At 36.5% G+C, this 144,179-nt stretch overlaps 9 protein-coding genes across 14 annotated transcripts; 5 read left to right on the top strand and 4 right to left on the bottom strand.

Moving 5' to 3' along the window:
* Positions 1–11,831: 11,831 nt before the first annotated feature.
* LOC126752652 (protein rolling stone) lies at positions 11,832–47,021 on the bottom strand. 2 transcript variants are annotated; one of them, XM_050463605.1, is made up of 7 exons: positions 46,713–47,021; positions 46,309–46,531; positions 19,181–19,427; positions 15,572–15,800; positions 13,588–13,707; positions 12,608–12,791; positions 11,832–12,542 (listed from the first exon to the last, which is right to left on the bottom strand). In XM_050463605.1, the coding sequence occupies exons 3-7, from the start codon at positions 19,280–19,282 to the stop codon at positions 12,182–12,184; spliced, it is 996 nt and encodes a 331-aa protein (XP_050319562.1). In that variant the 5' UTR covers positions 19,283–19,427; positions 46,309–46,531; positions 46,713–47,021; the 3' UTR covers positions 11,832–12,181. The 2 variants fall into 2 exon arrangements, with proteins under 2 accessions (XP_050319562.1, XP_050319563.1); XM_050463606.1 differs by having other exon boundaries at positions 46,798–47,021.
* An 11,712-nt stretch (positions 47,022–58,733) lies between these two features.
* Positions 58,734–76,074, bottom strand: LOC126752663 (protein rolling stone-like). Of its 2 annotated transcripts, none has more exons than XM_050463624.1 (4): positions 75,054–76,074; positions 65,154–65,514; positions 59,492–59,675; positions 58,734–59,313 (listed from the first exon to the last, which is right to left on the bottom strand). In XM_050463624.1, the coding sequence occupies exons 1-4, from the start codon at positions 75,153–75,155 to the stop codon at positions 59,124–59,126; spliced, it is 837 nt and encodes a 278-aa protein (XP_050319581.1). In that variant the 5' UTR covers positions 75,156–76,074; the 3' UTR covers positions 58,734–59,123. The 2 variants fall into 2 exon arrangements, with proteins under 2 accessions (XP_050319581.1, XP_050319582.1); XM_050463625.1 differs by lacking the exon at positions 75,054–76,074 and adding an exon at positions 74,296–74,393.
* A 26,188-nt stretch (positions 76,075–102,262) lies between these two features.
* Positions 102,263–107,308, top strand: LOC126752656 (protein rolling stone). The gene is made up of 6 exons (XM_050463613.1): positions 102,263–102,623; positions 102,704–102,817; positions 102,907–103,120; positions 103,182–103,283; positions 104,490–104,676; positions 106,937–107,308. The coding sequence occupies exons 1-6, from the start codon at positions 102,510–102,512 to the stop codon at positions 107,115–107,117; spliced, it is 912 nt and encodes a 303-aa protein (XP_050319570.1). The 5' UTR covers positions 102,263–102,509; the 3' UTR covers positions 107,118–107,308.
* Positions 107,309–113,033: 5,725 nt separating this feature from the next.
* Positions 113,034–117,052, top strand: LOC126752670 (protein rolling stone-like). The gene is made up of 5 exons (XM_050463639.1): positions 113,034–113,204; positions 113,285–113,498; positions 113,559–113,660; positions 115,733–115,919; positions 116,391–117,052. Exons 1-5 carry the CDS (start codon positions 113,088–113,090, stop codon positions 116,569–116,571), a joined length of 801 nt encoding a protein of 266 aa, XP_050319596.1. The 5' UTR covers positions 113,034–113,087; the 3' UTR covers positions 116,572–117,052.
* Positions 117,053–121,175: 4,123 nt separating this feature from the next.
* Positions 121,176–122,770, top strand: LOC126752718 (protein rolling stone-like). The gene is made up of 5 exons (XM_050463695.1): positions 121,176–121,604; positions 121,670–121,756; positions 121,826–122,039; positions 122,103–122,469; positions 122,534–122,770. Exons 1-5 carry the CDS (start codon positions 121,578–121,580, stop codon positions 122,697–122,699), a joined length of 861 nt encoding a protein of 286 aa, XP_050319652.1. The 5' UTR covers positions 121,176–121,577; the 3' UTR covers positions 122,700–122,770.
* A 222-nt stretch (positions 122,771–122,992) lies between these two features.
* On the bottom strand, positions 122,993–124,950 carry LOC126752612 (COP9 signalosome complex subunit 2). The gene is made up of 6 exons (XM_050463547.1): positions 124,804–124,950; positions 124,517–124,711; positions 124,331–124,456; positions 123,794–124,275; positions 123,293–123,625; positions 122,993–123,210 (listed from the first exon to the last, which is right to left on the bottom strand). The coding sequence occupies exons 1-6, from the start codon at positions 124,855–124,857 to the stop codon at positions 123,066–123,068; spliced, it is 1,335 nt and encodes a 444-aa protein (XP_050319504.1). The 5' UTR covers positions 124,858–124,950; the 3' UTR covers positions 122,993–123,065.
* Positions 124,951–125,508: 558 nt separating this feature from the next.
* Positions 125,509–131,793, top strand: LOC126752655 (tetraspanin-5). 4 transcript variants are annotated; one of them, XR_007666015.1, is made up of 8 exons: positions 125,509–125,912; positions 125,977–126,171; positions 126,379–126,459; positions 126,525–126,803; positions 126,971–127,081; positions 127,221–127,337; positions 127,437–127,629; positions 127,924–131,793. XR_007666015.1 is itself a non-coding variant. In XM_050463610.1 (7 exons), exons 1-7 carry the CDS (start codon positions 125,823–125,825, stop codon positions 127,503–127,505), a joined length of 942 nt encoding a protein of 313 aa, XP_050319567.1. In that variant the 5' UTR covers positions 125,509–125,822; the 3' UTR covers positions 127,506–131,793. The 4 variants fall into 4 exon arrangements, 3 of the variants coding, with proteins under 3 accessions (XP_050319567.1, XP_050319568.1, XP_050319569.1); XM_050463610.1 differs by having other exon boundaries at positions 127,437–131,793; XM_050463611.1 differs by lacking the exon at positions 126,971–127,081 and having other exon boundaries at positions 127,437–131,793.
* An 878-nt stretch (positions 131,794–132,671) lies between these two features.
* LOC126752572 (beta-galactosidase) lies at positions 132,672–141,888 on the bottom strand. The gene is given in 7 exon segments (XM_050463483.1): positions 132,672–133,183; positions 133,186–133,835; positions 134,100–134,247; positions 134,316–134,652; positions 134,717–134,867; positions 135,453–135,619; positions 141,705–141,888. Coding segments are annotated over 7 exon segments (1,947 nt in total). The 5' UTR covers positions 141,789–141,888; the 3' UTR covers positions 132,672–132,773.
* LOC126752648 (uncharacterized) lies at positions 138,045–139,477 on the top strand. Its single transcript, XM_050463597.1, has 3 exons — positions 138,045–138,213; positions 138,303–138,929; positions 139,076–139,477. The coding sequence occupies exons 1-3, from the start codon at positions 138,060–138,062 to the stop codon at positions 139,339–139,341; spliced, it is 1,047 nt and encodes a 348-aa protein (XP_050319554.1). The 5' UTR covers positions 138,045–138,059; the 3' UTR covers positions 139,342–139,477.
* Positions 141,889–144,179: the final 2,291 nt, after the last annotated feature.

Below are 144,179 nucleotides of genomic sequence, written 5' to 3'. Positions count from 1 at the left end.
GGCCAGTTCAGCTTGCGTTACAACCGAAAATTGAGGCAATTAAAAGCGTCCAACCATCGCATTCGCTCAGTACTGGTACTCAGGAAAACTTGGAGGACCAGTACAACAAATAAAACACTATATGTGGAGATTTTATCGAAGAATAAATCAATAAGTAAGACAAAAATGTGCGCATCTATTATTCTTCAATCGGATAAATAATTTTCGAAATTAATTAGTTCAAATAAGAGCCTTTCTTCGGAGAATTTTCCCACTAAACTCAATCGCTAATTCTAAGTTTACTCAAACCAGTTTGGTTGAATGTGCATATGTTTATGTATTTGTCGCGTGTGACCTGTCCAGCTGTAAATAAACGAATACATTTGTATGCGTAAGGACCATATGTAAGTATTTCAAAAAAATTGTAATTGGCCTTATACCGCATAAATGTCGCTATGAAAGCCATTGACAGGACATTGGACGACATTGACACTCACCGACAATCAGTGCGTGCACAGATACCGTTGAAAGTGCTCGTATGTAACTGTTTCTGTGTGACGCATACCAGCAAAGTGTGCAAACTGGAAATAATTGATAGTTTGATTTTCCAGTTATCACACACACAGGCACGTGCTCATATGTGTCAGCATTTGTGCTGCCAATAGATGCGAACATACTTTGGTTTTCCATTTTCAAACTTGGCGCACTTGAAGGGGTTGGGGGAATACACAATTGTTGCGTCCTTGAGTGGACGTGGTCACCCGCTACTTTTACTAACACCTACACATGTGATATTGGTTGGTATGAGTGTATGTATTCCAGTGTCAAAACATCAGAATGCGTTGGCATTTGAACACATGCGACAAACGGTACATAAATTAACGAACTTGTAGAGGTAAACACCCGAACAACCGGAATAACCCGAATAAGGTCCTTGTGTTCTTTTCTTCGTGTTTCATAAGTTGTTGAAACACTAGAAAGAGTAGAGAGAGAATAAGGCAAGTGTGTTCACACAGATAAAATAAATAAGGAAAAAACTGCAAATATTTGGAAAATCGTTAAAAAGGCAATATAAGGATATATTTTGATAACGGTATTTTTATAAATGATAACGGTTATTTTTATCAAAACATATGCGGTTTACATATTTTTTAGCCTTTGCGCTGTTCAACATGTCAGTAAGTTCGAATACTGAACAATAGGCTACACAAGGCTTGAAATAAAATAGGTCGCAAGGGTCCTACCAAATAAAATAATTTAGAGTAACTCTAAAAAGCACATGATATTAAAGCTAATTTGGAGCCAATAAACAATCCATCACGAGATCGATTAGGAACGCTGCAACTCTGAGCCTCAGTAAGTTGCTTCTACCTTCAATAGATGCCTCGTATTTGCAGCAGCTTAATTTATTATTATTTTAGCAATCTAATGAGCTAATAGGCTCCTCAAAGATTCGTCCAATTATAGAAAATTAAAAAAAAAAAAAAACAAGAAAAAACGTTAACTTCGGTTGCACCGAAGCTAATATACCCTTCACAGGTGCATTTCTTTTAGTAATTATGTGTTCAGTTTGTATGCTATAGTAATCTGATCCGACCAATTTCTTCGGAGATTACATTGTTACTTTAGAAAATAATCTATACCAAATTTGGTGAAGATACATTGTCAAATGTGAAAGTTTTCCATACAAGAACTTGATTCCAATCGTTCAGTTTGTATGGAAGCTATATGCTATAGTAATCTGATCCGACCAATTTCTTCGGAGATTACATTATTACTTTAGAAAATCGTCGTTCAGTTTGTATGGAACTATATGATTCCCGATCGTTCAGTTTTATTACAGAAAATAATCTATACCAAATTTGTTATACATTGTCAAATCGTGAAAGTTCCGACAAATGAGCAGCTTCTTGAAGAGAAAATGACGTTTGCAAAATTTCGAAACGATATCTTAAAAACTGAGAGACTAGTTCGTATATATACAGACGGACGGACAGACAGACAGACGGACATGGTTAAATCGACTCAGCTCAACATACTGATCATTTATATATATACTTTATAGGGTCTCCGACGCTTCTTTCTGGGTGTTACAAACATCGTGACAGATTTAATATACCCTGTTCAGGGTATAAAAAAAAAAACAAGTAAGAAAGGGCTAAGTTCGGGTGCAATCGAACATTTTTTACTCTTGCAACTTGCAATAATCAAAGCCAGGGATATATTTAAGATGTAAAACGTCTACCAGAGGATCGAAATTCAAACAATTTTATATAAACATATACTAAATATACCACTGACTGACATATTCGGCATAAGGTTTGCTAGAAAATGGAATATCATTATATGGTACATACCTGTATGTACTATGTAATATACGGAAGTTTTTGGCAAATGACATACTGTTATGAGTAAAACACGCTCTCTCATTTTCGCTGAGATAAATCACATATTCACTATTACATATATTTGGTACAAAGTCAACCAGAAATTTTAAGACTTTTATATTAGGTATATGGAGGCTAATAGCCTTGACAGACGGCAGCGTTAATCCGGATTAACTGCGCACTTAATCAGATCCAAATTTGTAGGTGACAGACGGCAGCTATGTGAGTTTGAAACTCTCATAAACAGCTCATTGTCCTTTTTATAATATTTTCAATGAAAATTGATAGAAGATAAACATTACGGTTGTTAGCCGACCAATTTTTACCAAACCATTTTTTATTACAAAAGCATATCAACACATTATTTTTAAAACTGCATCATAACATAGAAGTTTTATTGATATTATATTGAGAATTTGATAAACAGCTGTCAGGGTTGCTTGTATTTCATTCACAATAGATGAAAATTGGCCATTTTTAACAATGTTGCCAACGAAAATCTCACAAACTCTCTAAAATTTTGAGAGTTATTTTTGGATTCAGCAACGGAGTTAGCTGTGGTAACTCCTGAATTAATCCCGAAAAATGCAATTAATCTGGTTTAACGCTGCCGTCTGTCAATGCTATAAGGGAATAGAAGTATTGGTCCGATTCAACCCATTTTTGACACACAGACATACTATTATAAGAGAAGGATTATCCCTTAATTTCAATTATATATATCACACATTGACCGACTTTTTCGATCAAAAGTAAACTCTAGGTACTGGGGTATACATATTCGGTACCCAGGGTCTTGTACAGTTTTTGTTTTGTTACACGTGTATAATTAAAAATTGTGCTATATGCGAAGTAGGCGTGATTGTTGTCCGATTTCGTCCATTTTCACACTTTGACATAAGAGTATAAGAAGAATACTACGCAGAAAATTTTGTCTAAATCGGTTGGTCGAGTCCCGTGATATGGAATTTCACCAAAAAGGGGGTAGTATCACGCCCATCGTCCAATTTTTACACCTGCTGCCATAAATCTCAGTGGTAAAATTTAATGTCTGTGGTGTATTTAGTTATTGATGAATCGCGCTTTTAGTAGTTTTTAACCGTACCGTTAAATGGGGAGTGGGCGAGTTTATCCTCGGATTTCATCCATCATCACAGTTCTGATAAGATTTGTACTCAGCGAATCTGGTTGTCGTAGCTTTAATAGTTTAGGAGATATGTACATTAAACTTGTTAGAGGGCCGGGCCACGCCCACTTTTTCAAAAAATTTTGCCCACATGTGCCCCTTGCTAGTGCGATCCTCTATACAAAATTTTTTTTTTTTTATTCTTTTATATGTATCTTAATTGAGTGCTTAGTTATGGCACTTTATAGGTTTTCGGTTAATGACGATTTGTGGGCGTGGCAACGTCCGATTACGCCCATCTACGAACTCGTAATATTTTTTTGTACCAAGGAACCCATATACCAGGTTTCATCAAGATAATTAAATTTTTATTCTGGAATTCTGGAAAATTCGCTTTTTTGGGCCTTCTAACTGTACACTCGTGGCCACGCAAAGCTTGCCACTCAAAATTTTTTTATAACAGTACTTACTGCGCTATAGAACTTTTTTATTTAGACATAAGTTAGTGAGCTTTACAAAATGTGCTGGAAATGTAAGGAGACTGGCATGCGATGGAATAATTTAAAAAAAAAAATTTAATTTCATTTCATTTACACTATAATTGAAATTAATGTTTTAGTTTATTTTTTTTTTAACGAACGAAGGAAAAAGTCCGAAAAAAAATTTCAGAAAGTATAGTGGTAAGTATTTGAATGGCACAAAGCATTCATTGAAGGTCGTGAAGTCATCGAAAACTTGCCTCATGCGAGTCGTCCATCGACATCAGTTAATGACGATAATATTGTCAAAAAGAGGAAGGAAACGTTAAAGCAACAGTGCTCGCCGCGTCGGCATCAGAAAAATAGCAGATGATTTAACACTTTCTAGTTAATCTTTGGATTTCAAAAACCTGAATTTTTTTCAAGATGTCCAGTAGAGATAGCAATGAGATTATTGTCACCGTTGCTGAGGGCTCTACATTCGTCAAATCTATAATTACTGGTGGCGAAACGCGCGTTTAAGAGGAAGGAAACGTTAAAGCAATGTAATGACGCTGGCACGGCCCAACAATCTAGCGAATGATGCTCCAAAATGAACCCAAACAGAAAAAATTTAAAAGTCGTTGAAAATACATACAAAATGCCATCTCAGCTGAAGCTTATAACAAGCCTATGACATATTCAATTAAAATATGCATGCTTGGCTCAGGACCCTATGTTGAAGATGATAAAAATATTTGTATTTGGGTGACCCCGTCCATTTTTAGGTGAAAACACATATCTCGAGACCCTTCCGACCGATTTTAACCAAATTTGGTTGTGACATTCCTTTCACATTTGGTTATTACGGTGTGAAAATGGGCGATATGTAATTGCAGCTACGCCTACTTCATAAGTATGTAACAGAATTTAAATTGCATATGCTTGTTTCCTTTCGAATTTCAATCAAAAGGCAATTAATATAACGGGATAAAACTTTTCAGGAATAATGTATAGACTAAAGAGCAAGTTGTTGGTTCCCACTAGTTATGTATTGAAGTACAATTGGGCGGGATCATTAACTGGTTAATATCCTTAATTGGCTGGTGGCACGGCTTCAAAAAACTCAAGAATACATTTCTTTGCACTTATAAGTGAATATTTGAGAATATACTTTCTTTATGGATATATGTATGTGCTTATTTTATAAAACTTATATTTTTGTTTCGTTAAATCTGTGATTATGTATACGCTGAAGTTACTGAATAAACTTCAATCATTATTAAATAAATCATCGCAAAAAGTGGCCGCTAAATACAGATTAGTTTCAGATTTTGTGTATTCTGTAGCCTTTATGTAACGTACGAGGTCTATGTATATGAAAATATTATTGTTAATATCAATTTTTTTCAGGAGTTATCCGCAATTACTGTGCCGCAGTTTCTTTCAATTTCGAATGGTGTAAATGAATTTAATATAAGGACTGTACCGAAAAGAAACTGCACACTTTCAACTCAATATTTCTCATGAACTAGCCGTTTGATCACATTGCGGTAAATACCGTTAGAAAGCGTGATCAGTTCCGCTCCTATTTGTCATTAGTAATATCATTTTCGCGATGGCTCGAATCAAGAGCACGTGCGTAGGCAAATTGTGCACAATTACTGCACTAAAAAAGGATTTCATACAGAAAGCTTGCAAAACGGTTTAAAGTCAGTGTAAATGGTGTAAAAAATTTTATAATATTTTAGAATATGTAATATAAAAAAGGCCCTAGTGATCCAAATATTAAAGCAAACGTGTTGGCCTTAATAAATCAAAACAAATCAATGTCTGTGTGCGATTTGGCGAAAAAAGCTAAAACAGTGCTACTATGATTCAAAGAGTGAAGCAAAGAAATAATTTAAAAACTTATAAAAAACAAAAGATTCCCAAAAAAAGTCAACGACAAATAAAAATAGGGGAAACAAGACTACGGAAGTTGTACCAATGTTTGCTAAAAGATTCTGTTGAGTGTGTTACAAGTATAATGGACGATGAAACATACGTAAAAATAGACTCAAGAGCATTACCAGGTCCCCAATTCTATACAAAACCAAAAGATGGTACTGTCGACCGGTCAGTGTCAACAATTGAAATAGAAAAATTTGCCGAGAGAATACTCATCTGGTAGGCTATTTGCTCTTGCGGCCTTAAGACCACTCCATTTTTCACAAAGGGTGCTATATCGGCCGACAATTATAAGAAGGAGTGTCTAAACCGTCGCCTAATACCATTTTATAAAAAACACATAGTGCAACATTATTGTGGCCCGATTTAGATTATTTTATTATTTATATTTATTTATATATATTTATGTTTTATTTATTATATTATTATTTTTAGAAGGATAACAATGTCAATTTTGTTAAAAAATAGGAGAACCCTCCAAACGCTACAGATCTACCTACGCCCGATAGAGAAATATTGGGCAATTGTCAAACGGAACTTAAAAAAGGATCATCGAGTTCCCAAAAACGTCGACGAATTTAAAAAAAAAAACTGGCTTAAGGCAAGTCGAGCCGTTACAAAAGAAGGTGTAGAGAATTTAATGAAGGGAATTAAACGACAAATTCGGCAAAAATTAAAAGAACAATTTTTTTACTAGTTTTAATTAGAAGTGGACAAAAACTTTTCTATTTATTATTAAAAAAAAGTTACAAACAAAACTTAATTACAAATAAAACATTGTGTGCAGTTTTTTTCGGTACAGTCCTTATCAAATCAACTTTCAAATTACGTTTTCTAAATATTCATGTTACGTAATTGGTGTGAATCGTGGTATTATAGAAGAGCAGGTTAAAAACCTAGCGTTAAATCACTCTAGCCGTTAAGGCCTTGCTTACTAATGCTTGAACTCAATATGTAATGTAAACTAAGGTCTCTTTACGGGCTGAAAAAAATAATTTTACATTCTTTTCACCTGCATACATATGTCAAATATAAGTATAAATCTTTTATTTCTAATAAAACAGAGTTTACCGGTGAATACTGCTGATTTGACGTACGTCTATAAAAACAAATTCTAACCAGACAGCATGATCTAGATGACAAGAACATTTGTTGACATGGAACAGTCACCAAAAGTTCGTCCGAATAAGGTAAAGATTTTTTCGCTTAAATGACTTGGTGAGAATATTATTGATTTGTTCAAAAGATAACAAGAATTTGAAAATTCCAAAAGTTTGGAGAGTTCAATTGTTAATTTTTGTTTATTATGCTGACATATAAGCCGGCTGATTCAATGTTTGCTTTGTCTGCAGCAGCCGTTGAGGTTAGATTTCTATGAAATTTGAATTATTGTTATGAAATTCCAATTATTCTCTGAACACACCTCGTGTAAAGTAACCTGGATCTTGTGGTAAGCAGCAACCATTGTGCTGGTTTGTTAAAACCGCTATATTAATTATCCACTTTAAATATCAGGACACTTATCTGTGTTTTCTGATCAGAACAGTAGCTACATATATGCACACCATTATAGTAGTCAGGTCTAAAAGAACGCAAACTACATACACATTCCCATGACAGTCGGGACTAGGTAACCAGTACCAACGCAGATTTTTATTCGGTCAAATGCTATCATGCCTCCGATTTACTTCAGGATTTGATAACTTGGGACCTAGCAGTGATGAAGACTTCTCCGGTAAACAAAGCTTGAGTTCGTTTAGTTTAGAAAAATTTTGTTCATATTGAATATTGTGCACTTGGCAATTTTTGAACGCTTTCGTGTAAGTTTTAACATGTGCATATGCTAAAGTGTACCGAATATAAATTTGAAACATGTGACTTCTATACTTCTGTAAAAAGTACAAACATTCATTATGAGTTAGAAGTGCGTTTTTAATGATATCGACAAATCCAAAGAATTAAAATCTGTAGACCACACTGCTTGGAATGTGTCTTTACGGATTGACGGAGGTGAAAATTCTATTTTTGGACATATTCAATAATGGAGCAGTATCAGTTATATAGTCAAAGCAAAAGTACTACACACAAAAAATTGCATTTAGAACGAATACATACTTAAAGAAAAAAACGGTTGGTTAAAATCGTTAAGTTTGCACTCTATGTGTCTAAAATGCTTTTTATATGATTATAATACCAATAGAGAAGACGGAGAAACTAACTAATTTCTTTTATTTAAACATTTCTTTTATTTTTATTTCATTCCATCAGAAGGAGCATTTATATCAGCGCATACCCCTTCAGAAGTCGTTTATCATACTGACTGCAAATACAATTTCACCAACGAAGAAAACTCAAACAATTTTGAGCATATCGTCTGGTATATGTACGCGTATATATGGTATACTTGTATGCAGTATGTGGGCTCGAGAAAATTCTGTCGACCGGCTGTAATGAACGCTAACTTCCCAGGGGCATACATAAATGATAGTCATTGAAAGTTTAAACGTTTTATTATGAAGCTAGTTGATTTATAAGTAGTATATCGTAAAAGCGGGACAAATGGCTACAAGTACCAAATACTCATACCTTCATAGGTACGTACACACCTGAACCATTGGTTTTGTTTACATGAACCTTCTGTAGTCTTCTACAATTTGTGTTTGGACGTTATTTGAAAATTCCCACAAGCACCCACTGAATTGTTAATTATATTGATTTTAAAGTTCTTTGTGTAACTTTGTTCAAGCGGATTCATGTGCTTATGTTTGTGAGTACACAGATCGGTATCATTACCAGTCTCATGACATTTATTTATCACCACTTAAGTACTCTGCCACGCGACAAACCACACATGCATACATACATACATATGTACATGCTCTAGTAGACCGAAGTGACTGATATGCACTGAGATACCCTTTAATTATATCGTTAGCATTCATAAGTGTAGCTCTTGATGACTAATTACGTTAATTACGATTAGCTGTAAGAATTATTGTTACGATTAACCGCAATATTCACATAATCAGTTCAATATATTGTAGTTCTCACCTGTTTATGTAGAGGTAGAGAGATAAAAATATTTTGTGTTTGATCTTGAGAGTTGTCCACGAGGTGAGAAATCATAATAATTGAAAACTCAAGCACTAAAGTCCGAAACTTTATCGAATGATTAAAAAGAGAAGACTAAACTAATTTCTGATATATGTATGTATCACATCGGTCTACATTGAAGTTTTTGAGAATTGCTCTATTTCAATAACACAAGGTTGCGTCGATAGCCCAAAAACAACAAACTGTCAGAAGAAATTGTAATCTGTGGAAAAGTCGCTATGGAAGCTTACACTATTCTGAGAAAAACGCGTTTAAAGATTGGAGTCACTTCGCTCCCCACTCTGTTCTCTTTCTACAAGAAAGGCTGTAACGACCGTAATAATTTGAACTTCGATTTCGAAATTTGAAAGAATGTTTATTATAGCGTATAGTATCCGATAATGCAACAAAAAAATCTATATCTTGAAAATTTCACACTCACACGATCCCTTCAGTGATTTACGAAGTCAATAAAATATGTAGATTTCCAATTTAACTATTCCATTATATTACTATCACGATAAATGATATCCATGACAACAAGGAGCGAGCGGAGCCGCGGGTTTAGACTAGTATTCAAATAAAACTCATATTTTTCCCAATTTCTTTATAATTTGTTGTTTTAGGGTTACCTAGTAAAATTCCCATTTATTAACATAAAACTTTTCCAGACTTTAATTTCCGGAACAGTCATAACCTTGATATAATCTGTATTTTTGACTAATTTTCATATTTGATGGCCGTAAAATATTTCACCGATCAACCTTGTGAGATATTTACTTTTTGCAATTCATGAACATTTTCCGACTGTTGTGCATCTCGCAGTTCATTTGGAGAAGGCTAAAGAGTGTATTTGAACCCTTTGAATACAGTACAGCCAACAGAAACAGCGCCAACAGAAACAGCGCCAACAACAAAATCGACATTGACGAGATTTTTATCAACTCGCGACAGTGATCCGTTTGCGAGAACATTGCTCTATTCGGAAATGCCTTGGTATTATACATGGAATGCATCGTCGAAGAAATGGTTACACAGACAGCAAGGCCAACCAGCAGAAGAACATCCAGGTGTGTTATCAACTACTGCATTAGGACGAATTTACACAATCCACCCGAAAAACGACGACTGCTTCTACCTTCGGTTGCTATTGATTAATGTGCGCGATTCAACTTCATTTGAATCATTGCGTATTGTGAATAGTACGGTGTGTGCAATTTTTTGAGAATCATGCCAGCAATTACAATTGCTGGAACATGATAATCACTGGAATCTAACGATGCGATAGCTACTTCGCATGCCACTTAAGTTCGCACTCTTTTCGCGATGATCATACGTGTCAATTATGGGATACGAACAAAAATGTCATTACCGAAGACATTTTACATCGTATTCGCTAAGAATTGGTAATGGGCAAATTCCGGTTGATACTTCTAGTGGTTTGATATCAATTCCACCTGCCTTTTGTCAATTCACTTCAACGAAAGATGAACTCATCACGAATGTTTATCCGAACGTTGGCCAAATTATCGTAACTACGATTGCTTGAGTGTACGCGGAGTTTTAGCATCCAAAAATACCGATGTTAATGATTTAAACTTGAAGATTCAAAGTAAAATTCCGGGAGGGTTGCGCTCATACAAATCGATCGATCGTTTTGACAATGAATACGGAGCCGTGAATTATCCAGTGGAATTTCTAAATTCTTTGGAGAGGCTTGGTATACCGTCGCATCATTTGCGTCTCAAAGTTGGATCTGTCATTATTATGTTTCCCAATCTTCATGTGCCGAAACTGTGTAATGGAACCCGATTGATTGTGACGCAGCTACCGAATACAAGGGGGCAGAATTCTTAATTCTACAAATTGCTTTGAGTACCAACGATTTGCCATTTCAATTCAAATCAATTCAGTTTCCAGGTAAAATTGCATTTGAGATGACAATCAACAGGACACAAGGACAATCGCATAGTGTGTGGCATAAATTTGGAAATGCTATGTTTTTCACACGGCCAGATATACGTGGCGTGCTCACAAGTTAGTAAACCATCTTCTATGTACATTTACGCACCGAAACAAGCTGCGCTACATTGAAAAAAATGTGGAAAAATCGCAAATAAATGATTTTTAGCACAATATAAACTCAACTTTCTTTTCATTTCAAAACACATATTTTAACGCAGGACAGCGCCTGCGGGGTAAGCTAGTGTACAAGGTGGTTTCCAAAGTAAACAGGACTTAAAAAAAACAGTACAAATGGTCGTCCGTCATTTTGTGCGGAACAAACCGTGTACACACCTTTCGCAAGCCCAAATTTTTGGTCAAAATGCTATAAATCGATGTTTTGGAGTTGTTCGATTCCATTTCCATGAATTTCAATGATGATTTCGGCTGATTTTTGATGAATTCACGCACAGTTTCGATGGAATTTCCGGTGATCACGGTTTTTAATTGGCCCACATGTTGATCGTCATTTATGTCCTCACGAACACTTTGAAGACGTTGAAACCAAACTTGTTTCATCAATTGAAATGTTTCGGTAAAAGTTTTAACAATTTTAATACAAAATTTAATGTTGGGTTTTGTTCGAAGCTCATTTTCGCACCGATAACACAAACGTACTGACACTTAAAACGCAATAACTTCACTTTTAATCAATGAAATGTCATGAAATTCTCACTGGACAATCGATAAAGATAGTAGATTTATAACGCATCGGTAAATGGAGCCACAAGGCGTTAGATTCCTGTTTACTATGGAATGCACCTTGTATATATACTTTTTTTATAATACAAAATATTTATGGTAAATATCCAAAAATTGCGAAAATTTAAAGTCTTAGTTTTTATATATTGTATCTTTTGTATTTGATCTTTTTTAAAGGTATACGCACAACCAGTTCGAGATTTCTTAACTAATGCTACGTCTATTCTTAAAAATGATGGAAAACGTACTAAACAATTTGCTAGCAATACGCTACAATATTCATTTACTAAATGCAGATAAAAGTGAAACAATAAATGTTTTTAAACTTATTTTGTACATTAATCACGAAAAATGAGGTGTTAATCAATACACTTTAAACAGGCATGCAAACTACTATACATATATACAAATAATATTCATTAATCCTACAATTTTAATTTGAACTACACATTGTTTCCCTGTAAACTCCCCGCAATAATTGCTTAATACCGCTCCAACTTCTCGGTGCTACTCGTGAACGCTTCGTTATGATAGCCAGTGGGCGTGTTGAAGTTACCGAACACCATAGAAATACCGGAAGGCGAATGCTGGATGCCCGTGCCTTTAACTGTTTTCGGCAAAGTGCCATTTGCGGACTTCTCGGCACCGCCAGTGTGCGGCATTGTTGTTGGGAAGTAGTATGAGGCATTATTTATGCGTCTATAGAGCAGAGTGCGCAGCTTGTAGATGGTGAAGAGTATCAAGTAGATGCAGCAGGTAAGCAGGAGCACGCCAAGAACCACAAGCGTGGCATTTAACGGTTCACGCCAATCAATCACGTGATAAATGTACGGTTTGCCCTTTCTATAAATAAATGAAAGTATTCAATAAAATGTGTTTGTGAAAATGACAAATTGAATTATCAATACCTGTTTTTGCCGCCACATGTCTGGTATATGACGGAGAATATCGCAAATATGATACCAAATAACGCTGGTAGAAACATATGCAGTAGCCGCAACGGGTGTGCCACAATCAGCAAATCGATGAACATAAAAATGGAATTGCAGGCATGTGTCAGCACGTTCGTGGCGTTTAATGAGCTCTCAGCAGCTGGAAATGCAGACACGTAAGAATTAAACAATTTGTTAGAAAGAGAGAGTTTACAGTTTTTAAGGTTGACATGAATGAATGAATTTAGGTATTTTTGGATAAATCTTAGATCGTTAATGTCGGCATAGGACAATGGATACATTAAGCCAAGTGTGAACACAACAATTATAGGAAATATTCCTAAACTAGTACTGCCGTGATCAAGCCTGGTCAAATATGAAACGGTTCAGCTGTAACCTGCTAGGATATGCAGTATACAATTGCGTTTGTGTTACAGGGATCTCACGAGGCATTGTTGACTAAATTTAATGAAACTAGGGGGAAAGATTTCTCCCCCACCTCCGACCGATTTTCAATATTGACAATGTAGGAGTATTTCAGGAAGTTATTAGGAACCACTTCCACTTAAAATATTATCCCTGTCCTTTGTTGTTGTAGCATAGAAATCCCGACTGTTAAGGAAATAGTTCCAACTGCTTCATTTAAGACCAACCGTCTCATTGCCTTATATATAAGTTGCTGAGAACACGATTTGTTTAGTGTTTTATGTTATTTTGGAGAATTTAAGAGAGTTTGTATGAATATAAAATATTTCTTCAACCAAAAAATATTTTTTAATTAATGGAATTTCATCTTCACCAATAAGTGAATTCTGTAGAATGGAACGTGATAATCCTATTTGCAAATTTTGCTACGAAAGTATCATAGTATTTTGTCCAACCTTGACATTTTAGCTATTGTTATTGTTCGCTCGTTTATGAAATAAAAGAGCTGAATATAGTATTTTATTATTTACCATCATAGAGCACACTCCAATAGATTACGGTTATCACTATTGAAAGGACTAAAGATATAATATGCATGCCCCAATAGATGACGAATGGACTAGTCAGCGACTCCATATTTAAAAGGTTATCTGTAAGAAAGAAAATAACAAAATATTACAATATTTATATTTTAGTTTTGATCGGCCAGCTTCTACAGCAGCTATAGGCTATAGCGATCTGATCTGAACAATATTATCTTAGCGATTTAGAATAATCTATTTCGAATTTCGTGAAGATATCTTGTCAAATAGAAAAGTTTTCCATACAAGAGCTAGATCTAGATCGATCAGTGTGTATGGCAGCTATATCCTATAATGAATCGGTATCCACGGTTCTGCCAAATGAGCAACTTCGTGATATCTCACAGCTTGAGATACTAGTTCGCGTACATATATACAGATGGACAGACAGGCGGAATGCCTAAATGTCTTTATAGGGTTTCCAACATTTCCTTAACGTACCTTGTACAGGCTAGAAATGTGATTTATTAAGGGGTTACATGGGTTTCCTCGGCTAAAAAACAGCCTTTTTCAACATTTTTTTCATATAAAAAACTAAATTTTTAATTTGATTTTTTATGGTTACAAAAATACACTATCAACAACAAAAATTCTGAAATATTTGGAAAAAAATATTTTAAACTCGTCCAATGCGACGCTATATCCGGTGACCGCACGGAAAAAAGTTGCGCTCGCGTTGCCAGGATAACTCCTAACAAGATCATCTAAAGTGAAAAAATAGGTATTTTAGTTAAAACCTTAACTTAGAACTTGGAATTTTTGGGATGCATTTAAAAAACAAATTAAAATTTCAAGAAAATTTCGCAACAATTTTTTTTTCGAATACTTGTAATCTTTCATCCAAGTCTTTTAGACTTATATCTCAATGACCTGTGTAAAATTTCATGAAGATCAGTTCAGTAGTTCTCGAGAAATCATGCCAACCGACTTCAAAAACACAGTTTCGAGAAAAACGCGTTTAAAGACGACGCACTAAGCCTAGCTTGCCTCGAGCGCACAAGTTCTCAAGGCTGTATTCCCGAAACTATTACTCGGATACACTTGAAAATTTAGAACAATATTCCAGAGGTGTTGTAGAATTTAACAAGACAATAAAAAATCGAATTTTGGAAACCCGTAAATATGTACATTAGGGTGTTTTTTTGAACTATTCACTTTTTTCAATCCCCTCATGAAATTTCATTGGAAATTCCCTAAAAAAAATTCCTTGAAAATTTGAGCCTTTCATATTAATATATTAGGTACTCGACCAAGGCATGTAAAAATTTTCCATTGAAAATACACGAGAATCGTGATCTTTTATCTTTAAATTTCTATAGTCCAGAGGCATCGCTTCGACTTTAGGCACGTATTCCGCAGAATTGAACACTCTACAAAAGTGCCCATTGCGACAAAGTCGAAACTCAAACCGGCGAGGTAGTACAGAGCTCTAAACCTGATTTTACTACGAAATTTGAATTTTTTTGTATTTATCTCGTAAATGAAAAGAGCAATAGAAAAATTGTAAATGACAAACTTGAAGGAAATCTAATTTGCTACAAAAAAGGTCCGATCGCAAAATCGCTAACATTCATACTTCTCGAGATATTCGGCTTTTTAAGTAAGGCTGCACACGCTGTGTGTTAGCTAAAAAATCTAGGAAATCTCCGTAACGAGACGATGCTGCATCAGTTCGTGTGGTGCAACAATGGTTCCCTCGCTTCCGTTTTGGAAATTTCGAAATTTCGATTTACACCGATGGAATAATGTCTCTAGCGGAAAAATTGCAAAAGGTGGTCGACCAAAATGGAACATATTTCTTTATTTATTTATTAGTATAAATATAAAAAAAAAAAATAAGTTGAAGTTTGATTAGAAATACGAAAAGACTTTTTCGACTACCCAATGTAAGTGTAGACCCATATTTGGGTATATGTGTATAAGTATTACTAACCCGCATACTCTGGATGAAAATGCCATGTGGTGACCAAAATGGCGCCCAATAGATTCGTAAGCATACAAAGCATTACACCCCAGTTGGTCAGGTAAATAAAATACAGCCAAAAGTTTGTCGATGAACCCTCCTCCTTTTCGAGCATCGAATCTATGACGACGGCGGTGAAGAACAACGCAATAAGCCAACGATAAATTAAATACACAACGCTTTTGGTGCAGCTCTGCCACTGTAGGGAATAAATAAATAAGAAGCAAACAAAAGAAAAAGTTAAAAATAATAAATTTAAATAAAATAAAAAGCATTGGACAGTTAGGGTGAACACTCCTACGGATAATTATACTAAGTAAAGGATGTATGTAGGTGGGTAATTTGTGCTACATTATTAATGACTATTTAACCAAGAATGCGGTCAAGCGACAAATGATGGCCGCGTCAATGGTTGGTTCTTGTTTTTGTTTCTAAGTAGTGGCGGAAATGTGAGGCGTTGCTACCATACGAAATCGAGCTGAACCTGCTGCGACCATTCTCAAGGTGAGCCAGTTGCTCTGTGGCCACCATAGAAAATTTGAACTTGCTGAAACTGAGACCTCTACTGCCAGTTTTGAACAATCTGTCGTCCTTTCAATACTTTCAACTAACACATGCATACATACACCGTTAGATTTCCGTGCCACTGGCAGCCATTTAGTTTTTTGTGTTGTACAATGACCCTAATTGAAGCAAACACAGCAGATAGGCAAGTAGCCCATGGCCTTTCTCGATTTCAACACCTCTTTGGAAGAACATTGTGTTGCGGCAAGTTGGATGCATAGCATTTTTCATTTGAATAAAATATGACATCACAAGAAAATATTGACCAGCTGCGAAAAGGCGTGTTCTGTTGTTCTTCTTCGTAGGGCTTACGTTCTCCTGCTGCGCTATCCTGCTTTCCATAGCTTGAGACTTTTAACATATGTGTTGACATTCGACTCGACTTTGAAATTTTTAACTAAAGTGTGGCAATAACCTTGAAAATACTTGCACGAGTACACATTGAAGACAAAATATTGGAAACATTTTCCCAACATTTGTGACTTAGACCAAGTGGGATTTTTGAATAACAAATGCAAATGATAACTTATTCGTCATTGAAAGAAGTTCTTCGTTCCAACTTTTAATTTCCTACTAAATAAACCAAACGAAAATTGCATTTCATTGGAAAACTGGATGAAAGGAAATTCATCGCCAATTAGTACACTTACATATTTAAATCATCGATGACTTCACTGTAAGCCCAAGTTTGTAATAAATTATAAACAAATATGTACATAGGCGTTGTGGAACTAATAAACCAATTTCATTAATTTTTAATACCAGATCACATTATTTTGAGAAAAAACTACTTTTTAGGGAATTGCTAAATGCGCCGACGAACGATCAACATCCCTTTATAAGGAAGCAGTGGCTAGGATGGAAGATCTTTGAAGAGAAGCAAAAATGAAGGCGCTGTCGAAAGTGAATACATAACTCGCTCTCGAACTCATGTCTGCTACCCAACCGAAGCCTTCACTATTGATGAAACTAAGTATAGTATATCCGTCTATACCGGCTCTTGACTGGACAGTGATCAGGCTATAGAGAACTGAAACAATGCATATCTTGATTAAGGACAAGAAGCCGTAGGTTTTTGGCTACCAATAATACTGATAGATAGAAAGCTTTTTGGTCTCGGTAGAAAACCAGACAAGTCATTCCTATGTTAGTTTCTGTGCTGCGAGCAGATTCTTTCTTCTAAGTTTATGTTCTCTGCCTCCTCTGGCAGAAACATTGCAACTATGGCAGATTAGATATGCAAGTTGAGGACTGCTTAAGGAGTTACATGGGTTTCGTGAAGTAAAACACATTGGATTTTTGGCAAACATTTTTACAAAATTTCAGTGAAAATTTCGCGAAATCTTTTTTTTAAATGGTTGTAATAGGGAAAAAAATCCTTCGTCCAAATCTTTAAGAATTGTATCTCAAAGACTTGGGTAAAATTTCATGAAGATCGGTTGAGTAGTTCTCGAGAAATCAGAAACACAGTTTTGTTAAAAACGCGTTTAAAGACGGCGCACTTAGCTTATCTAGCCTCGAGCGCACAAGTTCTCATGGCTGTATCCTCGAAACTATTACTCGGACAACTTGAAAATTTAAGATAATAAAAAATTCATTTTTTTAAAATCCGTAACCTCATGTATCCAATTAATAAAGCCCACAAAAGCGGCTCTGGCGGTGACTAGGCGCAGTATAAAGCAAGAGTTGTCGGTAATAAAGAAGCCCAAGAGGGTTTAATGGAAATCCTTTTTCAAAAGCTTATAAGAGTCATTTTTTGGCGAATTGTCGGGAAAAATTCAGAATATCTTAAATGAGGATGGTGTCTGAATTCCGATGCTCACTTTCCACATTGAAGGGCTTAGAGGGAGCAGTATAGCCTTCATAAATAAACTCGACGAATGCCAGCTTACATTAACATTAAATAAAGTGAAACTTTCCCCGGGACGTGATCGGTTTCTACACAACTTCAGTGGAGAGTCAGCATGTAATGCAGTGCATGGCGCAATGAACTGGTGAAAAAAGTTTCGGACGTACCGTACATCTCCTAAGGTGCTCTCGACCTTCTCCTAAGGTTACTCTCGAAGTATTCGGACCTTGGAAGTCGTCTGTCGGGACCTCACAACCAACTCTTGTTTCATACTGCCAGACTACTACTGTGGCTTTCAAGAATAATAGGCAGCCTTAAGGTACCATCAGATGTACCTTTGCGATAGCAGAAGCGCAATAGTACGTTCGAAGCTAGTCAGGATAGAGTATGGTATATGACCTCATTAACAATAGCATCAAGCCACAAATCTAATATTGTTTTGATGCTTGGTCAAAACTGAATAGCTGGAAGCCGTAAAGCCGATGAATCTCATTAGAATGGCTACTAGCAGGTGTTCCCCTGTCTTCATGTGCCCTGACGCTGGATCTTCACCTGCGCAAATGTTGGTTAATAACCATCATATGTGCGGTTGTAAAATCCTCACTTCACCTGCGCAAATGTTGGTTAATAACCATCATATCGTGGAACGATGAGCTTGTAAAATCGACATACATAGTTCAGCGAATTAAAAGACGGCGGCTAAGCTGGCTAGGTCATGTTGTCCGAATGGACGAAAACACTTTTCGCCACATTGAAAGAGGAAGAGGAAGACCTTCTAACTGGAGAAGGACACGGAATATCCAATGGCGCCAAAGCGAAAAGAAGAAACGACGTTATATGTACATAATCGCGTAAGTATCTACGCCAATTAAAAAGAAGAAGAAGGGTGAGGTGGATATATCTAGACACTTTCTCCTCCACTGTTCAGCTTACGCTAGAGTAAGGTTAAAATGTTTCGGCTGTTACACCTTCTACGAATTAAGTGAATTGACGGTATATACCTTGGCCGCACTATTTGTGAAACGTTTTATTCCTACAATTACCTGATGTTTTTTTTCTAAAAAGAGACTTTCTAAATCAATTTTGATTAGGAATTTAACAAACTAAATTTGGACAAATTATGTTATACATTAAAATCCTTTAAACAATTGTTTTATTTTACTCACTTGTGATTTAACGAAGTCATCTGCTGGTGTGTGATCAAAACCACATTTATCCCGACGTAACTCCTTTTTCACAGGATGAACAATTACATGTAGGCGACTCATATTCCCAGCAAATTATAATTTCTTTCATACAATTATATTATATTATATTGTTTTGTGGTTCCCGCATTAAAAGTCCTCAAGGAATCACTTCATTTCGAAAAAAATTCATGCAAGTGAAATATGTCGACTGCGTTGAGTTTGCTTACTGTAAATTAGAAAAAAAAGTTGAAAGAAACTAATATTTATTATTGTTTTAAAATAAAAAATAAAATATATTTAAAATGATACCATAAACTCTGATTCAATGTGATACTATGTGGATATACAACATCGGGAGTATCGATCCATATCATCGCAAACTCTCTACATAACCATTGCGGAATGTGGAATGTCAGAGCCTTTAAGCATGAAGTCATCTTTGATAATATACTCTTTATAGGTATAGAATTTATAATATCCCCCTAAACTTGGATAGGAATTTCCAATAAGCTTGGTGTGTTTGAAGAACTAAAAACGATTTAAGCTTCTGATAACATAGTTTCATCATGAACTTTAAACTACTAATTAATTCGATTCTTAATGCGTGTGGAACGTTGGGATATATAAATATTTTTGCCAAAGAATTGATTTTTAGCTTAAGCTTACGATAGAGGGTACTAACTCAAAATTTCGAATGCGTAGAATTGTGTTATAGGTATGGTATATATAAATATTATAAAAATTAAAAGTTTCAAAATGAATGTAACTTTTTTTTTTAATTTGAGAAATGTAAATTATTCCAACTAGTCGAAGTTAAATGGAGGATGGAGTCATGTGTAGAAGTTCACGCAAGTGTGGAAAGTTATCTGATCGCCGTTCACTTGGGAGTGTCCAGAAACGATTCTTTTACATATGGCTCAAGTATCCTCTGGGTAGCCTAAGAACATCCGTTTGAAGGCGAGCTGAAGTGAGAAGGCGAAACATCCCCTACATAGGGTTGTGCGCTGGGTTTGGGACCCGCTACGTAAAAAACACCCCCAATGAAAAGTAGCACACAGCCTCGGATGAGAGTCCTCCCTTTCGATGACGAACACGGCAAACGAAATATGGATTACTATTTTAGGGTATGCACCTGGAACGTCTGGTCCTTTAATTGAGAAGGTGCCGCTGCCCAGCTGGTTGATGTTTTCGTGAAAATAAAGGCTGACATCACTGTCGTCCAAGAAATGCGCTGGACGGGACAAGGACTGAGGCGAGTAGGTCCTTGTGGCATTTACTACAGTGGCCATATATTGAAGCGCAAGTTTGGTCTGGAATTCGTGGTAGGAGATAAACTCCGTCGCCGAGTACTATCACTCACACCGGTGGATGAACGTCTCGCCACAATCCGCATCAAAGCGAGGTTCTTCAACATATCGCTGATTTGCGCCCACGCCCCGACGGGAGAGAAGGACGATGTGACCAAAGATGCCATCTATGAGTACTTGGAGCGCTCCACGAGGAAACATCTCCAAATGGATCGAGGCTGATCGACATCGCCGGGCCCCGAAATATGATTATCTGTAGTTTTAGATTCCAGCACAAGAAAATACATCAAGCAATCTGGCTGTCTCCGGAACGAAAAGCCTCCAACCAGATCGATCATGTTGTGATAGACGAAAGACACGTCTCCTGTGTTCTAGACGCGCGTACGCTCCGAGGTCCTAACATCGACTCGGACCACTATCTTGTTGCAGCCAAGATTCGCACCCGCCTCTGTGCAGCAAAAATAGCACGTCAACAAACACAAGGAAGATTCGACGTCGAGAAGCTGCAGTCACAACAGACAGCCGAACGATTTTCTACTCGGCTTGCACTCTTGCTCTCTGAGAGCACTCGTCAACAACTCGTGGGACGGAATTTCAAGCTTCTTACGTACAGCTGCAACCGAAACCATTGGTTTTCGGAAAATGCAAAAGAACAGCTGGTATGATGAGGAGTGCCGTGTCGCAGCGGAGAGACAACAGACTGCCTACCCCGCAACGTTACGATCGGCCACAACACGTGCGGGATAGACACCGAGAGTTGAAGAGGGAAGCGAGACGCATTTGCAGACAGAAACAGAGAGAGGTCGAAATCCGTGAGTATGAAGAGCTTGACAAGCTGGCCGACAGGTGTAATGATCGAAAATTCTACGAAACAAGGCGGCGATTAACAGAAGGTTTCAAGACCGGAGAATTCTCTTGTAGAACCCCCAAAGGTGATCTAGTAACCGATGCCCAGAGCATACTAAAATTATTGAGGGAACACTTCTCCTGCCTGCTGAATGTCAGTGAATGCATAACGCCAGGAGAAGGCAAACCCGATTCCCCAATCGATGACGATGGAGCAGACGTTGAATTGCCCGACCATGAAGAAGTTCAAATAGCAATTACCCGTCTGAAGAACAACAAAGCGATGGAGGCCGATCGGACCGGCCATGCCCAAACACGGCGATTAGAACTTTAAGGAGCATGTATGTTATAAAATATGATCAAAAAGGGGAGCTGATGCCCAACGATTGGAATCTTAAGTGTGCTATGGGATCCACAATGTGCGCCAAATACCTTGCGATAAGCCTCCTCAACATTGCATTTAAGGTTCTATCGAGCGTATTGTGTGAAAGATTAAAGCCCACTGTCAACAAACTGATTGGACCTTATCAGTGTGGCTTTAGACCTGGCAAATCAACAACCGACCAGATATTCACCATGCGTCAACTCTTGGAAAAAACCGTGAAAAAAGAATCGACACACACCACCACTTCGTCGATTTCAAAGCAACCTTTGACAGCAAAAGTAATACGGCTGTGTAAACTGACGTTGAGCAACACTAAAAGCTCCGTCCGGATCGGTCAGACCAGGCGACTCCCTATCGTGCAATTCAATATCTTCAATGTATCAATTCAATATCTGCTGCTGGAGAAAAAAATTCAAGCTGAAGAACTTAATTTCACAGTTCGAATATCTTCTATAAGTGTATCAATGATATGACATCATCAATATTAGTTCTGCTGCAGAATGAATAAGAGAAAAAAAGACGAAATATCTCCTGTCATCAAACAAACTTAATCCCGATTAGGCATCCACGTCACTGTTGACAACAATGTGATAGTGTTTAACGTGGGATCCTGCTGGCGACAGCTCAAAAGTACAATTGCGTCGATCAGCGCCCTATGGGTAACTGATCATCGGCATGATGGACATCATTGGTACGGCACGAGGCCCATTAACAACCGCCCCGTTAGTTCTGATTTCTCCAGAATGGATAAGGCAGCGAAGCAACGATGGCAAGACGAAATATCTCCTGTCATCAAACAAACGGTCGTCGCACTCGCGACTTGGCTCTCACGTCACTGTTGACAGTCATAACTTTGAAGTTGTAGATAATTTCGTCTATTTAGGAACCAGCATCAACACCTACAACAACGTCAACCTCGAAATCGAACGCAGTATATCTCTTGCCAACAGGTGCTACTTCGGACTAAGTAGGCAAATGAGAAGTAAAGTCCTCTCTCGACGAACAAAAACAAAACTTTATAAGTCACTCATTATTCCCGTATTGCTTTATGGTGCAGAGACTTGGACGATGACAACAACTGATGAGTTGACGTTGTGAGTTTTCGAGAGAAAGGTTCTACGAAAGATTTATGGTACTTTGCGCGTTGGCTACGGCGAATATCGCATTCGATGGAACGATGAGCTGTATGAGATATATTTTTGACGACATTAACATAGTAGTTCACCGAATTAAAAGACAGCGGCTACGCTGGCTAGGTCATGTTGCCCGAATGGACGAAAACACACCAGCTTTGAAAGTATTCGACCCAGTACCCGCCGGGGAAAGCAGAGGAAGAGGAAGACCTCCACTCCGGAAAGGACCAAGTGGAGAAGGATCTGGTTTCATCTGGAATCACCAATTGGCGCCACCTTGCGAAAAGAAGAAACGACTGGCGCACTGTTGTTAACTCGGCTATAACTGCGTAAGCGGTTTCCACGCGAGAAGAAGAAGAAGTCGAAGTTAAATTGTAATGATTCATGGAATGCATCTATCAGAGAGTATGATAATATCAGAACAAACAGTCGTGCCAAAAACACAATCAAATCAATTCAGTTCAACATAGAAAACATTGTTTATCAATTCGAGTAACCGCCAGCGTCAACTGAGCTGATGCAACACGAACAATCTGTTCTTCAGCAATCACGGTCGAGTAAACGGTTCCAATCGTATCATGTCGGTTCATAGCGTTGCGACGATTGTTTGAATTGACGTAAAACTTTGGGTTAACTATAAGTAAATGTACAAGTAAATCTATGGGTAAATCTATGGGTACAGCAAACAACAACATTTTTTTGCTGGACTGATTTGAATCATGTGTGGCAAAAAATGTATCAGCTTTGAAAATGTGCGCATGTTACAAATTTTCGAAGCGTAAGCAATGGAAATTCCATCGAGAACGTACATACATACATAAATACATTTGTTGTATGTATGTACACGATGGAATTTCCATTATACATATAACATATGTATATACATACAATAGAACAGAAATGCACTAGAGTAAATCAGTGTTTAGAGGATGATATACAAACCGAACGCTGTCGATCATTTCAATCATTGAAGCATGAGTTTGCATCACTTCGGGTATTTTCTGCTGATGCGAACGTTCATAAACAAATCAGGTATAAGCTGATCGCTAGTGATTCAAAGTTGTTCTCTATCGCTGATTTGAAGGCGAACTGTTCGCTCCGTGTACATGAACCGAACTGACAGAATCAGACAGAGTAACGGATCAGCACTTAAGTTTAAACAAAAATTTATTACTCGTTGCAACGGATCATAACGGATTTTCGGATATAAAATTATACATATATGGAGCACATCCCGTTATGAGCTTGTTTTGTGTAAACAATAATTCTAAAACTTTTAATGCTTCAGTATTTTGTGATGACCAAAACGGAGTAAAATTTTAAGTAGTAGGTTTTATATACAATAGGCATACATATATTTATAGATGTACGTAATATACATACATACATATATAGAGGTTATATGAATGTACTATATATGTATAAAAATGTGTATATGTACTTGTAGCTTTTTTGAGTGCGTAATCGGAATGTTTAAAGCTCAGCCTTAGTCATGAATGTAGTATTATATACACTTATATATCACTTATACCGAACTTTATATATTTTTATATGTTTTGCTCTGTTTTACCCTCTATTTGTTGTATTCCTATACATCAGAGTCATATCCGACAATAAAGACTTCAATAATTTTTAATCTGCCTTCAACCCACTGTTACAGAGCGATTCTGTAATGTTATACTCGTACAATCACAAATCTCTAAAATGGAGAATGGAAATTAGAGACAATTTTTTCGACTTGAGACGATTTTGCAAAGCAGCTCTTACATTTTATTATTTAGAGATGTATTTACACTTGAATGAAAATAAATATGTCGATAACAAATTTTAAATTTTCTATAACATAGCCAAAAATCATAATTACCAGTAAAAGTAAAATATATGTTGAAATTGATTTATTTTTAACTTTTTCGTGTTTAAGTTGCTTACAAAAAATATAAAAAAACGACAATCGATTAATATCTACAGGTATGATCATCTCTATGCACTATATTTAAAACGGCAAACAAGAGTTCCTATTATTTTTGTGACCTGCTAACTATCATATAAATGCACCCGTTAGTTGAAATTTGGCTAACAAAATGCAAAATTTTTTCTAATTTTAGCCCAAAATGGGAGTGGAAGGTAATAGACTCTGGGTGTGGTTGTTTATTTCAATGTGTGAAGCTTAAGTCCTGCCAAGATTCAATTCTCTGCAATTTCAACATTTCAAATCCGTTTCTAAAGATACTACACCATCATTGAATGATTCATATTTTTCAAAGTGGCTAAATTCAAGGTACTGAAGATTCAACAACTAACAAGGCGCTGGAGCAAAGTGATTTGGCAACAAATGGAAAAAAATCCGCAATAGAATCACGGTTGCAAAAACCTTACTGTTGACAAATATATCGTTCAATCGAAATTAGAGGAAGAAGCAACGAAGATAGAAGAGTATTATTACTGGCGATGAGTCTTGAAACTACGCTTACGACCCGAAAACAGATGATAAATCGAATATCGTAACACAGATGAACCGAAGCCGAAAACCCCACTTCAAAGCAGGTCGAAAATCAAGGTAATGTTGACAGTTTTCTTCGATTATCGAGGTGTGGTACACTCCGAATTCGTTCCGACCTGCCAAACTGTCAACCAAAACACTATTTGAGTGTTATGCGTCGTGTACCGTCGCGGACTGCATTGATTCTTCGTGAGTTTTTCGCCAAAATTTAAACCAATATCGTGCCGCAACCACCGTATTCGCCTGATTTAGCTCCGCGTGAGTTCTGGCTACTCAGCAAACTTAAACCCCCTGCTTCGGGAGAACCATTTTGAGTCAATTGAAGACATTAGACGTGAATCTCACGCGCATTGACTATTCCGGAAATTGAATTCAACTTCTAGAAAAAGCGATGGCACAAGTACATTGAGGCCAAGGGAAATTACTTTGAGGGAGACGACATAGATTTTAAAGAATAAATTAAGAACTTTAAAATTATAAAAAAAAGTCTGACTATTTTTTGCTCATAGTAGTATAGCCAATTAATTGGGATTTTTATTAAAAAATTCAGTGCTCGAACTCAAGCTAGGAGACCATTTATCTGGTTACAAAATTTTTTTATTCCTACATACTTTCGATTGACTCTATACGCTATATATTGGTCAATACATGAGATATTTTGAGTATATGTTTTCTCTACCACATTTTCTCTAGTAGTTACGGGACAAATCCGTTAATTTAGTGTAAACTAACCACCCTAATAAATACATTTCCATACACATGTATATATTTAAATTTCATACACCTGTCTATGATTATTAACATTATAAAATACGCTCAATAAAGTAATTATAAGCATTAAAGTGCAAATAATGCACGCCATTGACTTCGTACTTTGAACCAAAACAAAACCTTAACGGCAAAATATGTGCCGGAAAACGTTATGCGAGTGTATACATCGTTATGTTTATATTAAAATTAGTATGTATTTGTAAATTACTTTATATTTAAAGTGTTTTACATTATTATCTGCATTATTAGTGAAAAATATTCAGTATTAACGAGAATATAATTGTGTGTGTTCATTGACTTTTTTTCAGTTCTATAAATTGTTTTGTTTAAGGGAGGGGTTATATACAGTTAGAATTTTCAAGAAATCAAATTTTTTTATTTTATTTTCTTAATGTACGTATATTTAAGAATACACACAGAAAATGTTATTTTGTTCCGGTGAATATTTTCGAAGTTACACGCAAAGTCGTTTCAGAGTGCTGGGAAGTGCACTCCAAATTTTAAAAGCGTTTTTCTCAAAATGGTGTTTCAAAGTCGGTTACCAACATTACTCGAAAACGGCTCAGCCGAGTAGCCTAAAATTTCAATACGAGCTTCTTAAATATATTTTTAGTAATTAAACGATTTTTATTTTTTTATAAACAATTAGGCCGAAATTTTGGTCAATAATCGATATCTTTTAAACTGCCTTTTGTCAAAAAAATTTATTTTGCTTACCCCTTTCGATTAATTAGTAGATACTTTAACGAAATCCGTTTTTTTTTTTTAATTGCAGAGGATTCAGTTCAGAGATACTTATACATATGTAGTGGTCACCGCAAAACGCCTTTTTTGAGAGGAGCTCCAGAGATCAGCTGTAGTTTTTTTCCAAATAAATATTTTTCTAATACTAAGTCTTTAAAAGATACCATATGTGTACTAATTTTTAAATCAATAAATTTAAAAGTTTTCTCAGAAAAAATTCTGAAAAATTCGCTTTTTTCCGCCTTCTAACTGTATATAACTCCTTAAAAAACAAAGGAACAAACTTTAGAAACAATGGACATTTCCGAAATTCGAATTCTGTGGGAAAAACTAACATTTTCCAACTTATGTCAGCGATGTTAACATACTTATGAACATATTTAAGGCATAAGAAGTCAGTGAAAAATAAAAAAAATAATTTTTTAAATCGGAACAATTCTCACTGAACTTCTAAAAAACACACGCATTATATAGTACCTAATAATACAGAAAAACGTGAGCGCTAATATTTTTATGGTTTAGTAAATAAATATTCTGAGCTTCTAAATTACACTTAATTTTTTATAAAAAATGCCTTTTAAATAATACGTGAAGTCCACAGAGCTTCGCTGCACGCGATACCTTGTACATTAAAGCACCGTGTGAAAATTTTAATAATTAACTTGTCTCATGTTTGAATAAAGTTCCATCAAATTTAAGCTTTCGATGGCAATAACAAAAACCTAGTACAGGTTTTTAGACTGAAGTTTGATTTATCTATTCAGTCTAAAATTATATTCGTGCGGCTTTTATACACTTGCAACAGTTGCTGCAGAGTGTACTAGTTTTGTACACCTAACGGTTGTTTGTATGATCTAAAAGTCGAGTAAAAAATAGTAAGACATTTTTCATAATTTTAAAATTCTTAATATATTCTTCAAAATCTATTTCGTTCCCCTCAAAGTAATACCCATTAGCCCCAATACACTAGTGCCAACGTTTTTTCCAATCCTCGAAACAATTATTAAAGTCAATTTCTGGAATAGCCTTCAATGTGTGTAGCAATTCACGTTTAATATCTTCAATTGACTCAATACTGTTTTCCCGGAGCGCTCGTTTGAGTTTGCTAAATACCCAGAGACATTAAATTTACCTCCAAGACGGTATGAGACGGCTTTATCGTAGCACATATCTCGTAACCCGACCTACTGAATTCGATTACATTTAGTCCGTAGCATTCTTATCATATTCCCATGTCACAGTGCAAAAGTGGGCGAAATCGAAATACATTTTGATGTTTTCACTTTCCAGTACGCAAATCAAGAAGCAATTAATATAACGGGAACAATTTGGACTCTAATTTTGAACGAAAATATCGGTCAAAGTATGGGATGTACAATTGAAATTCTCAATTTTTACTCATAACAGTGTCGCTTTGTGCCTAAAATATGTAAATTTGGGCGAAAACTAGACCTAGCTCCCGCATAACTAATACGAGGGCTGCTATATATATTTCTGGCCTAATAATGAAAATAGGAATATTTATCAGCAAAAATGGTTTTATTGTTTTTCAAAATATTCTCCATCAAGATTTATACACTTTTGCATGCGCTCAAACTAATTTTCGAAGCACTTTTTCCACTCCGATTGAGACACCTCCAAAACATGGTTTTTGAATACTTCAACAGCATCTTCTGGCGACGAAAATCGTTGACCACGCATTATTTTCTTGATGTGTGGGAATAAAAGGAAGTCATTGAGTGCCAAGTCAGGGCTGTACGGCGGATGATCCATCAATTCGACGTTTTGGCCGGTCAAAAAGGTCAACTTAGTGTTGCCTAGGCCAGAAATATATATAGCAGCCTCCGTATCAGTATTTTCGAACATCCGGCGGACTTCACTCCATATTGGCGATTGTGAGGTATCTAAATGAAACCAGAGAAATTTTTTTTTTGGTATGTGGCAAGTTAATAGTACATAATATTGGCAAAAATAGACAAAATCGGGTCGATACTACCTTAAATCCCATATACTAGTTACATATAATGGCTTTCGTTCTTCTAACAAACCGTATGCCGAATATATTGGTCAGTGTATGAGTTTTATAAAGTGTATGAATATATAAAATTGCTTAGATTCCGACCCTCTGGTTGACGTTTTACACCTTAACCCTGGTCGAGATCAACGGTCTGATACACTAAGTCGAGACCAATGGTGCTTGGCTAGGCCAAGTGGTGTTTATATACATTTGTATGGAAATACGTGTTGTATTTACGCTCATATATGTACAATATAGATACATTTTTGAAATTTCTTACCTCTCGATTTGGTTGAAATCAAATTGACTGCCTTGTTCATTTTTCTTAATCTTTAAAACGCTCTAGCGGCTAAAGTATTTGACCTAGATAAACATACAAACCAATTTGGACATGTAACGAACATGAAAACAGATAAATCAACCGTGCGAAGTGATAGAAACATACCAAAGTTCATATATTTTCATACAAAAGCACCATTGGTGCACTAAGGTGTAATATTATAATATCCTTTTTTCGTCCTTTTCGATACGATATCCTTGAATTTTTTTTCTGAATTCTATAGACAATAAAATTCTAGGAAGCTACCTGGAAACGCAAGTCATTTGCTACACTCTAAATATATTTAAATAATATTTAAAACAAAATATGCCTGGCCAGATCCGAGGGTCTCGATGCTTTTAATCCTAAAAGTTGCAAGAATATATAATGTTTAGTTGCACCCGAACATAGATAATAATTCATTTCATGACATCCTGGTAGTCGGAAACTATTATTTTACAGACGTCAACGCGACGCAGTTTCTCCAAAATATATATGTTAGCTAAATGGGGGCTAAGAGAAGAGTTGTTACGATTTTGACAATTTTTGAGATTACCTTACACACCAAATTTCGTTGAAATTAGTAAAGTAGTTCTTGAGATATAGATTTTCACCAAAGAGTGGACGGTGTGATTGTCAAACTTTTACATCAGCTCTCCTAAAGCCCTTCCTTGTCATTCCAGTCGTGAAAATCACAGTGGGATTCGTGGTGAGAGAGAGACTCCGTCGCCTAGTATTGACATTTACCCCGGTGGATAAACGTCTAGCCACAATCTGCATCAAGGCGAAACTCTTCAACATATAGCTGTTTTGTGCTCATGTCTCGATGGAAGAGAAGAACGAATTGACCAAAGATGCCTTCTATGAGCGCTTTGAGCGCACCTATGAGAGCTGCCCCCTCCACGATGTCAAAATCGTGCTTGACGACTTTAACACCAGGGTGGGCAAAGAAGGTATCTTTGGCACAACGGTCGGTAAATTCAGCCTCCACGATAAAACATCCCTAAATGGGTTGAGGCTGATCGACAGCACAGAAAAATTCATCAAGCTACCTGACTGTCTCCAGATCAAAAATCCACCAACCTGATCAATCATGTTGTGAAAGACGGATGACACGTCTACAGTGTTTTAGACGTGCCTACGCTCCGAAGTCCCAACATCGACTCGTACCTCTATCTTGTTGTAGCCAAGATTCGCACCTGCCTCTGTGCAGCAAAAAACACACGTCAACAAACACAAGGAAGATTCGACGTCGAGAAGCTGAATCACAACAGACAGCCGAACGATTTTCTACTCGATCCACACTCCTGCTCTCTGAGAACACTCGTCAACAACTCGGTATAAGTGAACTGAGGGACGGAATTTCAAGCTTCAAACAGCTCCTTACGTAGAGCTGCAACCCAAACCACTCGTTTTCGGAAAATGCAAAAGAACAGCGGGTACGACGAGGAGTGCCATGTCGCAGCGGTGCGAAAACAGACTGCCTATCTCACAACGTTACAATCGATCACAACACGTGCGGATAGCTACCGAGAGTTGAAGAGGGAAGCGGGACGCATTTTCAGATATAAAAAGAAAGAGGCCGAAATGTGTGAGTATGAAGAGCTTGCCAAGCTTGCCGACAAGGGTAATGCTCGAAAATTATACGAAAAAATTCGGCGACTAACAGAAGGTTTCCAGACCGGAGCATACGCTTGTAGAACCTCTAGAGACGATCTAGTGAATGATGCCCAGAGCATACTAAAATTATGGAGGGAATACTTCTTCAGTCTGCTGAATGGCAGTGAAAGTAGAACACCAGGAGATTGTGAACCCGATTGCCCAATCGATGACAATGGAGCAGACATTCCATGGCCCGATCATCAGGACGTTCGATTACCAATTACCCGTCTAAAGAACAACTAAGCGACGGATGCCGATGGATTGTCAGCCGGGGAAGAACTGATAAGGAACATGCATCATAAGGTTCTATATCGAGCGTATTTTGTGAGAGCTTAAAGTCCACCGTCAACAAACTGATTGGATCTTATAAGGCCTGGAAAATAAACAACTGACCAGATATTCACCATGACCCAAATCTTGGAAAAAACCCGTGAAAACTAGGATCGACACACACTACCTCCTTGTCAAATTCAAAGTTGTTTTGGACAGAACGAAAAGGTGCTGCCTTTGTGGCAATACGTCTGAATTTGGTAGAAGGTCGAGAAGGAGCTCTCCGAGCTGTTCGATACCAAACGAGGTTTTAGACAACGCGACTTCTTTTCGTGTGGCTTCTTCAATCTGTTGTTGAACAAAATAATTCGATCTGCAGACCTTAATCGAGGAGGTACAACCTTCTATAAGAGTTTACAGCGGATATTGATATCATTGGCCTCAACATCCGCTCGGTTAGTTCTACTTTCTTCAGACTGAATGATTAATGCGGTGAATAACGCATTCGATTAAACGATGAGCTGTACGAGTTATACGACGACATTGACATAGTTCAGCGAATTAAGAGACAGTGGATACACTGGCCAGGCATTGTCGTCCGTATGGATAAAAACTCTGAAAGTATTCGACGCTATACCCGCCGGGATAAGCAGAGGAAGAGGAAGACCATCACTCCGTTGAAAAGATCAGGTGGAGAATGACTTGGCTAGACTTGAAATTGCCAATTGGCGATGGGATCAAAATTTCCTTTTATTTCTAATCCAGAAGTATAAAAGGCAACCTACGTACCGCATCTAGGGTCAATGTGCAAGAAATCTTAATAAAATACAAAAAGTTTATATAGTTTTTAAGTTCAATTTCAGGTTTTGCCATCATCTGAAGGTGTTTCCCAGGGTTTGATCCATGCAAGTAGAGTGAGTATAAAATTTTCGGTTATACCCGATCTTAGCCTATCCTTACCTATTAGTATCAAGTTTTTCATAGTGGAAAATAATAAAAATAAATAAAAATGTCTAATAAAAAATTTAAAAATCGAATACATAATTAAACATAAAGAAAGATACACTCATGTATATGACTTGTCAACAAAAAAAGCTGCATACAAAAACAACTACATGTGAGTATATATGGGCATTCACATTAAAAACTTTAGACCAGTCATTGACAGCTCCAAGAGTCTAAAAAGCCTACACTTCAAACCACACTAAATACATACATGTACATATAGTTATAAGTGGTTAACATGTTTTATGTGAAACTGCCGAACTGACCTTGAACTTGGAAGCACGCAGTACTTAAATCAAGTGAATCAAACAAAAGCAGTACTTAACAGAGTAAAGAAAAATAGCAGACACAACAAAGAAAACAAGTAACATACAGAGGTATTTAACCTACTTGGAGGACCAAGTTAGCATACAGAATAGCGATGCGTGCGTAGACTCTAAATGGAACTAAACAGAAATATTTTGGAACGTACCATACTTATATTGAGATATAGGACTCATAGTACATATGTATATGTTATATATGTGACCTGGTCTACGGAAAGGGGGCTTAGGTGTCAAAAAATCAATTTTCACTTTTTAGTTGATTCGAACGAGTTGTTTATTTTTAACAGCTGTTTCCCAGAAAACTAGTTTTCGCACGTTAGCTCCCTTTTCGTAGACCAGGTCACATATAATGTAGTAGCTTGGTCTTATTGATTTCTGTAAACAATTCCAATAGCTTGTGTCAAATTGTGTATATTTTATAAGAAATCTTCTAAATGTTTTTCCACATAATTATTAGTAATTTGAGGAATTTCACTTTTTACTTATGTACAACGATTCTTTTATCTCTCCGAAAAGACGTCGGACTTAGTGTCACTGACGCATGGAATATGATAATTGCTATGACGACGACAATAATACGCGAAATCAATTTAAATGCACAACAGCAGGTTATTTGATAGACAGTTATTGGAAGTAGTAATTTTCAATTCTATGATACCAATTGAACCTATGTACTTACATCTTATTGATCTAAGCACTCGGTCAGATGTACTTAAGTGCATAAATAGGCAGTTCACTGGTTAGGCATATTCTGATCATTGACCAGATGGATATGAGGAAGAAATATTTTTTATTGGCTTCTTGTTAAATTAACACTCTGTCAAAAGTAATTGCCCTCGTCAGACAGTGGAAAACTTCCGGAAAACAATTCGTTTTTCTCAAATATCGGAGAGTGATTGGAAAAACCCATAGAAGATTTTCTTTTAAGATAACAAACATGCTGTCAGAAACAAGATTGATACCGTTTTGGTCTCCGATACACACTCCTCAAGACCTCAAAGATATACATAGATTAGATGAAAGAGTGTTTGCGAAGAAATCAACGCAAGCGTCGTGCAACTCAAACTTACCCAGTCGGCGAGAATATAGTATATGGTATTTCATGGTGCTTGTCAAAGATACACTATCTGGAAATCAGTTCTATCACATCGACAAAATACTTCAATGACCATCTCCGTGAAACTAAGATATCCATCAACAAGTTCGACATTTCGAGATCTGCGTAAGTTATCTTCTTAGGACAGTTTGAACACTATACAAGTACATATAGTATTTTGATTTTCACACATCTCTAAAGCTTAAGCTGAATAAAAGAGGTCTAAACCTTAAAACAATTAAAGAAATGTTGAATCTATCATCATTCAAAGGCCTAAACCCTTTCTATTTCTTCGTTAGCATAGTTTTTTTCACCATTATAGGAAAGTAAGCTGGAAAGTCCCAATGAAGTGCCGGGCTTTATACATTATAAGGGCAATTGTGGGTTCATAGACATAATCCCACACTATAATAGATAACAGTGAAACTTGCATTTCCCTTTTTTTTTGTTAAATGATGAAAATTTGCGAATTTCAAGCTATGTAAGTTAGTGAGACGGAGATTCATACATTCGATATATGTATAGAAGCTGAGATTAGTACTACAAGGTGCTTTCCAATGTAAATAGGACCCCCCCTAGTGGCGCCATCTATATGTCGACTACTGCGTTAGAGTCTGCTATCTTTATCGGTTGTCCAGTTTCATGACATTTCATTGATTGGAAGTACCAGTTGTTTGTTTTAAGTGCGAGTATGTTTGTGTTATCGAGCCAACATTAAATTTTGTTTTCAAATTGGTAAAACTTTTACCGAAACGTTTCAATTGATGAAACAAGTTTATGGCGATAATTGCCTATCACGTAGGCGAATGCACGAGTGGTTTCAACGTTTTCAAAGTGGTCGTGAGGACATAAATGACGATCAACATGTGGGCCAATCGAAATCCGTGATTACCGGAAATTCCATCGAAACTGTGCGTGAATTCATCAAAAATCAACCGAAATCATCATTTAAATTCATGGAAATGGAATTAAACATCTGAAAAACATCGATTTATCACATTTTGGCCAAACATTTGGGCTTACGAAAAGTGTGTGCACAGTTTGTTCCGCACAAATTGACTGACGATCAAAAATTGCTCAGAATCCATCTCATCGATCGACGCTTGTGACCAATTATTTGATCGAAAATCACATTTTAACCATTAACCACCCGTATTCACCTGATATGACACCGTGCGACTTCTTCCTTTTCGGAAGAATGCATTTGTCCATGAAAAGAAAGCGTTATGCAGACGTAGAGGCCATTCAAAAAGCTTGCCCCGGCATACTGGGGGCCATACCGGCCAACGAGCTAAAACACGCGTTCGACATGCTTTTAGACCGTGCAAAAAGCTGTATTGAAGCAGAAGAAGACTATTTTGAATAAAATAAATTGATTTTGCCGAAAAAACCATTTGTTCTGTTTTTTTAAGTCCTGTTTACTTTGAAACGCACCTTTTATTCGTTTTTTTAGTTATAAAGGTTATTGAACTTATTGGCTCAAGAGGAATGCGTATGTACCTTTTAACATTTGATATAAATGTAAGATATAATTGAAGCTTAATATTTTATAGATCTGTTCTTTTCAGACACAATTATCTCATCTCTAAAAACTTGTTTAATAATATCACTGACTGTAATTTAAAACATTGTGGTTAAAAATGTGCACAATACTCACACACACATATCAAATAAAGCGTTGATAATTCTCCGCTGCAGCACTTGTCTTATAATCTTCATTATCATCACGTTATGTTTGTATAGTAATTATAGGTTTCAGTAATTTTTTCAAAATTCGTGTTTCTCTCTGATAGTAGTGTGTAGAGTAACAAATAAAAAAATATGCATTTCAAATCACCTTCATTATACCCACGTGTGACTAAATATTATATATACATATATTTTAAAATTTTTATTTAGAAGAAGCTTATGTATATTTTGCAATTGAGAAGTAGATATGTATATGTACTATGATATTTGATATATCGATCTAAAAAGATTGCACGCGTTCTACGATCTATCGAACGATTATAGCATATAAGTAGCTGCCAAACAAATGATTCGATTCCGATCAAGTTCTTGCATTTTTTATTTGCAAAGGATATTATATTCAGTTCATTGCAACCACTAAAATTGTTTATTTTCTTTTTGTGTTCATATATTAATTTAATATGTATAAACTTTCATACAGTGGGGTTCATTAAAATATTGCCAAAAACCAATTTTTTTAGGTGATCGTACCAGATGTGCCCCTTAAGTCCCTTAAGTTCCAAGCTGACCTCTTCCAAGATCTTTACCCCATTATTTAGCGAAGCACCCAGAATACTGCAAATCAACTAACTTTAACTCTAATTCGGGCAAAAAGCATTTATGTTAATGAAAAAAAGAGTGTAAACATATATGATAGAGATATAGAACGTATCATAATGTTACTCTGTAGCAAAAACAGATCAATACTTAGTACCTCCTTCAAATAATAATAAATGATCATAAGTTTCGGTTGCAGCTGCTTTTTTAGAATTCTAAGAATAGTAGCACTTTAACCCATAAAACTTCGCCAGTCCGCCACCTGATTAATACCTATAATTTACATAAAGGGTTTTTCAATAGGGGCTCTACAAAAGTAGCAAACAACGTCATATTTTTCCCTCTCTTTTGACATTTCTCTTCAGTAAGGTTTACCATTTCATCATGAGTTGAAATTACTAAAATTTACTACCAAAATTCGGAGTCAGTGGCTTTAACTTTAAGAGCGCTACTTTAATGGTCGTCACAATTCATATCAGATCAACAATTGAGCGTCCAGTAGAAAAATTTTAATCCACAGGATCAAATTATTTCCGTGCAGTGAGACAAAGAAGTGCCAGTAGTGTCGAGAATATTGCTGCTGTTATGCAGCAACATGAAAAAGATCCGGATTTTTATTGAAAAATCATCTTCAGCGATCAGGCTCATATCTGGCTGATCGTCAACAAACAAAATATGCGTTATTGGTCAGGCAGCAGTCAACACGTAGTCCATGAGTCACCATTGCATCCCCAAAAAATTACAGTTAAGCATCGGTGGCGTCATTGGTCCGTACTTCTTCCATAATGATAAAGACCGGTACGTTACTGTGAATGGGAATCGCTTACGAAAGGTGAGTGCACGGTTTGTTCCGCACAAATTGACTGACAATAAAAAATTACTCACAATCCAACATTCAAAGGACATCATTAAAGAGGTCAAAAAGGACAAAAACTTCCTTTGCAATATTGTGACTGGTAACGAAACGTGGTGTTTCCAATTTGATTCCGAAACGAAACGACAGAGTTTGAATGGAAGGCACCGGACGAGCTGAAAACCCAAAAAATCGCGCATAGAGAAGTTTACAAACGCCAACAATGCTGATTTGTTTTTATGATTCCAAGGATTGTCCACAAGGAATTTGTTCCACCCGGCCAAAATGTTAATGCGGTATTTTACCGTGGAGTTTTGAAGCGTTTGGTGCGCCGTATTCGATAATGCGCCGTCCGATCGATTGACGTTTGTGACCGATTATTTGACCAAAAATTACATTTTAACCATTAACCACTCCCTGTATTCACCTGATATGGCACCATCAAAAGGCTTGCACCGGCATACTGGCGGCCATACCGGACAACGAACTAAAACTCATTCGAGATGCTTTTGGACCGTGCAAAAAGCTGTATTGAAGAAGAAGGAGACTATTTTGAATAAAATAAATTGATTTTGCCAAAAAAAAACCATTTGTTCTGTTTTTTTTTAAGTCCTGTTTACTTTGGGACGCTCCTTGTATGTATGGGTTTATTTATATTAACATATTTTTTTTTAATTTTGATTTATCTAATGGAAAGTCAACAAATTTAATGGGGTTTAAATCGTAAGCACATAAAAATTTTTAACGCTGCCCGAACTTTCTAAAACTTGTTTAGCCTTTATAACTTTACAAATTATTCCGTAACAAAATGCCTGAAAATTTTTAAATTAAAAAATTATTATTTTTTTTAGTTATATAATATACATACATATGTTCATTATTCTTAATGATTACTTATTATTGTGTGAACGTAAATACATATGTATGTATGTGTATACGTCTTTATGAGTAGAACAAGCCAAACCTTTGCATGCGTCATATGATAGCAAAACATCTGTTTAATAATTAATTTTATCCAATCCGTCATGATTTTTATTTGCGTATGTAATTACCAACTGTATTTTTTGCTACCTCCCAAATTCGTAGTCATACTCGAATCAGAAACTTGTTTGTAGTGTTCAAAAATTTTTTAAGAATCTCTTATTTCAACATGATTCATTTTCTGGATATTTTTAAGTGTTATTGTAATTAAGTAAAACATTTTCTTATAATTTTTTTCAAACTTGTCGAATATTTCGCCAAAACTGAATGAAGGAATAGTGTGTTAGAACTAGTATAAAAATAAAAAAAAATAAATGCATTTCAAAACTTTTGTTAATATTTTTGAATTTGATAGACAGTTTTTCACTTTAATCAATCGATTTAAAATTTTTATGCCGATTCGGGAACTAACTTCTTGGCACACCTCCCCAGCTTAGAAACCCTTAAAATCATCATAGCATATTTCACAGAAATGTCAGTATCAATACTTCTTTTACATTACCATATAATATACAGTTCTTCAACTGTTTTATCAAACTAGTTGTTCGTGTTGGAATCTACAAAGTCATTTGTCTTCTTGTCTGCCTTTTTGAAAGTGTTTTTGACCTTGCAATACCACAAACGGCGTATGCCAAGGTTTGGAGAGTTTTGGAACAATCTTTATATACATATAAAAAGTATGTGTCACGTTGTTTGTCCGCAATGGACTCTTAAAATACTAAACCGATTTTAGTAAAATTTAGCACACTGTGTCCAGTTCGAACCAACTTAAAAGATAGTATAGTTAAAACAATTCATAAATAAAGAATACAGTAAAAGCTCTCTTAAATGGACGTCCATTAACCATAGACATTGTTGATGTGTATTAAGTACAATCTATAAAGCGGACAACTCTATTAACTGGTCAGAAATGTTGGTAACCAGACATTGAGAATGCAGCCTTAAATTCATTATTATTTTCAAAATATTATATACATACATATGTACATATGTATATTAAGTGTGAGTTTTTTTGAGGAAATGTATAGTATATGTACATAAATCTCTGACACTCTGACATGAACAAATACATACGTAAACAAATCTAAATACAATCAAATTGGAAAATTTATTAAATATCTTATTCATAAGCTGATTATCAGCTAACAACGTATAAATATTTGAATAAGAATATCATAATATCAAAAAGAAATACATATAACAAAAACAACGTGAGTACAAGTACGTACAACAACAGAGTAATTAGAGTAAAGGTCGGTTTATAAATCGGATTTATTTACTTATATGTATGGATATCCACAAATAAATAAACAAACGTTCTTTGTGAGAACTTGTAAATGAAATAATGACTGTACGTTGTCAGTAAGGCAATTTTCTTAAATAAATGGGTTTAAAGAATGTCTCATATTATATCCATATTTTTGACTTCACAAAAGGTTTTTTGGACATTAACCCAAAAATTGGATGTTTGTAAACCATAAAACAAATAGGGATATACTTATATTAAATATACATATACATAAGTACATACATCAAAATCTGAGGATAATAAGACGAATTAATTTCATTCAAGGCGTAAGAAAGTAACAAAACAAGTAAGGAAGAGCTAAGTTCGGGTATAATCGAATATTTCCTACTCTTGCAACTTGCAAGGGAAGTACCTTCAAATATATAAGGCACGTTAGTTATATAGGGTCTAGGGCGAGTTTTCAATTGAATTTATTTAATCTAAGCACAAAGATACACCGTTATAAGAAATACACGCTCTCTCAATTTTATTAAGATAACTCACATATTGGTCGATATAAATATGCGGTATAAAGTCACCCGGAAATTCGAAGAACATGTATAAAGATTTATACTTGTATATATTGGGAAGTAGGCGTGGTTATAACCCTCCCAGTTGGATACAAAACTAATCAAATATTATTGATTTTTTTGAATACAGCACTTTTTCGAATGTTTCCCTTCGTTTTTTTTTTCCTTTTTGCAATTTAAGATATAAGTTTTATTGGACAGTAACGTGGAAGCTAAGAACTTATAGTTTTTATTAGACGATATACCTCTGTGATGAAAATGAAAAGTGAATTTTTAATTTATACTTCGCGTGTTTTTTGAATCCGTAAATTTTTTCTGTAAGTTGGTAGTACTGTTAGCGACATCTATGCTAAATTTCACGCCAAAATATTCATTAGTATTTGAGAAACGCCAACAAACTGATTGGACCTTATCAATGTGGCTTTAGACCTGGCAAATCAATAACCGACCAGATATTCACCATGCGCCAAATCTTGGAAAAGACGAGTGAAAGGAGAATCGACACACACCACCTCTTCGTCGATTTCAAGCTGCTTTCGACAGCACGGAAAGGAGCTGCCTTTATGCATGTCTGAGCCTTGGCACTCACGTCACTGTTGACAGTCATAACTTTGAAGTTGTAGATAATTTCGTCTATCTTGGAACCAGCGTAAACACCACCAACAATGTCAGCCTAGAAATCCAACGCAGAATAACTCTTGCCAACAGGTGTTACTTCGGACTGAGTAGGCAATTGAGAAGCAAAGTCCTCTCTCGACAAACAAAAACCAAACTCTATAAGTCACTCATAATTCCCGTCCTGCTATATGGTGCAGAGTCTTGGACGATGTCAACAACGGATGAGTCGACGTTGCGAGTTTTCGAGAGAAAAGTTCTGCGAAAGATTTATGGTCCTTTGCGCGTTAGCCACGGCGAATATCGCATTCGATGGAACGATGAGCTGTACGAGATATACGACGACATCGACATAGTTCAGCGAATTAAAAGACAGCGGCTACGCTGGCTAGGTCATGTTGTCCGGATGGACGAAAACACTCCAGCTCTGAAAGTATTCGACGCAGTACCCGCCGGGGGAAGCAGAGGAAGAGGACTGGACCAAGTTGAGAAGGACCTGGCTTCGCTTGGAATATCCAATTGGCGCTACAATGTTGCTAGCGAAAAGAAGAAACGACTGGCGCGCTGTTGTTAACTCGGCTATAATCGCATAAGCGGTGTCTACGCCAATTAAGAAGAAGAAGATTTGAGAAACGCGTCGTTCTGTGAGGCTCTAAAAGGAAATTCTTCGATTTTTACTATGTCTGAATTTATTGAACAAAGGAGTGCGATAATGCACCATTTCATACTTCATTGGTTATTCGTGATCATTTCGCCACATTTTCAACTAATATCGTGCCGCAACCACCGCATTCGCCTGATTTACCTTCGTGTAACTTCTGCCTATTCAACAAATTCACATGACCACTCCGAGGACACCGTTTTGACTCAAATGGGGATATAAAAGCTGAATCGAAGAAGGCTTGATTTCCAGTCATCATTCGTTGGCATAAGCATATTCCAGCGGGAGGGGATTACTTTAAAAGAGATGAAATGGACAAAATTCACCTGCTTACAGCAGTAATCATTTCAGTAGTACATTACAAATTTTCGCCAAGCAATAAACACTTTCTAAGATATGTAATAAAACGTAAATTTTTCTAACTGTCAGGGTTTCTATCTCCGTTACTGTGTGTAGGAATTTGTCTTTATCGAAAATCCGAAAACTAGTTTGTATTAATTTGAATTGCATTTATTTATGAAAACCATTCTTAAATGTGTATTGCTTTACTGTGAACATGATGAGTAAATACAAGGAACGTGTTTTTTGCAGACTTTTGGCTATTAAGCTATGCACTTTTATATGTTTATTTACTATATGCTTGTCATTGTCACTTATATTTTCACAGTGCATTTTCTGAATGTTTCCATTCACATACAAAACTCGAAAGCTAAAAGAAAAATCGGATTTTGGCCCACAGCAGTGATTAGCTTGCTTTTAAACGGTCAAAATACGAAAAAACAACTGCGAAAATTTTTTTAATTTACTTTATCTTGTTTTTACTAAAATTTGTATGGTATGTTAACCGCTTGAAGCTTCAAACAACAACAACTAACATTGTGGTAACTTTTTATAACTAAAACTTGTATAGCACATACAAACATATTTGTAGGAATGAAAGATCTAAAAAGTGCTGAGGTGTAAAGGTTACGTTAAAGAGTAATGTACAGTAATAACTGAGCATTATTGTATGATTTGCAGAGGTATTAAATAAATTGCACAATAATTGCGATAACATTTTCCTCAGCAAGTGGTATTGAGGCTAAGACCAACATTTTTAAATTGCTTATAAAGACATACCATACATATGAACGTACATAACTTACAATTGCTAGCATCCCGTTTAAATCAGTATTATTTTTATAATAAATTAGCTCAATAAACGGTTTTAAGTAGATGTCGTAAATACAGTTTCAATAACTAAAATTTTGTCTTTGCGGTTCATCACTATAACTAAAGAAAATTAATTGTTTTTTGATACATTAAAATCATATTTGGATGTAAAATGTAAACTAAGGAATGATATGGAACCTAGCCTATTTTAATTACCAGTATTAGGTTGTCAAATATTTCTTGTCTTTTAAATTTCGCGGCTATGTATAAAGCGCTACAAAATCTGGCATATTTGAAAGGTCTTAACATAACCTACAAAACGACGGTATGCACGATTAGTTTGGATATTGCGTTCAACAGTTATAGACGTGTAAACATGGAGTTCACTAACGCCGAAATTCGCGCTATTTTAAAGTTTTCCTTCGTTAAAGGCAAATCCGCTAGAGAAACGTTCCGTGAGATTAATGGAGTTTTGGGGGATGGTACTCTGTCACTTCGAACTGCGGAGGAATGGTTTCGACGATTCAGAGCGGGTGAAAACGACACCATGGATAAGCCAGCCGGCGGAAGACATGTGACGACGAATACCGATCAAATCATGGAAAACATCGAGTTAGACCGACATGTGGCATCTCGTGACATCGCCCAGAAGATGGGAGTTAGTCACCAAACCATTTTAAACCATCTGCAGAAGGCTGGATACACAAAACAGCTTGATGTTTGGGCGCCGCAGGATTTGACGCAAAAAAACCTTTTGGACCGAATCAACCCCTGCGATATGCTGCTGAAACGGAATGAACTCGACACATTTTTGAAGAGAATGGTGACAGGCGACGAAAAATGGATCACATACGACAATATCAAGCGAAAACGGTCGTGGTCGAAGGCCGGTGAATCCCCCAAACAGTGACCAAGCCGGGATTGATGGCCAGGAAGGTTTTGCTGTGTGTTTGAAGGGATTGGAAGGGAATCATCCACTATGAGCTGCTCCCATATGGTCAGACGCTTAATTCTACCATCTACTGCGAACAACTGGACCGCTTGGAACAACGGGAAGGGTGTTGTGTTCCACCAGGACAACGCCAGTCCACACACTTCGTTGATGACTCGTCAGAAGTTACGGGAGCTCGAATGGGAGTTTTTATTACATCCACCATATAGCACGGACATAGCGCTAAGTGATTACCACCTGTTCCTGTCCATGGCGAACGCCCTTGTTGGTGTAAAGTTGAACGCAAAAGAGGCTTGTGAAAAATGGCTATCCGAGTTCCTCGCATATAAGGAGGGGGGCTTCTACGAGGGGGTATTATGAAGTTGCCGTCTAGATGGAAACAGATTATCGAACGAAATGGCGCATATTTGAACTAAATCCGATCACTGTAACACTTTTTATAAAGCATTGAAAAAGCGGAAGGGAGATCTTTGACAATCTTATATTTATAGAAAACAAGCAAGCCATGTTTCCGTTGAAAATTTAATTTAAATCCATTTAATTACAGTTGCTATAAAAAATAATAACGTCAGTAATTCTAATAAGCATACATATATAAAAGAGCTAGATAATGATATTTCAATCACAAGTCATTGACGAATATAAGAAATATTTTGCGTATTACAGTCAGATGATAAGCAAATTGAAGAGAAATTGTTATATGTATAACTCAACGGAAATTTGCTGAAATCCATCAAACTTTTTCATAAGTTATGTACAGCGATTTCGAGTAAGGACAGCTCATGCAGCATTAAACTGGCTTCCACAATTCAGAAACCCAGAGATGCCGTTGGCCATCTTGAAAATGCAGATGCTATGTATAATTAATTTGGAATGCAGACATTGCCGAAAAATGTCAGCAAGAATACCTAAATTTGAAACGTATAATGCACGGAGTGGAGATGAACAAACGTCCAATGAGAGAAGAAATAGCTGCAGAAAGCCTAGTCACAAAGATATATTGAACATAGCAGAACAGTTTAAAGTTGGTGCATCGAATATTGGCTAGCGAAGATGGGCAAAGCTTTTATGATTGTTAGGTATGTAGGTAAGAATTCCTGAAGTTCTGTTCAAGTGGAGGCCTCATGAGAATCATGAAAACCTTAGACAAATTAGGAGAGCAATATGTTTTGGCAATCGCGGACTACTTTCACACTCGGCCACGGTATACCCGATTCCTAATAAAAAGGCGGAAACAGTAATAGACGTATTGAAGAACACTTGCGTAATGAGTTACGATGTGCCACTAGAATTACATTCTGACCAGAATGTTCAAATGGCAATGTTTTGGTAACGATCTATGATGTAACGATAACCAGCAGACATATGTATTTTATGTAAAGGCTAACGCCTTTTAGAATAACCTTTGTAGGGAGGTGGGCAGACATAACTGTATATGGAAATGCCTGAAGAAAACGACTTATATTTACATAGATAGTAATTTCCGAGATACTACAAAAAACTTAGTCAAGTAAATAGTAAATTATTTATAATATCTTTATTTATGGCTTATATGACATATATATTTTGTAGGCGTCAGTTGGCCGATTTTGCCCATCTTCGTAAATGGAGCATTGACCAAGTTTTCATGAATCTAGTTACAGCTTGCACGGAATAAAAAACGGACAGACAGACATTCGGAATATCAATTAATATAACCCTATATCTGACTTTTAGTTTTAGGACTTACAAACAACCGTTCATGTGTTTACTCTCATAGTAGAGAGTATAAAAAAAGAATATCAATTAAAGACTTTTATCTTAAATTCAGTTTTGAAAGTAGAGGTACTACTACAGAACAACGTTTATTCACTTAAAAAAATTTTACGCATGTTTAACCTACAGGGACGCACAATGTTCGCATTAAAGGACTCACAGCATGTTAGAGGTGAGTATTCTCCTGAGAAAAAATGTTGGACTTCAACTGATTTGATTTGCTCTTTAGATCAGAGCGCTGCAAAACAGTGATGATTCACATTTTCAGCTTAACGGGTAAGTATATAATACGTAATCAAAGTTCTTGTGTATTTTATTTGGAACGCTTACAATTCTGAAGAAAAAATTTGTAAGACGTGGTTCACACATCGAAAGCTTTTTTGTTGCATACTTTTTATACCGTAAACAGGGCCAAGAAGTTTGTAATACCCAGAAAAAAAGCCGGATATACATATGTACATATAATTCCAATTTCTGTATATACGCGAACTAGTCCCTCAGTGTAGAGATATCGACTTAAAATTTCGTTCACTTCTTTTTCTCCCCAAGAAACTTCCCATTCCTTAGAACCGACATACAAACTGACCGATCAAAATTTCTTCCTTAATCTGTTGTATGAAGAGGATTATAGCATCTCAAATTAACATTATTAATTTTTAAAATAAAGACGCAGACAACGTTAATGACAATGGTGAGCCAAACATACAAACGATTTATGAACTTTTGGATCCATAAGTCAACATCAACCGTATCCGTGCAGAATGGTTGCAGCAGACAACAAGCATTAAACTGTAAAACCATTAGTTCATCGATACAAACTTTAGGGTTTAACCATGTTACCAAATATTCGCTCATCAAAGTATTCATTGTTTCAACGATTTTTAAGACAATTATATTTCCGCAACGTTGGATGCTAACATGAGCTTGCTTTTGTTTTTAGTTTTTTTTTGGGTTAAAAAATAATCGGTTTTCCCAGAATTACTTGAAAACGATTCAATTATATACGGCACTATGCTATGTTGTAGCCAGGCCATAAAGCCATAAAGATATTGTGGAAGAAAACAACACTTCGGCTTATGTATACGAATATCGGTAATTTAAATCATTAATTCCACATTTGATCACTCCGTGGTAATCAATTTTGGCGGAGACTTCCCACAAGTTCAAAAAGAAACTTAGTTGACTTTGGTGGTGGTCGAACTTAAAGCGAAAGAGATAATCGATTTTTCTAGATTCACAAATTCACCGACAGCTTTCACTTTCAATAAACAACAATACTGAACATAGTGTTATCACACTATATATAACTTAAAACAGATACTACTGAAATCACTAACTTTTATGTAATAAATAACAGGAAATGGCTAAGATCTTCGAAGCAGAATTTTTAAGCTTGTTTGGGTTATTTGATTTTTTGTGAATCTTTTTAGTTTTTTATCTTCTGCTGCGTATAAAAATCTTGAAAAATACAAAAAATACAGAGTCATAAAACATAATACGTATGCACGTAATGCTTATTGTCCCACGAACGGTTGAAAACACATTCGCAGACAGAAACAAAACAAAAACGAAATAAAATCAACACACAAAGCTAAGCAAGTAAAGCCAGATAAAAAGCATAAAACACTGCCAAACACAAATTGGGTCAATTACCTTGCAATATCACCACACGGCTAACAGGCGTAGAAGTATCGTTGTTGTTCTTGTTGTTGTTGTTGTTGACACAGAGGCAAGCTTGTGGTTTATGGTTGTGCCAAATGTTTCTACGCTTCGAGCCAAAATGTTGCGCATGCGTTTACGATTTCATTGCACTAACACAGCAACAACACGTGTATACACAAACAGCTTTGCCGCAATATGCAAAGTAATTGAACAGCTTAACGGTAAGAATTAAATTTTGTGATTGCGGTAAAGACAACAAAAACTATTTAACTTGCCGTGCACGCAACTTGCGAATCCACACAGGCATATAAATATATGTACATATGTATATGTATACGGATATCTACATATAAATATACAAAAAAAAAAATCGAATAAAACAAAATCAAATTTACACAGCACCGAAGTTCTGACAACAACACTATAAACAGAACGCAATTTTCTTTAAAAATATAATTGCACTTTTATTATCTGCAATACCAGGAACACTTGTTGCGCGTCGCTATAAATAAGCCTCCAATAATTAGTCACTTTTCCGGGTAATTTTCGGGGTTCTTGGCGGAAATACACGGTCCGTATAGTACCAAAATAAGCTAGCAACAACAAAATATTATTTTCGTATTTATTGTTAATGCGCAACCGCACATTCACAGCAACGAACCGCTCGACGACGCTGTGTAGCTCCAACTGATCCAACAAACGAAGGCCAAGCGCAATTCAGCGCTCCCACAAAGCTATCATACACATACACATGCGCACACCAACAATGTGCAACTAAGTAAACCTTTAATAAAAGCATGCCCCCAAAATGTAGTCGATCAACGGTTAGACGATAAAAAAATAAAGAGCGCGCTGATGCTGAGTTCTGCGCTCTGCTTTGATCTGCTCTGATTGGGTAACAGTCTTTGAGTGAGCTTTTTGTTAAAATGGATACAAGCGGTTTCTAGTTCAGTGAGCAGCTTAAAAGTGTCCACCGTTATAAACCAGACCAAGCCAAGCAGGAAAAGTAAAACAAGTAGGGTTTAAACTGTTTGCACGAACTTATCATACATAACTTTATCTGCAGTGATACCTACTGTAGCATTCTGTCATATTCTATAAAACCTCTATTGAAAATGTTATATGTATATTACATACATATGTACATATATACAAGTATATTATTTTACTATATATTTTTTGGGTGGAGTCCCAGAAAGCAGAAAGCGAAAGAGGTGTTTTGCCACCTTTCGCCCAAAAATATTTCTTGAGGCTCACACACTACAACCTCGTTTTCTTAACCTTCTATGGCCAAGTGGTGGCTTAGAAATATCTAAAAATGCCGAGAAAGACCCTTGATCGCCTGTAAAGAACTTTGCCAGATCTTCGCGATTAAATAGTACTTCGATACTAGCAAAATATACATAGTAATTAGCAATTTTTATACTACTCTTACTGAAATTTTACACAAAACTTCAAAGTTAACGCAATATTCTCACAACTCACGTTTCCAAAGTCGGAGCGCCTCATAACTGTTTTTTTAATTTTTTATATTTTTTATTTTACAATAACAATTCAACTGATGTTTTTATAAAAAATAGCGTTTTTTCCTTCAAAGTGTTCACAATAATGTACAAACTGAAATTTCGAAGAAGCTCGCTCAACTTTACTTGGGCAATGCGATTAACTTAGAATAATTTTGGTTTCAGGTTATGAGACGAGAGTATGCGAAGTCAGAATCTTCAGCAAACCTAACGCAGAACTTGGAGCAGCTTAAAGCTAAAAGCAACTTCTTTTAGAGGTCATAGAAGGCATGGCTTTTTAAGTCCTTAAGATCTATATGAGTGACATACAAAGAAAAACTTAGCTAACAGGAAGTGTATCTGTGAAATTATGCCTGACACCTGAATGAAATCATTTTCCTTAAATAATGAGAATATTCCTAATGTTTCGAAAACAAACTATTTCAATTTTTAAACGCAACCATTACACTGTACAAGTCTCGGCTAGACATTGTATCAAAACAGTTTGCGATTAATACGTAAGTAGAAGATCTGACTTTTGTCGCTTATATCATTAGTCATGTGTATAAGCTCGGCAGACTAATTTTTTACTCCGTAGGTATGTACATAGGTAGCTTATGTCCATATTTTTACTTTTTAGCAAGGCAAATATTTTAAATTTGGAGGCGTACTTTGAAAAACGGAGAAATTATCGTTTATATCTCGTATGGTGTTATATACATACAAGGTGTTTTCCAAAGTAAACAGGACTTTTGGAATCTAGCGTCCCCTGGTGGCCATCTGCCATCTATATGCCGATTGGTGCGTTAGAATCTGCTATCTTTATCGATTGTCCAGTGACATTTCATTGATTGTAAGTGAAGTTATCGCGTTTTAAGTGCCAGTATGTTCGTGTTATCGATGCGAAAATGAGCTTCGAACAAAGAGCCAACATTAAATTTTATTTTAAAATTGGTAAAACTTTTACCGAAACGTTTCAATTGATGAAACAAGTTTATGGCGATGATTGCCTATCCCGTAGCATAGTGCACGAGTGGTTTCAACGTTTTTAAAGTGGTCGTGAGGACATAAATGACGATCAACATGTGGGTCAATCAAAATCCTTGATCACCGGAAATTCCATCGAAACTGTGCGTGAATTCATCAAAAATCAGCCGAAATTATCATTCAAATTCATCTCCAAAACATCGATTTATTGCATTTTGACCGAACATTTGGGCTTACGAAAGGTGTGTGCACGGTGTGTTCCGCAAAAAAATTGACTGACGACCTAAAATTGCTCAGAATCCAACATTCGAAGAACGATTATTTGACCAAAAATCACATTTTAACCATTAATCACTCCCCGTATTCCCCTGATATGGCACCGTGCGACTTCTTCCTTTTCGAAAAAATGCATTTGCCCATGAAAGGAAAGCGTTATGCAGACGTAGAGGCCATTCGAAAGGCTTGCACCGGCATACTGGCGGCCATACCGGCCAACGAGCTACAACACTCGTTCGACATGCTTTTGGACCTTGCAAAAAGCTGTTTGAATAAAGTAAATTGATTCTGCCGAAAAAACCATTTGTTCTGTATTTTTTAAGTTCTGTTTACTTTGGAAAGCACCTTGTATACGTCTCATTCAGACAATACCATATAATAAAAATATTACTTAAAATTTTCAAAATATGCTCTAACAATTTCAAGATGCTATATTTTCTATTGTTCATACAGATTTATATCAATAACAGCATTGTTTCAAGTGAAGCCATTGGTAATATGTATATAATTATGTTAAAAGCTACTTGGAGGAGCATAAGTATATTCCCATCATCCTTAGATATTATGCCTGACCGGTACTCCTCCAAGCATACGGAGACAGATTGAACCGCTAATAAATTTTTATGAAAGTTACACCGGCATATACACATTTTAAAATCTTACCGTAGTGCTTAAAGCTTGACCGTTGTACAATTAAGTTGTTGTTGAAATCTTTCTCGCTACCATATAATATAAAAATTTGCGAACCTTAACTCGGCTTTATTTACAGTAGTTAATGTACTTCCATATTACACATTGACTTTTTGACTTGCTTTGTAAGCTTACTAACGGTTAACAAAGAGAAACACATTGACGATCAACACGAGTGAATGTAAACAAAAACTGCTCACATAAGAGATCAATGCTCGCAACTACCTCACTCTCTTATAAACTCTTCATATCAACAGTTACCCGCCGGTAATTATGTAACTCATTAACTGTTGTCATACGCAATTGAATGAAGCTTGTTGAAAAGATATCAGCTGATAAACAACAGAAAGAATTGCTCGATATAACGCCATTTAAAGCTCATATTGCGATATAAAACAAAAGTAAACGAAACGGCCTTAATAAAGGGTCTTTCAAAAATAGCACCACAAAATATTTTTTTTTTCAATAAAACAAAAACAAAATTCTTTACTCGATTTCATTTGCATGGGCACCACGGACACGCTTGCAGAAATCCAGGCGCTGAACCCAATTTTCGACGGCTTTGAAGAATAAATCGGCCGATATTACTGCAATTTCACGTTCGCTATTCGTACGAAGTTCATCAATCGTCACTGGCTTGTTGGTATAGACCATAGACTTGACGTAGTCCCACAGAAAATAGTCTAATGACGTAAAATCGCACGACCGAGACGGCCAATTTACTGGGTCATTCCGCAAGATGCACGTTCGCCAAACTTGATTTTCAATAAATCGATTATGACATTCGCTGTGTGGCCTTTGGCGCGGTCCTGTTGGAACCATATATTGTCCAAGTCCATATCATCCAATTCGGGCCAAAAATATTCGGTTATCATTGAGCGGTAGCGATTCCCATTCACAGTAACGTGCCGGTCTTTATCATTATGGAACAAGTACGGACCAATGACGCCACCGATGCTTAACTGTAATTTTTTCGGGATGCAATGGTGTCTCATGGACTACGTGTTGATTGCTGCCTGACCAATAACGCATATTTTTTGCTTGTTGACGAAGCCAATCAGCCAGATATGAGCCTGATCGCTGAAGATGATTTTTCGATAAAAATCCGGTTCTTTTTCATGTTGTTGCGTAACAGCAGCAATATTCTCGATACTACTGGCACTTCTTTGTCTCACTGGCACGGAAATAATTTGTACTGTGCCCGTGGATTCAAATTTGTTTACTGGACGCTCAATTGTTGATCTGATATGACGATTGTGACGACCTTAACTGAAAGTAGCGCTCTTAAAGCTGAAGCCACTGACTCCGAATTTTGGTAGTAAATTTTAGTAATTTCAACTCATGATGAAATGGTAAACCTTACTGAAGAGAAATGTCAAAAGAGAGGGAAAAAATATGACGTAGTTTGCTACTTTTGTAGAGTCCCTATTGGAGAACCCTTTATGTAAATTATAGGTATTAATCAGGTCGCGGACTGGCGAAGTTTTATCGGTTGAAGTGCTACTATGCTTAGAGATCTAAAAAAGCAGCTGCAACCGAAACTTATGATCATTTATGATTATTTGAAGGAGGTACTAAGTATTGATCTGTTTTTGCTACAGAGTAACATTATGATACGTTCTATATCTCTATCATATATAGCACTCTTTTCATTAACATACCTGCTTTTCGCCCGACCTATTAGAGTTAAAGTTAAGTTGATTTGCAGTATTCTGGGTGCTTCGCTAACGAAATGGGATAAAAATCTTGGAAGAGGTCAGTTTGGAACTTAAGGGGCACATCTGGTACGATCACCAAAAAAAATTGGTTTTTGGCAATATTTTAATGAACCCCACGGTATGAAAGTTTATACATATTAAATTAATATATGAACACAAAAAAGGAAAAAAACAATTTTAGTGGTTGCAATGAACTACGAGTATAATATCCTTTGCAAATAAAAAATGCAAGAACTTGATCGGAATCGAATCATTTGTTTGGCAGCTACTTATATGCTATAATCGTTCGATAGATCGTAGAACGCGTGCAATCTTTTTAGATCGATATATCAAATATCATAGTACATATATCTACTTCTCAATTGCAAAATATACATAAGCTTCTTCTAAATAAATAAATAATGTATATATGTATATATAATATTTAGTCACACGTGGGTATAATGAAGGTGATTGTGTAACATACCTGCTCCGGCTGTTACTCTACTCTAGAGAGAAACACGAAATACAGAAACCTATAATTACTATACAAACATAACATGATGATTATGAAGATTATAAGACAAGTGCTGCAGCGGAGAATTATCAACGCTTTATTTGATATGTGTGTGTGAGTATTGTGCACATTTTTAACCACAATGTTTTAAATTACAGTCAGTGATATTATTAAATAAGTTTTTAGAGATGAGATAATTGTGTCTAAAAAGAACAGATCTATAAAATATTAAGCTTCAATTATATCTTACATTTATATCAAATGTTAAAAGGTACATACGCATTCCTCTTGAGCCAATAAGTTCATAACCTTTATAGCCCGAAAAACGAATACAAGGTGCGTTCCAAAGTAAACAGGACTTAAAAAAAAACAGAATAAATGGTTTTTCGGCAAAATCAATTTATTTTATTCAAAATAGTCTCCTTCTGCTTCAATACAGCTTTTTGCACGGTCTAAAAGCATGTCGAACGCGTGTTTTAGCTCGTTGGCCGGTGTGGCCGCCAGTATGCCGGCGCTGAATGAAATTATTCAACAAAGAAGTTCTATTAAATTTTAAGGGCGGAATCAAGTTTCTGGTACCGAAACGTTCAGAAACTTGTAAAAAGGCTGCGGTGATACTTATAGAGAACGCGTTAACGACGAACCACATCCAGGACAACCATCAACATCAACTGTTGTTCAATAAGTGAACAAGTAAGGAAGGGCTAAGTTCGGGTGTCACCGAACATTTTATACTCTGACATGATAAAGTGATAATAATTTACAAATTTTTTTATTTTGCTGTAAAATTAATTAGATTAGATCAATTTGTGTACTTTGAGTATTGAATTGTATTTTCATTTCCTAATGTATATATTATACAAGGAAGGCATCAGATGGAGTTCAAAATAGCGTTATATTGGAAGAAGGCGTGGTTGTGAACCGATTTCACCCATATTTCGTACATGTCATCAGGGTGTTAAGAAAATATTATATACCGAATTTCATTGAAATCGGTTGAGTAGTTTCTGAGATATGGTTTTTGGTCCATAAGTGGGCGAGCCACGCCCATTTTCAATTTTTAAACAAAGCCTGGGTGCAGCTTCCTTCTGCCATTTCTTCCGTAAAATTTGGTGTTTCTGACGTTTTTTGTTAGTCGGTTAACGCACTTTTAGTGATTTTCAACATAACCTTTGTATGGGATGTGGGCGTGGTTATTATCTGATTTCTTCCATTTTTGAACTGTATATGGAAATGCCTGAAGGAAACGACTCTATAGAGTTTGGTTGACATAGCTATAGTAGTTTCCGAGATATGTACGAAAAAACTTAGTAGGGGGCGGGGCCACGCCCACTTTTCCAAAAAAATTACGTACAAATATGCCCCTACCTAATGCGATCCTTTGTGCCAAATTTCACTTTAATATCTTTATTTTTGGCTTAGTTATGACAGTTTATAGGTTTTCGGTTTCCGCCATTTTGTGGGCGTGGCAGTGGGCCGATTTTGCACATCTTCGAACTTAACCTTCTTATGGAGCCAAGAAATACGTGTACCAAGTTTCATCATGATATCTCAATTTTTACTCAAGTTACAGCTTGCACGGACGGACGGACGGACAGACGGACAGACATCCGGATTTCAACTCTACTCGTCACCCTGATCACTTTGGTATATATAACCCTACATTTGACTCTTTTAGTTTTAGGACTTACAAACAACCGTTATGTGAACAAAACTATAATACTCTCCTTAGCAACTTTGTTGCGAGAGTATAATAAAATGAAGGTGTTTGAGAATCGACGAACAGTCAGAGGTCCCTGGCATAGTGGGGCCTAAGAAAAGTGAAAGCATGATTGGTTCCAAAATCACTCAATTTTTTCGCGTCGCGTTAACGCCTGTGAAACAATGCTTTCCGACTACTGGCGATGAGTCTTGGATCTATGCCTACGACCTGAATCTATGCTTACGACCTGGAAGCAGGCGATCAATCGGCCGAATATCGTTGCACAGGTGAGCCGAAAAAACCACGCCGAATCTAGTCAAAAGCCAAGGTTATGTTATGTCTTCGATTATTGAGGTGTGGTGCACTCCGAATTCCGGGAAGGGTGTAGCCTTTGCTGCCACTGGAGAACACTGGATCTTCAATGTTGGAGGAGAAAAATTCTTATAAAGCTCAACAACTGTCACAATTGGGTGTAATCGAACAATTATTTTACACAAAGTTATTACAAAGTTGACTAGCACGTAAGAGCTATAAAATTTAATTATCGTAGAGAATACTCATTTCAAGCTATCTAACCACGCAATCGCCCATCACACCTGTTGAATATTTAAATACTGGTATATTTGTATATACAAGTATGTACATATGTGGGGACGGATGTAGCGAAACACGCTCATGGAATTTTGCAAACGGAAACAACTGATTTCATATGGATAGCATAAGGTCTAGTAAAAATAAATCACTCTCTAGAAACCTTCGCCCAAATTGGCAAACACCGTGACTATTAACGAGCCAAAACAAAACTTATATTTTCATTCGTACATTACATATGGGTTAGGCCTAAGTGGGAAAAGTTCTCTGTGCGCCATTCACTTAGAAGTGGCCAAAAACGATGATTTTTTGGCTTAAGCAAGGGCATGCACCTGGAATTTGCGGTCTCTTAATTGGGAGGATGCCGCTGCCGCTGGACGGGACAAGGACTAAGACGAGTAGGTCCCTATAGCATTTACGGCAGTGGCCATATAAAGGAGCTCAAATTCGGTGTGGGATTCATGTGGGAGAGAAACTCCGTCGTCGAGTACTGGCATTCACCCCGGTAACTGAACCTCTAGCCACAATCCGCACCAAAGCGAAGTTCTTCAACATATCGTTGATTTGAGCCAACGGCCCGACGGAAGAGAAGGACGATGTGATCTAAGATGTCTTTTATGTGCGCTATAAGCGCTGAGAGCTGCCCTTGCCACGATGTCTAAATCGTGCTTGGCAAAGCAGGTATCTTTGGCATGATGGTCGGTAAATTCAGCCTTCATCATGAAATATCCTCAAATGAATTGAGGCTGATCGACTCCGCCGGGGTTATCTGTGCTACTAGATTCCAGCATAGAAAATTCATCAAGCTACTTGGCTGCCTCAAAATCGAAAAGCCTCCAATCAGATCGATTATGTTGTTATAGACGGAAGACACGTCTCCAGTGTTTTAAACGTGCTTATGCTTCGAGGTCTTAACATCGACTCGGGCTACTATCTCGTTACGGCCAAAAACGCACATCAACAAAACCAAGGAATGTTCGTCGTTCAGAAGCTGTTATTACAACAGACAGCCGAAAGATTTTCTACTCGGCTTATACTCCTGCTCTCTGAGGTCAACTTGGTATATGAGAACTGTGAAACGGCATTTCAAGTTCCTTACGTACGGCTGCAAACAAAACCATTGGTTTTCGTAAAAGGCAAAAAAACAGCTATTGCGATCAGGAATGCCGTGTCACAGTGGAGGAAAAACATACTCCCTACCTTGCAACGCTACAATCGACCACAACACGTGCGGATGGGATAGACACTGAGAGATGAAGATGAAAGCGAGAAGCACTTGCAGACAAAAAAACGAGAAAGGCCGAAATGCGTGGGTACGAAGTGCTTGACTTGGCTAGCAGGAGTAATGCTTGAAAATTCTACGAAAAGATGCGGCGACTAACAGAAGGTTTCAAGACCGGAGCATACTCTTATAGAACTCCTAGAGGTTATCTAGTGGCTAATGCCCAGAACATAATAAAATTGTGGAGGGAACACTTCTCCTGTCTGCTGAATGGCAGTGAAAGCATAACAACATTAGATAGTGACCTCGATTGCCCTACCATGAGGAAGTTCGAAAATTTAATTATCCGTCTTTATAAAATAAGGAGGAAAAGGAGCTTCCTTTATGTATGCCGCTATGTCTGAATTTGGTATCCCCACACAACTAATACGGCTGTGTAAACAGACGATGAGCAATACCAAAATCTCCGTCAGGATCGGGAAGGACCTCTCCGAACCTTTCTACACAAAACAATGTTTCACACAAGGCGACTCGTGCGACTTCTTCAATCTGCTGCTGGAGAAAATAATTCGAGCTGCAGAACTTAATCGAGCAGATACCATATTCTATAAGAGTGTACAGTTGCTGGCGTATGCCGATGATATTGATATCATCGGCCTCAACACCCGCGCCGTTAGTTCTGCTTTCTCCAGAATGGATAAGGAAGCAAAACAAATGGGTCTGATGGTGAACGAGGGCAAGACGAAATATCTCCTGTCATCACACAAACAGTCGTCGCATTCGCGAATTGGAGTACTTTGATTGTGTCCCGCACCGATTTGGTTTGTGTGCGTTGTCGTGTAACAAAATTGCTTTTCCGTGTCTTCTGGCCCATTCTGGTCGTTTTTCGAATCAATGCATAATTTAAATTGCAATAGTTTCACCAGGGCTTAGAAGAAAAATGCCAAGAATGCTTTCTGACCCCATCAAACACATAGCATTGCCTTCTTAAATAATCGATCTGTTTTTGCAGTCAATGTTGTATAGGCTTCGTGTCACTGTTGATAGTTATAACCTCGAAGTAGTAGATAATTGCGTCTATCTTGGAACCAGTATTAACACCAACAATAATGTCAGCCTCGAAATCCAACGCAGAATAACTCTTGCTAACAAGGTGCTACTTCGGACTGAGTAGGCAGCTGAGAAGTAAAGTCCTCTCTCATCGTACAAAGATCAAACTCTTTAAGCCACTCATTATTCCCGTCCTGCTGCGAAAGAGCAATGGTACTTTGCGCATTGACAATGGCGAATATCGCATTCGATTGAACGAGCTCATCGTTATAAGATGGCATTGACCTACGAGGTGCGTTCCAAAGTAAACGTTTTGAATCTAGCACCCCCTGGTAGCGCCATCTATATGTCGACTGGTGCATTAGAATCTGCTATCTTTATCGATTGTCCAGTGAGAATTTCATGACATTTCATAGATTGGAAGTGAAGTTATTGCGTTTTAAGTGTCAGTATGTTTGTGTTATCGGTGCGAAAATGAGCTTCGAACAAAGAACCAACATTAAATTTTGTTTTAAAATTGGTAATACTTTTACCGAAACGTTTCAATTGATGAAAAAAGTTATGGCGAGTGAACGAGTGATTTTAACTTTTTCAAAGTGGTCGTGAGAACATAAATGATGATCAAATTGTGGGCTAATCAAAATCCGTGAGCGCCGGAAATTCCATCGAAACTGTACGTGAATTTATTAAAAAATCAGCCGAAATCAGCATTGAAATTCATGGAAATGGAATTGAACATCTCCAAAACATCGATTTTCGCATTTTGACATAAAAGGTGTGTGCACAAATTGACTGACGACCAAAAATTACTCAGAATCCAACATTCGATTCGACGCTTGTGACCGATTATTTGACCAAAAATCACATTTTAACCATTAACCACTCCCCGTATTCACCTGATATGGCACCGTGCGACTTCTTCCTTTTCGGAAAAATGCATTTGCCCGTGAAAGGAAAGCGTTATGCAGATGTAAAGGCCATTCAAAAGGCTTGCACCGGCATACTGGTGGCCATACCGGCCATCGAGCTAAAACACTAGTTTGACATGTTTTCGGACCGCGCAAAACGCTGTATTGAAGCAGAAGGAAACTATTTTGAATAAAATAAATTGATTTTGCCGAAAAAACCTTTGTTCTGTTTTTTTTTTTTTTTTTTTTTGTAAAGTCCTCTTTACTTTAGAACGCACCTTGTAGCTCAGCGAGTTAAGAGACAGCGTCTACGATGTCTAGGCCATGTCGTCCGTATGGATGAAAACATTCCAGCTCTGAAAGAAGAACTTATCGTAACAAAATCTCTTCTAACCAGCTCTCGCTTATTTCACGATATTTAACTTACCTCAAGTGACTTCATATTTTCAAGGGTTTTAAAAAAAATTTTTAAATATCAACCGGTATGAAATGAACGTTTTTATGTGAAAATTAATTAATTATTAATTTTGAATGGGAAAGTAAAAGAAAATTATTCAAAGTAGTGACCATTTGTAAAGGAGCCAAGTACTTTGATTGTGTCCCGCACCGATTAGGTTTGTGTGCGTTGCCGTGTAACAAAACTGCTTTTCCGCGTCTTCTGGCCCATTCTGGTCGTTTTTCGAATCAATGCATGATTTAAATTGCAATAGTTTCACCAGGGCTTAGAAGAAAAATGCCAAGAATGCTTTCTGACCCCATCAAACACATAGCATTGCCTTCTTAAATAATCGATCTGTTTTTGCAGTCAATGTTGTATTGGCTTCTTAAAATGAATCTATTTTTCATCGCCGGTGACAATTCGATGCAAAACTGATTTACTTTCGTGTGTTTGAAACAAAATTTCACAACTGTTTTTTCGCTTTTCCACTTGGTTTTCATTCAATTCATGTGGCACCCATTTTCCACACTTTGTGATCTTTCCCATAGCGTTGTCCAGAATTTAACATGGCTGCCATTTGCTTTAGACTCAAGGTAATCATCTTCCTACAAGTATAATATTGCTTGCAGTTCGGCGTCTTTAAACTTTTTTGGTGATCTTCCGGGTTAAGGTTATTGAATATGTTTGACAGATGTCATGCCAGTAGTAAAGGGAGCAGTAGTAAAATCCTGCACTTATTGTAGACACTAAAGCTTCGTAAAGTCGCTTTGAAAGAGATGGCGATTCTCGAAATTTTCCAGTAAAGCTTGGTCGAGGAGTGAGTTTACAACAATAATTAATATTATGTTCGTGGCTCATTATTTATTTTATTAACTTAATTCTGGTTATTCTCATAAGGGACAAGCTTTCAGTTGTGTTTTTAGTTTATCATTACTTAATTCTAAAATTCAGTTTTCGATTTTTTCATTTATGAATAAACATTACGTGCTAACTACTCGAAGTACTACTTATACAATGCATGAAGCTATGAATATGTATGTATGTTGTGAATGCTCTGCATTTACATAACCTATGTCCAACATAATTATTTATTATGTACGTACGTATATATATATATCAGGCATACATAGCACATGAATGTGTGTGTTAAAAAATTCAAATACTAAAATGTCTTACAATGCTTAAAATAATTCTGCTAATGAAAAAAGTCCATTGCTGCGAGAGTTTAGATTAATCCGATGGCATGTGGGCTATCCATGGCGCTCACAGTACGTGACAGATATTTCTTAAATTTACTAAGCAGAAACAAAACAATGCCATAGATAATATACAAGATGAAAACGCCAGCAAAGGTGGTTACGGCTCGCATGGGATTGGTCCAGTCCAAAATTGGATAAACGTAGTGGTGGCCATATCTACAAAAGGCGCATACAATCAAATTGAAATTAGGAATATACCATAAATCACAATCAAAATAATAACAGGAACATAGGCGAAATATGCATATACATATGTATGTATGTAAGCATATTTTTTTGTAAGTATGTACTGCATATGTATGTGCTCTTCGAGCGGAAATTTCAAAATACTCACTCATCCGTGCCGCCCGCCAAGTAGTAAATCACAGTGAATATGTAGAAGAATATGGGTAGCAGCATCCAATAGATGATATGCAGCAGACGCACCGGAAATGCCACCAACCAAAAGTCCACCAACATGAATACTGAATTGAGGCAGTGAGTTATGAAGCTCATCACGGGGTAGAGCATGGGTTTGTCTGCAAGTAAATAAAAAGTGAGATTTCTGTCGCATTCGATTGTTTAGCCGTTGTTGTTGAGAGTGTGGGTGTGAAATTGTTGTAGGGGCGGGTTTTACCAAATAAAGTCAGTGTAAAGTGTTTGAAAAACAAGTAAAGGCCGACTAAATACAATTCAATTTTGTTATTGAAATTAATTAACTTAATTAGTTTATCGCAACCTCAATTCAATTAATTACTTTGAAGTAAATAGAACATATTTTAATAATTTTTCATTTTCCAATATTTGGAAATTTAGCTAGTATATGTTTAAACAGTGGCGGATCCAGAGACGATTCTTGGGGGGGGGAGGAAATTGAATTTATCCTTCGATTTGGGTTTCAAACTTATTACTGCGAGAGAAATACAGTAAAAATTATGAAACAAAAATTATCAATTCCAATTTTTAGGTAAACAAAGTGGTTATAATCGAAAAGTCAACCATATGCATGCATTACATAGTGGCTCATTTTATTAAAAATTCAAACAGAAAAATCCTTTTACATTGCGTGTTTCATAACGCAAAACGATGACTGCCAAGTTTTGCGAATCTTTCGATGACTTCTTCGGCGGTGATTTCGATGTCATGATGCATATGAAGCAACGCTAATCCAACTAGTCTTTCTTGGAGCATGGCTTAATGTTTTGATGCGGCGAAGATAAGAGAAAGAACGTTCAGAGCTCGCGTTTGTTACGGGAAGTGTACAGAATACTCGGAGATAGGTGTGGATTGTTGGGAATATGTCGACATCACATTTTCTTAATGTTTCCAGTGCAGAAGTTGGAATTTCGCTGCCTTCAATTTTTTGTTGCTGCTGCCAGTGACATTGCCAGTAGCTTAATTCACCTTTGAATTTCAATTTTTGTACGCTTTTTTCATCATCCAGAAGATTCCCGAATCTTTCTATCAAGCATCCAATTAGATCATCGATTTCGTTTTCTTTCAAAAGACTTGCCTTTTCTGGGAGCAACACACTCAATTGGTAACCATCTAAAACTTCTTGTGAAAAACGAGCTTCCAAATCTTCTTTGGTGGTATCCAGCAGAGGTACATATGTAGACAGAGACCTTGTAGTAATCTTCGCGAGTTTTCACGTCGTAATTTTCGCGTTTCGTTTGTTGACCACATGTTCTCGTTTTCGCTTCGTCAATATCGAGTTTTTCCGCCATTTTCTTGGCTTCTGAATAAATCAATCGGAATATTTCATCAACTTTTTCCCTATTTTTTTCCAACGTGTGCAAGCAACTTCCCAATCATTTTTGATACCTTCGCCAAATCCATTGCTTTCTTTTGAAGAACTACGCTGAATGTCGCTGAACAGAAGAGCCCGACGATAAATTCGAACTTGCACAAAGCCGATATGAGAATTGTTGCTTTGCCTGCTGTTTCTCTGTTCTTCCACACACTGATTTTTGACAGAGCTTCGATGATCAACGGTAACTTCGCAACAAATTGAAGGACAGCATTCTGCCTCTCTACCCATCTTGTTTCACACAACTGTACAATTTTTTCACCAAATATCTTTGCTAATACAGTCACACGTTTTGGAAATGAGTTCTTGAAGAATTTGTCGACTTCTCTATGGCACTAGCAACTTTTTCGATTAATCGTACTTTCACTGACTTTGAAATACTGTTGTTGAGTTTGTGCGCGAAACACGGAGTCATGACAGCATTTTTTGCTTCTCTCCGAATTTCGTTGACTGCTCCGATATCTGACAGCATGACCGCACATCCATCAGTTCCTATCGTAGTGCATTTCTCCATTCGGAGATTCATTTTCTTCATTGTCTGTCAAACCGGTTTAGCAGCTTAGCGAAGGTCTATCATATTTGAGATCTACATTTCAAAGTCGCCCGTGGCGTAGTGGTTAAGCTGGCAGGTCACTTGCGCAGCCAAGGGTTCGAAACCGGCCGAATATTTTTTTCTACAAACTGTGAATAAAAATCGGGAACATTTCCCGACAGAACCGGGAAAATTTCCATGCCTGATTTCCAGGCGTTTCCGGACCAGCTGTTATCGTCGGGAATCGCCGGGTTCCGAGGACGAGGGCAAGTTAAAACTCGGGTTCTATATTCAAAATTGGCTACTACTATTGTTGAATAAACAAACCTAACCTCAATTTTTATGTAAACACTCGTTTGAATGTCAGTGAAATTTCACCACGCACAAAAATGAACAGTAAAATCGAAACAACATCGATACTTACCATTTTAGATATTCAAAATTGGGCACTTTATTTTCCAGAATAAGGTATAACTTCACAGAAATTGACGAAAATGAAATGGGTAACTTGGGCAACTTATAGTTACTATTTAGATGATTCCGCTCAGCTGGGCACAGCGTGATTCTATTGGGCAGTCAAGTTAAGGCATTTTTGGCGAGATAAACGGATTTAAATGAAACGTCACCATGCGTCGAATGTTTTTATACTAAATAGTACCAATTGTACAGTATGAGACATATACGAGTATGCCCGCAGAGATATCGAACCTATGAGGCATTCGATAGTCGCAAGCGGCATCATGTCTATATGTATTTTGTGGTTCATGGTGTCAACTGACGCTAGGTGAGTGGAAATTTCCCTAATTTAACCCACCCCCTCCGTGGATCCGCCACTGGTTTAAATCCAAAAATATTTTATTACACCTGCAACATATTACTACAGGATAATAACGCCAGTGCAAACTGTATGTAAGTAAACTAAAACTTGAGATCTCTTAATGAAACATGGTTCACATATTCCTTGGCACCATAAGAAGTTCGGTACTTTAGATGGGTAATCGGACTATTACCACGCCCAAAAAATTACGTTAATAGAAAACACAGAAACTTCAAATTTAATGGCGAATGTTTATTATCATTCGAATTAACATACTTTGGCATTTATTTTTTTTATCTCTTACAAATATTGGCAGCGACTACGTCTCAGATGGTGCATCCGTTAAGTTCAATTTTCGTTGACTCGTTCGAGCATTTTAAGTGATAATTGGCGAATAACATGTGTGATGTTTTGCTCCAAGGACAGGACAGGACAGGACAGGAATAGACTTTACATCTCCCTACAGGAAAACGACTAACGGGTTGACACATACGTTCTTTGGCGGCCAAAACGTGAAAGTATCTGCACACCGAAGTGTTCTCTCAATAAATCCATTCTATGATTGATTCGATGTGTGGAAAGTAGCGCGGTCTTGTTATAACCAAATGTTGCAGAGATGACGAGCTTCAATTTTAGGCATCAAATAGTCGGTTACGTTTCTTCCGGCAAAATTTTTGAAGAAATATGGATCGATGGTTTCACCGGCTCACAAACCACACCAAACCATTCTTTATTCTGGATGAAATGGCAGCTCTTGAATCTCTTCAGATTGCTCTTCGTCCCAACTTTGGCAATTTTGCTTCTTTACATACACAATGAGCCAGAAATGGGTCTGACAGATCTTTTTGGAACTTTTCAAGAACCCATAGAGCGAAGCGATGTCGCTTGAGAAGGTTGAACGGCATCAGTTCTTGTACAAGCTGTATTTTGTACGCTTTCAATTTAAGATTTCGACATAAAATGCGCCAAGTCGTTCCATACGTTAGTCCGAGTTGCTGCGAACGGCGCCGAATCGACTCTCCACGTCTTTGTGTACACTCTCAGCTACGACTGCTAAATTTTCTTCACTGCGTGCTGGGCGTGGTCTATTCGGTCGAATATTATCCAATAATGAATGTCTCAAGATGGATGATGGTTTTGCAAATAGTACGCTCTGTAGGTCGGTTATGTTGACCATAAGTTGAGCGAAATGCACGAAATACATTCTTTACAGAATGTGAATTTTCGTAATAAAATTGAACGATTTGTAAACATTGCTCAGGCGTAAGTCTTTCCATGATGTAATGCCAATCAATACTGCACAAAAATAACATGACAGCTTTACACGACTCACGCGAGATCCGTTAAAAAATCATCCTTTATAAGCATTTGTAAACATCAGCTTGACTATTATCTAATATATTTGTCAATCAGAGTTCATATTTTTCTGGTATATCAAAAATGTATAAAATCGGGAAAAAGTCCCGTTTGACTTAACACCGTATAGGTATAAGGTTATATCTCCCTTCCGCTTTTTTGCTTTTTATTCAATGCTTTATAAAAAGGATTACAGTGATCGGATTTAGTTCAAATATGCGCCGTTTCGTTCGATAATATATTTCCATCTAGACGGCATCTTCATAATACCCCCTCGTAGATGCCCCACTCCTTATTTGCGAAGAACTCGGACAACCACTTTTCACAAACCTCTTTTGAGTTCAACTTTACACCAACAAGGGCATTCACCATGGAGAGGAACAGGTGATAACCACTTGGCGCTATGTCCGGGATATATGGTGGATGAGATAAAACCTCCCATTCCAGCTCCCGTAGCTTCTGGCGTTCTCCTGGTGGAACACTACACCCTTTCTGTTGGCCAATTCTGGACGCTTCTGGTCGATCGCCTGCTTCAAGCGGTCCAGTTGTTCGCAGTAGATGGTAGAATTAAGCGTCTGACCATATGGGAGCAGTTCATAGTGGATGTTTTTCTTCCAATCCCACCAAACACACAGCAAAACCTTCTTGGCCGTCAATCCCGGCTTGGCCACTGTTTGGGACGATTTACCGGCCTTCGACCACGACCGTTTTCACTTGATATTGTCGTATGTGATCCATTTTTCGTCGCCAGTCACCATCCGCTTCAAAAATGGGTCGAGTTCGTTCCGTTTCAGCAGCATATCGCTGGCGTTGATTCGGTCCAGAAGGTCTTTTTGCGTCAAATCATGCGGCACCCAAACATCAAGCTTTTTTGTGTATCCAGCCTTCTGATGGCGAAATAACTGTTTGCTATTAAGCTCAACCCCCGATTTGGATTACACTTAACTGTTTGTGAAATGGTTATTTTTTAACGAAAATGGAAAATAATATATCGACAAATAACTGAAATTTTTCACAGAATTGTTTTGATTTAAATTCCAGCAAGTTCGCTACAAGGAATGAAATATAAGGTTTCCTAAAGAACTGTACGGCTTAACTTGGGTTGGTGATAAGCCCAGTTCTCGAAAGAGCGAAACCAATGCACTTCAAAAGATCTTCCGCAAAGAAGGCTGAATATTTCGTATTTGAGATTAGACTCAACTCCAAATTTATTAAATGTTGTAATAATTTTCACCAGCTGCATATTATTGATGGCTCACTCGATAGTAAAGATAGATTTCTCCGATATTCTTATGCATTAAACATGTTCGGACGGCTTAAAGAACAACCGGCAAATTTGGATCAATAAGAATTCATTGCCACTGTCAGCAACGACTATCAAAATGCACATAGAATGAAAAATCAGATATGTATTATAAATATTGCGTTACCCTATTGCAACACCGATATATGGTGTATGTTCCTAAAATGTATGGAGCCGATAAATATTAAAAGAAACTTACCCATTTTCCCATGTAAAAATATCCAATAAACCGTGGTGATGACCAGCGCCAGCGCTAAAGACGCACCATGCACCAACCAGTAGAATTTGATCAGTCTTGAAGTGGTCGGGGGCTCTTTCAACATTTTACCCTCCATCACAGCACTACGTGCGTTGCCCAAATTGTAGTACCATCGTGTCGCGAGTACAGCACCACTTAGCTGTGCCAGCAGGCACACAATTATGCCCCAGTTCGTCAAGAAGATGAAGAATTTGCCACCTGATAATTGCAAAACCAAAGAGGCTATGAACACAGAAATAAAAAAGAACGCCCATATCCATCGAAACAGGAGGTAATAAAAACTACGCGCACCACTTTGCCACTGGAAAGAAAAAGGGAAATGCTGTTGTAAATTCGAAATAATCGAAAGACACATGGAGAGATAATTATTCACTATATCGTTATTATAAAATGAAGCCTACACTCAACGGCTTCAATTAAACTACCAACGTTAATATTACCTCTATCTAACTTCTACTAACACCAATTTCAGCGCTTCGTTAACCTCAGCTTGTTCTTTACATCTACCCTTTAATTTTCGATTTTAGAGGAGGCAATAGAGCGTCAATTATGTAGTGTTATACATATCTTGTCTTCACTATTTTGGTATTAGATTTTTTATTGTCCAAGCCCCTGCAGAAGCTATATGGAAGTATCATTAGTATCGTGCTCAAAGATCTGTGTCTATATTATTAAAAATCCTACCTGATGTTACATGGCTTTTCATTCTAAGATGCATTTTGCACGATGAGTTTAGCAAAATATTTTACCCACCCATATACCTAAGAGCTACCCTACCTATTTTATTTTGAATCTTACTTACTTACGGTTAGCTTAGGTTAAGAAGTCGATTCTAACAAAGATATCACTTGGACAGCTTAGAACGCCGAATAGTCGTCGACGAGCGGCTGCTAAGCGCTAGGAAAGTCTATTAGTACAGTGCCAAAAAGCAAGAGGCCGGTAGAGATCCAACTCAGTCCCATCACAATGTTGGCAACTTATAGCTAGCTCATCAGCTTCGCCATTTCCAACAATTCCGCTATGACCAGGTACCTAAACGAGTCTCGTGATAAATTAGCTTGATGCATTTTCTAGTGAGGACAGACTCTCCTTAACTAGCTATGAGCGCACAGTTAGCTTACAGCTTTTCCGAAATACAGTTGTTGGAGGAGAGAGTTCTGCGTATCCTTGTTCCCTTCACATGCCCAGCTTCCCTGAGCCTTCGAGCGCACTTCGCAGCAATGCACCTGCCGGCAATGTGCATGGCAATGTTGTCGTAGTCAACACCAGTGCAACAGAGAGCCCTATAAGCTTTTGGACACGTTCAAGTTTAATAGCAAGTGTAACATTTTCAAACGAATATGCCATGGAACATTATTGACTTAATTAAGCTTTCCCCACAGTTGTTGAGAGTCCTCACCTTTTCCCTATTGCTCATACACAGCAATATAAGTCAACCAAAGCCTTTCTTACTCTCTCCTCAATATTTGGCCTCCATGAAAGTTTTTTATGGAGGATAAGTCCTAGGTATTTGATCTTATCAACAGGTTTGAGGCATGGGCCTTCGAATGAGAAGAAGTGCACATCTGGTATCTTATACCACCTGTTCAATAAAAACATTTCACTTTTACTTGGGTTGGCGGCTAAGCAGCTTCTGTTCACCCAGTTGAATACCACTGTGTGTTAGGTGCAATACCATTTCTCTCCTTCTTTTATACGTATGTATGTATATTAGAAGCCTATCAAGTCGTAGATGAACGCCAACAAAGATAAACAAGTAAGGAAGGGCTATGTTCGGGTGTCACCGAACATTTTATACCCTCGCATGATAAAGTGATAATCGAGATTTCATTATCCGTTATTTACATATTTTTCAAATACCGTATTTGTGTAAAGTTTTATTCCGCTATCATCATTGGTTCCTAATGTATATATTATACAGAGAAGGCATCAGATGGAATACAAAATAGCGTTATATTGGAAGAAGGCGTGGTTGTGAACCGATTTCACCCATATTTCGTACATGCCATCAGGGTGTTAAGCAAATATTATATACCGAATTTCATTGAAATCGGTGAAGTAGTTCCTGAGATATGGTTTTTGGTCCATAAGTGGGCGACGCCAAGCCCTTTTTTCATTTTTAAAGAAAGCCTGAGTGCAGCTTTCTTCTGCCATTTTTTCCGTAAAATTTAGTGTCTCTGTTGTTTTTTGTTAGTCGGTTAACGCACTTTTAGTGATTTTCAACATAACCTTTGTATGGGAGGTGGGCGTGGTTATTATCCGATTTCTTCCATTTTTGAACTGTATATGGAAATGCCTGAAGAAAACGACTCTATAGAGTTTGGTTGACATAGCTATAGTAGGTTCCGAGATATTTACGAAAAACTTAGTAGGGGCGGGGCCACTCCCACTTTTCCAAAAAAATTACGTCCAAATATGCCCCTCCCTAATGCGATCCTTTGTGCCAAATTTCACTTTAATATCTTTTTTTATGGCTTAGTTATGACACTTTATAGGTTTTCGGTTTTCGCCATTTTGTGGGCGTTGCAGTGGGCCGATTTTGCCCATCTTCGAACTTACCCTTCTTATGAAGCCAAGAAATACGTGTACCAAGTTTCATCATGATATCTCAATTTTTACTCAGTTACAGCTTGCACGGACGGACGGACGAACGGACAGACAGACATCCGGATTTCAACTCTACTCGTCACCCTGATCACTTTGGTATATATAACCCTATATCTGACTCTTTTAGTTTTAGGACTAACAAACAACCGTTATGTGAACAAAACTATTATACTCTCCTTAGCAACTTTGTTGCGAGAGTATAAAAAGAGATTCTTTCGAAATTTTATTAAGACTTCTTACAGACTGTCCAATAGATGAAGAATAAAATTGTGTCAAGTATTTGGGAGCCAAGGAAAGTATTGACACGATTTTACTCATTTTTGGCACAGGACATGTGTTATCACAAAATTATTTGTCTCGAATTTCAGTACTAGAACTCACAGAGTCACCGATATGTTTAGTAAAAAATTAGCCATACGCACTGATGTCCATATATTTGGTGTCTAGGTCCTTGAAAAGTACAATTTTTGGACGTTAGATTAAATACCTTGCAAGATTTTAACCTAATAACTTGATATTTGATTTGTAGACTGTAAAGTGACAGATTAAATATGCTCACACACCTTGATTGAAATTGGTTGAGTACAGGGGCGGTAGCCATTGTCCAATTTTTACAGCGATTCAAAACTTTTTCTCAATAAGTTTGGTTTAGTTAGCTTGAGTGTTTTGAAACGCCCTTAAGTTATCGGACAGAGCCACGCCCTCAAGTTATCAGACAATCACTCGGATTTCAAATCATCTCGTCACACTGATCATTTATATACATTTAACCCTATAGCTATTAAGTTTTAGGTGATACTTACGTACAACCGTTTGGTGAACAAAACTATTATACATTGTACAACATGTTGCGAGAGTATAAAAATACTCCAATCGCTGCCTCCGGGCCTGCAGTGTTAACATAGTATATAAGTACATATGTATATACATATGTATATTATACTTATATTACAGATATGATCTACAGAGTGTAAAATCTTAATAGTGATCTAAGTTAGATTGCCTTTCTAGTTTGTTTAATAATGTTCAGTAAGTAATTCAAAGAATGTTTGCAGGGGCGTCGAGAGGATCCAGATCATGGGGGGGTGAGTCCCTTTGAAATGCCGACTCATTTCCAGAATTTGCCGATTTAATGTATATGTTTATAAATATATATAAAATAAGGATATCTTCATTTCTGATATGGTATTACGGAGAAGTTTGACAACATAATAGCATAATTCATTATTTTATTCTCAAATAAGTATTGTACATATTAGTATAATCATCATTTAATATGTTTCTCTTAATATAAAAACATACATTGTTCAGCAACGTATTACTCAAGACTTTCTTAAGAAATTGAATTGCAAAAATATAAATTTCTGAGTTATATTTTCACTCTGCGATGTTTCAACATTGACCATTTTCCAACAACATCGCGCAGATCGATTTCGTCTATTTTATCCTTTGAAGAAGAAAACAGCATCAAAGAATTCAAACGTCCATCCCCCATTGTTGTACGCAAATCGTTGAAAACAAATTTCAATTTACTAAAAGAACGTTCACATGAAGCTGACGTGACAGGAGCAGTCATTATGTAATGAACAATTTTGTACGCAGAAGGAATGACCTTTCTCAATTTGTACGCTACTATAGAAATGTCATCGAAAGATTTACACTCTTTACATGAAGCAAAAAGAATTTGTGTTTCAGCAAAAATACAATCTAGATCTTCACTGAAGAACTTAGGTTCCAATTGCACAACAAATTGTATAGATTCTATTGTAATATTACTTCTGTTAGCTGGAATCCTGAACATCTCTTGAATGGGTTTGAAGGTTGACATAGTTTCTTGCAAATTATCTTGAATACAATTTGTGAAATTTTCGAGGACAATTTTGAATTATTTTCTATAAAATGTCTGGAAATCAAAATTACAAGCAGTTGCTGGATTATCGTCATATTTCTTCGGAGCACGGCGTGTTCTGTGGTGTTTCGAAAGTCATTTTCAGGGTTGATCTGACACTTTTCAGCAAATGCAACTGAACTCGCTAGCAATGCGTTACTTTGTGAATCGTCATTCATTTGTTGGAATGACGCTGATGTGCTTTCAATCAGCAATAATGCGTCAATGCCGACTCGTTCATAGATGGGGGGTGTCACACCCCCCACACCTCCCCCCCTCGCGACGCCCCTGAATGTTTGTAAAATTTAAGATTAAATAATTTGCTAAGTTCCCCATAAACTATAAAGTTTTGCTGTTTATTAAAAAATGTGTTTCTCCGTATTTATTTTTATGAGAAAAACCGCAACATCAACTTACTGTTCCTGAAACAGCGTCAAACGTATGACGCTACTATGTTTTTATGCATATACATATGTATGCATGTACTCATATAGTAAGTATTTAAGTACTTCATCTTTTGTGTGCTTCTATGTAGTCACCGCAATTGACAAATTGGCACAAAACCCGTGGCGATCAATGCCCTTCAGCCGATAACATGTTTACAGTGCTGTTGAAGAAAATAGTACTGCTGATGTTGAGTACCTTTTTTTAATTTTTCAACTTTAAACGCTACACCATTGCACATTTGCAACCTAGAGGTTGGTAATTTTTTTTTTGATTCAACTATAAAAGATGATGTTAAGGTACGCTAAGTTTGGCTTATGACTCCTTAAACTATTATATTTTTCAGTTAAATACTCTGCAAAAAGTAACGGAACAAAACTAACACAATATTTTTTTTTTTAATTTTTCTACTTTAGCTTGGCGCTTCTCGTGGAGAGGAAGATTTCGTGAAAATTGAACATTGTAAAGAGAGTGAGAAAAGCATCTTGGTATCTGTGGTGCACCAAAGAAAAAACCAACAATGGCACTCAATGTCATACTGCAAGTACCACCGGTGGACATATCTGGCAAGTGCATTGCGGAGAAAGCTGCTATGAGATTCTAAGAGCTCAGTATATATTGTGGGTCACAAGCAAGGACTATCCTAACCACTCCGCTCCTTCGATTGCATCTCCGGTAACTTAGACCACTGCAACGCGGAATCTGCGCGGGATGATTCCTTCTTTGCGCGCCTACCTAGAAGGATAATGTGGCCATGGCGAAGTCGCTGAACTGAGTTTCTCATGGCTGAATCGAAAGTTAGGAGGAAGGTGGGTCGGGAACCTTCTGTCGAGCAATGCTGCAATTTAGCTTGCTGACAGTGCGCTGTGTTTGATCATCTTGCACTATAGTGCTGGATCCGTGGATCACCCAAGAGCTTGGCAAGCATTAGTCTACAACCCTAACGTGTGCAGGTGGGAGATACTTCTGGTCCAAAGTAAGACGTGAGAGGTCTTTTAAATTACTTGATCTTTTATTCATAATTTTGGATAACGAACAATTTATAATAAGTATAGGGTGAAACCTTGTCGTTGTGAATTCTCTATTCTAATGTTATAAAAGAGTGTTCGAGCAGAAGAATTAAGCCGTTAAGCTTTTATATGAGCGCATAGTGGCTGATAACAACGATATCATCGGTCTACACAGCAGTGACGTAACCATAATTCCGCCTTCTAAAAGTTCGATAAGAAGTATTAGCCATATGTATTTACACATAGCACACATATGTATGTACATATCTACAAGCGGTTATGAAATTTAGTCACACAAAATTACACGGAAGAACATAGAAATATGCTTCCACCCCAAATTCAACAATTTGTTATCTTTTTCCAATTCACTGGCAAAGACACGTCATTATTGCAAAAAAATCAAACATTAAAGGTAAATGTATTATAAATATTGTCATGGTCATGGTCAACACCGCGCCATTTCACTACGAGTTTCGAAGCCAAAATAATGTTTTTGGCAAACTTAAAATAATTTAAATAGCGTTGAGGTTTTATTGTTTGCTTCCAACTTTAAATTCGCGATAAAGAAAACCCAAAAGTAAATAAAATACTTGAAAAGTTTCCACTTGTCATTTCAGAAATACCTGGTTCCATTATGTCAAATTTAATGACAATAAGTTAACATCTGTACTCTTTTTGAATTTCAATTGTGCGGACATTTTGCAAATTTGATTGACGGGCAAAAACTTAACACCTGCCTTTGGGTTGCCAATTTGGTTTAGAGAGTAGTATCATAAATTCTTGTAAAAATTATATGACAATTGTTTTCATTGGTTCGATTACAATATTTCATCCAATTTGACGTAATGAATACCGTGTATTAAATTAAATAATTTAAGGAATGCATAATATCTCAAAAATGTTGTGTCTAAAGTTTAATGGGAACAACATTGATGAAGTTACCTAATACCCCATAAAATGAACATAGAATCCCTTTGAGAATAAAACTTCGATTGATGGACATGTACCTATTGCTAGCAACTTTTGTGGTCGCGTTATGAGAACTTTCAGAAGAACTTTGACAATAAATTGGGTAGTCGAAAAAGTATTTTCGTATTTTGTCAATAGATATCGTTGCAGTCGTATAACTCCAGTGCTACCAATCACATTGTGTCATACCATATAGTGTTGAAAAGTGAGATTTTAAGCTTCATTTAACCAAAAAAAATTAAATTCGGGGAAGTTAAAAAAGAGCTAGAGCTGTTCAAAAATGAGTGAAAATAATGAAGAAATTCGCTATATTTAGAAATTTTTGTACTAAAAAGGGAAGAATGCTCGCTTCAGATGCACTTCGTTCTAGTTGACCTATCGTAGGAAAAGTCGATGAAATTATGGAAACTATTGGCTAGGACCGTCACATAAGCAGCCATGACATTGCTAAGGAACTAAACATTCATCATCAAACGGTTTTGAACCATTTAAAAAATGCTGGCCACAAAAAGAAGCTTCATATTTGGGTACCACATGAATTGTCCCTGAAAAATTTAATGGACTGAATAAGCATCAGCGATTCCTTGCGGAAACGAAATAAAACCGAATCATTTCTGAAGCGAATGGTAACAGGAGACGAAAAGTGGATCAAATACGACAATAATGTGCGAAAAAGATCGTAGTCCAATCGTGGTGAAGCTCAACAAATGTTCGCAAAACCAGGATTGACGCCTCGAAAGGTTATGCTGAGTGTTTGGTGGGTTTGGAAAGGAATCATCCACTATGAGCTGCTCCAGCCTGGTCGAACGATTGATTCTACATTTTACTGTCAACAACTGATGAGATTGAAGTAAGCAATCGAAAAAAGCGGTCAGAACCGATCAACAGAAAGGGTTTCGTCTTCCATCAGGACAAGGCTAGACCACACACATCTCTGATGACTCGGCTTGGAAGTTTTGATGCATTCACCATATAGCCCTGACTTTGCATCATCGGACTACCATTTGTTTCGGTCAATGCAGAATTTCCTTAATGGAGTAAAGTTGGCTTCAAGAGAAGCTTGCGAAAATTACTTGCCGCAGTTTTTCGCCGAGAAAGTTTTACACTGATTTAATAATGTCTCTAGCGGAAAAATGGCAAAAAGTGGTCGATCAAAATGGTACATATTTGGTTCATTAAAGTTCATTACAAATATAAAACAAATAAGTTGAAGTTCGATTAGAAATACGAAAAGACTTTTTAGATTACCCAATATTCACTAAAATATAATTTGCTTATTCCATAGTTTGACTTTTTCGTGCACTGAACCGTATTAAAAAAACAAGATCAAGAATCTTCGGAAACACAACTTTGACGCGTCTGTCTGGGTACAACACGCACGGTCACTCGTTAGCTTTAGAAGTCACAATGTTTTGCGCTCCAATTAGGGAAAAACATCGCGCGTTTTTGTTAGTTTCCGCTTGCGTTGCCTTTTGAGGAATTGGCATCGCATTCCGACGTTCACAACTATGTTCTAGGACAAATTTTTAATTGTTTGTGATCGCAATAATATGTAATTATACCCAGAACTTGTTTGTAACATCCTGAAGGAATCTCTACAAATTGATATATAGTGAAATTCCTAATAATCGGACACCAACCGTCGCAGTGTTTTTGTCCGGCTATGAGAGTTGTCCACATATGGGAGCCTGGCGAAAACGTGTGTTTAAAATGTATTCTTAAAGTCAGAATTAAATTTATATTGCACTAATAAATGCGAGCCAATATCATGCAGGAGTCAATAAATGACAATTTTTCCATGTTGAGCTGAGTCGATTTAGCCATGTCCGTCCGTCTGTCTGTCTGTATATATTCGAACTAGTAACTCAGTTTTTAAGATATCGTTTTGAAATTCTGCAAACGTCATTTTTTCTTCAAGAAGCTGCTCATTTGTCGGAACTGCGAATATTGGACCGCTATAACATATAGCTGCCATACAAACCGAACGATCGGAATCAAGGGCTTGTATGGAAAACTTTCGTATTTGACGTGGTATCTTCACGAAATTTGACATGGATTACTGCTTAAAGTAATAACATAATCTCCGAAAAAATTGTTCACATCGGATTACTATAGCGTATAGCTTCCATACAAACTGAACACAGAGTTACTAAAAAAAGTCTACCTGTGAAGGATGTATTAGCTTCGGTGCAGCTGAAGTTAACTTTTTTTCTTGTTCCATGTAAATACTGCTCGACTTCAATCGATATCTACCTTTAAGATAATGCTTAATTGTTTATTTTTGTTTCGTATAAAAACAGAAAAAGGGAGAAAAACGTGGAAAACTCTGAAAAAATGATGGCATAGCTTTTATTATATCACATTTGTTAAAAAATCATAAATTTGAAAGGTCTAGGTAAATACTTTTCCATAGAGAAAATTTTGAGATCGAACCAGATTTAACCTTTAAAAACAAACACATTAAGTTTTTTCATGTTACGTTTTAAGATATTTAAATTCTTTATAATTTGTGTTGTTTAGTCACGCTTAACCACTTTGCATTGCAATTTGCACAAGAAAGTTTTTCAACAGCTGTCACTTGAACTTGTCAAAGGTCATGAAACTCTAACTTATGCCAAATATAGAATGCTTTTTTATTTAAGCACATGTACATATGTATGTATGTATGTATGTAAGTAAATTTGTTTATGCACACAATCGAAAATAGCACACGAAATCGTCGAGCGCGAAAATTGCATTGTCAACACAAAATACACTGGCGTATGCACAAAATTCGAATTCCCACGATTATTTAATTGTTCAATGCTAAACGACAGAAAGACATCTTTACTTTTTCTTTTACATTAACCTAGGTTAAAAGAATTTCTTTGCCTTCTAATAGGGTCGATTTAATTTTACACTTGTTTATTTGATCATTTATACCTGCGATTGATAGAACTGATCCAAATGCTTGTGCTTGAAGCCGAATTTTCTCAGTTTAAATTCATTCAGAAAACTCCGACCGAAACTCTGCTTCATTTGCATTTTTTTCTTATACTTTATGTAATTATACAACCGAATTTTATTGCAAAAATTAATTTTTAATAATTTTTTTTTTTTTTGGTTCTTTAACTGATTGCACTAGCAAGAAGACACGCGTCCACGCGAACAATACGCACGAACCGTAACTTATGTTATCGTATATGTACTTATGTACATATGTATGATGGATTTTTTAAAGTGTTAACAACAACAGCAAATCGCGAGAAAGTAACGAAGCAGAATGCGCCCTCTAAGCGAAATGTTCAAATCGAATGGCAAAATTTTCCTGGCTAACGATAGGTGAGCGTTTTTGGCTGAGTCTAATTATATGAATGCACAGATGTATATACATATGTACATATGTACTATATAATAAGTATGTAAGTATATGATTTGCAAGCACTGTGTGATCTTGTAAAGCACATCTGTTTAATTAGATAGCAAACACGGGAATGTTGGAATGTAAAGAACCGACCGACAGCTGACACACACCGCTGTGTATTTGTACGTCATACGTAGCCATGTGCCTAATACTATAACAAATTTTTCAGTAGAACGCACGTTACACAATTCGTCGTTTATTATTCACAAATTTTATTTTATGATTTTTTCATTTTTTTTTAATTTAATTTCTAAAATTATTAATTTTTTGGAAATCCCCGTTTGCAGCTTGCTCTCATAGCCTACGACGCTCACCAACGGCTCGTGATAAACTGCTGTATCTTTTTCGTTTGCAGCTCTTCTGCAAGATGAACTAGGCGCTCGTGTGAACGAGCATGAACTGTGACTAATTTATATTGGCTTCTTATTATATACATAAATATAATTGATCGCGGTGTAGTATTATAATTAAATTATGTGTTCGAAAAAATGTGTGATAAACGAACACTACTGCCACGGTGACAGTGTCAGCACTTTATTAGTCGTCAATAACTCGTGCATCACTCACACGAGTCGCGTGTCACATTACAGATCGTAACAGCTCACCGCGCCCTTTTTTAGCGCCAACATCACCTGCATTCAACAGCCGTTATGTTTTATGTTTCCCCCCTATATATTAAATACAATGAACCCTATGCCAATGCGATCAGAGCATATGTACATTAGGGTGTCCGTTATTTACCAAGTTGGCTATTTCCACATGGGTATCGTCAAAATCGTTTCTTTTTGACCTAAAAACAATTGTGGAAACAAAGAAAAAATTTTTCGATGCCGTTTAACCCTGCCTAAATAAGGATACTTTTCCCATTTAATTAACATGGGATTTTTGCACTATTTAGCAAATAATTCTTATTTCGTACATTATACTCTTTAACTTACCAACAATGCTCAATTCTGCTTCTATTATGATCCCTTTAGACGGAGAAATTTTCATATTGGCGCAAAAAATTTATTACATAACCTTTGGAAGGGTCAAAATTTATTTGTATTGATTATTCTAATTATTTTGCTTAAACTACTTACTAATTAATTTTTATTCTGAATTTCGTGTAAGATCTTTTATTTTAAACTTTCAATAATCATACATGACCATAAATGGTTTTTAATTTTTTCAATACAGCTTCAGATAAACACTTATTAATAGTTCTATAAGCAAAAACTGCTTTCAAAAATTGCAAATCTTGGTTCGGAGCCGCTGTAGCAAGAGGTGCAGTATACCAAAATCTCACATATATAAATACCACGAATAAACAAACGCCCAATAAACTTTTTTCTTCTTCTAGTAATAGTTCAAAAGCATCTCGAAAAACGTAAATTTTTAATGAGTAAATGGCTTTCGACATCTAGCGAGCGTGATGGAAAGCTCCAGGTTTATAAAAATGAATACTTTGATGGTCGACAGTACCAAGAAATATTCGGAACAATTCAAGCAGCTCTTTGTAATCGTCACGGGGTAAAACCGTATCTAATAAATTTTGGATGTTTCGATCTATTTCGTCAACTTGATTAATCAATTTTTTATGAATTTTATTTTATTTTTTCTAAACTCATGATGAAAGTTCTTAATTTTCAATAGATTGGAGTTCTCGAGGTTAGAAAGATACCAAATCAATTTAGCTGGATACCAAATCAATTTTTACACTTTCTATTCATTGCACTAGTCACATCAACTTAGCAATTAAAAATTCAATAAAATTGTATCGTTTACTATCTAGAAATGGAATATTGTTGTCAAAAGAACCACAACAACCAGAATAGACAATAAGTAAAAAATTAGTTTGTTGTTTTTTATTCACTTTAACGACCGTCCGCTAGAGCGCCACGTATCCAATATATCTGGTTCTTTTATTTATTTTGCGTTGGTAATAACCATACGAGTATTACCGTACTTTAATTTGAACTATTATTCCTTCATAGAATCACTGTGTGACTTTCAGAAGCAAAAAATAAGAAAAAATACAAATAAATTTTGACCCTTCCAAAGGTTATGTAATACATTTTTTGCGCCAATATGAAAATTTCTCCGTCTAAAGAGATCATAATAGAAACAGAATTGAGCATTGTTGGTAAGTTAAAGAGTATAATGTACGAAATAAGAATTATTTGCTAAATAGTGCAAAAATCCCATGTTAATTAAATGGGAAAAGTATCCTTATTTAGGCAGGGTTAAACGGCATCGAAAAAATTTTTCTTTGTTTCCACAATTGTTTTTAGGTCAAAAAGAAACGATTTTGACGATACCCATGTGGAAATAGCCAACTTGGTAAATAACGGACACCCTAATGTACATATATGTACGCCCATTTGGCTGCTCTCCTTTCTCTCCGTTCAAACACTACGTCATGAGTGTGCCTTTTGCAAAATAAATATATGTATGTACATATACAATATAATAAATAACACCGTGACATACAAAACAAAATTTATTTTCATACCAGAGCTCAACTCAATAAAAACAGAAGATCCTATCGGTGAAGTATAGAGAGAGCATTTACTGATCGACAGAAGCTTTTCGAATAAAAAATGTCTCAATTCGAGTCCGTCTCACAAATAGCCACTATGTAGTAGTTACAGCTTGTGCGTTAACAGTAAATAATAATTCTCCTAATAACCGGGAATGATAGAGGTAGAGGATATGGAAAATTTGTCGTATTATTTTCTTTGTAATGTCAGAGAAATACATTGATTCGAGAAGTTATGAAGGTTTTCTTAGAATCAAACTAAAAATTTGACAGCACAGTACCGTTGTTAGTTTACCGTCCACAATCGTTACTTTTAACTTCAAAAGGTTACAATCGATAGTTTTCCATAATTGATAGAAACATTTATATAAAATCTGCATTATTTGTATCACTTAACACTTAAAGAATACCTGTCAAAAGATTGAATAAATTAGTTTGGAGAAGATAAGAATCGAAAGCGGTTGAATTCAAACCAGCCATCCATCCAGGTCCATAGTTATGTTAAAAAAGGAACCACTCTTAATGATAATGATGAGGACTATAGATAATTATTTGCGACTTCTTAATCCCAGAAACAGTATTCATTCCAACAGTAATGTGTCATACATTGCATGAAACCATTACTTTTTAAATAAATGTTATAATAATAACTTTACCTACCGAAAAAACATATGTCAAGTAATTAACTTAAGCTGATTTTTATAGTACTTATGCAGACCGTTTGACTGACCAGTTTTGCACAAGTGAACCGATACTTCTTACTTTTACGGTTCCGTCCGAGCTCCGTCCTCCCTCATGAGATTTCTCTAGTCAGTCTCGTTGTTTTTCCATAATCTCTTTGTCTCATCTAGCTAACATGTTCGCTCACATTCAGAGATCATCAGAACGTGTAGTCAATTGAATTATAATTAAGAAATGATGGGAAATATTATTGTTATTTTATTGCGTTAGTGACCATTTGTTGAACTATGCCGAAAGTGAGTTCATGAGTCGATCGAATCGAGTGGCTGATTCACAACGAAGAGAAAACGTCCGCAATACGTATTAGAAATGACACTTCTAATTCTTTATGATGCCATCATTCTTAAAAGAATGCTATAACTTAATTAAATGGTAATATGAGCATTAAAATAACTGCAACGTAATCCCGCCTTGCAAGTTGCAAACAAGTCAAAAGTTTTTGAATTCTGACACTTCCAAAAGTAATTTGAAGAAATATAAACAATGGAAAGCTTCCGATTCTTATCTAATGTTTGAAGGTGTCAAGTTATAAAATCGACATTTTTGTTGCCGCATTAGCTTTCAAACAATTTGTTAAGGTTATTTCTTTAATTATCGATTACACAGGGAGGATTCACGAATTGTCAGAGATGTTGAAAATTTTCAAATGCAGAAGTACATATTAGGTTGTCAAATATCTCCCTTCCACCTTTTTGTCTTTTGAATTTCGCGGCAATGTATAAAGCGCTACTGAGCTTATATCTGGCTATACTATAACATCTTTGAAAGGTCTTGACATAACATACAAAACAACGCTATGCATGATTAGTTTGGATATTGCGTTCAACAGTTATAGCCGTGTAAACATGGATTTCACTAACGCCGAAATTCGCGCTATTTTAAAGTTTTCCTTCGTTAAAGGCAAATCCGATAGAGAAACGTTCCGTGAGTTTACTGGTGTTTTGGCGGATGGTACTCTATCACTTCGAACTGCGGAGAAATGGTTTCGGCGATTCAGAGTGGGTGAAAACAACACCATGGATAAGCCAGCCTGCGGAAGACCTGTAACGACGAATACCGATCAAATCATGGAAAACATCGAGTTAGACCGGCATGTGGCATCTCGTGACATCGCCCAGAAGATGGGAGTTAGTCACCAAACCATTTTAAATCATCTGCAGAAGGCTGGATAGGATATACAAAACAGCTTGATGTTTGGGTGCCGCATGATTTCACGCAAAAAAACCTTCTGGACCGAATCAACGTCTGCGATATGCTGCTGAAACAGAGCGAACTCGACCCATTTTTGACGGATCAGATACGACAATATCAAGTGAAAACGGTCGTGGTCGAAGACCGGTGAATTGTCCCAATTAGAGGCCAAGCCGGTATTGACGGCCAAGAAGGTTTTGCTGTGTGTTTGATGAGATTGGAAGGGAATCATCCACTATGAGCTGCTCACATATGGCCAGACGCTTAATTCAACAGGAAGGGTGTACTGTTCCACCAGGACAATGCCACACCACACAATTCGTTGAGACTCGTTAGAAGCTATGGGAGCTCGGATGGGAGGTTCTATCGCATTCATCATATAGCCCGGACATAGCGCCAAGTGATTACCACCTGTTCCTGTCCATGGCGAACGCCCTTGTTGGTGTAAAGTTGAACTCAAAAGAGGTTTGTGAAAAGTGGTTGTCCGAGTTCTTCGCAAATAAGGAGGGGGGCTTCTACGACGGAGGTATTATGAAGTTGCCGTCTAGATGGAAACAGATCATCGAACGAAACGGCGTATATTTGAACTAAATGCGATCACTGTAACATTTTTTATAAAGCATTGAATAAAGCGCAAAAAAGCGGATAGGAGATGACAACCTTATATGTATATACGAAATAAAATCAATATACAAGTAGGGGACATCTATAGCATAGAAAGATCTTTAGACTTTAAATTCTGTACGATTTCAGATAAAGATACACCTTAATGCAGATTTGCGTTTCCACAATTAATGTGCCTGAAGTTCCACGGAGCAGCAATTTCAGTTTGAGGAACAAGAAAAATATTCAGCTTAATCGGGACGAGTCGAGCAAGAAAGCGTTTCATACCCAAAATATCCACCAAAATCATTCGAACAGACTTGCGAGAGATATTGAGCTCTCTTGCCATCTCTCAAACACTTGCCTGACCTTTTCCAAGCACCATATCCTTCAGTTTTTTTTTTAAATATTTTCATCATTTGAAGAGGTCGAAGGTCGCCGAAAACGAGGCATGTCTTCAACGAACTCTCGACCGTTTTTAAAGGCCTTGTACTACTTGTAAGCTTGTGTTTTTGATAAAGCTGAACCATAGTAAGCAACGATTCCGCACATGAAATTCGGTTAGAAATACAAAATTTGAGACAAATTCATTGTTCGATATTTTTATCCATCGTAAAAATCGCAGCGCTCTGAGGTGTGCCGACTTAAGCAACAGCTGTAAACAAACTGGTCAAATTATTACCAAAATACATTTTTTGAAATTTTAAAGTTTAGTTACAATTTGCGGATGCATTTTTGTCCCAATGTATAAACAGTCGTGGCTATCTGACGCACCTGTCGATTCATATGAAAAAAATCTTTTGAACACTCCGCTATCAACTATTATCTACGCTTCGAAATGATAAAACTCCTCATTACGGCGTTATGTAGTTTCAGCTGTAGTTATGTATGTAGTTTGGCCTGGCATCTACTGAAAATATAGGAAGTATGAACTATTTATGTATGTTAGGGAGGGGCAAGAATTGGTCACTAGAACTTTCGTAACATGGTTAAAGAGTAAGTAACTGGCAGCCGAAGACAGTGAATGTTTTTATATAGAAAGATACCCATTATTATATTTATTTTATTTACTTTTCACTTGCGCCATCAGAAAAGTACGCAACAACCAAATTTTAAATTAATTATCATTAGGATCAGCGTGAAAAGTTGTCATTTCCGTCTGTCTATCTGTATGTATGCGAAAAGTCCCTCAGATTTTACCTAAGATAGCGATATGGAATTTGTGCGAGTCTTTTTCTCCTTAGGAAGCTGATCGTTTGTCGGAACCGCCGATATTGGGCGGAAATCAAGTGCTTGTATGACACATTTTTTCATTTGAGAAAATATCTTCGCGAGATTGGCATTTCTTAAGCAATTGATCAGATGGGAGCATTATAGCACATAAGTAGCTGCCCATCAACTCAACGATCGGTGTCGAGTTTTTTTATACAAAGCTTTTGCATTGGACGAGATATCTTCATGAATTTAGCAAGCGTTATTGCTTACGGCCGAAGAAATTTTTAGATCGAGTCACTGTGACATATAGCTTTAATACAAACTGTCCTATCCAGCAATGATTTTAACATTCGGTGTATATTTACGGTTATGCTCTAGTTTACGGTACTTATAAATTAGTGGCAATTTTTTAAACATCTTTTATACTTATGTGTGAAGTATGTAGTATGTGAGCTCAAAGCATTTTTGGAAAATATGTCAGAGCTGAGTCTGAACCAAATTAATTTAATTTCGAATAAATTTGGCAAATGCTTAAATTTACTATCAGGTTGTTGTAAAAAATACATTTTTTCGAAATTACAAGTGGATATAACCCCTAAAGGGAAATCTATTCTGACAAACTTGAATTTGTAAACCATGTATCATTGAGTTTAAGGGAACACAAGCATATTAATGTTATACTATATACACTGACTTTAGCAAAACTTTCGATAAAGGTAATCTCTTGACTTTCGTACATAAACTTGATCTTCTTGGCTTTCAACCAAGATTTCTTCAGTGGGTATCTTCTTATCTTTATAATTGAGCACATAGAGTTATATTTGAGGATACTCTTTCATATTCAATTAACGAATCTTCAGGTGTTCCCCAAGGTATGCTCTTGGCCCGATTTTGTTCTTATTATTTATTGACGATATCACTTATTTAATAGAATTTTCAAAAAATTTATTATACATACATACATATGTCGACGACGCACAGTGGGGTAAATTGTGCTCAAAATGGAGATTAATTCCCACAAGTCTTCTAGTTATGGAAAAGTTATTTTTTTTAGTTAATTAATCATAAAGAAGTAAGAAAATAATGCAATTCGAGTTTTTTGATTGTTTTTTTTATATCTTAAACAACAAAATATGCTGAACATCGGTTTTCTAAATTTTTAATTTTTTAAGCTCCAAATTTTATTTAAAATATATAAACTGTTTCTTCATCACTATAATCATATTCATGATCATTGTCGTCTTCGCTTGAATTTTTATCATCGCCTTCATCATCATCGTCATCATCAACCTCATTATTATTGCCACTCTCTATCACGATCAACTCTAATGCTTCTTCGGGTAAATCCTGCACTTTTTTTTGGTAATTTTCTTGTGGTTGATATAACGGGGTCAGATCTGACTAAAAGTCTGTTAAATATGTCTTCATTTGCTTTTTTTCTACTGAATTTGCGAGAAAAATGTTCTCTAAAATTCTTAAAATCTTTGTTTCGAGCTTCCTGAGCTTCTTCTGATAATTGTCCGATTGGCAACATAGCGTGCGATATTATCTCTGTACCATGGATAAAATATTTGTGAAGTGTTGGAGGCATGTTATACCAAGGATAACATTCAACGAAATATTTTGCTGTATTTAAAGCGTAGTCCCGAAACTTCTGTACCTCAATATCGTGCCCACTAGAAACAACTACGAGTATTGTATGCATCTTTTTAATCAAATTTATGTCAACTTTAGTAATTGCTGCTGACATCTCGGGATTTTGAAAGAAACGCCTAGCTGTATTGCCATCGTTAGAATTCCCACTGCCAGGTTTCGGTTGGTCAACAATCAGACCAATTTTATCTTTAAATCCTTTTTGAATCCGTGCTTTATTTTCCGAAACTAATAGTTTCTCGCTTTCTGTTCGAGCTTGCCACTTTTTTATAGACAATTTATATGATAAGTGGAGAAGACATTCAAAGAACCTAATCCACCCATGAAGTATTGAAAGCCCAAACTGTAAATTTTCTGTTTTCACAACTTTATTCACCATTTCTTCTTCTTCTTAATTGGCGTAGAAACCGCTTAAGCGATTATAGCCGAGTTAACAACAGCGCGCCAGTCGTTTCTTCTTTTCGCTACGTGGCGCCAATTGGATATTCCAAGCGAAGCCAGGTCCTTCTCCACTTGGTCCTTCCAACGGAGTGGAGGTCTTCCTCTTCCTCTGCTCCCCCGGCGGGTACTGCGTCGAATACTTTCAGAGCTGGAGTGTTTTCGTCCATCCGGACAACATGACCTAGCCAGCGTAGCCGCTGTCTTTTAATTCGCTGAACTATGTCGATGTCGTCGTATATCTCGTACAGCTCATCGTTCCATCGAATGCGGTATTCGCCGTGGCTAACGCGCAAAGGAACATAAATCTTTCGCAGAACTTTTCTCTCGAAAACTCGCAACGTCGACTCATCCGTTGTTGACATCGTCCAAGACTCTGCACCATACAGCAGGACGGGAATTATGAGTGACTTATAGAGTTTGGTTTTTGTTTGTCGAGAGAGAACTTTGCTTCTCAATTGCCTACTCAGTCCAAAGTAGCACCTGTTGGCATCCTGCGTTGGATTTCTAGGCTGACATTGTTGGTGGTGTTTTCGCTGGTTCCAAGATAGACGAAATTATCTACGACTTCAAAGTTATGACTGTCAACAGTGACGTGAGTGCCAAGTCGCGAATGCGACGACTGTTTGTTTGATGACAGGAGATATTTCGTCTTGCCCTCGTTCACTGCCAGACCCATTTTCTGTGCTTCCTTGTCCAGCCTGGAGAAAGCAGAACTAACGGCGCGGGTGTTGAGGCCGATGATATCAATATCATCGGCATACGCCAGTAGCTGTACACTCTTATAGAAGATGGTACCTTCTCTATTTAGTTCTGCGGCTCGAACTATTTTCTCCAAAAGCAGGTTGAAAAAGTCGCACGTTAGGGAATCGCCTTGTCTGAAACCTCGTTTGGTATCGAACGGCTCGGAGAGGTCCTTCCCGATCCTGACGGAGCTTTTGGTGTTACTCAACGTCAGTTTACACAGCCGTATTAGTTTTGCGGGGATACCAAATTCAGACATCGCGACATAAAGGCAGCTCCTTTTCGTGCTGTCGAAAGCAGCTTTGAAATCGACAAAGAGGTGGTGTGTGTCGATTCTCCTTTCATGGGTCTTTTCCAAGATTTGGCGCATGGTGAATATCTGGTCGGTTGTTGATTTGCCAGGTCTAAAGCCACACTGATAAGGTCCAATCAGTTTGTTGACGGTGGGCTTTAATATTTCACACAATACGCTCGATAGAACCATATATGCGATGTTAAGGAGGCTAGTCCCACGGTAGTTGGCGCAGATTGTGGGGTCTCCTTTTTTTGGATTGGGCATAGCACACTTAAATTCCAATCGTTGGGCATTCTTTCGTCCGACCATATTTTACAAAGAAGCTGATGCATGCACCTTATTAGCTCGGCCGGCAATCCGTCGGCCCCTGCCGCTTTGTTGTTCTTCAGGCGGGTAATTGCTATTCGAACTTTTTCATGGTCGTGTAATGGAACGTCTGCTCCATCGTCATCGATTGGGGAATCGGGTTCTCCTTCTCCTGGTGTTGTGCGTTCACTGCCATTCAGCAGGCTGGAGAAGTGTTCCCTCCATAATTTAAGTATGCTCTGGGCATCAGTGACTAGATCACCTTTGGGGGTTCTACAAGAGTAGATTCACCATTTCATCAATTTTATTAAAATCTTTCGAGCTAGCTCCACATAAATAATATTTTTGTGTAGATGTTGTTTCAATTAATGCGTTGCATACTTTTCCATCAACCATAGATAAAATTAAATTGTGTTTAACTTCCAAATATTTATTTCCATAAGGTATAACCAAATTAACAAGATTTCGTATTTCTATATCAACTCTTTCGTTTTCAGTTCTAGAAACAGCTGTGGACTCTTTTATAAATTCAATTTTAAAAGGCCTGCAGAACCTGGTAGAAGCTGGGCGCGGATTTTGCGACATAATTTTGCTTCCACAAATCAACCTGATTGGAACAATATAGGTGATGAAAACTGATGAATCATTTGCACCCGGATTATGGTACGCTTGCTTATATGAGCTGTGTCCAGAGCTTCCATCGAATCCCCACTTGGTGTACAAGCATAAATTCGTCATTTCCTCATCGTTCAATGTTTTAATTACGTTATTTTGGGCTAAAGTTATACGCTCAGTGGTATGGTCTAAAAGGGCTTGCAAGCTTACTTGTGCTGAAATCTCGCAAAAATGCATGCTCTCACGTCTAAGATAACAATCCTTTTTTGCTGATTGGACATATGAATAGCAAGGAAACCTATCTGGAGCAGATTGCCATATAACATTGTACTGTTGTCGATATAACTTTGCTTCCACCAAAACAAATAAAGCGTCTTCTTTGGACATTTGCTGTGATAGTGATGATTTGGCAATACTTTTATGAAATTTTTTCGCTCTCGATGGTGAACTTGCAACCTCTTTCACTATCTTTCAACCTTTTTTTGCAATTGCTGTATTTGTTTTTCTTCTGCCTTGAGAAATTCGTGTATATTTGACCAGGCAGTTCGCATAAAGAGATGCATATACTGAGAAAGTGCGCAGTATTGGCGCAACTTTTTTTTTTACAAAAAGAAACTATGTACAACAGTCATAGATTACAGGAATGAAACAAGATTTGCTTTACCCCGCTTAACTCACAACTATATGTCTGCATATAAGGTCGAAATCCCAATATTTTAAGGCTTTCGCCCAAAAAAAAATTGAAATACTTAGAGACACGTAAAAACACAAATGAAATCTTTTTGTATTTACTAAATTACCTGAACAAGAAGGCTCCATTACAATTTTCTCAAGATTTGTTCAGTTAAAGAAAATAAAAAACTTCGAAAAATTAAAAAAAATCACGTATATCACTGTGCGCATACAAAAAGAAATAAACTTGCAATTTTCAGAGAATATTACAAGAAAACTGTAAATTTTTTGCCAAATATTTGTTCAGTTAGTGATGTAGAATTTTATCTACTTTTGTTTGATACCAAAAATTTACTTGTACCTTGAATTTTGATTTTTGAATTAATCTCCAAAATCGACAAATTTTACCCCAATGTGCGACGTAAGGCTTTTTATATGACTTCAACTGATGAAAAGTGTCTGTTGCAAACTTGGTTGATTGGTGTGATAGAAATGATTTGACATTGACATCTTAAGAAATATAAAACGATGTGCTTTTCTCGTAGATTTTAATTCTTTTGATTTGGGAGTTACTATGAACCCTATGCATAATTTTAGTATTCATATTGTTAAGCAAAAGATGTTCTCAGTTTTCTTATTCTTTGCTCTAAAGAATTTAGAGATCAATACGTTACTAAAAAATTTTACAACTTTGGTTGGACCTATCATTCCGACAAGTTGGAATCTGTTCAACAACAACTTTTACTTTTCACCTTGGGGCATTTCCGATGAGATTTTAGGTTAAGTCTACATCGATACACTAGTCCTTTAAAACTTAGATTTATAAGTATAAGGGAAATGCTTGGCGTTATATTCTTAGTACAAATCTTGAACAGAACAGTTTGCAGATCTTTTCTCCTGTCTGAAATTAAATTTAATGATACGGTTCGCTTTACGAAGCAGGTTAGGGTCTCTTAATATATAAAATCGTAACAATTTATTTTAACGTATTTTAAATAGTAGCTAGTGTGAAGTTTTTGTTTATGTAGTTTAGCAATTTTACAGTAGATCTTGACACTTAAAACGCTGTCTTGAGTTTCATGAACACGACGTATAGTTATTATTATTATACATATAAGGGACATATTCATACTCATATATTCATATTTCATTCATTATTCGTGAATACTCTTTTAACAAAAATAATACCAAAGTGACCCTGAAGTAATATTAAAGAGGAAACAATATTGGCAATACCAGTTACGAAAATGCGGAAGATGGAGTCACGTGTAGAAGTTCATGCAAGTGAGGAAAATTCTTTGATCGCCATTCACTTGGGAGTGGCCAGCAACGATTCTTTTACATATCGCTCAAGCAGCTCATGACTTCCGGTCTTAGGCCAAGTATCCTCTAGGTAGCCCAAGAACATCCGTTTGAATGTAAGCTAAAGTGAGAAGGCGAACCGTCCATCCACAGGTTTGTGCGATGGGTTTGGGACCCACGCCACGTAAAAAACGCCTGCAATGAAAACGAAACATGAGCCTCGGGAGAGAAACCCCACTTTTGATGACGACCATGACAAACACATTAAGGATAACGATTTATGGACGATGGAGCGCACCCATGAAAACTGCCTACGCATGATGCCAAAACCGTGTTTGGCGACATTAACGCGAGGGTAAGTAAAGAACGTATGACGGTAAGAAGACTGATTTACTTCGCCGGGGCCCAAAATATGGTTATCAGTAGTACTAGATTCCAACAAAGGAAAATTCACCAGGCTACCCAGTTGTTTCCGGATCGAAAAGCCACCAACCAGATCGATCATGTTGTGATAGACCGAACCATTGCCAGACCATGAAGAAGTGCGAATAACAATTACCCGTCTGAAGAACAGCAAAGCGGCGTGGACCGATAGATTGCCGGCCGAATTTGGTATCCCCGCAAAACTAATACGGCTGTGTAAACTGACGTTTAGCAATACCAAAGACTCCGTCAGGATCGAGAGGGACCTCTCCGAGCCGTTCGATACCAAATGAGTTTTCAGCCAAGGCGACTCTCTATCATGCGGTTTCTTCAATCTACTTTTGGGGGAAATAGACCTGCAGAACTTAATCGAGCAGGTACAATATTTTATAAGAGTGTACAGCTGCTGCTGAACGAGGGCAAGACGAAATATCTCCTGTCATTAAACAAACAGTCGTCGCACTCGCGACTGGGCTACCACGTCACTGGTGATAATCATATCTTCGAAATCGTAGATAATTTCGTCTATCTTGGAACCAGTATTAACAGCAACAACAATGTCAGCCTCGAAACCCAACGCAGAATAACTCTTGCCAACAGGTGCTACTTCGGACTGAGTAGGCAATTGAGAAGTAAAGTCCTCTCTCGACGAACAAAAACCAAACTCATTATTCCCAACCTGCTATATGGTGCAGAGGCATGAACGATGACAACATCTGATAAGTCGATGTTACGAGTTTTCGAGAGAAAGGTTCTGCGAAAGATTTATGTTTACTATCGTATTCGATGGAGTGATGAGCTGTATGAGATATACGACGACATTGACATAGTTCAGCGAATTAAAAGACAGCGGCTACGCTGGCAAACCCGAGTGGAAGAAAATACTCCAGCTCTGAAAGTATTCGACGCAGTACCCGCCGAGAATATCACAGGAAGACCTCCCCTCCTTTGGAAAGACCTGGTGGAAGAGGACCTGGTTTCTTTTTGAATCTCCAATTGATAACCAAGCATTAATGAATAAATACATTAACTTTTCGAACTTTCACTTTCTGAAATCGGAATTTTTTAGTTACTGAACTGAAGTTTAAATTGTCGTTGTTGATACTCAACCAACACTTTGATCATAGTATAATAGTCATATTTGTTATACCTAAAACTAATCGTGACAGATATAGTAAAAATATGTATACTAACATGAAAGACAAAAAGATAATTGATAATTTTATACGTTTTCCTTAGCACTTTCACAAAACGCCGTTAATCTAAATACTATAAAATGCTATGATAAGGACAAAAGTTAAGAGACAAAATATATTGTATAGAATAACGAAGTAGAAAGGAGCTAAAATGGAGAAAATCAGTTTCTCACTTCTCACATCACGGTAAAATTTCACACTCAACATGTCACGGAAAGTCTTGGTAGGGATCGATGAAAAAATCGGAACGACCCGACTAATCCCAATTAAGTCGGCATAATATTATCCTCACATTCTTATGTTACATCGTGAAAATGGGCAAAATCAGCAGTCATACACATAAATTTTAAGTGATCTTTGCAACTTACAGTATACATATCTAGATACAACAACTTTATCAAAATAATTTCTTCTTTACTGGGTCCCAAACCCATCGCATAACCTCGTGGAGGGGATAATTCGCTTTCTCACTTTAGCGCGCCTTTAAACGGATGTTCTTTGGCTACCCAAAGGGTACTTGGTCTAGGACCGGAAGTCGTGAGATAGTTGAGTCATATGTAAAAAAAATCTGTTTCTGGCCACTCCCAAGTGAATGGCAATTAGAGGACTTTCCTCACTTACGTGAACTTCTACACTTGACTCCATCCTCCTTATCGAAATAACACTTTACACAAATAGTTGGTTAAAGGTATTTATCTCACGTTGAAAAATTATCGAAATCGGACCACAAGCCCTCAGTTACCGAAGGATTAGACCACAGCCTTTGCCTTACTTTTTATCGAAAATATCACTCAATCTGTGTTATATTTTATAGACATTCAAAGAAATATTTCCCTATAAAAATGTGCTCTTATGTCAGAAATGAGTAAAATTGGTTCAATACTTTTCCTAGACTCCATATTTATTGTGAGAAGTACTCGAAATTGTAAATAAAAGCAAAATATTTAATTATTCAATTCCCACCAGATGTAATACACTTATGCCAACGATTTTTCCAGTCCTCGAAACACTTTTCATAAGCACTTGACCTTCAGATCCTTTAACGAATTTTGTTTTATCTGTTCGAATGACTGAAAACAGGTTTCACGGATCGGCAATTTCTATTTGGAGAACAAGAAAAAATCACACGGAGCCAATTCTGGAAAATACGGTTGTTGATCGATGGTATTTATTGCGTTTTTCATCACAATCTTACTCTTTTCGAAAAAAATTCAGCTTCATCGAGACGAGTAGAGCTAGAACACGTTTCATACCCAAAATATCCACCAAAATTATTCGAAACATGTTATGACCATGTCAACCATATTATATTGTTGTAAGCCACATGAAATAATGTATAACGATGTTGATGCTTATATAAGTGTTTAGAAAAGTTGTGAATTCTTATAATCTGGTATATTGAATGCAGCAACTGTAATAATTAATGAACACTTTTCATTCGTTCACTTTTTTTGATCGAGACAAGAGATATTTGTAAGTTAAGGACCTTAATTAAATTAATTTAGATATTTAGTAGCAAGTGAAATCTTTTTTACTTATTTACTCCTCAACTCCTATATATGGTATATATTTGCACTTCGTAAACTGAAACAAAGTCGAAAATGTGGCAAACGAAAGACTTAAGCCACAAACTGGTGAATCATACAAGTACATACATATGGAGGTTCACTATAAGCATATAAGCTAAACTATAAGGTGAATGCATAAAAACATCCCAACGAACCTTCGGAGTCACCTGGCGAGTCAATATGGATGTGTGGTGGCTTGCTGTTTTTCTAACGGAACACAATTTCTCTCCTATTCATACTCTCCAATGGTTGAGAGTGCAAGCTCGAAATAACAATTTGAATATATTAGATGATACTATGAACTAAATACACAACAAAGCCTACATGACAGTCAATCCAGGTTTGTGCACTGTTTTGTGCTTTTGACCACAGCCGCTTTCCATGAGTTTTTTTCCTTTACGAATACATACATATACATCCTTTATATCCAGATTTATTTAAGTAGTACCAAACTGTTCTTTGTGCCAAGTTTAGCTCGTGGGCAATGGTAACATACACGACCAGACACGAAGATTGTTCATAATTTTTGCGGTATTTTCACCAGTTCATCAAAATTATCGTAATAGAATCAACAAAACCAATGATCCATGATTGACTGCTATAGTATCAGGACCATAAGCACTATTCATATTTTCAGATGCTTTGCTTGCGCTTCCACCTTTATTGAAGAACAAAAATAAAAAAATTATGCATTTTTCTTTTTCAGCTTGTGTCCATCTTTTGCCCCTGTTAAATTTCCATCACAAAACTGTCTAAACGATTTTTAACACGAAATCTCATCTGTCTATCTTTCTAATGTCAAAGACCTATATATGTATATGTAGAGCGTTCATGTGGGCGCGTCCTTATACGAAGAGAGAGAAAAAAGAACAATCTTCGAATTTTATTTGACATCAAGGTTTGACATAAAAGGAAAAGAAAATCATACATAGCAAAATGTCAAAGTAGCAGGTAAAGTTACCATGCTTAATACAATTATAATTAACTCCGAAAGGAGTGTCGGTGCTGCCACATATATATATATACGAGTATACACCTGTATAACGAAAAATCTCTCATTCCTCCTCTTATAATATTAAGCGACAACTCTTGTAAAGATCTCTCGAACCCAGCGATTTTCATATAGCAAATTGATATTGAGGATGGGGTCATGTGTAGAAGTTCATGCAAGTGAGGAAAGTTCTCTGATCGCCATTCACTTGGGAGTGGCCAGCAACGATTCTTTTACATATGGCTCAAGCAGCTCACGACTTCCGGTCTTTGACCAAGTATCCTCTGGGTAGCTTAAGAACATCCGTTTCAAGGCGAGCTAAAGTGAGAAGGCGAAACATTCCCTACAAAAACGGAGGCGAAGAACTGATAAGGAGCATGCATCAGCTTCTTTGCAAAATATGGACAGACGAAAGCATGCCCAACGATTAGAATTTAAGTGTGCTCTGCCCAATCCATAAAAAGGAGACCCCACAATCTGCGCCAACTACCGTGGGATAAGCCTCCTTAACATCGCGTATAAGGTTCTATCGAACGTATTGTGTGAAATATTAAAGCCCACCGTCAACAAACTGATTGCACCTTATCAGTGTGGCTTTAGACCTGGCAAATCAACAACCGACCAGATATTCACCATGCGCCAAATCTTGGAAAAGACCCGTGAAAGGTGAATCGACACACACCACCTCTTCGTCGATTTCAAAGCTGCTTTCGACAGCACGAAAAGGAGCTGCCTCTATGCCGCGATGTCTGAATTTGATATCCCCGCAAAACTAATACGGCTGTGTAAACTGACGTTGAGCAACACCAAAAGCTCCGTCAGGATCGGGAAGGAGCTTTCCGAGCCGTTCGATAAGTCACTCATAATTCCCGTCCTGCTATATGGTGCAGAGGCGTGGACGATGACAACAACTGATGAGTCGACGTTGCGAGTTTTCGAGAGAAAAGTTCTACGAAAGATTTATGGTCCTTTGCGCGTTGGCCACGGCGAATATCGCATTCGCTGTATGAGATATATGACGACATTGACATCGTTCAACGAATTAAAAACAGCGGCTACGCTGGCTAGGTCATGTTGTCCGAATGGACGAAATCACTCCAGCTCTGAAAGTATTCGACGCTGTGCCCGCCGGGGGAATCAGAGGAAGAGGAAGACCTCCACTCCGTTTGAAGGACCAGGTGGAGAAGAACCTGGCTACGCTTTGGAACGGCTGGCGCGCTGTTGTTAACTCGGCTATAATCGCGTAAGCGATGTCTACGCCAATTAAGAAGAAGAAGAAGAAATTTATATTTTTAATAATTTATTATTTCATATTGCTATAGTTCTAAAAGTACTCGTATAACACGGAATAGGGGAAGGTTGGGCCACCTTTTGATTTCGGTTAAAAAGTCACATAAAAGTTATTTTTGTGAAATTCCAAAGCATGGATATATAGCGTCAGTCGTAACCTTCAATAACATTGGTTTGATAAAATTCTACAAAATTTAAAAGTTATATTGATTGATTTTGCATTTGAAAAAGGAATGTCGTCTGTAAATCGATTAAAATTTATTGTTACCAATGAAAAACGCTTATTTATCAATGGAAATGAAAGAGAGATTCATAAATAATAAGAAAAATAGGATCTGGCGAAAAATTATTCGACTCGCAGTGGATGCAGGTGTAAGTGTTCGGGTTCCGGTCCGCACATTTCATCCCCTCGATCACAAACGATGAATGGGCCCTGTTGACGATTCTCGTGCTAAATCAGCATCTTTTTCTTACAAATCGTGCAAAAATCGAAGTCCTCTTCGATGTCGGTTTCATTCGAGACGAATTTAAGCCTTCCTAAATATCTTCGATTTGCCACGGCCTTTTTACTTGGCTGCTGGTTCAGATGCCTTAATATTTTTCGGCCTTGTCACGCAGAATTGATGGTTTTCGGCGTTAACATAACATCGAGGCACTTTTCGACAAGGAGCGGCAATGATGCAGATCGAAAGTGACACTTAATGTTGGACTTTTCCATGCATCATGCTTCACGGTCATCATGCCTTTAAATGGTGCAAATCAACATCTAGCGGCTGCATTTTGTGCGTGCATTTCGGCGAAAGACAGCAACGTGATGCCATGATCCAACGCCAAATCTATCGCCTCGATCAATAAATGCGAACCGTGGTTGTCCAGCAGCAACATGGTGTGGCGAATCATTAGCACCGGTGTCATGAAATGACGCATGAATCAGAGTTCCGTAACCAGAACCGTTCGCAACACCAACAGCGCCATGACTCGCATGAGTCATAAAAATCTCTTTCATGTTGACTCGGGGAAAGAGGAAGAATGGCAGGTATAGACCGGCCACTAGCGCTGACGGCCAACGCCAAAGTCACATTGGTGCCTTTTTCGGCAGATGTTGATGAGCCGACCTGCTTTTGTCCTTTGCGCTTTGATGGTTTTGACAGGTCTGGTTGGCAATTCGGGCACCCGGTTTCATCCATGTTCCATATTCGGTGAGTTCAAACGGCGTCTTACCGAGAACGGATGAAAGGTTGGCAAAGAATGCATGACATTCTCTTTGTTGAATCGCTTCATAGGCTTATCCATTGAAGCTGGTGTTCGCAGTGACAAATTTTTGTGGCGTTACGTTACTCGCCTGTTGATTGTCGTTCCATGACGAAGCTCCATCAAACTAATTTTACTAATGTAGCTTATCAGCGGCTTCTCTTGTTCGATGTTGAAGATCTGAAATAAAAAAAAAATTATTTATTATTCGATGAAAGAAAGAGAAAGAAACCAGCAGAACTCACTGTTTTTGTGCCCATCGTCGTGCTTTCAGCCAGCAAATTCTTCATTACATCGGCATTGGCAGTAGTAACGTCGATGCTCGCACCATCAAATGCTGCAATATAACGCATCAGGTTGGTGCTCGGAATTGTGTGCCGTGGCAGATTGTCGAATGCTGTTGTGATGTATTTTCACCGACTTGATCGCCTCCAAAATGTTGTCGAAATCAACAATTTTCTCTTGTTTGGGAGTGTCGAATTTCTTTTTGTTGTCGCAGAGAGGTTATAACACGTGTTCACAGCTATAGAAACTGAGCTTAGTATGAGACGAGCCGATGACAGTTGGTTGCAGCTGTCAACCTATACTAGGGAAAAAAATATCGCGCTGGCCCAGGATTCCCTGCCCAACATTTCCCACCTTCCCGTAGTTATATAATCGAAATTAATAGTTATGTGTTTATACATATTTCAAAACAAACCCATAATTAATTCTTCATCTAGTTTTGAACACCCTTAATAAAGATGCACTTATATATATAAAGTATCCGGACCTACAATACAATCACTTCACTACATACTATACTCATATATGTAAGAGTATATATGATTGATTCATTGAAAAGGAGAACCGTTATCATTATTAACAATTCAGTCACATCGCTGTTTAATAGGACTACGTTATAAATTATTCAATCGTCGAACCAATAACTTATTGTTCCTTGTAAAGAAATGTAACCTAGCACTTGGCCTTTTCTCACAGCAAACATTATCAAATCAATATTATCGATTGCAAACAGAAATGACCCTGACTGAACATAATAAAATTAAATTAAATAAAAGCAAACTATAAATTAAAAAAATTAATTTCATTAAATTTTTTCTTGAAATGAATTTAAGCCCTACACTAAATATATTTTATGTGCATATTTTTTACATATGTATGTATTACAGATACTAGTACTATATATGTATGTATTAAATGAAATGTGGGCAAAAAATATTTAAACTTTTTAATTTAAACTTCGCGCGAAAACCCATTCGTTGAAATTTTTTATCCAAGTTGATATGACTGTCAGTGATATTTGTGCCAAACGTCATATCAAAATAATATTTTTGCTTAGTATACGCTTGTCTTTTTGAAGTACATAAAGTGCATTTGGCGCTTTTTACGATGAGTGAAATTATTCAACAAAGAAGTTCCATTAAAATTTGTGTGCGGAATCAAATTTCTGAGTGTCAAAAGCTATCAGAATTATGGTCCGACAACTCTTGATTTTTCACCACGATAATGCACCGTCGCATACTGCATTAGTTCTTCGAGAGTTTTTCGCCAAATTTTCAACCAATATCGTGCCGCAACCACCGTTTTCGCCTACTTTAGCTCCGCGTGACTTGTGGCTATTCAACAAACTCAAACGACTGCTGCGGGGAAACTGTTTTGAGTCAGTTGAAAACATTAAACGTGAAATTAACGGAAATTAACTTTAACAACAATTTCGAGGATTGGAAAAAGTATATCAGAGCCAAGGGGAATTAATAAGAATAAGAAAATATTACAAAATATATATTAACAATATTATTATTCATAGTATTGTCCATATGAAGCTATAAAAATTTACCATCTTTCTGGCAATTTGTAGATTCCATACCATAAGAACTGCGCCGGCGTAGCGGCCGAGAATGAATCAAGCTAATTTCTTATACCCTTTTTTGATGTGAACCGAATTAAAGTGGGTTCTGCATTGATTGAAACAAAAAGTAGCTAGAAGGAGCACGGTCCGAGCTACACGGCGGGTACTTCAAAACTTTCCAGCCGCTATTTTCCAAATAGTTTTTAACCTACAAGACCGGTTGACCATGAGGTCGAGCCTTGTCATGATTGAAAATTATTGTGTCATGTCTAGTCGCAAATTCTGAGAATTTTTAGGCAATTGCTTCAATTTGATGAGTTGTTGTCGGTAGTGTCCTCTAATCCCAACAAATACAGAACATTACCTTGGTGTCATGGATATAGGGGTTGCTGTTGATTTGTCTAGCTGGCTGGTTGGCCACATTTCACATTTGATTTTTTGTCCTTAAGGTTGTCATAGTGGGCTCATTTTTCGTCAACAGTCACAATCCGACGCAGAAACGACTTTGTTTTATATGCTCATTGAATCTTATCGGACATGTAAAATCGTTTTTCAACGTCTCTTAGCTTCAATTCATATGACACAGAGTTTCCTTATTTTTGAATGTATCCGGCTATCATAGACGCTAGGAATGTTTAAATTTATTTCCTTAAATTTAAACTAATTTCCTTAAACTCGTCATATTTCGAAGGCATTGCATAATGACATCGAACATAACGATTCATTACAATAGCAAAAAACAAGGAACAACTTGGTGGGGTTCAAGCGTTTAAGGTAGGCTTGTCTATTCACAAACATATTGTCTCACACCAACTAAATATGTAAAAAGGACCAACTATCTAGATCCAGAAATAGCATATACCGACTTATAGCTACTATAGTGAGGCCATTTGGAGAGCATGTCATAAAACTTGGGTGAAAAAAGAGAAAATAATCTAACTTTAACCGTTAATAACTTTTAAATGGTTAGATTTACGAAAAAAATTGTTTTAGACCTTTTTTGAAGAGCATATAAAAAATAGAAAACCGTTAAGCGAATGTCATTCTCGTTATAATTAAGAGCTCATACATGAAGATCCTTTCTTAGGGGTGTCTATTAACTTTTTTTCAGAGTACGAAGCGAAAAATAACAATCGTTTTTTTGACACACCCTAATATATATACTTATACTAAGTGGGGTGGCCGACGTTTCCTTTTGGGTGTTACAAACTACTGCGAAACCTAAACCCTGAACAAGGTATACAAATTTTAATCCCAAGTACGAGAAATTAAATATGAAATTAATATTCCAAATCCCAACATCGGAATCAAAAATTGAGAATTAAATTTTTAATCCAAGATGTTGTTGGGAAGTTCCAATTGAAAATTTAAAATCTAAGTTTTTATCCAAAATTTATTTATGAAAAAATTCGCAACCCTTAATATGGGTATTTATGGAAGTACAAGGTACATACGTTCCAAAGTAAACAGGACTTAAAAAAAAAAAACAGAACAAAAGGTTTTTTCGGCAAAATCAATTTATTTTATTCAAAATAGTCTCTTTCTGCTTCAATACAGCTTTTTGCATGGTCCAAAATGCATATCGGACTAGTTGCTTAGCTCGTTGTCTGGTATGGTCGCCAGTATGCCGGTACAAGCCTTTTGAATGGCCTCTACGTCTGCATAACGCTTTCCTTTCATGGGCAAATGCATTTTTCCGAAAAATAAGAAGTCGCACGGTGCCATATCAGGTGAATACGGGGAGTTGTTAATGGTTAAAATGTGATTTTTGGTGAAATAATCGTCCTTCGAATGTTGGATTCTGAGCAATTTTTGGTCGTCAATTTGTGCGGAACAAACCGTGCACACACCTTTCGTAAACCAAAATGTTCGGTCAAAATGCGATAAATCGATGTTTTGGAGATGTTCAATTCCATTTCCATGGATTTAAATGATGATTTCGGCTGATTTTTGATGAATTCACGGACAGTTTCGATGGAATTTCCGGTGATCACGGATTTTGATTGGCCCACATGTTGATCGTCATTTATGTCCTCACGACCACTTTGAAAACGTTGAAACCACTCGTGTACTCTGCTACGGGATAGGCAATCATCACCATAAACTTGTTTCATCAATTGAAACGTTTCGGTAAAAGTTTTACCAATTTTAAAACAAAATTTCATGTTGGCTCTTTGTTCGAAGCTCATTTTCGAACCGATAACACAAACATACTGACACTTAAAACGCAATAACTTCACTTCCAATCTATGAAATGTCATGAAATTCTCACTGGGAGTCGATAAAGACAGCAGATTCTAATGCACCAGTCGACAGTAGATTGGAAAAGTCCTGTTTACTTTGGAACGCTTCTTGTATAACTCATTTGACTCTTGTAACTAAACTCGGTGAGAATTGTTCACTACTTAACAATATCACATGACAATGGATGAAACCGATTGAGTCCATTGACCCATTGCAATTTGTCTTCTTCTTCTTCAATTACAAAATTTTTCCGACAATTACAACATTGCACTTGAAATCAATTGATTTGACCATAATGATTTATTCTTCACCTTTTATGTAAGAATAATTAGTTTAATATAAAAGTGTTTCAATAGGCATACATACATACATATATACCATATATGGTGTATGTAAATATGAATATTTGATTCTGTCTTGTGGGAAAGTTATATATTGGATGTGAACATTAATTTAAACAAATTACATGTCAATTTAATGCATTGTAAATGTATTATGCACACATATTACATGAACATACATACAAATAAAAAATAATTTAATAGGAGAGTAATTGCCAAGAGCGGCGATGGAGAGTGAAAGTAATTGAGTCGTGTAAACTTGTTGAACCGGCAGAAAACCGTAATCAAATTATAAGTGTAGTAATATTGTGGGGGTCTTGAACTCTTCGCATAATACATACATGTGACTTTAAGAATAAATATACCTAGTTGCCTTATGGTAGTTCAAATCAGAGTAATTGGCCCCGAAATAATATCAATTATTTTAATTTTTTAATCAATAAATTGTTATTAGCTTTAAATTTGAGTTGCAATATCTCATTGATGCATTCAATAATTCGACTAAATCCTAGCTCTCATTTTCAGCATTACGGTTGTAGATATGCTGGTACGTACCGTTTGTTTGGCTATCAGCAAATCGCCGCTAAACGAGGCATACTAAATACCTTGATTGCCACTTTGCAATAGTAACTTCAGCATTCTCACATTAAATGTGATACAACTACCTGTCGGTAAATTCAGCCTCCACGACGAAACATCCCCAAATGGGTTGAGGCTGATTGACTTCGCCAAGACCCGAAATATGGTTATCTATGGTTTTAGATTCCAGCATAAAAAGATACATCAAGCTACCTGGCTGTCCCCGGATCGAAAAGCCACCCACCAGATCGATCATGTTGTGATAGACGGAAGACACGTCTCCAGTGCTCTAGACGTGCGTATGCTCCAAGGTCCTAACATCGACTCGGACCACTATCTTGTTGCAGCCAAGATTCGCATCCGCCGCTGCCTACCTCGCAACAAGAAGGTTTCAAAACCGGAGCATACTCTTGTAGAACCCCCAAAGGTGATCTAGTCACCGATTCCCAGAGCATACCTAAATTATGGAGGGAACACTTCTCCAGCCTGCTGAATGACAGTGAACGTACAACGCCAGGAGAAGACGAACCCGATTCCCCAATCGATGACGATGGAGCAGACGTTCCATTGCCCGACCATGAGAAGTTCGAATAGAAATTACCCGCCTGAAGAACAACAAAGCGGCGGGGGCCGATGGATTGCCGGCCGAGCTATTCAAACACGGCGGCGAAGAACTGATAAGGAGCATGCAGCAACTTCTTTGTAAAATATGGTCGGACGAAAGCATGCCCAACGATTGGAATTTAAGTGTGCTCTGTCCAATCCATGAAAAAGGAGACCCCACAATCTGCGTATAAGGTTCTATCAAGCGTATTGTGTGAAATATTAAAGCCCACCGTCAACAAACTGATTGGACCTTATCAGTAAGGCTTTAGACCTGACAAATCAACAACCGACCAGATATTCACGATGCGCCAAATCCTGGAAAAGACCCTTGAAATGAGAATCGACACACACCACCTCTTCGTCGATTTCAAAGCTGCTTTCGACAGCGCGAAAAGGAGCTGCCTTTATGCCGCGATGTCGGAATTTGGTATCCCCGCCACACTAATAAGGCTGTGTAAACTGACGTTGAGCAACACTTAAAGCTCCGTCAGGATTGGAAAGAACCTCTCCGAGCCGTTCGATACCAAATGAGGTTTCAGACAAGGCGACTCCCTATCGTGCGACTTCTTCAACCTGTTGCTGGAGAAAATAATTCGGGCTGCAGAACTAAACCGATAAGGTACAATCTTCTATAAGAGTGTATAGCTGCTGATATGCTGATGATATTGACATCATTGGCCTTAACAACTGAGCCATTAGTTCTGGGTCTGGTCTTAATGAGGGCAAGACGAAATATCTCCTGTCATCAAACAAACAGTCGTCGCACTCGCGACTAGGCATCCACGTCACTGTTGATAGACATAGCTTCGAAGTTATAGATAATTTCGTCTATTTAGAAACCAGCATCAACACCAACAACAACGTCAGCCTGGAAATCCAACGCAGAATAACTCAGCCAAAAGCTGCTATTTTGGACTGAGTGGGCAATTGAGAAGTAAAGTCCTCTTTCGACGAACAAAAACAAAACTCTATAAGTCACTTATCATTCCCGTCCTGCTATATGGTGCAGAGGCTTGGACGATGACAACAACTGATGAGTCGACGTTGCGAGTTTTCGAGAGAAAATTTCTTCGAAATATTTATGGTGCTTTGCGCGTTGGCCACGGCGAATATCGCATTCGATGGAACGATGAGCTGTATGAGATATGCGACGACATTGACTTAGTTCAGCGAATTAAAAGACAGCGGCTACGCTGGCTAGGTCATGTTGTCCGAATGGACGGAAACACTCCAGCTCTGAATGTAAACGACGCTGTACCCGCCGGGGGAAGCAGAGCAAGAGGAAGACCTCCACTCCGTTTTAAGGACCAGGTGGAGAAAGACCTGGCTACGTTGGAATATCCAGCTGTTGAGTCTTCCCCACAAAACTTGCATCACTCAAAATTATATATGTATATTAGATAGTGAAATATCTCCCGCCTTTTTGTCTTTTGAATTTCGCGGCTATGTATAAAGTCATACGGAGCTCATATCGGGCAATACTATACATCTTTGAAAGGTCTTGACATAACATACAAAACGACGCTATACATGATTAGTTCACTATGGAGTTCACTAACGCCGAAATTCGCGCTATTTTAAAGTTTTTCTTCGTTAAAGGCAAATCCGCTAGAGAAACATTCCGTGAGATTAATGTTGTTTTTTTTTGAAGTTGCCGTCTAGATTGAAACATTATCGAAAGAAACGGCGCATATTTGAACTAAACCCGATCACTGTAACACTTTTTATAAAGCATTGAATAAAGAGAAAAAAAGCGGAAGGGAGATATTTGAATCTAATCTAATATTTATTCATATCGACAACTATGATCTATATACGTGTCCTTGAAATGTTAGGTACATATAACTTTAAATCGATATCCGAACTTCCCTATCTTTCTGGTATATACACGTAAGAAGTCTAACTTTTCACACACTGTCACAAATACTATATGCAAATTATTTAACGTTGTTTCTCTATTATTCCTCCAACAGGCCATTTCTCAAACCCCCTTAGTACATCAATCGATTTTCAAAGAAGTCGTTGTGATTTTTATTGAAATCCCACCTACGCACGAAATGTTACAATATTTAATTCATATGAGAACAAGAGACCGATAACAAAGTATATTCATTTTTCAACTACAGCAACGTTTTGAAGGAAATACCTGAGAACCAATGCAGCTGAGTCATTACTGAAAGCAATGAATGAAGTAGAACAACTCGAGCCCGCAAATAATGTGTACTCACTGCATGACCAAGTTCAACGCGATTGATAAGCTGATTGCTCTATTAAACTAACGGTTATCATTGACAACAATCTATTTAAAAGAAGTCTGATAACTAATTCGTTATATAAAATGAGAGCACTTTTACACTTATTTAGGCAACAGTTGACCCGACTCTGGCATTGTGAACGGGTTGGCCTTGCGGTGATTTGGTTGTTGCTCGAGCGTGTATTTAATGTGACAAAAGTGAAGTGGAGTAGTGTTGTAGTTCAAAATATTTTATAAATAAATTTAAATTCTTCTTTTATCTAAATAATCTAAATCAGATGCGTGAGACGTCGGGAATCTGTCATCAGCTGTGCCATCCGCTGGCGAAAGAGTTTCAACGAGAAAAATTCTCGTTGACGCATGAACCTACAGAAGTTTTCTTCAAATCTCAGGTAGGAGTCTACAGCAATGGACAATAACGGTGTTCTACCTTAAAAGCACATAATCTTAATTTGTTATATTTTTTCTCCAAATCAATTAGTGGCAAAGCCAGCCGAAATCGATTATATGGCTAATCTATCGTTGGCTTTTAGCCGCCACGTTTGCTGTCGGGGTGTTGGGCAGCTTGATCCAGACATTTGCAGAGGGAAAATGGTTTATCTATCTCACCGATTGGGGGTTCTTTCTCTGCATGTACACAAGCGTCTTTGGCGCCATTTTGGTAACGATCTTTTATTGCAGTAAAGATAATGTTTGTAAGTGTAATTGTGATAAATCTATGCCGTTCGATTTGAATTTTGATAAGCCCGTTTACAGTTGTACCTCCATGGGCGCTAAAATTATATTGGGCTTCTTATTGGACCACATTGTCGCTGGCCACGCTTATAACGTTCATATATTGGATATTCATTTTCCCAAGTGAGTACCGGTATCAAACTATTTTAATGACAATCTTAAATTTTGTAATCTTGTGTTATCAAATTTTGCACATACATATACGTAATAAGATAGAGTACCCTAAAGTTATTAGCGAGGCCAAACCGCAAACTAATAATATTATATAATCGTAAATCGGTCTAATCAAATGGATTGATTACCACTAAGGCACACGTACCTACCGTTGTTATCCAGCAGCGAAAAATTTTTAAAATTGGAGCGTTGTTTCTTATCAAAACTCATAAAGATTTAAAAACTAGTATAAGGCGGACAAGGGCTCATATAAAGAAAAGAAGAATCATCCAAATATTTAGCGAAGCAAGTAGATGTATTTCTGTGTGTTCAGCCCCAGTACTGATCTAGGAATTAATGTCATTGAAATATAATACTCAAAAGCCAGAAGTATTTTGTTAGAAGTAGAGAGAAAATATTTCTCGCAAAAGAAAATTATTGGCATTCCTTTGAACTCTAGGACCTCCTTTACATGAATCTGCTTTTTTAAACATTTTACTCAAAACTAAATAAGGGTTCATCATAAATATTAAGGCAATAAAACAAATAGTTAGTAATCTTTACTGTAAATTTAAATTTGAAATGTTATAGTGTGTATAAGAGAACCGCTATCAACGACTTCAAAGTTATGACTGTCCACAGTGACGTAAGAGCTAAGACGCGAGTGTGACGACTGTTTGTTTGATGACAGGAGATATTTCGTCTTGCCCTCGTTCACTGCCAGACCCTTTTGCTTTGCTTCCTTGTCCAGTCTGGAGAAAACAGAACTAACGACGCGGGTGTTGAGGTCGATGATATCAATATCATCATATTTAGCCGAGTCATAAACCTTAAAATAAATAGCGCTAATATTTGCGAAGAACTACTACCGAGAGTGTGCACATTGATGATCAGATGGAAGCCTCGCTCACTCTCCATTTAACGCTCCGATAAATCAATAATTAAAAACGTCAAATACATTAAATTCTACTCCCGAGATGGTATGAGAGGGCTGAAGCTGGGGTCAAAATTGAACGATGTGCAAGGCAATACCGCACTTTAAAAGTTTAATTATGTGCATTCAGGGCCGACCATTACTCATCTAACCTAACCGAAATAGTAAATAGCAAAATTTTGACAATAAGCTCGCCTATTTCGCAAATCAGAATATTAAACAGTTCTTTCATTTATTCACAGCTGACAATCAAAGCGCTTGGGAAGTATATAATCTGTGGGCGCACGGCTTCAATTCAATACTGATGATAATGGATCATATGCTGGTGGCTTTTCCAGTACGCCTATTACACTCTGTCTATCCACTATGCTTAGGTCTAATATATGGAATATTTACTGTTATTTATTATTGGGCAGGAGGCGTCGATCCGTAAGTAAACATAAGTACCTATATGTAATTTGTATATAATATATACCGTGAGTGTCACTTAAAATCGTAAACATTGGTAAAATTATGCATACAATTTTCAAAAATATAATGAAATTCATAGCAGTTTTTTAATTTTTGAACTTAATATTGGTTTTCAAATATCTTCCGCTTTTTTGCTCTTTATTCACTGCTTTATAAAAAGTGTTACAGTGATCGGATTTAGTTCAAATATGCGCCATCCGAGCTCCCGTAGCTTCTGACGAGTCATCAACGAAGTGTGTGGTCTGGCGTTGTCCTGGTGGAACACTACACCCTTCCTGTTGGCCAATTCTGGACGCTTCTGGTTGATCGCCTGCTTCAAGCGGTCCAGTTGTTCGCAGTAGATGGATAATAGTGGATGATTCCCTTCCAATCCCACCAAACACACAGAAAAACCTTGAGTTCGGTCCGTTTCAGCAGCATATCGCAGGCGTTGATTCGGTCCAGAAGGTTTTTTTGCAACAAATCATGCGGCACCTAAACATCAAGGTTTTTGGTTTTTGTGTATCCAGCCTTCTGCAGATGGTTTAAAATGGTTTGGTGACTAACTCCCATCTTCTGGGCGATGTCACGAGATGCCACATGCCGGTCTAACTCGATGTTTTCCATGATTTGATCGGTATTCGTCGTCACAGGTCTTCCGTCGGCTGGCTTAACCATGGTGACGTTTTCGCCCGCTCTGAATCGTCGAAACCATTCCTCCGCAGTTCGAAGTGATAGAGTGCCGTCCCCCAAAACACCATTAATCTCACGGAACGGATAAAGGCGGAAGGGAGATATTTGACAACCAATATTTAACCATATTAAATAACAAATTGAATAATAAGGTTGCCCACCTTTGGCATTTGTAAAAGTATTACTTCTTTTTGGCATCGAATCGACTAACTTTTTACACACATCGAGGCAAATTTCCACCACTCTTCCTCAGCGGTCTTCTTGGGTTGTGTTTGCTTTCGAATTTTCCTTTCCCATTCCCATTTTCTCAGCACTTGTTATTAAATTTCTCTTCTGGATATCTATGTACCCATACTGGTCCGTAATATCGTCGATAAAAACCAAATTACCGACTCTGTGTGCTGACATGCTAAACATCCCCACACCATCACGTATACTCCTCCATGTTTGATAGTCGCACACAAAGTAGCTGTGCCCATCATTATTTGGTTTTCTCCACATCATGTGTTCGCCATCAGAAGCAAATATGTTGAATTTTAACCATCCATAAAAATACGATCATGTCTGAAGTCGTTCAGCTAAGATCGGTACTCAAAAGCAAACTGTAATCGTTTGCATTGATTCACAAATGGCTTGTAGCGAGTAGTTCTCGCATGAACCCATATCAAGCATTCCAATCGGCATTGTAAAATCGGATGAAATCGAGAGGATATGGGAGGGCTTTATAGGAGCCGAGTGTGTGTGGCACCGCCTTCTTTTATGTGAAACCACATTCATATCTCGGGACCCGCTCAACCGATTTTAACCAAACTTGGTATGTAATATTTTATTGACACACCTACATTACGGTATGAAAATGGTCGAAATCAGACAAAGAACCCGTCTACTTCTCATATAACAAATTTTTAAATTCCATATAACTCTTTCACTTTCCAGTACACAAATCAAGCACCAATGAATATATTCGGAAAAAACATTGCAGAAAGAGTTCATATGAGGCGTGCCACTTTATGACTAAAAATTTCGTAAATCGAACCTAAACTGTTCAAGCCCCTAGGTACTGAATATGTGGACACAGAGCTTATAGTTGAATTTTTACCGAAAATGTCGGTAAATGTGTGAAAGTAGGATGTCAGTGTGGTTAAATCAGATCAATACTTCCTTTAGCCCCCATATACCTAATATAAAGTTTTTCGAATTTCCTGGTGACTTTATACCGCCAATATGTGAGTTAATAAAACCGGGAGAAAAAACTCGCCCTAAACACTAACAAACTTTATGCACCTCAAGTTACTTCCCTGGCAGTAGTCCTTGCAGTTTGCAAGAGTTTGAAATGTTCGGGTATACCCGAACTTAGCTCTTCCTTACTTGTTAAAAATGCCTTAATGCTTTTACTTACAAACAACTCTAAGCAGAATTTGTGGTACACCCATGTTTCTATCAGATAAAAATTAGTCTGTGAAAACATTATAATTTCGTACAAAATATGTTACTTAAATTGAAATTAGATTATTTAATGAAATAATAACTTGCTATATTCTTGCAGTTTTGGAAACCGTTTCATCTACGAGATACTCGATTGGTCAAATGCGGGCGGCGCAATTTTAACCACACTTGGTTGCATATTAGTAACCTTTGTATTCTGCTTCATACACTTTGGCCTATATAAACTGCGAACATTTATTTATAAAAAGCGACAAAGTTCCAAATTGACATTGAGTGCTTAATTCTGAATAAGATTGCTACAAATAGAATTTTGAAAGAGATATTACTTACATATGTATACATATTGTGTACGTAGATATAAGTATAATAGTCAAATCATAAAAATGTTGTACCACGAATTGTTGTCATATATACATACATATATGTATAAATTTTTATATTTAAATTATAAAAAGTATCTTATGTTTAGTAATTTGTTTTAATTTAATTTCTGATAGCCATTGCAACAGTAATATGTACAGTGCCTCACAAAAGTATTTGGAAAATTAATTTCAAGAAATAAATTGCCTGCAATTCTTACGAAGATTTATTATTATTATTAAAATATATTTTGTAATTACTGTGTTGCAGTTGTAACTTTTATATAAAATTATTTTTAATTTTAAAGGAACATAGGTAAAAACCCTTTAACCGAAAAATTTGATGAATTCATATCAAAAAAGTATTTGTAAAAAAACTGTATATATGTATATACTAAAATTAATTTTACTTTTAACCAATATCGGCTGGCGTATCCATTCGTCTTTGAAACTTCTTTTAATCTATTTTGCATTGTTTTTGTTTTTTTTGTTTCGTTCGCTCCGCAAAGATTTCTAGGCCAGTTTTGGTGTACTGTTGGATAATGTACGGATAGCATGTTCTAAATCTGTCCAGAAGTGCTTAGTCTGAATAAGCTCCAGGGACACCAACAAGGGCGTTCGCCATGGACAGGAAAAGGTAGTAATCACTTGGCGCTATGTCCGGGCTATATGGTGGATGCGATAAAACCTCCCATCCGAGCTCCTGTAGCTTTTGACGAGTCATCAACGAAGTGTGTGGTCTGGCGTTGTCCTGGTGGAACACTACACCCTTCCTGTTGCCCAATTCTGGACGCTTCTGGTCCAACGCCTGCTTCAAGCGGTCCAGTTGTTCGCTGTAGATGGTAGAATTAAGCATCTGGGCATATGGGAGCAGCTCATAGTGGATGATTCCCTTCCAATCCCACCAAACACACAGCAAAACCTTCCTGGCCGTCAATCCCAGCTTGGCCACTGTTTGAGACGATTCACGATTCGAACACGACCGTTTTCGCTTGATATTGTCGTATGAGATCCATTTTTCGTCGCCAATCACAAACCGCTTCAAAAATGGGTCGAGTTTGTTCCGTTTCAGCAGCTATCGCAGGCGTTGATTCGGTCCAAAAGGTTTTTTGGCGTCAAATCATGCGGCACCCAAGCATCAAGTTCATGGTGTCGTTTTCACCCGCTCTGAATCATCGAAACCATTCCTCCGCAGTTCGAAGTGATAGAGTACCATCCCCCAAAACACCATTAATCTCACGGAACGTTTCTCTAGCGGATTTGCCTTTAACGAAGAAAAACTTTAAAATATCGCGAATTTCGGCGTTAGTGAACTCCATGTTTACACGTCTATAACTGTTGAACGCAATATCCAAACTAATCATGCATAGCATCGTTTTGTAGGTTATGTCAAGGCCTTTGAAAGATGTATAGTATTGCCAGATACGAGCTCTGTAGCGCTTTATACATTGCCGCGAAATTCAAAAGACAAAAAGGCGGAAGGGAAATACTATTTGACAACTTAATATTTTATCAGTAATTAACTGCATGCCTCACCTTCGGCTTCAGCTTTGGTCATCGTCCACTCTGCGGTGTCTAAGCAATTTTTTGTTCTTTGGGGTGCCTGCAGAGTGGACGCTCAAAGCCGAGCCGAGCGCTAAGCTGACATCGAGAAATATATTTAAGAAATAGTTACTAATTAAGAGAATTTACGCACAGTACTATTGTTTTTCCAGAGATAAAGTCGCTAAAACTTTAAGTTTGCAATGGGCAAACAACCACTGAAATGCGAAAAATCATATTAGATTCCTTTTAAAAATGTAAATCTTGGTGCGAAGGCGCCAGTTGGAACACAACATTGCACAAAAAAAATTATAAATGTCATAAACATCAGACTGCTTAAAATTTGCCGTGGCCGTGCCAACTAACGCGCCTTGCTGACACTGAAACGCGATCAATATTACGAGAATTATAAAGAGAATTTAAAATAAAATATAGTTTCAAGAGCTATCTAAATATAGCGGAGAAATCGGGTAAGCCCATAAAAGACACTACAATCAGCGGAACTTTGCGCAAAAGTAGTCTGCATAGACGAGTACCACGCAAAAAGCCCCATATAATATATAAAAGTCGAATCAACAGAAGTGCTTGTAACTTCCAAAAAAATATGTACATAAATAGGGAGGCAAATTTCTGAAAAAACATTTTGTATTCGAAATGTTTGGATCGAAAAAATCCCTGAAATTTGGGTATCCAAAAACGTAGCCTTTGATGATAAATGTGTTACCCAGACCGTCAAGCACGGTGGAGGTTAGGTCATGGTCTGGGCCTGTATGACATCATCTGATGTTGGGAATTTGGTTTTCATTGAAGCCACTATGAAAAAGTTTGATTATTTAAGTTTTTTAAATTACATTGTTCCATTGAAAAATTAAGGCTATCAGGGAGTTGCATCTTTCAGTAGAGCAACAATCCTAAACCCAAGTCCAAAATTGTTAGTGAATGCCTGTTATATCGACCACCAAAAACTCTGGATCACCCCCGAAATCTAGAGATCTTAATCCTATCTAACATCTGTGGGAACACATTGACCGAAAAATCAGGCAGAGAAGCATTTAAAGGAGTTGTTTACTTATTTGTGACGCTCACCGTAGATATTTATATTTACCTGACCAAAAAGTGATTCAGACTCAAACCGTGCTCCTTGTAGAAGCTTCCTCAGAGCAAGCAGTAACAATAAGAGGGATTACGAAGCAGCAAGAACAAATGAAGAAAGTGGCCTGCAGATTTCCCATTCAGACCGTGAGCGATCTGAATGTTTTAAATATAGAAGTAAAGGCCGCTAACTAGGAGATCTATGTATGAATGAATACTATCAAAATTATTGTTTTAATTAAAATTTGTATTTATTTTGTTCACAGATCCATGCAATATACGACTTTATCCTTAATTACCGAAGTTTAAAAAACCTTAAAAATATTATGGCCAATCCTGTGGTTTTGCCCTATAATATCGATGGCGTTCAAGAGAAAGCTACCTTGAAAATGAAAAAATTTTGTTCAGTGTTATGATAGATAGGTATTATCACAATCATTACAACTTATTTTAATCAACAACTATCATACCTCAAACGGGAACGCTTCTAACCCTTCTTATTCTCAGATGCAACAAATTCAGTGCGTGGAAGAAGGCCACTTTAAGAACTGCAGCTACAACAAAATTTAAATAGACTCAGAAAAGATTAATGTTTTAAAATAAGTTGTGTTCTCTTAGCAACAGAAAACTTTAAAAAAATTAAAAATTATATTTAACAGTCGTAATTATTATTATTTTATAATTACAATTAGAGATTTCTGGTACAAAAGTACTCTTAGCATGGGTACTCTTTTTAGAGACCCTAATATGGGGTAAAATTTCACCTGTTCCCAGGGTAAACGAGTTAGTGGCGACTTAGCCTATTTGCGAACATTTCATACAAAAACGAAAATAAAAAAAAACTCATTGTTTGTTCATAGTTTATGTATCAGAAAGTTTCAATAAAAACGGGAAAATAACTGGTCGTTGTAGAGCTGTTGAGCATGATAACAGTCGATGACAGCTTGATATTTCTTATACTGCCAAATTTGTGAAGAAAAGTTGTCTGAAAGTTTCATAAGACTACTACAAGCAATTTTATAAATACATATGTATGTATATAACTCATAACTCATACTGACTTGTTCAGCATAGGGTTTGTTAGATTAATAAAAATCGTTACCTGTGTATATGAGGAGTTTGGATAATTCGTACCCAATACCATAGGTATATTTTCGCCATTAAACTATTGTATGTCCAATATTATACGTTCTGTGAATTTTGTTAAGATATCTTACCGATGTATACGGTATAAAGCCAACAGGAAATTTGAAGATCTTATAATAGGTATATATAAAAAATATGGGTAGTTTTGAACCGCTTTTATCTATTTTTGCCATTTTCGGCCTATCATTATCATAACACTCAAATAATATTTCTTGTTGAAAGTTCGGCCGGTCTGAAGTTTGCAGGTTGGAGTACACCTCCTCTCAATAATCGAAGGAGGCTGTCAACATAGCTTTAATTTTGGTACTTTGACGTGTTTTTTTCGCCTACGGCTCACTTATGCCACGATATTCGCCTGCTTGATCATCTGTTTCCGGGTCGTAAGCAAAGATCTAAGCCTCTTCGCCAGTAATAACATGTTTCATGACACCCCAGTAGTCTGAAAGCATTGTTTCACAAACATTAACGCGGCGCTGTTTTTCAAAAATATTTTGGGATTTTGGAAACAATCTTTCTTTCACTTTTCTTACGCCTAAATGATCTTTAAAAATGTTTTTTACTGATCTTTCCGATATTCCAACAATGCCCGTAATATGTCTGACTGTTAATCGTCAATTTTCAAACACCAATTCCTTTATTTGTTAGTCATCAGTTGATGTTGGTGGCAGTCCTGCATGTGGATCGTTGTGAACGCGTTCTCAACCCTTTTTGAATAAATTGTGCCAATAAAAACACTTGCTCGCGACAAACAATTATCACCAAAGGCATTTTTACATAAAAAAGGTAACTTTCTGAAATTTGAGATTACTAATTAGATTATCGATATCATATAATTATTGAATTTTGTAACATAAGTAACAGTTACGATAATTATCAGTGAAAATAATATGTAGTATCGGATCGCTGCTGAGACGTTAAAGTATTTAGTACTTGTATACTGTCTGTATCACTCTTTATTTTAATTTTTGTTAAACACTTTAATTTTTAAAAAAAATTCAAAACTTGTTTTCTTTGTGTATATATTTATTTTTTTGTAAATTCGAAATAAAGAGCTCTCCAGCAATCCTTTTTCGATCCTTTCCCTAAACCTATTCCAAAGATGAGGTCGCTTGAAAATACTCACATTAAATCAAATAAATAAAACAAGTAGCTCGGATGCTCAAGAAAATCAACCGTAAATGATATTTTTCGATCATGAACCTTTTCATTTCTCATGAACAGTTGTGTACTATATAATTATTTGAACTATACTTGGAAATAATGTATGAACCTTGTTTATTCTACTTGTTTAATAAATCATTAAAAAACTAACAGTTATTGACAGGTTTTTAGATAAAAAAAATAGCCGCGCGGTTGTTACGATGATATGACAGAAACTAACGAAGTACAAAAATAGATTGGGGGCGGGAACTAGAGGAGATTAGAAATTTAAAAAATGTGAGGAACTCATACAACGCAGCAACGGAACAGCTCTTGATTTTTATACTCATATAACAACAAAGACTTTCCTTAGTTACGAAGTGAATTAGACAAGTCTGATATACTACATACCTAAAAGACAACATTTACTCAATTATGAGCGCAAAAATATATGTTTTATCGCTTTTTTAAACAAGCAGAGAGAACAAATGTTTACACCAAAACGCTACACCCTGGAGTGGCCTTAAAGATAAAGCATGACGACGTGCAAAATATGACTTATGCCCATTTTTTATGAGAAGGCTTATCAGCAATATGTACTAAGTTGCTTCTACCATATATGGTACATAAGTATGTATGTAGAAATGTATTTAGTAAATAAAGACCGAGTTTTGTATCGATAGTATCGATAAAATAGATATAATCGCGTTTGTACCGTAATATCGATGTTTGAATGTTTATACCCAAGTTATGGTTTTTATGTGCAAATACCATTGATAAGAAAAATGGTAAAACTATTGAGTCTAAACTTTTTAACATTTTTACCAAAATAAATAGTACCAATTGAGTAGTGATTGAAATTGGAAGCAGATCTCTGCGAGTAAGCATCATATAATGATAACAATAAGCCGGAAAATATTTGAACTAGCAAAATAATATTTTGAAAGAAAATACAGGATTCGATTGGAACAAATGTTTGATTCGGCGCAAAAATGGTGCACGAACGTTTTCCATCCGTTCGCCAAGGAGTTTCAATTGAAAAAGTTCAGCTTGAAACATCAACCAATCGATGATTTTGCCAAATCACAAGTAAGTTGTTTAAAAGTCGACACTTGAGATATAAAATATTTTGAATAGTGGTCTAACTAACTTTTCCGTTCTATTTGCAGTGGCAGAAGGGTAGCCGCTCGTTGTGTTGGCTAATCTATCGCTGGCTCTTAGCAGCCTTTTTCATTGCCGTCGTATGCGACACAATGATCAATCTTTTTTATGCCGGCAAATGGTTTATATACCTGACCGCATGGGGTTTCTTTCTCTGTATGCTCACAAGTCTGTATGGCGCTATTATAGTTAGCATATATTATTGGCGACCACATGATTTCGGTAGGTGTAGAATTTTTTAAAGGGGGTTTAAAATAAATTCCATATCTTATTTGCTCATAGCTGCCCACCCGATTGTCTTCAAAATGTATTGGGTTTCTTATTGGACCACTTTGGTATTGGCGACCGTCATTACACTTGTCTACTGGAGCCTTCTTTATCCATGTAAGTAACACCAAAAACGCCGTAGTTTATTTTTTTTTCTTTTTCAATTATTAAACTTGATAAATAGACACATATGACCCCCTTCTCTATCAAAATGATTGCTATTGCTTAGGAATAGCTTACATTAGACGAGATTTAATTCTAAGTTTTCTTTATCTGCAACTTGAATATCTTCAGGTACTACCGTATGGTGGGCAATAGACCAGCAGAGACCTCCACTATCTAGTCTAGAGGCCCGAATTTTGAATGGTTTTTGGTAATTGTGAACATTAGACCATCAGTAAGTAAGGGGGTTTCTAGCCTATAGTTTTGTTTCACCTAACGATTGTATGTATCACCTAAAACTAAACGAGATAGGTATAGGGTTATATATATAAAAGATCATGATGACGAGAAAAGTTGAAATCCAGGTGAATGTCTCTGTGTTTGTCTGACTATCCGTCCGTCCGTGCAAGCAGTAACTTGAGTAAAAATTGAGATATCTATATGAAACTTGGTGTGAAGGTTCCTTAGTACAAAAAAATTACGAGTTCGTAGATGGGCGTAAACGGTTCCAAAAATGGTCCAAATCCAACCAAAACTGTTCAAGACCCTAGTTACCGAATATGTGGACCCCAGTATCTATAGTTGACTTTTGACCGAAAATATTGGTCAATGTGTGAGATATATAGTACAATTGAAATTCAGACAGAATCCTTTCCTAACAATAGGAATACCATATACCTAATACATATAAAAATGTTCGAACTTCTCGGTGACTTTATGCTGGATAAATCGGCCAATATTTGAGTTATCTCAATGAAAATTACAGAACATGTTTCACTCATAACAGTATATCTTTGTACCTAAAATAGATACAATTGAGCGAAAACTTGACCTAGCCCCCCAAATAACTAACATCAGGGTTTTCGAACATCCGGCTGAATTTACTCCATATGATTGGTGATTGTATGTGAGGTACCTAAATGAAACACAGGGAACATTTTTTTAGTATGTGGCATGATCATGGTTAATAGATGAAATCGGGTCGATACTACCTCAACTTCCACATACCAACGGGTTTTTCAATAGCTACGCTGAAAAAGTAAACCAATAGGGACAGAAAACCACGCCATATTTTTTACCGCTCTTTCGACATTTCTCTTCAGTAAGGCTTGCCATTTCATCATGAAAAGATATACGATCCAACAACGAGTCGAAACTTTTCTACCGAAATTCGGAGTTCGTGGCCTCAACTTTAAGAGCGGGTTTTTCAATAAGAGCGATACAGAAGTGTTTTTTTTTTAAACAAAAACTGTTTGCGAGATCAATGAAATTATAGATACCTGTGAGAGTACATTCAAACGTACTTCATGAGTATCCATTGCATCCCGAAAGGATTGCGGTTTGGTGCGGTTTATGGGCCGGCGACGTCATTGGGCCGTACTTCTTACGTGATGATGAAGACCGGTACGTTACTGTGAATGGGAATCGCTAATACTTAATGATAACCGAATATTTTTTGCCTGAATTGGATGATATGGACTTGGACAATATGTGCTTCTAATAGGACGACGCCACAAGCCAAACAACGAATGTCACAATCGATTTTTTGAGAAAAAAGTTTGGTGAACGTGTCACCTCACGCAATGGTCCAGTCAATTGTCCGCCACTGTCGTGCGTTTTGACGCCGTTAGACTATTTCTTGTGGCGCTACGTCAAGTCTATGGTCTATGCCAACAAGCCAGCGACGATTGATGAACTTCGTACGAAATCGAACATGAAATTGCAGCAGTATCGGCCGATTTATGCTTGAAAGCCGTCGAAAATTGGGTTCAGCGTTTGGACTTCTGGACTTGGACTTGTCGGTCAGTGTATGAGTTATATGAGTGTATATATATGTATATAAAATTGCTTAAATTCCGATCCTCTGGTTGACGTTTTACATCGTAAGGTATTTCCCTGGCTTTGATTCCTGCAAGTTGCAAAAGTATAAAATAACTGTTGCACCCGAACTTAGCGCATTCTTATTTGTTTTTTTTCTTGCAACGATAATAATTATTAAAAGATTTTTGTACTTTTAAATCGAACAGATGACAAGAGCGGAGTTTCGTTGACCTACAATTTACTTGGACATGCCAGCAATTCCATTCTGATGGTGTTAGATCATATGTTGGTTGCATTTCCCACACGCATTTTCCACTTCGTGTATCCCATTGGAATGGGCGTGATTTATGTCATATTTTCCCTTATCTATTATTTTGCCGGAGGCGTAGACACGTAAGTTTAAAATATATTTTTTCCAGTATTTTAAAGATTTACATATTTAATCAAACATATGACACTCAGTTTCAAAGGTCCTCGAGTTATTTGTTAGACTTTGCGTAGAGCTTTCGCATACCCAAATACCATATTCATGAACGATATGTTCAGATTGCTTTGATATTATTAGTGTTGTTCGGTATCTCGAACAATACTAATACTAATCGAGGTAAATATAGGGTTAAATAAATCAAAATGATTGGAATAACGAGATGAGTTGATATCCGGATGCATATCGGCTGGCCCGGGCGTTGGTCTTGTATTATTCAAATATTTCGACATTAAAATCTTACCATCCTAAAGAGCAAAGAAGACTTTTAATTTGAACTCAATGTATCAAGAAATTAATTTTTAAGAAAGACTTTCTTTAACAATGATTATTTTCATTTCATCTGTAATTCTCTAATTAATTTTTTTTCTGAATTTCAGACACGGGGACCATTATATATATACGATTTTAGATTGGGCCCAACCAGAGACAGCGGTAATAACTATTATTATTTGCTTTGCATTACTTGCAATTATGTCTTTTCTACTCTTTGGGCTGTACAAACTGCGTTGCTTCATTTACCGAAAGATCAATAAGTCCGTTTTAGTGCTTCAAGTTTGATTATAAGTACATTAAGTACGAGCATGTTGTATAAATAAAATATTATAAATATAAGGTTGTCAAATATCTCTCTTCCGCTTTTTTGCTCCTTATTCAGTGCTTTATAAAAAGTGTTACAGTGATCGGACTTAGTTCTGTTCCATCTAGACGGCAACTTTATAATACCCTCCTCATAGAAGCCCCTCCTTATTTGCGAAGAACTCGGACAGCCACTTTTCACAAGCCTCTTTTGAATTCAACTTTACACCAACAAGGGCTTTCGCCATGGACAGGAACAGGTGGTAATCACTTGGCGCTATTTCCGGGCTATATGGTGAATGCGATAGAACCTCCCATCCGAACTCTCGTAGCTTCTGACGAGTCATCACCGAAGTGTGTGGTCTGGCGTTGTCCTAGTGGAACACTGCACCCTTTCTGTTGGCCAATTCTGGACGCTTCTGGTCGAACGGCTGCTTCAAGCGGTCCAGTGGTTCGCAGTAGATGGTAGAACTAAGCGTCTGTCCATATGGGAGCAGCTCATAGTGGATGTTTTTCTTCCAATCCCACCAAACACACAGCACTACCTTCTTGGCCGTAAATTCCACTGTTTGGGACGATTCGCCGGCCTTCGAGCACCACCGTTTTCGCTTAATATTGTCGTACGTGATCCATTTTTCGTCGCCAGTCACCAACTAACTCCATCTTCTGGGCGATGTCACGAGATGCCACATGCCAGTCTACCTCAATATTTTCCATGATTTGATCGGTATTCGTCGTCACAGGTCTTTCGCCATCAAGGTGATAGAGTATAATCCCTCAAATCACAATTAATCTCACGGAACGTTTCTTTAACGAAAGACAACTTTAAAATAGCGCGAATTTCGGCGTTAGTGAACTCCATGTTTACAAGTCTATAACTGTGGAACGCAATAACCAAGCTAATCATGCACAGCGTCGTTTTGTAGGTTATGTCAAGACCTTTCAAAGATGTATAGTATTGCCAGATACGAGCTCTGTAGCGCTTTATACATAGCCGCGAAATTCGAAAGATAAAAAGGCGGAAGGGAGATATTTGAAAACCTAATATTTAAATACGAGTTGTGTATTTGTGAAGAAAAGAAATTGGTAGTAGTAGTTAACCATGAAGAGGTAGGAATCGCGTGAGATCTAAAAATCGGGACAAAAGCTCCTTTTTGAATAAACCACTTCTCACTCTAAAAGAAGCTGAACAAATTTTATTTAAAGAGGGATTAGATATCTCCCTACCTTAAGGGGCGATCTGTGGTCGGGGAAAGGAATGTGAGGCCCGAGATTAATTTTTTAAGGTTTAAGAATAGGTTGTTTCGATTGCCGGCAAAGCTACAAGTCCTATAGACAAAAATTTATATAGGATTGTTGTAGTAAATGAAAAGATTTACAAATAATTTATTTTCACAAAAATTTGTAGATATTTACCTTCTTATGTCTCAAACACACTGTATTTTTTTATTTAAAACATTTATTTTTACTCCTTATATGGACGTAATATCGAAAAAAAACTTAATTTTCAATCAAAAAATCTCAAGTGAAAATATCAATTTTTTTGAGTTAAGTCGTTTAAAGTAGGCTTTATGTTCGTGAAAGTTTCTATTTTCTCATTGTTTGCAAGGTGGCCTTTTATAGTATATTCCGAGATTTGGCAACACGAGTGTTGCAATCTGGCAACTCACGATTTTATTGTAAAGTGTCACATTCTTGATGGTATGCATATTTAAGATGTTTTGACATACACGCGTTTTATGTGTTGTTTACAGTAACTTAAAATATTCTTCTTTACCAAAAATTGGAACTAAACCGAGAACATTTTCGCGCGATTACTTACGTTATTCTAATTTTAATAATGAAGTTCCCCCACGGACCAGTGTTTATCGATGGTATGGTGAACTCAATCGAGGTCTTAGATCACTCCAAAACTAATTTCAGGAAGGTCGTCCAAAAATCAGTTGTTGTTCCGCAAACTATTGATGTCGTGCGCAAACTGATATAGCAAGTTCGTCATGTGACCTATCGTGAGGTTGAGAAAACGATGGGCATTAGTGGGACTTGCATGTGAATCTCTACATTATTGCATGAACATTTGACTGTAGAAAAGTCTCGTGACAATTGGTCGAGAGAAATGTTAACAAAATACGATAGTGGCGTTTCGAAACACGTCTATGGCATCGTGTGAGAAACACGGATATAACCCCGAAAGGAAAGTTCGGTCGACAATGTGGGTGTTTCAACATAAGCCGAATTCAAAAAATTTGTTCGCGCACGATGCAGTTCCGAGCAAATGATTATCTGTTTTTTGCTTTGGAAAAACTGGACAAGTCGCAACCATACCACTAGAACAACACAGAACAGCAAATCCTAAGTTGTACACAACCATTTGTTGGCTAGTTGTCTTTCAAGAAATCAAGGAAACCAATCGTCGAAATCTTCACCACGACAAAAAAACTTTCACCAGTTTATTGAGCTTTGTTATTGTAACAATTTATTAATGATTGTAAGAACTTATTATTCTATGTTACCCTCTGTGACAGCCAAGTGCTTAAAAAAACACCCTTCACATGTTATTCTACTGCGATATTTTTATTTTCCAAACACCGAATAAATCTGCGCCTTCTTCCCATATAATACAACTTCAAACTTCATCTAGTTTATACTTTACAATAAATAAATAATAGATAAATACAGCAACATCTTCAAGATGTGACACCCAAAATGTTAAGGTTCATTCTTTCGGTTGAGTTTATATTGTATTTATCGATCTAAGGAGGCGAAACAAATAGGTCAAAACGAAATATCTTCTGTCATCAAACAAACAGTCGTCGCATTCGCGACTTGGCTCCCACGTCGTAACTTCGAAGTCGTAGATAATTTTGACTATCTTGGAACCAGTATAAACACCAACAACAATGTCAGCCTCGAAATCGAACACAGAATAACACTTGCCAACAAGTGATACTTCGGACCAAGTAGGCAATTGAGAAGTAAAGCCCTTTCTCGACGAACAAAGATCAAACTCTATAAGTCACTCTTATTTCCGTCCCGCTATATAATGCAGAGGGATGGAGAATGGCAACATCTCTTGAGTCGACGTTACGAGTTTTCGAGAGAAAGGTTCTGCGAAAGATTTATGGTCCTTTGTCCATTGCCAACTTCAAATATTGCATTCGATGGAATGATGAGCTCTACGTGAAGATATACGACGACATTGACATAGTTCAGCGAATTAAGAGACAGCGGCTACGTCATGTGGTCAGTATGGATGAAAACACTCCAGCTCTGAAAGTATTCGACGCAGTGCGCGCCGGAGGAAGCAGAGGAAGAGGAAGACATGCACTCCGTTGGAGAGATCAGGAGGAGAAGGCTGGCTGGCTGGCTGCACTTGATATCTCGAATTGGCGCCAAATTGCGAAATAAAGAAGAAACGACTGGGGCGCTGTTGTTAACTCGGCTATAATCGCGTAAGCGGTGTCTACGCTAGTAAAGAAGAAGAAGAATAATAATATAATTTAGTTTACTTGTGCTTACTAAAAACATTAAGAAACAAAATTTAAAAAAATATCGAGCGAACGAAAAATACCGAAAAAAAATTAATGAAAGTATAGTGGCAAGATTTGCGTGGCCACGAGTGTAGTTGAGTCCGTCAAAACAAACAAAACAAACGATGGAAACAGATAAGTGTCATCTGGCTTTATAAATATTTAGCTCTAAAATAACGGTTCTCGTAAATATTCGCCACCTACTGCGATAAAAAAAATTAAATGAATGATATTTGTGGACGCTTACATCAAGTTTTCCCAGAAAAAAACATCAAATTAGGCGATGGCTTCATAGAAACAATAAGTTAAAAGTAGCTTTCTAAGTATGCCTTATACTTTTGAGTTTCTTACTTTTTGAAAAATATTGCTTCAATTTTTTTAAACAAACTTGACATCTTTATTTAACGAATTTTTGAAACCTTGTGTATGGCGAGAGTAACTTCCACATTGTGCAAGAACTAAACACTCCTCCAAATAACACTCACAACTGTATGAGCGCGTTACAACGATTTTTCAATAGATTTAAGAAGGAAAAGTCTGAGATCTTATAAAATGTATATGTACATATATAAATCATCAGATCAATGAGCTAAGTCGAATTAGCCATGTCCGTCTGTTCTGTTTGACCGTCTGTCTATATATGAGCGAACTAGTTCCTCAGTTTGAGAGGCATCGATCCGAAATTTTGTTCAAGTTGATTTGTACTCAGGTTATTTGTCGCAACCGCCAATATTGGGCCACCGAACGATCAAACAATTGTCCCTGTTTGGAAAATTTTTTTAATTGACAAATATCATTCCGAAATCTCTGATTTTAGTTGGCAAAGATTTTCTATAACATTTAGCCGCTGTACAAACTGAGCTCCAAAATCAATATAAAGAAATATTTAGAACATTTTACACTAAAAGAAATGCACCTGTGAGGAGCATTATGACTTTACTACAGTCGATCTTAACGTTTTTGCTTGTATTCAATTTATATGTGTTAGTTGGTGGGCATGACTGTTAGCCGATTTCAATGAAATTTTATATTTTATCATTTAATTTATGCAGGCGGGGAACATTACACCAGCATGTCACAAACAAAAATTTAAATATTATGATCCAACGAAAACATTTTCTATAACAGTACATTCAACTCCTTTAGGAAGTAGCTACAAAAAAAGCATAACTGTTAAATACTTATGTACATATGTATGTGTTACTATATGATTGTCATATAATAATTGACTCGAGTTTTTGTATTTATTTTTTTTTTCAATAAACAAAATTTATTTCGCTTTTTGTCCATCGAACTGCAACAAAATTTTACGCTTATGACTTTGGCAAAACGGAAATAATATTATCAAGAAGTTTGTGCAAAGAAACAAAAAACACAGAAAAAGTCAAATAACTAAAAAATAATATATTTAATAAACAAGCGATTGCAACAAAAAGGCAGCATTTTGGCCGGCTGTAAATGGATGTACAAGTGCAAATAAGTGAAGTAGGTATCCATGAATGTCATAAACTGAGCATAATCCCTCAGCTGAACAACGAATAATTTTTCAGAGCGGTTCACAGTGCAGCAGGTGCTGCTGTTGGTACTGTTGGCGGCGAAACGGTGACGAGCCAGTAAACAGTTTTTTCAAATCACAAGTGTGCGCATAATAGCACTACACACGCTAGGCATTTTTAATTCACCAATTTTCATCATTTGCATTACAGTGGCAGAAGAGTGAGTGGTCCATACTATTCTTGATATACCGCTGGTGCTTTGCCACCTGGTTGGCGGTCACTATGGGTTTGAGCTTGGAGCTGTTTTTCTTCGATGGCAAATGGTTTATTTACTTCACCAATTGGGGTTACTCGCTCTGTACATTTGTCGCGCTACTCAGCGCCATACTAGTTACGGTCTACTGTTTCACTGCGCCAAAAACACGTATGCATGTTTTAACTTTTTCTGGTTGTACTCATGTATACTGTATGTGTGTTTCATCTCCAGCTTGCCCACGCTGGATCGTGAAATTATACTGGCATCTGCATATATCCGCATTTGTATGTGCTATCGGTCTATCATTTCTTTATTGGGCTTTTATATATCCATTTTCGAATTTTAAAGTCCCCGAAGGCATACATCGCATCGAAATCATACGGTTGTATCGGTACTTCTTCGATGGACCCGATAATCACAGTTGTCTTGCCTACTTCCACAACATCAATTCGCATGCAATCAACTCGGTTTTAATGATTATCGACCAAGTTGTGGTGGCATTTCCCACCCGTATAATACACTTTGTCTATCCAGCGCTCATTGTCATCGCATATTTAGTATTTTCGATAGTATATTTTCTGATAGGCGGCGAAAATGTGTAAGTACTCTAAGGCATTGTGGAAAATTGTAAAGAAACTTCCCTCACATATTTTACTTTGCAGCATAGGTAAACCATATATATACAGAATACTTAATTGGGGCGAATATCCCGTGTCTTCCGCATTAGTCGCTTGTAGCGGTTTGCTACTTGTGGTGCCAATGTGTGTTTTGGCATTTCTTATTTACAAATTACGTGTGTGGGTGAGTTCCAGCAAATATCTATCGTAAAACTTAATATTGGAAACCAAGAAAAAAAATTAAATTAAATTAAGTAATATGAATGCTCTTTACATGAAAAAATAAAGGTAACTTACTATTATTAGAAAAATTTATGTAATAAGTGCGTGTTTTCGAAAGCCTTTCGTATTATTCAAATAACATCATTTTTATTGAAGACGTTGAAATTAAATTTTGCAAATTAAAAAAAGGATGGAAATACTAAAAATATTGATAAACCGCATCATTTTTAAATTTGTTAAATAACAATATTAAAATAAAGAACACTAATTAATAGGCAAATCTTCCATTTATGTAGTGATCCTTTATTGTAGCAAGCATGTTTTTAACCCGCTTAACACAAATCTACACTATCGTTTATGCCATTTTGTTGACCACAGCCTGATGCAGCGACGAAATTTGATTCGCCCAACCGTCCACGGCATTGTAACGCGCTGCATTGCTATTTTCTTTATCAAGTTGTAGCACTTGATTAATTTGATCGATGCGTCCTTGGATCGTGCTAAAATAAATTAAAGCATTTTCAATAATTATAAAAAAGTATTACATTTTAAAATTAGATTATTGAATAAATTCGTACTTACTTATCTAGTATACACGATACCAATAGACTTTCGACTTCTGCTGCCTCTATTTTCAACTTTGTCGCTATAAAGGGTATGCCAATATTTTTATAAGGCCGTATCAGTTTGATCAGTACCTGTGTGCGTATATTGCGAAGCAGATCTTCAATATGTTCACGTATAAATTGATCATCCATAATGCTTTTGTGATTAGTCTTTAGTATAGACTCGAATTCTGTTATATCATTATTTTGATACGAAATAACCAGTTTCGTCATGGCCACAATTTCGGGATCTTGTTTATATGGTTTGGCCTCTTGCGAATCAAAGGGATTTATGCCGGACTTCATTAACCTATAGAAATTACGAAGAATGTGTATAATTAATAACTTAAAAATATCTGTATACGCATAAATTCAAATTTTTAATTTGTTTTGAACATGAAATGTATGTCATGCTTTATTTTTGGATTTTCTAAAATGTAGAATGTATTTGGATACTAAATAATATATTTTAACTCACATGTTTGCCAAAACCAAATACTTCAAGCAAGTTGTGCGTCGTGGAGAACCGGATTCATCATAATTCTTGAACGCTTCAAAGAAGTCTGTGTGTGCTTTTTCGAATTCACCTTCTCTCAAATGCATTTTTCCGCCACACTCACGTATTACACCCATGATTAATGGATGTGGTATTGCTGATTTAATATGTAATGATTGTTCATATAAAGCTTTTAGCTTTTTGTTGTTTTTCTGCACGGTATACATTTGAATCTCTAGTGCATATATCTCGAGTAACTGTGTGCCTTTCTTTAAGTCATCCTCACCATCATCAGTTTGACACGACAAGTGTAGTTGCTTTAATATTTTTTGCAATTTGATAAAATCACCAAGATCAAAATATAGTTTCCCTAATTTGGTGTTAGTTTTGAACCAAAGGCGGTCATTTTTGGCATCCTTTAACGCATCTAATGTAGTTTCATAAAACTTTTGCAAAATCTCCATCTAAAATATTATTTACCAAATTATGGTATAAACAATTACATAAAGCAGAACTTACATTTTTGGAAGTGGAAATGTAGTCCAAAATAGAATTTATTGACTTTTCCGAATGATTGCGCGTGACGGCACTTTTAATATAAGTCAATAGAAGTTTGTAACGCTCCATCATTTCATTGTAATTATTCTGTAAAACCACACACATTAATTCTCCATTTATAATCGTACAATCTGAAATTTGCCTCACCAATTTAAAATTTATTTTAATCATTTGCTTAAGCGCTTTGAAACCCCATTCCCCTTTTTCTCCACCTTCTAAGTCCAGCACCTTCTGAAATGATGCCAACGCGCCATTTGGGTTTTCTTCTTTTAAGGCTTTGCTATTGTAATATTGATTTTCTAGATCCACATCTGGTTCCGAGTTGCTGTCTTCCGAGTACTCCTGCAAAGGAAGCCAGTAAAGCCGGTCAACAAGAAAACATTATTACTCTGCTAGAACATGCTATACTTTAAAACAAATTTATGGAAACATACCAATCCATAATCCTCGTCATCTTCACACATAAAATCATCCTCATTATCGGACATTTTGGCTATTTATCACCTAAATTGTAATTTATTTCAATAACCCAATATACTTCTTTCCTTCACAGCACAAACTTTCCTCTTCTTAGCAAGCCATTCACAATAGTTAATGCTGTTAACAAAAATAAGAATATATTAGTTCCGTTTATTTTGACATTACGTCTTCGAAACAAAAATATTTATTTGCAACTATTACAAAATTTATTAATTCTTTAAAAAAAATAATAATAATGTTTTACAAAAACGTAGTTATATCAAACGAAATCGTTCTAGTGTACTTTGCATTCAAGATTATTTTTACCCATAGATACAGGTACTAACAAAATGTTTATTTATTTTTCTTAATTTAATAGTAATTTAATTGTTCTGTATACATTTCCCTAATTTTAAAAATTATTAGAATGCCAGGTGAATTTTTTGTTTTTTTTTTTTGAATCAAATAGCGAAATGCATACCTTCATAAAGCTTCTCACAGTTTCGTTAAGTTACTGTTGTATTATTTAAGTCAGAATGTTAAGGAAAAGCACATATATTAAAAACGAAACTGTTGATTACCAAATTGTTTACTTGAAATTTAATATATTTGAAACTGTTCCATTTCTGAGGACGTCACTGTCACTTTTTGATTTCGTTTGTGTTGACATTCGTTCCAATAAGGAAAAACTGATCTGACAAGAAAAGCTTACAAGAAAACTTCTATAAATATTTTTGTTACAAATTTAACCCACATCAAAAAATTCCAATATATCGCAATGTTTAATAAATAAAAAAGAGAATATGCATTTATAGCAATATTTTTAAATTTATTATAGTGGTTATTGTAAAGACGAAGGGAATACTTTTGTAGCTCAAGGCAACAGCCTAGGGAAAGCAAATTCTACATTCTTTTGTATAAGGTCAATTTCATACAAGTCAATTTTTTTTGGTAGTATAGCAAACATATAAATATATATAACAAAGTAACAAAAATGCCTTCCGTACGGAAATACCGTCGCGAAACCACTGAGATAAGCTGTTGTTTAAAATATCTACTCTTCAGCAGCAACGTAGTTGTTTGGGTAAGTTAAATGGAAATGAAGTTATTCATAAAGTTAGTTTTTTTTTCTATTTTTTTTTTTGAAGACTGCTGGATTATGTGTTCTGGCCGTTGGTATTTGGGCTTGGAATGAAAAAGATATGTTCAGTAATTTGGCTAAGCTAACATTTATAGCCTTAGATCCGGCCTTTGTATTAATTTGTACGGGCACAATCACATTTATAATTGGCTTTACTGGAAGCGTTGGAGCGCTACGAGAAAATACCTGTCTCTTGTCACTGGTAAGAATTTTCGTAAATTTTTTGTAAACATAATGGTGATGCAATCAGGAATAACTAAAATAATCAAACACAATTTAAAGTAGGGTCGTCAAGAGCTCTTATTGAAGCTATACTTGTAGAAAAAAAGCGTATATAATTTTCACAAAAACAACAACAGCCTCAAAATAATTTCTTTATTCTCTTGACATTATCCAAAAAAAATTTAAGTACGCAGTATTCCTGTCGTTGCTGCTGACATTTGAAATCAGCTTGGGCATATTAACTTTTGTACTAAAGGATAAGGGTTGGGTGAGTTCATACCAGTTGCAATACATTTACTACATTTATTTATACAGATTCTCACCTTAATTTAGATAAAAGATCAAGCTACCGAGGGATTACGTGCCTTCATAATCCACTACCGTGAGGATCCAGATCAGCAAAATCTTATCGACTGGATACAAGAAGATTGGCTGCAGTGTTGTGGAATTGATGGCCCAAAAGATTGGGATAGCAATAACTATTTCAATTGCTCATCCAGCGCCATTGGGAGTCGGGAAGCATGTGGAGTGCCGTTTTCATGTTGCCGTCGGCGACCAACCGAATTAATAAAGAATAAGCAGTGTGGCTACGATGTGCGCAAAGAAGGATATGTATGTGTAGTTATAGAAACAAAAGCCTAACCAAGCAGTTCTTTGCATTTCATTACTAATTCTGTACTATTCTCTTACTAATGCTCTATTTGCTGCCTACTAAATAATGGAATGAACTTTTTAATGAATAATCACTCGAATTATTAAATACTGGTGTTGGGCTATAGCCGGTGGAACGACACATCTATGAGCGCGGTTGTTTGCGAGCAGGCGAAGATTGGCTGGAAGCACACCTGATTAGTGTAGCGTCTTCCTGCATTTGTATACTTGTAGTGCAGGTCCTGTTGTACTAACATTTTTTAAATCTAGTGATAATTTAAGCTGCGTGTTAACAATTTATAAATTATTTTATTTTTTATTTCTACAGTTTTTATCCTACTAATACTTTTATTATTATTTATTTTTGTGTTATCCTAGAATTTTGAATTATCGAAAATCATTTACGAAAAAGGCTGCGTACAAGCGGGTGAAGAGTGGATTGAGCGTAATTTAATTATAATTTCAACCAGCGTTATTATACTTATTTTCGTACAGGTTTGTTTTATTTAATTTGAATTATGTTTTTAATGCTTTTGTTTAATCCCTATGACTGTAGTTATATAACATACACTAACTTATAATTTTAATTTACAGATACTTGGCATTTGCTTCACACAAAATCTACGCGCCGATATAAATGCGCAAAAATCTAAGTATCACTGACAAATACCTTCCGCCGCGCCATGCAATGGCATACCGCCAAGGCCCACTGCCATTTAGGTCGGCTACAAGACCCGCCGCAGCATGTGGGTGTAGTATGAAAGAGTGCATATGTGAAAATGAACGGGTAAAGTAATGCAAAGTAAACTAGTTAAACGGTTAAACGTAAGCTTTAAACTTCCGACTATGCTACCATTATGAGTTAGAGACATATATATGTACATATATACCGAACTTAGAGAAACATAGAGACATGCAAACACCTATACTGAGAAAGCAACATCAACTGAATAGTGATTAAGGCTTTTTAAAGTTCGATTTGTATGAATTTAGTTATATATTTACACTTTTTAGTTAACAAATATTAAAATCTCGTACGATACATGCTTCCACTAATTTTCAAGTTAAACTCAAATTGCAGCTGTGATAACTCTTTTGGTCAGCTTTCAAAATACTCACCCCAACAAAACAAAACTAACTTGACTTATAATGATGCAACTCAAGCTAAGCAAACAAAGGTTATATGCTACATACAAAAATAACACACCTATGTATATACATATATTTTTTTTTTTTTCACAACAACTTTGATGCACTTGAAAAGTCTATTAAGTATAGCAAACTGTAACCTGATATACTGTTTTGTTGCTATTTAAACGCAATAAGTGAAGATATTACTATTAGTCCAGAAAAAGTATACTGCATAAGTAAATGTCTATTTTAAATACACTCGTCCTTATGTGGTTGGAGCGCATGCATATTATTCGGGACGGAAGAAAAAATGCGCTCACGGCCATCTAACTATTTATCAGCAGAGTCAAGTAAAGACTAACTGTGTTAATGCTCTATTCAATATAAATAAAAGGCTCAAACCAAAGTAATTAAGCAGATTTAGTCCTACGATTAAATAAACTAATAAGTGTAACGAAAAAGTACTCGGTGAGTTTTGTTAGCTTAAACGAAACGCAAAAATCTAGTTTTTTGTGAGACCACAATAAGTGAGTATAAAATTACTTTTACACGTTAGGAATTACACTTAAAATGTAAACTAAATAAAAATAGGCGATATGACATATGCATGTATTAGGGTGGTGATTATTAATTTTTGTTTTCATTGTAATGTTACTGCTGTACATTTACAGAAAAGTATATACACTCGTGGCCAGGCAAACCTTACCACTATACTTAAATTTTTTTCGGACTTTTTCGTTCGTTCGGGATTTTCTTCAATTTTGTTTTTTTTTATGTTTTTAGTAAGCAGGAGTAAACTAAATTATATTATCTAATTATAATTATAGTTTTAAATTTATTACGTTTAAACTTCGTGTTTCAATTAAAAAAAATAAAATAAAATATTAATTTCAATTATAGTGTAACTGAAATTAAATTAAAAATATCATTTGTTCATCGCATGTCAGTCTCATTTTGGAAAGCTCACTATCCTTCAATTGATTTATCTATAGCTGAATGTGTTTTGTTTTTAATTTTTAATATTTTTTATAAATAACATGCTATTAACTTATTTCTAAATAAAAAATTTCTATACCGCAAAATGTACCGTTGTAAAGTGCAGTCAAATATGCACAATACTTGAAAATTTTGAGTGGTAAGGTTTGCGTGGCCACGAGTGTACATATTATATAATACAAAAATATAAACAAGGAGCTAGTAAAGCTTTTTTAGAAATACAAATAAAAATATAAAAATCTGTTCAATCAAAACGCAGGCTAAGATTTTAATCTTTTTTGGGTCTATAACTCTTTGAAGCGAAACTTTTTCCCCATGCCATTAAAAATATAACAAATTGCATAAAATTTTTAGCATCATTTTGCTCCACACTAATACGTACATATGTCTAGGTATGTACTTACATTTAAATACAAATTAGTTAGATATTTGACAGACGAATATTGTACTGATTTATATGTATGTATGTATATAAGTAATAACAATTAGCTAGCATCACATACTATTATTAACTAAAAGAGATTTCTGTATTGAAAAACTCTTAGATATAAACTGAACTTGCAAAGGAATCTCAATTTTCAACACAAAAATTCAGATCAGCCATGGAATTTTGACAAAAGTTTGTTTTTGTTTTTCATCTCACTTTTTACGGTTTTTCATACCATATCATTTTTTAATATTAACGCCTGATATTAATATGATCTAAGGCAAGGCGTACAATTGCCTTCTTTTACTCCCCCTGTTGTCGTATGATGTATTTTCACTGCCCAAATATAAAGAAATTATTATTATAATAACCCTTAGTAAAAAATCTCTTTAATATAAGTATTTGCCTTTTGACAACTTTTGCGTACAAAGAAAAAATTGATATTATCTTGAAAGTATTTAAAAAATGTTTCTTTATAATTTGTTAAGGAAAAAAAAATTAGAAAATTCCATTCCAAAAAAAGTAAATCTTACAAGTAAGCTAGAATAATTGTCTCTCCTTCTTCTTCTTTATTTGATTTATTTACTTTTTATTTTTGATATTTTCAATGTTTTACTTTGTAATACGTATTTAGTTTTGAGTGCATTGTTTATAAATCGTTATATTAAATCTAAAGCTTATTGTTTGTGTTTATGTAACACCAATTAAGATTATTCGATTACTATCTGTAAGCATTAGGCGGCTTAAATTAATTGCCTGCGCTTCGTCAAACCATGGAAAGTTGCGTATCTAGCAAACAACAGGTAAATAACAGAAAACTAAAATAACATTCATAGGTGTATTCAACTTTAATGAGGTATCCACATATTATATTGAATACAAACTATAAAATATCCTTGTTACTTTAAGATATAAAACTTTGAAAAAAGAACAGTGGTAAGGCGTATTTTAGGCAGTTTATGATATTCAAGATATGTTAAACACTTTCTTTAATGCTTCCATTATACTATAAAATATTGATTACATAAAATGTTATGTAGGTTATGTACACACACTTTTTTAGATAGTTATAAATATTATATAGTGTTACGAAACGGATAAATTTCTCTCGTTTGCCAAGCATTTTCCTGTAAGCAAATAATCGTAAGTGTAGTAAATACAACAATTACATAAATATTTTTATTTGTAGAAATAACGGATGAATTTTAGAATAGCATCCCGCGATTACGGGAATTAAAAGAATGTGGGCTGAAAGAAGAGGTTTTCCAAATTAATAATATATGCAATATATATATATATGCCTTTGTAAAACGTTTAGAAGCAATTATTGCCCGGTTTCACAGTTCATTGTTAAGTTATGCCCAAATAAAATCTTAGCTAAGCATTGTTGCAGACTGAGTAGTCGTTTGCGTTTCACAGTCAATGCTTAATTTCTATAAAATTTTATTATGATATATGGCAACGTTATGGGCAACATATGTTTTACAAATGTCATCCATAAAAATATGTTTGAAATATTTAAATTATAACAGACTGTACATAAAAAAATGGATGAAAACAACAAAAGAACTCCGAATTTTACGTCTAGCGAGTCGGAGCACCTATTGGAACAGGTGGAAAACCCAATGCGATTCCATATTTTTTCACAAAAAATAATTTCTTATTTTTATTTTCTTTTGACCAATAACTGAAAAATTCAAAACAAAAATCAACTGTTACTTAAGCACTGCTTATGTCTCTCATTTTCAGTACTTAAACATAACTTAAGTATGAACAGTAAAACACTATTTTCCTGTTTTATCTTAAGCACAACTTAAGTATGGACTGTGAAACCGGGCATAAATGTACATACAAAAGTAAAATAGTTTTTATTTAATTAGGAAACAATTTGTTTTTATTAAATTTTTGTGGGAATGCCCTGTATTGCTATAAATCTTACATGAAATTGGTGAATTTTTGAACTTTAAATACAAATATATTGAAAGGAATAAGTCAGCGGCAGCTTTATATTCATACATATTCTTAATCTAAAGAACCTACTCTTTTAGCCTATATCCCTTGTAGCCCCGAGATCGCGGCATCATATTCTAAATCCCAGCAAAAATATCTGAAGTTTGTTTAGGCATGATGCTGAAAAGCTCTTTTAAAAATTATTTTGATTTTGTATATACTTGTAATGTTCATAATTTTTTTCTTTTAATTTAAATAGTTTAAGTACTTAGCAAATTTGTTGTAAGTTGTGACGCCCTTACGTTTTATGTTGCTTATATGTACAATCATATACAAATGTATACATATAATAAGAACATACATATATGTACTTTACTGCATATGTATAAGCACTTTACTCTAATAAACAGAAACTAAGTAAATGTTTAGTTAACAAAACCTTTTAAACTTGTAGAAATTTATTTCGTGCATAAGGATCAGATAAGTAAAGTTGTCTGAAAGAAATTACATATTAAAATATTTTACAGATCAGTTGTTAATTGCCAAATAATATGGTTTTTGCTCTTTGGACTCAAAAAATTTTGATCCAACAGTGGAAGAACTTTTTTGAATGGAAACATCCATATAGAGTATGGAATTTGTGTAACGGTTCTCCAAGGGTCCGTACCGGTTACTTGGATCCTACTGTCGTGGCCTTCAAAATATTCGCTCCTCACTTTCTAAGTTGAGTGAAACCACTTTTTGAGTTTGCGAGAGAGAAAAAATCGCTGAGGACCAAATATGGCTAAAATGGCGGTGTGTGAGGGAATAGTTTAAACCGAAATTTCTACAATCTATCAGATGTATCACAAGCTAAGTGAGCCGATGCGTAGAGTAGGGGAAAATGAGGTCGCTGGGCTTTGCCCTCGAGCCAGAACGCATAGCCATATTGTCTCTTGATTGTTTTATCATGTTCTGACTTATTCCCTTTGTAGCTGACTATTGTATTTTTTGGCGTTTTCTGCGACTTCAACATTGCCGCGGAAAGTCGTTCTTATTGCTTTTTATCAGATTGTCCTTTGAAAGTCGAACACGAGTGGAAAAAATAGCATGCAACTTTGACAGTATTCTAGTTAAGGTTAGTGACATGGATAGAGCTATTTTGTGTGTAACGCGATCTTTCAACCAGGCCAAAAGGCATAATTGAATTTATGTGCTTAGGTTCAAGTATGAACTCAGACTTGCTTGAAACAGTCTAAAAACAGAGAATTTTATTAATTAAGTTTAAGATCAACTTTCGGGTGAGTCCAAATTACATGATTCATTTCGTAAGCAATAAGATTAAGTTATTATTTTTTCATTTAATAGCAATGTTTATTAAAAAACACTTCCCAGTTAAAAAAAAAGAAAATACAACAATAACAAAACGCTCTTTAATTAGCAATTAATTATCCATCTAACTGAGGTTTATCGTCGAGTGTCACGGTATACTCTCCAGTTGCCTCATTTAAGTTAGCTCTCTGGTATTCCAAAAGAACCAGCGTGTTCGTGCCAACATTTAGCAAATCCTTAGGAAGATATAACGTAGTTTGAGGTCCTAACAACGGCCAATAGCGTCCCAAATTGAAGCCATTGACATAAGCCACACCCTTGCCCCAACCGGTTGGATTTAGATAAGTGTCGCCGAGTTTTTCTACTGTGAATTCACCGTGATATATTACAGGTCCATTTCGTAGAAGTTTGCTTTTCGGTACTACGTCTGCTTTCATTTCGCTTTTAAGCGTTGCTGAAATCAATACTATTTGTTCACTTTCCAACGGAAATGAAGTTGTGACCCAATTCTTGACTTCTTGTTTTCGCCATTGAAACGTTCCACTGTTACCGTACCTAAAATACCTTTGGTATCGTTCATAGTTTCATAATTGATGCGTCCTTGATTTTCTACCAAAATTTGTAGAACGTTACCCCATCCTTTGCTCAATGGCACCGACAAGATACCGTTCTTACGCGACAACGTGCCAACCAACTCTTCATCTACAAATACAAAAGCACGATCATGCAATTCATTGACTGTGAGAACTGTCGGATCGATTTCCAAATGTGGCAATTCGGTTTCGTACAAAACTAGGCCGGAGTACTGATCCAGGTTTTCAAACGTGAGTGGTTTTTCGGCTAACAGTGGTTCGCCTTTCGCCAATGTAGTGCGTCCTACTTCTGAGAGTAAATTTGTTATGGGCTTTAGCGTTACATTACCGTAAGCCAAGCGTTGCGTTTCTATGCAACCATTGCAGCTTTCTTCGTTTGGCACGTCGATAAAGTCGGCTATGACTTTACGTATCATTTCGAACTTCTTAGTGACATTACCCGCCTCATCCATTATGGCATCGTAATCGTAAGAAGTGATATCAGCTACATAGTCTCCATAATTGTTAGCGCCAGCGGTGAAACCAAAGTTGGTGCCTCCAAAGAACATGTAAAAGTTTACACTGGCGCCAGCTTCGAGTATTCGTCTGCAGGCAATGGAAACGAAAGGTCAGTTTATTGTTGATATCAAGAACGATCAGAAGATAGATATATGCAATAAGATAAACACAAATAAATCGAAAAATGTCGATACACTCCTTCCTTATAATACTTCTTTCATTATGCAATATTTCTTTTTTTAAAATATTGAACGCGTTTTGGGTTGTTTTCCTACTGCCTCTTGCGAATAATTCAAATTAATAAAGGGTGTCCCGAAATATTTCGGCTTATGTATCTGTGTTTTGTCTTACCTCAGGGAATCTGCAACTTCCATCCCATCACGTCTTTGATTCTCCTCTCCCCAATGGGTTAACCAACCGGGATAGAACTCAGAATTTACTAACGGTCCGGTTGGTTGGACCCTGCGCATTGCACGCCAGTGTTCATCGAAGTTGGTACCTGTGTTCATTAATAACCACAATGGTAGTGATAAATATTAATACCAATTAAGAATAAACTTTAATTACCTATTCCAAAATCAACTGTCGCATGTACGCCTTCAATTTTGCCACATTCCAAACCATTATTAGGTTGATCCGTTGTGAAAAGTACTGCATTTCCTTGAACATATTTTTCGGTTTCATCGCGAAGCCAAAGCAGATGTTTTGCATCGCAGGCATAAAAGGCTCCATATTCGTTTTCCACTTGCACCGTTATAATGGGACCACCATTGCCGTAGAGAAACCGTTGTAGGCGCGGCATTAATTTTGCATACCATTTGCTTACCTCCAATTGATAGTAAGGATCAGTGGTGCGCACTTTAATTTCGGGATACTTGGTGAAAAGCCAATGTGGCAATCCGCCCTGTAGAAAATGCAAACTTTTGTTTAGTTTTTAATGTTTAAGTCTTACTTAAAGCTTATATTACATTGTCACGCTCCGCGCAAATGTATGGACCCGGTCGTAGCACTACATATAAACCTTCCTTTTGTGCCAATTCCAAGAAGCCTTCAATATCAGCAATACCATCCCAGTTGTAGACGCCGTCGTGCGGGTTATGCAAAGACCACTCAATGTAGCTAAATTTATGAATATATACATACTTTAGTATGTATTGTATTTATGTATAATATATAGTAAAAATTATCAATGAAATTTAATTTAATGGGCGCATATATGTAGCCTCGGGACAAAGGTTTAAGAAGTCCCGTCTACGAAGTGCTTCCCCGCGACTGCTAGCCTTCCTGTCACTTTAAGTGATCTAGACTGAACATAATTAGCTCCTTTAAACCGTTTAAGTATGTATATGTACGTCTATATAGTGAAGAAATTTTATTCAATGCTCTCTAATCAAATATTTGGAAAGGAAATTGTGGCTTAGGACCAACTGCGACGGCGAACGACATGAATTTTCTGTTCATTCACCAGACCATACTTCCAGTTTGTTATATTTTTTAAACGTGGAAGAGGTTTAGAACTGTATATGTTCATGCATGTGAAGTATTTCTTAACTTAACTGCGGTAAAGCATCGATTTTTTCTGATAAGGTATTTATTTCGGATTAAATTTTCTTAATTTAGGTCCTTATTATATAAAATATTGACAAATCTTGCGTTATTGCTCATAGCAAATGGAAAGACAACCATATAAACTATTATACTCACGTATCGATGGCGTTTAAGCCGGCTGCATGCATTGTCTTCAAACGTTCGGCCCATACTTGAGGCAAAGCGCGGAAATAATGAAACGAGCCTGAGACATATCGGAATGGCAAGCCGTCCATTAAAAATGTATTGCCTACATGGTCAATGGTGAAGGTCCGGTTAAGGCTCTTGAAAAAAAATAACCGAAAAATAAATTTAATAACATATTTGTATTTATTTAAATAATTATTTACTGAAAAGTAAAGCGAAGAATTTAGTTTCCATAACTAAAGTTAAGTTGGTATTTTTGTGAGTAGTCTGCTCTTATATACATATGGTATAAACATAAATATATTAAGTAAACATTTCAAAGCGGTACTCAAAATATTTCTCTTTAGTAGCCTTCATATCAGTAAATTTCAACTTTATACCGCTATAAAATTTTCAATTGGAATTGTACGAAAAATATGTCCAACTCAAACGGTTGAAATGATTTTTAGTAACGGGGTTCAATTATGGGTTTTTTATAATAGAAAACAGGTACAAAATTCAGCAAAAATTTCATGAAAGCAAAGAAAGGATATGTTAGAGTTAAATGAAACCTAAGCTTTCTCAGCAGAGAAGTCAATTTTCCAAATGAGACAAAATGAACTTCACTAGTTCCAGAAGGTCAGCTAAGTTTGGCCGTTTCGAAACTACCATCAGTCTCTAATAACATCAAAATATCCAAATATGACAGAAGTTACCAAGAATTCGTAACATTAATGAATAAATATTTTTACTGTAAAGTGCCAATATAACCACTCAATGATTTTCAGATTTGAGTAATGAACCCATTTTTGAGAAATTAAATCTAGAAATTCCAACACCCCAATCCAACTAAAATTTGCAAAACTCCCTTTTCCCTGTGGGCAATATTTTTTGAAAATGGACGATGGGCACCGACCACTTTTTGGTGAAATCTCATATCTCGATTTCGACTAAATTTGGTATGTGCCCTTCTTTTTATATTTTTAAGTCACGTTGTGAAAATGAGCGAAATCGGAAAATTACAAAGCCTACTTCCCATAGAGCACAGTTTTAAATTCCAATTGATTATTTTACTTTCTAGTACACAAATCAAGAACCAATTAATATAACGGGGTTAAACTTTGCACGAATAATGCCTTTAGTGTGTGCCATTCACGGTCAAGTCTCCAACGACAATTTTTCGATCGACCAAAATTCCGACAACCAAAAATGCTGAAAATAAAAAAATTCTAATAAAATTTTTCAACTATATTTTCAAAGCTTATCATTTGTCCGTTCGCTCTAAATTGCAATCGCTCTCTGTATTCTATTTTATTTTTCCTAGCCCAAATCTTTATTGCTAATCTCAATTCAGTTTTATTGATTTTGTCATATGCTGATTTCATACATGTCAATTTGGTTACGTAGGCCATTTCTTTTGTTGAACTCATATGTCCGAATCAATGCCAAAAAGAGGTCAAACATCGTACACCAAACTTAGTTGGGAAAAAGTTGTATAGCTTTTTTCCCAAACTTTGGTTCTCTGGGTATGTCTATCTCTTCTTCAAACGAAATAATCTTGTGAAATGTTTACTGGCTACTTGCTGCAAACAGAATTTATTTCAATGAAAGCAAAATGAAATCACGATAAGCTTGACTGAAAAATGATTCGATGCCGCAAAAACAACAATGGAATTATACGCGTGATAACTGGGTGATCATGCTGTTTAAGGGAGTTAAGCACCCACCCACTTTAACCGGAATAAATGGCACAAACTAATAAAACACAGCAATACACCATATTTGACGACACCACATTCGTCATACACACATTCGCTGACACACTGCGCCCCGTCGTCATCACCCGGTCCGCTTCGCTATCGCATCTATACTTCAATTGGATCGCCGTCTGATCACCGTTGATCTTGTCATCAATTTTATATATTAGGTTGTCAAAAAAGTCTTGCGGTATTTTCGATACAGTTTCCATTTCCACCGCACAACGATGGTTTCAACGTTTTCGTTCTGGTGTAGAGGTGGTCGAAGATGCGCCACGCTCCGGAAGGCCTGTCGTCGAAAATTGCGATAAAATCGCTGAATTGGTCGAAAGAGACCGGCATAGTAGCAGCCGTAGCATCGGTCAAGAGCTGGGTCATCAAAAATTCATTTCAATTTCAATATAAAAAAAATTCAATAAAAATACCGCAAGACTTTTTTGACAACCCATTATGTGCATACATTCGTTAGCGCCTGGAGGGCACAATAGACCAAAGGTCGCGGTGCATTCCTCATAAATAAATCTGCGCCACGCTCCGCTCTAATCTAGCGATACCAATCCCGCGCGCTGCAGTTAGCACCACATACATACGATCCCGTTTAAATCGATAACCTTCATGGACCTCCGAAATAAATAAACATTTAGCTTGAAGAAAAATATCGTTTATATAAAGTTAAATATTTTTCAAATAAATTAAGTTGTATATTACACAAGTGTGTTACACAAGTAAACGGGTATGTTTTTTTTCATATGTACAACAACAAAAAAAAAAACGTTATCGCACACCGGTGCATAAAAGAATATATAAGTTGGCATTCACATTATGAATATTCTATTCTTGTATGAGACTTCGTCGTGAAACATTCTCTTCGAATTCATACATTTCTTTGAACATGAAGTTGATTGTTCTTTTTGTGGGTCTATGTGTCTCTGTTGGGGTGATGTGTGGCGTGCCCTATCAGGTTGAAGTTGGGTCAGCAAATCCTAGTTACAGAGGTAAATAAAAAACATTTTATAAAAAACAGGTTTGGCGTTCTAAGGACTACATAAATGTAATACACATATATATTTCTTATTCTATGTAGGCGATGTTGCTGTCCAAAGTTCAATCGTAAATGATATGAACGAGAGATTCAAACGGCGACCACCTCAACCAAGTGTTAGTGAATCGTTTGCTAAGGTAAATAGACTGATAAATAGTTTTTCTGATCGATTCGACAATAAAAAGGAATTGTGCGGCCCTCAACTGAATCGCCGTAAAAGACAGCTAAATCCTAATAATGCCCATTGCTCCCTACCCGTAACTGTCCCCGTCGGGCAAAACTATCATAACGATATAGAACGCATTGCTGCCGAACTACGCTATAACCCAGACATCATAACCACTGACGTGTCGAATGAAAATAGGCACGCAGTTGATAGTTATACCACAATTACAGTTCCAGCCAACCAAAATCACGCACAACCCATTGACTTGACCATCACAATGCAAGCTACTCTCACGTATGATAACACGGCACGAAATCTGCGAGCAGATAGTATTCATCGTTCAATTGCAGAGCGTATGCAAGAAATGGATTGGTATCGCGGAGGTAATCGAAATACCAATGATGAACAAGGTCATCTTTTGGCTGACTCTCTAGGGGGGCCTAGTTTATCATGGAATTTTGTTCCACAAAGTCCATCAGTAAATCGTGCAGTGCAAATAAGAGGTGATTTATGTGTAACTTTTAATAATATAGTGAACATTTTAATGAATAATTCAGGAAAGGAAATTACTTAATAGAGTGTTAATCAGAAAGTAACAATTTTCTTTGACGAAAAACATTTACAAATCTAAATTTTCACGTTGCGACAGGTGGGACGACATATTGTTGGTTTGACCTCGAAGCGGATATCCGAAGAATTCTCCAAGAAAATCAGAACGATTACATCGTTTGGACCATCTTAGTTAGTTATGGGGGTTTACCAGCTTCGCGCCGCCCGACAGCTTTTTTGATATCGGTACGTCATTTGGATTCCAATCGTCGATTTATAAACTATCGCATGTTTTTGATTCCCAACATTCCTTCGGATGCCTGCACTAATTCGAACCATGCATTCTGGCAAAATCCCATTTTTTAACCCTCTAACCCGCAAGATCACCTGAAGGCAGCTTTTTGTACACGCAAAAATTGTTCTACATGTAAAAGCTAAAAAAAATGTAATAGATCCACTCATTATCCATTGCAAATGCATAAAAATGAACATTTTCGAATAACAGATGACATCCCAGTGAACATTTTGCCAGATGATTTCAAAATTAGAAAAGGACATACCATAATTTACATTGGTTTTTACTATTTCTATTTCTTTTTCACACGAAACAATTTTGTGATATGTTTACTGGGATGGTTCTTTTGTTTAATTTTGAACTCAACAAGTGTTATATGCACTAGGTAATAACATAACATTTCCGAGTCAAGTATTTCAATCAAAGGATTTATCACTAAATTCAACTCATCCAAATTACGTAAAACTAAAAGTAAAAAATTTCAAAAATTATGAGCTAACGAAGTGGGGGGTCTCTAAAAATTTGCACGTGACCATACCCATGATTTCAACCCTAATAGTTATCTGAAACCAAAAAAAAAAAGATTATTAATCTAGAATAATGTCGCAATGGCCGGAACTACGGAAAAGTGGGAAACATTTTTTTCACAAAATGGCGACTGCCTGAAAAAAGTTTTTCGAATTTTTTCAAAATAATAAAAATAAAAATTTGGGGATGGGGCTAGTTCCAACCATAGACAAGCCTATAAAGAAGACTCTATAAAAATTTCAAGTAAATCGGTCCAGTAGAACCTGAGAAATCGTGGGTATCGTTCCGAAAATGTCAGTTTTGAGAAAAACAATTCTAGTGAACACGGACGCCACGTCACAAAATCGGCTGTATCTCCGAAAATAGGTCGAATTTTGAAAAATCCTTCCAAGGTCATATTTTTGAAAGTCTAAACTTTCAAGATGTGCAAAAAAAAAAATCGTTTCAAAATCCTAGACAAGAACACCCCCTTAATCATAAATGTAACATAATTTTCATCTCGTTGTAGAATGAATCACGGATTTTTTTTTATAAGACATATTGAAGAGTAAAATTTCATCAGTGATAGTTTTATTTCTCGATTATTGAGAATATATAATATAATATATCATTCACGATATTGAATTATTCATGATTCTATGCAATCACGAATAATAAGACAATTAGCGCAATTTTAGTTGTGAATGCTGCGGTAATTTTGAGAGTCACATCTACTAGAACACTAATTAATACATCATCACAAAGAATGTACTCTGTGTTCCATCCATTTATGAATAAATTTTTCCTAAGTTTGGCCATTGCAATTTTACGAATTCAAGGCAAAATAGACAACAATGCTGGTATAATATGATACGAAACAGTCAACGCTTGTTGTGATTCGATTGTTCATTTCTCACAATCGCATACACACCTTCTCTCGGTTGGAATTATTTGCTATGGAGGGAATTCAATTCAATTCAACACAATGTATTTCAGCTGTGAAGGCGAAGAAAGGACTTAAACAAAAAAACAAACAGTCGTATGCAATTTCAATAGTATATTCATGCATTTTTTTACAAAAAGGAATGAAAATTTCATTTAGTATTCTTAAGGTTGCTTTAATTTGTCTTTGGAATAATGTGATGATCGCAAATTTGGACTTACGGAGAATGTGATTATTAGAAATTTGGTCTCTCGGAAAATGTCACAATTGGGAATTTGGTCTTTTGGAATATGCGCTGGCGGAAAAAAGGGATTCGGAGACACGGGCATATACCAGTGTGTGCTACTTTATGACCAAAAATTGCTTAAATCCAATAAAAACTGTTCAAGACTTTAGAGTCTAAAGTTAACTGAAATTAAGGGATAAGATATTAGGATATAATGGTATGTTTGTATGTCAAAAATTGGTTGAATCGGACCAATACTTCTCTAAGCCCCTATAAACTTAATATAAAGATTTTCGAACTTCCGGGTGACTTTGTACCACATACATATGTATGTATATCGGTGAATATGTGAGTTATCCCAATGAAAATAAGAGAGCGTATTTTACTCATAACAGAGTATCTTTGTGCCTAAAATCCATAAATTTGAGCGAAAACTTGGCCTAACCCCTACATAACTAATATCAGGATTTTCGAACATTCGACTGACTTTACTCTATATGATAGGTTTTACACCTTAAAGTATTTCTGGCTTTGATTCTTGCAAGTTGCAAGAGTATAAAATGTTCGGTTGCACCCGAACTTAGCCCGTCCTTACCTGTTTATTTTATTTTCAGTAATTTTTGTAAACTGTGTTGATTTTTATGATAATATGAATAATTTAATTAATTTACTTTCAATTATTATAATTACACTTTTTACCAACACTTATTACGGTAGCTCAAATGTGGAAATATTTTATTTTATTTGCACCAACTCACTTTTGCAGAACATCCATTTACGCTCAAAAAGAGGCAAGTAAGCCCGATCACCGTCACAAGTCTGTATTTTGGTGTGTTTAACATCGCTGTCTAAACTGAACTGACAATATTGACTTCTAAAAGCTAAGTGCACCAAAGTCTTGCAATAATTTATTCATATTTATATATGGCAGCAAGTATTTATATACGAAGTGACCACAACGTAGCGTTCAACTAAAGTGCCAAGTACTGCAAGCCTCTCCATAGATAAGCAAAGATTCTATCGCAGCCACTCAATTTTGACAGCAAAAATATATATGTCGATACATGATGACTATTTATTTACGTGTATGCATTTAATAGTTTTTGCTTTTTTGTAGCTGCTGTCCATAACTGGTCAGCGGCCTTTAAGTGTTTCAAGCGTGTTTAGAATATTTGAAGACCATAAGTGTCAACAATAACGCCAACAAACAAACGAACTTAAGTAGATTATTTATTTCTCCACATTTTTGTTATGAACTAATGGAAAACATTTTATTATCAGCGCGTTAATTTTAATGAGTTATTAACTATTAAACGGGCACATTTTCTTTGAAATTTTTTTTTACCACATTTGTCTAAGTTTCTAACATTAAATTCATTAAGAAATAAATGATCCGACATTTCATGCAAAATTATGCATTTATTTCGCTTTGTACTTAAAACCGCTGAGATGACTCTGTCAGGCAATTGAGATTTCAATATCTTATCTAACCATAGAACCTTTTGCGTCTTCTTGCAATAATGACACATTTAAGTGCAAACTAGGTTTGTTGTCCAGAGTGTTATATCAACAGGATACATATCGCAAACTAACTAGTTAAAAAAGAGTCATAACTCGAAAAAAGGCGAATATTCAGGAGGAATAAAAAACAGTTCCAGTAAAAATTATTGCAATTTTTCAGTCAAATCGTCGTCCATAATATAAAATATCATCTTTTTGTGTCTTACTTAAATATTACTCGTATTCATTAACAGATTAACAGTAATTTTCCAGTTAAGTAAGATAGTAATGACAATGCAAATTTTTTGGTTAGGTAGATAAATGTATTGAGGATGGAGTATGTGTAGAAGTTCACGCAAGTGAGGAAAGTTCTCTGATCGCCATTCACTTGGGAGTGGCCAGAAACGATTATTTTACATATGAGTCAAGCAGCTCACGACTTCCGGTCTTTGACCAAGTATCCTCTGGGTAGCCTAAGAACATCCGTTTGAAGGTGAGCTAAAGTGAGAAGGCGAAACATTCCCTACATAGGGCTGTGCGCTGGGTTTGGGACCCGCCACGTAAAAAACACCCCCAATGAAAGGAAACAACAAGCCTCGGATGAGAGACCCCCATTTTGATGACGACCGTGGCAAACGAAATAAGGACTACGATATAAGGGCATGCACCTGGAATGTCCGGACCCTTAATTGGGAAGGTGCCGCTGCCCAGCTGGTTGATGTCCTCGCGAAAATAAAGGCTGACATCACCGCCGTCCAAGAAATGCTATGGACGGGACAAGGACAGAGACGAACCCCAATCGATGACGATGCAGCAGACGTTCCATTGCCTGACCATGAAGAAGTTCGAATAGCAATAACCCGCCTGAAGAACAACAAAGCGGCGGGGGCCGATGGATTGCCGGCCGAGCTATTCAAACACGGCGGCGAAGAATTGATAAGGAGCATGCATCAGCTTCTTTGTAAAATATGGTCGAACGAAAGCATGCCCAACGATTGGAATTTAAGTGTGCTCTGCCCAATCCATAAAAAAGGTGACCCCACAATCTGCGCCAACTACCGTGGGATTAGCCTCCTCAGCATCGCATATAAGGTTCTATCGAGCGTATCTGTATGAAAGATTAAAGCCCACCGTCAACAAACTGATTGGACCTCATCAGTGTGGCTTCAGACCTGAAAATCAACAACCGACCAGATATTCACCATGCGCCAAATCTTTGAAAAGACCCGTGAAAGAAGAATCGACACACACCACCTCTTCGTCGATTTCAAAGCTGCTTTCGACAGCACGAAATGGAGCTGCCTTTATGCCGCGATGTCTGAATTTGGTATCCCCGCAAAACCAATACGGCTGTGTAAACTGACGTTGAGTAACACCAAAAGCTCCATCAGGATCGGAAAGGACCTCTCCGAGCCGTTCGATACCAAACGAGGTTTCAGACAAGGCGACTCCCTATCGTGCGACTACTTCAACCTGCTTCTGGAGAAAATAGTTCGAGCTGTAGAACTAAATAGAGAAGGTACCATCTTCTATAAGAGTGTACAGCTGCGGGCGTATGCCGATGATATTGATATCATCGGCCTCAACACCCGCGCCTTTAGTTCTGCTTTCTCCAGACAGGACAAGGAAGCACAGAAAATGGGTCTGGCAGTGAACGAGGGCAAAACGAAATATCTCCTGTCATCAAACAAACAGTCGTCGCACTCGCGACTTGGCTCTCACGTCACTGTTGA

The sequence above is a fragment of the Bactrocera neohumeralis genome, chromosome 3 (assembly GCF_024586455.1).
Source record: "Bactrocera neohumeralis isolate Rockhampton chromosome 3, APGP_CSIRO_Bneo_wtdbg2-racon-allhic-juicebox.fasta_v2, whole genome shotgun sequence".
Classification (NCBI taxonomy): Eukaryota; Metazoa; Arthropoda; class Insecta; order Diptera; family Tephritidae; genus Bactrocera; species Bactrocera neohumeralis.
This window is presented reverse-complemented; position numbering and strand designations above follow the sequence as displayed.

Bases quoted from the DNA above. Each gene is read 5' to 3' on its own strand.
- LOC126752648 (XM_050463597.1), top strand. From the start codon at position 138,060: ATGAGACTTCGTCGTGAAACATTCTCTTCGAATTCATACATTTCTTTG. The intron at 138,214-138,302 runs GTAAATAAAAAA...TATTCTATGTAG, and splicing joins AGCAAATCCTAGTTACAGAG to GCGATGTTGCTGTCCAAAGT. The intron at 138,930-139,075 runs GTGATTTATGTG...ACGTTGCGACAG, and splicing joins TCGTGCAGTGCAAATAAGAG to GTGGGACGACATATTGTTGG.
- LOC126752655 (XM_050463610.1), top strand. From the start codon at position 125,823: ATGCCTTCCGTACGGAAATACCGTCGCGAAACCACTGAGATAAGCTGT. The intron at 126,172-126,378 runs GTAAGAATTTTC...AAAAAATTTAAG, and splicing joins ATACCTGTCTCTTGTCACTG to TACGCAGTATTCCTGTCGTT. The intron at 126,804-126,970 runs GTATGTGTAGTT...GTTGGGCTATAG, and splicing joins ATGTGCGCAAAGAAGGATAT to CCGGTGGAACGACACATCTA.
- LOC126752612 (XM_050463547.1), bottom strand. From the start codon at position 124,857: ATGTCCGATAATGAGGATGATTTTATGTGTGAAGATGACGAGGATTAT. The intron at 124,712-124,803 runs GTATGTTTCCAT...CTTCCTTTGCAG, and splicing joins ATGACGAGGATTATGGATTG to GAGTACTCGGAAGACAGCAA. The intron at 124,457-124,516 runs GTGAGGCAAATT...GTGGTTTTACAG, and splicing joins TTAAAATAAATTTTAAATTG to AATAATTACAATGAAATGAT.
- LOC126752656 (XM_050463613.1), top strand. From the start codon at position 102,510: ATGAGAGCACTTTTACACTTATTTAGGCAACAGTTGACCCGACTCTGG. The intron at 103,284-104,489 runs GTGAGTACCGGT...ATTTATTCACAG, and splicing joins TTGGATATTCATTTTCCCAA to CTGACAATCAAAGCGCTTGG. The intron at 104,677-106,936 runs GTAAGTAAACAT...ATATTCTTGCAG, and splicing joins TGGGCAGGAGGCGTCGATCC to TTTTGGAAACCGTTTCATCT.
- LOC126752663 (XM_050463624.1), bottom strand. From the start codon at position 75,155: ATGCAAATGAAGCAGAGTTTCGGTCGGAGTTTTCTGAATGAATTTAAA. The intron at 65,515-75,053 runs GTATAAATGATC...TTTTCTTTCCAG, and splicing joins ATCAGTTCTATCAATCGCAG to TGGCAAAGTGGTGCGCGTAG. The intron at 59,676-65,153 runs GTAAGTTTCTTT...ATTTACTTGCAG, and splicing joins ATTTTTACATGGGAAAATGG to ACAAACCCATGCTCTACCCC.
- LOC126752670 (XM_050463639.1), top strand. From the start codon at position 113,088: ATGTTTGATTCGGCGCAAAAATGGTGCACGAACGTTTTCCATCCGTTC. The intron at 113,205-113,284 runs GTAAGTTGTTTA...TTCTATTTGCAG, and splicing joins ATGATTTTGCCAAATCACAA to TGGCAGAAGGGTAGCCGCTC. The intron at 113,661-115,732 runs GTAAGTAACACC...TAAATCGAACAG, and splicing joins CTGGAGCCTTCTTTATCCAT to ATGACAAGAGCGGAGTTTCG.
- LOC126752652 (XM_050463605.1), bottom strand. From the start codon at position 19,282: ATGAGTCGCCTACATGTAATTGTTCATCCTGTGAAAAAGGAGTTACGT. The intron at 13,708-15,571 runs GTTAGTAATACT...TCTTTCTTACAG, and splicing joins TTTTCATCCAGAGTATGCGG to ATAACCTTTTAAATATGGAG. The intron at 12,543-12,607 runs GTATTGATAATT...ATTTATTTATAG, and splicing joins ACATGTGGCGGCAAAAACAG to AAAGGGCAAACCGTACATTT.
- LOC126752718 (XM_050463695.1), top strand. From the start codon at position 121,578: ATGGATGTACAAGTGCAAATAAGTGAA. The intron at 121,757-121,825 runs GTGTGCGCATAA...TTTGCATTACAG, and splicing joins ACAGTTTTTTCAAATCACAA to TGGCAGAAGAGTGAGTGGTC. The intron at 122,040-122,102 runs GTATGCATGTTT...TTTCATCTCCAG, and splicing joins TTTCACTGCGCCAAAAACAC to CTTGCCCACGCTGGATCGTG.